Source organism: Aphidius gifuensis, linkage group LG4 (genome assembly GCF_014905175.1).
Source record: "Aphidius gifuensis isolate YNYX2018 linkage group LG4, ASM1490517v1, whole genome shotgun sequence".
Taxonomy (NCBI): Eukaryota; Metazoa; Arthropoda; class Insecta; order Hymenoptera; family Braconidae; genus Aphidius; species Aphidius gifuensis.
This window is the reverse complement of record NC_057791.1, coordinates 3,581,872-3,723,210: the sequence shown is the minus strand read 5'-3', so window position 1 is coordinate 3,723,210 and position 141,339 is coordinate 3,581,872. Positions and strand designations below refer to the sequence as shown.

Here is a 141,339-nt window from a genome sequence, read left to right as displayed (position 1 = left end):
GACCAGTCAATTGAGAAGGGTGAATGCGGAATTACTTTGGTTAATGTCATTTGCCTCATGCCAAGGACCAGGTGGCATATTGTTGATGATCCTGAGTCAAACAACTTCAATGTTATATATGGTATATAATATTCTAGAAGTTAAATGCAATAACTTAATGATGGATGCTACGATTACAATATGCTGGGAATATGTAAGAGGTGGCATAAATTCATCTGAATTTTATTAATCAACGTAAATGTATATTATATCCTTTTAAAAAAAAAAAAAAAAAAAAAAATAATTTAGAGTTTTAATATTTGATAATTATAATTTTGTATGTTAAATTTCAAGGTCAAAGATTAATTTGATTTTAAAAAGAAATATTTGTGGTTGTAAATAGGATTATTATAAAATTTTATTTGGGTACAGTTAAAATTAATTTTAAATGTAAAATAATAGTGATTTTAAAGTCTATGATGATTAAGAATTTTAAATTGTTTATTATAAATATTTTGTATACTACTTGTATGTAAACGCTACTATAATTTTCATTAATATGATAAATCATGTATAATGAAAAAGGGGGGTAGTTGTAGCGTGTACAAATATATATATGTATAAGATGTCTGTATGAGTGTCCGTGACACTAGACGGAGAGAGTTTAGGTGTAAAAATGTTTGTATGTGTGTCTCGATAGGGAGAGAAAAAGATAGAAACGGCACTTCTAGTCCGGCCACCATCGAGTGCGTCCGCAAAATAAAAATTATAAATACTTCCAGTCCGGCCACCATCGAGTGCGTCCGCAAAATAAAAATTATAAATATTTTTGGTGACGTGGTTTTACCACATCACCCATACATTAAAGCATATCTTGTACCATTATATCATATAAATTAAATATTAAAATACATAGTTAAAATAATATTAAATTAAAAATTTGTGTTTGATTTTATTTAAAATATTTAACTAAAATCTTGTAATATTAAATTAAAGTAATTTGTGGTAAAATTTGGATATAAAATAAAAATCTAAATAGAAATAAAACCGCAACTCACAATACTTTTTTCTGATCTTCTAAATCACATTTATTACCAATTAAAATTTTTTTAATATTTGCTGGTGCATTTTCTTCAACTGCTGATAGCCAGTATTTAATTTGTTCATATGATTTTTCATCTGTTGCATCATAAACAAGCATTACTCCATGAGCTCCACGATAATAAGCATGGGTGATACTTCCATATCGTTCTTGGCCAGCAGTATCCCTAATTTTAATAAATAAAAAATTACAAATATTATAAAAATCATAATAAAATAAAAAAAAAAATACCAACCATATTTGGAGTTTAATTTTTGTTCCATTAAATTCAACAGTGCGTACTCTAAAGTCAATACCTAATGAAAAATAAATAAAATATAAATTTAAATTTATAAAAAAAATATGTTATCAAATTTTATGTGTCACATGAGTCATGACTCATGAAAAACAAAAAAATTATTTATAAAATACATTTAAAAATTAAAAATAAAATTCAATACATTGTTGTATTGAAATTTTTAATAATTACACATACCAATTGTTGCAATATGATTTTTTTTTAAATCTTCATTCATAAATCTAGTGAGAATACAAGTTTTTCCAGCTCCTGAATTTCCAATAAGTAGCACTTTGGCTATGTAATCATGATAATTATTTGACATTCTGATCAATATATTTTTGATTTATTGTCAACTTAAAATAATACTAAATTTTTATTTTGAAAACTAGCCTCACCCTGTACACGTTAGTCTATGTGTCATATCTATGACACACAACTAACTAAAAATATCAGAATGTTTTTTTTTTTCTTCTTTAGATTACAAATAAAACTCGAGGCAATGAAAAAATAAATAAACATAATAATTATTATGCTTGAATAAAGAAAAAAAAAATGTATATTTTTATATATTTTATTTACTTTGATTAATTATTAAATATAAATTTATCTGATGCTTTATTTTAAAAAAAAATAATAAATTTATAATTTTTTTTTTGAATAATATTATTAAATAAATTTATTAATCATAACTGAATTATAATTGAATATATATAAAATTTTAATAATAATTTAAATGTATATAAACTGTTAATAATATAATAAAGCTGAAAATAAAAAAAAAGTGATAATTTATATTAATTAAAATAATATAAATTGAATTAATATATTTATAAAATTTATTATAATCGTCATTTATTTTTTTTTGCATGTTTGAAACGAGATACATTTTGCAGAATGAAAAAGCAAATTTAAAAAAAATCAACACATAACGCGTCTGTACAGTCGAAATTTCAATTTTATCGTGTTGATTTTTTCACCGTCAAACATTGCTTATTCTAATATTAACGAAAAAAATAATAATAATAATAATAATTCTGTTAATTAACTATTGTTCCAACTTTTTTTTGTGGAAAAAAAAACATCTATAATAAAATTTAAAAAACACAAAGATTTTACAATTTCCGGCCTTGAATATATTATCAAAGAATTTTTCTTTTTTTTTATATAATTTAATTTACATGATAAATGAGAGAATATTAATTTTTTTTTTCTCTTAATTATTCTCTCAATTAGCAGGTGTTATTAAATTATTGTAAAAAAAATATTATCTTATTAATTAGTTCGTGAGATGTACCTTTATTAAGGAAAAATCAACTTGTTTAATTTGTTTTTTGTTTTTTTTACTTTACAAAAAACCGTAAAGTTTAATCAAAAAAACAAAAAAAAATATTACAAAATTACGGTTACATTGTCAAATAGATTGTATTTTTAATTAAATTTTTTATTTTTTTTATTTATTCTTATTACTATTTTGCAAGAGATTTTATTACCGCTATATTAATCATAAAAAGAGTACTGTGCAAGAGTGGATTTGGTCAACGGCAACCATTCCCCCTGTGTTCCCGATTTTTTTTTAAATTGTTTTGAAAAATAATAACTAAACGATTATGTTTTAATCTTTTTTTCATTTTCTATCTTTTTTTCCATATTAAAAAACAAATCATATTGAGAATCACATTTGATTTTAATTTAGTATTTTTTTTTAATTTATTCAATTTGTTCTGTTGCGATGTGTGTCATCTCAACACTCAAGGACTTGAATAACACCGTGAACGATTCGATGATATATTAATCTTCAAAATCAAATTTGAAATGTTAAAAAAAAATTTATGATCAGTTGATAGTGTAGCCTTGAAGATGAAAGGTCAAAGTATAGAACATCTTGACAACCAATTTTGTGGCTTTCTTGTTTGCTCTGACATTCTCAAAACATTACCTCCACTTTTTGGTGGATTTGATGCTTCCTATAAATCATTAAATTGCTAAATTAAAATCTCATCTTATCAAACAAACAAGCAAGTTTTAAAACAACCAAATTTAAATCAATAACAATGACAACAAATAAGCTAAAAAAAAAAATATTGATGTAGTATTATGCTTCAAGCAAACATTGTTAATTTCGAAATATAAAAAAAAAGAAAAAAAAAAAGAAAACAATCGGGGAATGAAGTTACCTTCTTTGAAGATAGAACCAGCACCAAGAAACAAAGATAAAGACATAAGAACAAAGAAACAACAATTAGTTAATGATATAAAACTACAGTGATTTTTTAATTTGAAAATTTTTTTTTTTTCTTAATAAAAAAAAAAACAAGAAGTAACCCTGTACCTGTGCTTTCCATAATTAATATAAATTATTTCGATTATATATTTTCTACGTGAATAAATATAATTGATATAATAAATATAAAATATATTTACCAATTTTTTTTCCATTTTAGCTTTAATATCACGTGCAAGTGTATAAAATGCTTCTTCAACATTGATACTTGATTTAGCTGATGTTTCCATAAATTTAATACCATATTCAACAGCTAATTGATCACCTCTCTCTTTTGATACAGCTCTTCTCTCAACTAATTCACATTTATTACCTAAAAGCATTTTTTCAACATCTGCCGAGGCATTTTCTTCAATATTACGAATCCAATTTTTTATATTTTCAAAACTTTTTTCATTTGTTACATCATAAACAAGCATTATTCCCATTGCTCCACGATAATAAGCTGTTGTTATGGTTCTGAATCTAATAATTATAAATAATATTACATTAAAATTACATCAAAATATTTTATTTACAAATTAAATATTTATATTTACCTTTCTTGTCCTGCAGTGTCCCTAAAAAAATTCCAAAAAAAAAAAACAACATTATTATTTATTTATTAAATTATAAACTAATTATTTAATAATCAACAAAACAAACCATATTTGTAGCTTAATTTTTTTTCCATCAAGTTCTATTGTTCGTATCTTAAAGTCAATACCTGTAAAAAAAAAATAATAATAATAATGATAAATTTTTCGAGCAAAGGTTAAAGAGTTTAATAGAAATAAAATAATAGATTTTCATGACGAGAGCAACAATTATCAAACACAAAGAACAACAGTGTGTTTGTCTAGATAAATTCCTATTTTTTATGTGATAATATTTAAAAAGCATATTAAAAATATATAAGAAGAAGATTCTTGGATGATGGCACACCCAGAATGAACAGCATGTTTGTCTTATTATTATTAACTTGATATGCATGACTAATGACTAATGATGAATAGACACTAATCACATTAAACAATCACAAATAATAACAATAACAACATAAAAAAATTATACGTAAACATATTAATGTAAAAATTAAAAATCTATTATCAAGTGAAACAAAAAAAAACATACCAATTGTAGAGATGAAAGTTGTGTTGAAAGCATCTTCAGAAAATCTGAAGAGTACACAAGTTTTTCCAACTCCAGAATCTCCAATGAGTAATAATTTGAATAAATAATCATATGTCTTTGCCATTATAATTGTAAATTTAAAAAAAAAAAAAAATTATAATCCTTTTGTTATTATTATTTGTCCCAGTGTAATCCTTGAAGTTTTTTTTTTTAAATATTTTTTTTAATCACCTATAACACACAAACATACAAATCACTAACCTCAATTGATATTTTATATTTATTTTTTGTCAATATTTAATAATTAATTTTATCACTTGATTATTATTTATAAATAATATTATTTAAATAATATTATTGTTATATATTGACAGTTAAACATACAGGCCCGGATGTACATATGTATCAAGTTATTGATAACTTGATTCTCGTTGTTCCAAAATCCAAATTAACGATGACGTTGTCGTTGATAATGATGATGACGAGGATGTATGGTGGTCGTCTTTCTTTTATGCGGTTTATGTGTATTATTTTATTTTAATATGTTTTCCTTTTTTTTTTTTTTTTTTTTATCACACAGTTATTACCCGCGCATCAAAAATTTTTTTATTTATTTTTATTTAATTCACTACGATGTCGGATGTCAATGTCGTTGGTCGGTTGTTGGAATAGCTTGGGGGAAGGAATGAAATACTGAAGCAAAAAAATAAAAAAAAGGCAACCGTTGAAAAAAAAAAAATAAGGATACTTGATGTTGAAAAAAATGGAGGGAACAAGGACACAAGATTCAAGGAACTTGTTGGGTACTTTGATTAAATATATATTGCCACATTGAACTTGATATTTTTATTTAATTATTTATTCATTTTGGCTAGATAAAGAAAAACAAAATTCCAATGTTCATAGCCAATTTCTTTTTTTTTTTATTTTTTTTGTTTCTCAAGACTCAAGAGTTTGGTAATATTATACACACACGTTTATGATTGTTGTCAATGTGTGTATATTTTATTTCCTCTTTTTAATTTTATCTATTTTTCTTTCTCTCTCGTTCACTGTTATAAATTATTTATCGTTTATTTATTTCTAGCCAATCGACAAAAAGAATAATTAATTTTATATGTTTTATTGACCAACCAATTTAGATTTCAGAATTACCAACATTTATATTTGAATAATAATATCAATAATATTAAGTTTTTAATTTCAATTCATTAATAATTAGGTATATATTTTATTGTTGTATTTATTAACTATTTCTTAATATTTATTTATTTATTGTTAAATTATAATTTATATTTTATTGCAATTTTAAATTGTATATATATTTTTTTTATTATTTAAATAATTGCGCACGCGTTAATGTTCGACAGTTGGTCAACTTGAGTTGTAGTTGTTGTTGAGGGAGTTTCCACAAGTTTCCATTTGTCGTCGTCGTCGTAATCGTTGATTCGTTGTGATTCGTTGCTCCGTCATAAACAGTCATAAAATCACTCATTCGTATTTCGTAGTCGGCTTCAGTCGGCTTGTTTGGGCTCAGAGTTGCCAGATATGGCTCTTTAGAGCCAAATTGGCCCCTTGAGAACCATTTTGGCCCTCTCTATTTTCTGTTTGGCCCCAAGGGGCCATGTGGCTCTTTGACCGGTAGTCGATACAATACATACATTAAGAGGGTGCAATGTAAACATTAGGGGCCGGTTTTCGAGTCCACTAGAGGGCAGAGTCCACAGTTAAAGGGCCAAAGAGTTCTCTTGAATTTGGATACCGTATCAATTTGCGGTTAGAATTTGAACTAAAAAAATCGAAAAAATGTATCGTTATATCGAGGTTAGAGTCAGACAACGGGGATACTATTCATCACTTTACCGAACACTTAAATTTTAAATTTGAATGATAATTTTGAAAAAATTCTGAAAAAATTCAACAAAATAGATAATTATTCTGGCTTTTATATGAGACCAAAAATTCAAAAATCGTATAGTTAGAAATTCTATTTACATTCAACCTTAATGATGAGGCTGATGAGTAAAATATATCCATGTGATAAATTTATATAAATATTAAAAGTTAAAAAAATATATATATTCTATATTAATATTAAAAGTTTTTTATAATGAAAAAGATCAACAAATTAGCTTAAATATTATATAAATAAATATATTAAAGATTGTCATTAATTATAATAAAAATAAAACCAAAAAAATATTTCTTCTATATTATTTCTTGTAATTTGAATTTTGGCTCTTTTTATGGCTCTTTTGATTTTAAAGATGGCCCTTGTTGGCCCCTTCAGCGCCACTCGATGGCTCTTTTACTGCTCAAGCATCTGGCAACTCTGTTTGGGCTTGTTCATTGGGATAGTGTCACAAATCTATTTAGCATCGCATCGTTGTTAATTTAATAAATTAAATAAATTTTTTTGAGAGTATAAAAGTTATTAAAATGACTTCTGCAATGCCTGAGCTTGGCTCAAAAATAAGCTTAATATCCAAACAACTTGGAATACGGTATCAAGGCACGTTAGTTGCATTTGATGCACAAAAGAACACAATCGCACTTATGAATGGTGAGTTTTTTTTTTTTTTTTTTTCATCTTTTTGTATGCTAAATGGAGTATCAAAATTCAAGATGGATTATATACCTGTTATTATTCGTTAGCATTATTCTGCTCAAAATAATCAAATTTCGTCACATCATTTATTTTTATTATTGTTTAATGTATTTTTTTATATTTTATTTATAATCTGTCTTTGATGCTCCAAATTTTATTCAACAAACACAATTGTGTTTTTTTTTCTCTCATTTATTTAACATGAAATTTGTCGTTAATTTTATATTATTTTTTTCTCATAAAATTACCATTGAAAATGTTTTTTTTTTTTTTTCTTTTTACTCCGAATTTAATCTTTATTTTTATGAAAATTTTATTATGCCTTGTGTATTGTTATTATGATTGTTGTTTTGTTTTCAAATTGAAAAGAGTAGAAAAAATAAAATAAAATAAAATAGACATTGAGGGAAGATGCTTGTGAATTTTAAATTTTCTATTTTGCTGGTCATCAACAATGATATTAAAGATAGATATTATTATTTTTTTTATTTTCTTTTATTTTTATTTTTATTTTTATTTTTTTTTGAAATTTTATTGTTGTTGGAGTTCTTTTGTCCTTGAGTAGATGCATACATACAATGAAAACATCAGTTTAACAATTTTATTTTATTTTTTTAAATTTGATAAAATATTATTTACAAATTAATTTAATAAAATTTTATTTATAATTTTTCAGTACTTTCATTTGGAACAGAAAACAGAGATACTCAATTTCCAGTTGTTCCACAAAATCAAGTTTATGAATATATACTTTTCCGTGCTTCGGATATCAGGGATATTCGTGTTGTGGACAGTATGCTTTTAATCCCAAACGATCCAGCTATTATTAAGGTTTGTTTTTTCATTCCCATGAATCATCATCATCATCATCATCATCATCATCATCATCATCATCATCATCATCATCATCAACAACAATTCAATGAAAAAAAAATAATTATTATTATTATTCCTTGTTTAGATGACTGTTCAACAGGCACCAATTGGTCAACAGACATATCAAATGATGCCAGGTATGGCTGGACCAGCATCATCAATACCTGGTTTTCCAGGTGCTTATCCAATGTCAGTAGGTGGTGGCGGTGGTGGCCATATCATGATGGCTAATAATGCCAGACCACAAAATCAACATGTGTACAATCATTCAGTCACAGGTTTTTATCATATTTTTCATTTTTTTTTTTTTTTCATTGCTAATTCATTTTAACAAACAAACAGAAAGATTTTTAATATTTTCTTTCAGTTTGTAATTTTTCCTATCATTTCCTATTCTTTTTCCTTTTATTATTATTTTTTTTTTTTTCATTTGTAAACTAATAATATTTTTATTTTCAAAAAAATAGATGTACTTGATTTGAGTGGTAGTGGTGGTGGTGGTGGTGGTGGTTCACGTTCAAAAACTCCACCACCATCATTGACTGCCAGCAAAAGTCCATCAATTGGTCAACCAACATATCAAATGATACCAACACCAAATAATCCACATTCAATGATGCCAGGTATGGCTGGACCAGCATCATCAATACCTGGTTTTCCAGGTGCTTATCCAATGTCAATGGGTGGTGGTGGTGGTGGCCATAACATGATGGCTAATAATGCCAGACCACAAAATCAACATATTATGAATAATAATCAAATAAATAAAGCACCAAGTGAGTTGAATCCAGCAAGTGGTTAAACAAACATGAATAATATTACAAATATTATGCCGATGACCAACGTCAAACCTCAAACGACTAAACCTGTAGAACAAACTATGGAAGACGGTAAACTGTTTTTGCTATGAAAAAATAGAAAATGAAAAAAATTTTTATTTATTTAATTATTTTCTTAAATTGGCATGCTTATTTTTCAGCTTTATTATTCATATTAATATTTATAAATTATAATATATTTTCATAGATTATTCTATAAAAATATAGCATGTCCATTTAATCAATCAATCAATCAATCAGTCAGTCACAGGTTTTTATCATATTTTTCATTTTTTTTTTTTTTTTCATAGCTAATTCATTTTAACAAACAAAAAAAAACATTTTCCATATTTTCTTTCAGTTTGTAATTTTTCCAATCATTTCCTATTCTTTTTCCTTTTATTTATTTATTTTTTTTTTTCATTCAATAATAATATTATATAAACTAATAATATTTTTATTTTCAAATAAATAGGTCTACTTGATTTAATAAGTGGTGGTGGTGGTGGTGGTTCACGTTCAAATACTCCAACACCATCATTGATTACCAGAAAAAGTCCATCAATTGATCAAGCAACTCAAGCTGGTCATCAACAACGTGTTGGTAAAATTGGTGAAAAAACAACAAATAGAAATGCTCATCAAAATCAACATCAACAACATCGTGATGGACCCAGAGGTAGAAGTGGCAGTGCACTGTCACAATACAGTGATACAAAACGTGATTCTGGTAATTATCATCATGATAATAATCAAATGGATAATCATGCTGATCGTGGTATGCATAATGCTGCACCAGGTGGTAATAATAATAATAATCAACAGCAACAACATCAACGTGGTGGTGGTAATAGAAATTTCCTATTTTTTAGCTATTTTTTGTTTATTTATTTATTTATTTATTTATTTATTTATTATCATTATAGATCAAAATCCAAGAAGACACCTAGAGTATCCCATAGATACTCCAGCTTTCCAACGATTTTTTACATGTCCGTATTGCTTTTTCTTGATGGATCCAGACTTCGCAAGAGGACATCTAGATGATTATCATAAGCGTCCTTTAGTGTGCAAAGTATGCTTCAATATGGCAACAAATAGAAATAGATTGAATGAACATGAAAACAGTCATAGCATACTAACTCAACATTTTTATTATCAGTGCGTTTTTTGTGACTTAAAATATCCCGACAAAGGTCAGTTGTATCAACATATTTCTAATAGTCACGCTGAAAGAGTTGAAGCATTTAATTGGATTTAATGATGCGGGTTATTTATCGTGTTCAATTTTTTGAGTTAAAACTCAGTTATACTTTAAAAGCTTTGTAAGTAATTATTTTCTAGGTGCACAGTTTGTTCATAAGTAAAGTTACAATAAAATATAAATTATAATTTAAAAATAAATAAATATTAGAAAATAAAACTAGTAGACCCAGTACGTCATTTAGTCCTTGTCAGCCACCAGGTTGTACAAGTTGTTGAGCAAGTCTAACACTCAATGGTGCATAAACAGAATGAACATAGCTAATGTCTTTTGGTGCAATTTCACTTTCATCTTCAACAGTTAAACGTAATGCTTTTCTTAATACAGAATATTGTCTTTGTGATTGTTGTAATTTAAATAATCCAGCTTTTTCAAAATTTAATAATGTTGGTAAATATTGATAGCCATATGTTTGTACAATTTCACGTTTATAATAATCAAATAATTTTTGTTTAAAGCCAGAATTTGTTAATGATTGTATACACAATAATCTTAATACTTTAATTATTGTTTTTTTTTGTGCAATACAATCTTCAATAAATGAATTTGGCTTATCAGTATCAATGCAATTTAATAATTCTTGTTCAATTTGTAAAAATTCAAGAAAATCATTTGAATCAGTAACTTGTTTAATTGTTTTTTCACAAAGTAAACTTTTACGTGGAAAAAAAAATATATGAAATTCTTTTGTTGGTAATCTTTTTTGTTCACTAAAATAAAAATAATATTATTATTTAATTGTTTTTATACACCTATATCTAACAATAATTACCCATGAACATTTTCAGCAATTAAATCCATTAATTCAAGTTGTGGACGAACAAAAAAAATAATATTATTGACATTAGTTGGTGGCAATTGTCCACCAACAAGTTGATACATTTTTACAACTCCATATTCTTCAAGAAGACTGTATCTTGCTATTAGACCAACTGGACCATCCAATGAACGATCCCAAACAATTGTCTATTTGTTGTTAATTATCAAATTTTTTTTTTTTTCAATTTATTTGCATATTATAAATTATAGTTAATTGTTCCATCACATTTTTCAATTAAATTGACAAGTTGTTTTCTAGCTTCTTCTTGAATTAATCTACCTCCTGACAAATGACCAGATGACATTTTGTTAATATTTTTATAATTGTTTTTATCCTTATTTATTTATATGTATTTATCATCAGTCATCAGTCGATCATCACATATGATTCATACTTTTGACAGCGCTCTTGTTCACTTGTTATTAGAGTGGGTATAAGCAATTATCAAAAATTCTTGTAATTAAATCATCAAATTTATATTTAAGTAAAAAACCTCAATAATAATTATGTATTGTAATAATAAAAATAAATAAATGCATTATTAAATAAAACAATATTTTCATGAATTGTGTTTTAATCTTATTTGTCTTATTATATTTTTTACTAACACTTAGGTGTATCCATAACTGTTGATGATAGCTGTGTATGGTGCAATAACTTTGACAAGTTTTTCTCCAGCAGTTTTGGTAAGTTCCTGTAAATAAATAAAATTTATTAATACAAATTAATAAATAAATTTTTGTTCTTTGAATCAATTTAATTATATAAAATTTATTCCTCATAATTGTAAATTATCATCAAAACATTTCAGGTGCAAATTACCATACCATCATTGTTGTTTATTATTGATTATAAATAATAAATAAATTGATCAAACCTTTCTGCCTGGTTTCAAGCACATGGCTCTCATTGCACCAGGAACGACACTACGTTTTCTGCTGTCATAAGGTGGTGGACATCCTTCGTAACACTTGAGCCTTCTCAAAGCTTGCTTTCCACGTTCAGTTTTGTGTGGAATCATACCTTCAAACAAATCATTTTACATATTACTAAAATGCTAATTTTAAAATAGTAAAAAGTTTAATAATTTCTAAATGCTTCATAATAAAAATTCGTTTCATAACACTGTCAAATAATGTAGGTAAGAATATTGATAATCATGTCATCCACAACATAGACGTGGTGATTTATAAGAGTGTTGTTGTTAGAAATAATTTAATTATACCTCTGACTGTCTTCCAGAAGATCTTGCTTGGTGCACGGTGATGGAATGGTCCACGTGCTGGATTGACATTACATCTTTTACGAAGGAAGGACATGAACTTCAACTTGTTGCTAAAATTAGAAAATTAACATTTATTAATACATTGTTTAATAATACATTATTAAATTGTAATATTACTTCATTTAATAAAATTCGTTTCACAATAACACATATTCAAATAATGTAGGTAAGATTTTTTATAATCATTTGCAAATTGTTTTTTTTTTTTTTTTTTTTCATATGACATCCTTGGACAAAGGTATTCTGTTGGTTTTGGTAGAGGTGGTTTACCATCTCTTGGAACTGGTTTATTATGTCCATTATCTATCATTAAAAATTTAATAATTATTAATAATTCATCAAGGATAATAATAGTAGTAATTATATTAATAAATATTTTCAAAACATAATTTAATTCTTTAAATAAATAAATTTAATCATTTAATTTAATAAATCAACGTACTTACTAAGTGATACACCACCAGGTATATTTATAAATAATTAGATGTAATTTGACATTGTTTGACATATAAAACGTCAACAAACAAACACATGTTGTTGTCTATCTTTATTTTTTTTCTCTTTTTTTTTCCCGATCGTGACCGAACATAAAAATTACACGGACACAATGCTTTGCACTAGTGTATGTGCCATCATTTATGAATTCATGGAAACACGGCCTAGGCAAGACTACGATATCCGTGGCGACAAGATTTTATGACAGAAATTAGAACGTCTTTTCGAGAAAAAAATAATGGCCGCAACAGAATTTTGATATCTCGAATACTTTTCGAGATATTAAGGGCCCAAGATATCGAATTTTTTTTTTTTGTTATTTTTTTTATAAATAAATGGTATATAAAAAAATTAACTTTAAGCTCGATTTCAATAGTATTTCTTATGAGGAATAATATGGATTAAACAGCAATATCGTATCTTTGATATTTTTCGAGATATTGAGATTTAAAGGTGAAAAATATCGAAATTTCTTACTAATTTTTTATTATTTTGCTATTTTTCACTATAAATAAATTTAAAAAAAAATAAACTTATTAATGATTTTAGTAGTATTTTTTACGAGGAAAACAATGGTGATGATAGAAATTCAATATCTTTAATAGTTTTTGAAATATAAATTATTGAAAATTCAAAATATCGATATATTTATAAAATAACGAAATGTCACCAGAAAAAACTAGATTTCATAGTTATATTTGGACTTGAATGAAAAGATGTAGCTAAGGAAAAGATGTAGCTAAGGAAAAGATGTAGCTAAGGAAAAGATGTAGCTAAGTTAAATATGTAGCTAAGTAAAATATTCAGCTAAGTGAAAAATAAAGCTGGTGAAATTATGTAGGTATTGTGTGTTGGGCTAAAATTGAGGCTACGTAAAATATCTAGCTAAGTAAAATATGTAGCTAAGTAAAATATCTAGCTAAGTAAAAGATGTAGCTAAGTAAAATATTTAACTGAGTAAAAAATAAAGCTGGTGACATTATGTAGGTATTGTGTGTTTGGCTAAAATTGAGACTACGTAAAATATCTAGCTAAATGAAATATTTAGCTAAGTAAAAGATGTAGCTAAATAAAATTTTCAGCTACGTAAAAAATGTAGCGACTTATCATTTTTCTTTATCCAAGTCAAAGTATAACTATGAAATCTAGTTTTTTCTGGTGACATTTCGTTATTTTATAAATATATCGATATTTTGAATTTTTTAATAAGTCATATTTTAAAAACTATTAGAGATATTGAATTCCTATCATCACCATTGTTTTGCACGTAAAAAATACTACTAAAATCATTAATAAATTTATTTTTTAAAAAATTTATTTATAGTGAAAAATAGCAAAATCATAAAAAATTAGTAAAAAATTTCGATATTTTTCACCTTCAAAGCTTAATATCTCGAAAAATATTAAAGATACGATATTTCTGTTTAATCCATATTATTCCTCATAAGAAATACTATTGAAATCGAGCTTAAAGTTAATTTTTTTATATACCATTTATTTATAAAAAAAATAACAAAAAAAAAAAATTCGATATCTTGGGCCCTTAATATCTCGAAAAGTATTCAAGATATCGAAATTCTGTTGCAGCCATTATTTTTTTCTCGAAAAAACGTTCTAATTTCAGCTGTCACATTTTGTCGCCACGGATATCGTAGAATTGCCACGGCCTAAAAATATTAAAACTGTTCTTTGGCCGGTTTCAGTTTTCACCATAGTATTAAATATATGGTCTTTGATCACCAATCTTGATGCCATAGGGGGCGTTCCTGAGTTTCATACTTTCATACCGGTATTATACCGGTTTAATACTTTCTTACCGGCGTGAATGTATTAAACCCAAAAATGAACCATTTACCCAACACTGTGTGCAGCCCTGTGAATTGGACTGCTGGCTACATATGTAAACTCTCATATGTAAACTCTCATTTAATCTTTTTTAATACAATATATAATTTATTGAGATAAAAATATATTAAACTAAAGCTTGGTTATATAGTGAATACGAAATTTTCATTTCATCAAATATGAGTCCGCTCAAACTATTACGCAAACCGATTACGTATTCACAAAAAAGCTTGGTAAAAAAATGTAAAGCTACAAGTCAAATTACAACAAGCAAAAAAAATAAGGTTAGTTAAAAAAAAGTGTAGTAGTGCTTGTAGGTTATATATTGAATTATTGTTATTAAATATATAAATATTGATTCTTCTTTTCAGCAATACGATCAGCATCAGAAGGCTGCAGATAAAATTACAACAATGTCTTCTTTTAATATAAAGGATAATAAGGTTGGTCGAAAATAAGTATAGGTATATACCTATAGTCACGAAAAAATAAAAGAAATTCAGTAGTGTTAGTATCTGTCTGTATATGCACAGAAACTGAAAAGCCAATTTTCAAGGCAGAAGCGCAACAAAATTTCGGGTACCCGGGCATAAAATTTAGCGTTACGATATACGGGCCCCTCAAACTACAAATATTGGTTCGACTATGAACTTTTACAAACAACCTTAATCAAAAAAAAAAAAATGTGTGTGTTAGCAGTACGCGCGAGGGAAGTGAAACTTCTTTCGCAGTCTGTCAAGATATTTGTAACGACTTTAATAATATCAACAATCAATTAAGGTATAACTTGCCAAAATTTTTGGGGGCGTGTCCTAAATATACTGCCTATGCTTTTACATGGATAGTTTTTGCGCTGCCAACCCCAAATAACTAAAAAAATGGATCTTTTTCGGGTGTTTGTGGCTTATTAATAATACTTTTTACTAGAGAATCTTATCATTTCGTCTATTTTATTGCATAATAAATCATATTCTTGTAATTTAAACAATTTTAATTAGTTTTTATTTTCTCGTAATGACCCCGGCAATAGTGCTTTTTTTGTCAGTTTGCAACACTGATCTTGACGCCATCTTAATATCTATTTCATGAATGTATGTGTGTGTATGCTGTGTAAAAGCTAAACATAGATGCTAAATTTTGCTAAATTTGTTGTTTAAGGTATAACTTGCCAAAATTTTTGGGGGCGTGTCCTAAATATACTGCCTATGCTTTTACATGGATAGTTTTTGCGTTGCCAACCCCAAATAACTAAAAAAATAGATTTTTCTCGGTGGTTTGTGGCTTATTAATAATACTTTTTACTAGAGAATCTTATCATTTCGTCTATTTTATTGCATAATAAATCATATTCTTGTAATTTAAACAATTTTAATTAGTTTTTATTTTCTCGTAATGACCCCGGCAATAGTGCTTTTTTTGTCAGTTTGCAGCACTGATCTTGACGCCATCTTAATATCTATTTCATGAATGTATGTGTGTGTATGCTGTGTAAAAGCTAAACATGGATGCTAAATTTTGCTAAATTTGCTGTTTAAATTTTCCCGCTTCAATGCGCTGTTGCCAGAGCCTCAATACTTGTTCTCATAAAATTGCTAAAAATCGTGTTTTTAGCTTATATTTTTATTAATTACGTGAGATTTAGTCTTATAAGCCCATTTTATCCTGATATCAAAAAATTCCTTATTTTTTCTGTTATTATCTATTAGTTTTTGGGATAGGTGAGACTAAAACAAGTATTGTTTTGTTAAGTTCGTAGATATTTTCTAACACCTCCTCCCATAAGAGCCCATGTTTAACCTCTCTAAATTATGTCAACTTTGAATAATTATTAAAAAAAAAAAAGTATTATAACATAAAAACTGAATTGACAAAAAGATGCATTATTATTTCATTTATCTAAATTATTAATTTCATGAGCCTCAGACTATTTTTCATTTTGGCAAGTTATACCTTAAATTTTCCCGCTTCAATGCGCTGTTGCCAGAGCCTCAATACTTGTTCTCATAAAATTGCTAAAAATCGTGTTTTTAGCTTATATTTTTATTAATTACGTGAGATTTAGTCTTATAAGCCCATTTCATCCTGATATCAAAAAATTCCTTATTTTTTCTTTTATTATCTATTATTTTTTGGGATAGGTGAGACCAAAACAAGTATTGTTTTGTTAAGTTCGTAGATATTTTCTAACACCTCCTCCTATAAGAGCCCATGTTTAAACTCTCTAAATTATGTCAACTTTGAATAATTATTAAAAAAAAAAAAGTATTATAACATAAAAACTGAATTGACAAAAAGATGCATTATTATTTCATTTATCTAAATTATTAATTTCATGAGCCTCAGACTATTTTTCATTTTGGCAAGTTATACCTTAATTAGAGATGATATTATTAATATTGATAAAGTTCATAGTATAAATGATATCAATATGATATTTATAATAATAATATCAATCATATCGTTAATATTCAAAATATAAATATTGATAATATTATCAATATTATATCGTTATTGATAATATTATCAATATTATATCGTTATTGATATTGTTATTATTATTAATACCATTGGTATTATAAATTTTTGATATTATTAAAATTATTATCAATATTATCATTATTTATACAACGAATATATATAAATAATAATAATAATAACAATAATTTAAATAATATTATAAATTATTAACAATATTATTGATATTAATAACAATATCTATAATAATAATATCCGAAATATAAATACTAATAATTACTAATATTTATATTTGAATATTAATCACAGTACTATTATTATTCTTATTATTATTATTATTAATATTATATCGATATTAATAATATTAATATCAATGATTTTATTATTATCGATGATATCATTGGAATTATTATTGTTATTATTATGGATACTATGAATGAATATATATATTAATAGTATTATTAATAACAATCACTTCAATAATATTATCCAGAATAATAATGACAATAATAATTTTAATAACATTATAAATTAGAAATAATATCAATATATATTAGTCATAATATAAATAATATTAATTATATTAATAATAACATTTATAATAATAATATTTGAAACATGAATACTAATAATTATTAATATTTATACTTGAATATTAATGTCAGTATTGATCTTATCATTATCAATATTATTATTATTATCATTAATATGATTCATACCATTGATATTATTACTAATATTATATTGATATTATTATTATCGATGATATTATTGAAATTATTGTTGTTATTTTCATTTATACTATGGTTATAGATATTAATAATATTATTATAAATAATAATAATTTCAATAATATTATCAAGAATAATAATATCAATTTAATATTAGTAATAATATCAATGGTATTCATCATATTCATAATAATTATATCGATATTAAGAATAAAATAATAATTATAATAATTATATTAATAATATTAATATACTAATAATAATTTTCAATTGAGAAAATTCATTTATAATTTTTTGATTCATCATTTTTATAAACGCTGCAAACCGATCAGCTACACTATTGGCAACGCACACACACACACGCACACACATTTATTCAAAACATATCTTCTTTCTCGCTCGTAGCCACTTACTCACTCACTATTAGTTATATGTGTCAACGCTTGCTCGGTCTGAGCGTTCGCTTGCGCCGAGCGTTCGCTCGCTCCGAGCGTTACATGGCCGACACACTATTTTTTTTTTCACTACCCTGCGTAAAGAAGTTTCACTTCAAAAAAAAAAATAAAAAATAAAAAAAAACTTAACTTCAAATCCATTATATTCTTCGAGCTATTAGATTGGCTGCTTATAATAATTCATTTATTTTTGTTAAATTAATTTATTTTTTATTTTGTTTATCCGTTGCTATGTGAACCCGTTGTTATTTTATTTTTTGCTTATATGTACGGAAGCCGGGTAGTGCCACCATGTACGTATGCACGTATGCATGTACGTATGCACGTATGCATGTGCGTATGCATGTATACATGTACGTATTTGCACATGTGTGCCTACATGTTCGTCTACATGTCCGTTTACATGTTCGTTTACATGTAATCGAACATGTAATTGAACATGTAATCGAACATGTAAATATTAAGCCGCGTTTTTATAAATATAATGTAAAGCAGCGTGAGAGAGACTAAAGGGAGGCTATTTTAAAATCTTTAAATATATATTCGCAAAAAAATACAATGACAGGTTCGTTTATTTTATTTTTTATACAATTAATTAATGTAAATTGCAATGAAATTTGTGTATATTATTTTTCAAATATCGATATGTTTTTTAGTATATACCTAGTATTATTTTTTTATCTAATGACATAAATTTAAATGTGAGGTGAGAAATGTCAACAAAATAATAAACTCAACATTTTATTTATTCATTTCTTTTTTTATATAAATAACAAGCAATATCAAAATTCGTCTGATCCTTTTGAATATATTGAGAAAAAAAACTAAAATGTAGTCTTTATGTAAATTTAAAATGTCATTGCAATTTACATTAATTAACTAAATAAAAAATAAAATAAACAAACCTGACTTGCCATTGTATTTTTTTCAATTTTTTTGCGAATATACATGATATACATTTAAATATAGCCTCTTTTCGTCTCTCTCACTCTCTGCTATACATATATCATATTTATAAAAACGCGGCTTAATATTTACATGTTTGATTACATGTTCAATTACATGTTCGATTACATGTAAACGAAAATGTAAACGGACATGTAGACGAACATGTACACACACATGTGAAAATACGTACATGCATACATGCATACGTACATACGTACATGGTGGCACTACCCGGCTTCCGTATATATGTGATGTTTTGTCAATGATGTAAGAAGGTAGTACATAGTAAGAAGTATGTATGTAATAAATAAATTAACAAATTTCATTAATTCTCCAGCAATATTTGCCATAATAAATTGATATAATTATAAAAAATAGTGCTGAAAAAATAATTTAGATTACGAATTAATTTATTTACTATAAAAGTTTGCCATATTTAATTAGTTAAATAGCTATTGCCAAATGTTGCTAAAGAAAGCAAGTAACCAAAAAAATTAATTTATAATCTAGATTAATTTCACAGCAATATATTATATAGTAAATTAGAATTATTGTGTCAAATAATTATGGCAAATGTTGCTAAGGAAAGAATGTGACCAAAAAAATATTGCTGAGGAATTTATTGAGATTACTGATTAATTTATTTGGTCACATGCTTTCTTTAGCAACAATTGCCATAATTAGTAATTAAAAATCTATTGGCAAATGTTGCTAAGGAAAGGATGTAATCAAATAAATTAATTCGTAATCTAGATTAATTCCTCAGCCATTTGGCACAATAGGAGTAATTTAATATAGAAAATATTGCTGGGAATTAATCTGGACTGAGAATAAATTTATTTGGTTACATTCTTTCCTTAGCAACATTTGCCAATAGTTGTTTGATTAAATAATTATGGCAAATGTTGCTGAGAAAAGAATGTGACTAAATAAATTAATCCGTAGTTTAAATAAATTCCTCAGTGATACATACTATATTAAATTAAAATTATTGTGTCAAATGGCTGAGGAATTGATCTAGACTAATAATTAGTTTATTTGGTATTCATTTTTTTTTTACTATATACTCAAAAAGAAAGAGTAAATTATAAATTGGGAGATATCGTGAATTTTTACGTAGTGATCAAGATCAAAAAACTTCTTACTACAACCTTCTTACATCATTGACAAAACATCACATATAATAGCGTGCTAATTGGTCTAGTAATAATAAATCGTTCGATATCGTTCAGAAACAGGGCCGCGTTCAATAACTGGGCCCATGACCTTATAAACAATTCGAAGCCCAATTGCAAATTTTAATTTTAAAATACACCGTGTTTGATAGTGATACACGGAGAGAAAACGGCAGCATCTCTGGATAGCATCATCGTAGCAAAGTTATGTTAGGCTTTCAGGAAGCAACTTTTTAATACCTTTCACCCACTCGCAAAATTTCTTTTAAATTAATTATACTTTTTTTTAAAAAAAACTAAAAATCGAAAAATACAGTTTTTTTTTTTTTTCTCGAAAACTGTTGTTAATTGGGATTTTGGAGATGGTTTAATGTTCAATTTAGTAAAGATAAACACACAGTTTAAATGTCACAATAAATGTTTAATAATAATATATGTTTGCAATTGTTTACACCTTAATATTATTGTTTTTCTTTTATATATTTGAATATTTATTAATATTAATTTTACTTTACAAAAAACGTGGTCTTGCATCAGTCCTTTTGCATAGGAGCATAAGCTCACACACACACACACACCAATGCTTACCAGTAACCCGATTTTAGTTTCAACAATGTTACCAACTTAAAGAAAACCAAACAAGAAATTACCCTAGCAATATAGGAACATTTTTCATACATAAAATAATTAAACTCAACAAAAACTATGATTCCTGGAAGAAAAATTTTTCAGAAAAATATATGGTATTCGAAAGACGCATTTTTTAAGCTCTATACGAAAACTCTACGACAATTCTATCAAGAGTTATCAAGGTTATCGTTGTTATTACATGATTAGGGTAACGTTACTCAATCGATAACTCTCGATAAAATAATCGCAGCGACTTCATGTAGGGCCCGAAAGATACGTCTTTCAAATACTCATTACTTGTATATAAAATTATTTTTTCATGATTTATAGTTTTTGAGGAAAAAGAAAAAATAAAGATTTATTTTTTTTCATTTTTCGATTTCGATGTATTTTACTTATACAAGATTTGATGTGCGCATGCGTGAGTAAGAGGGAAATACACCCATATGTAGCTAGTGATGTGCAAATACCGGTATTTTATTTTTGATACCAAATACGGTACAAAATACGGTATTGATACGGTAATTTACCATTCAATACCGTATCAATAATCTGTATGTAAAAATACGGTATCAGTGAAATTTTCGATACCAATACCGTATTTACAACTATAGAGATGTTACTCATGGTATTGAAAAATAAAAAATATATGAACATAACTTGATTTTATTGTATAAATAAAAATAAATACATACGAAGTTATAGATGATAAATAAATTCAATAAATAAATTCAGTAAATAAATTATATAGCAAAATTAAAATATAAAAAAAAAAAAATATTTGTCCTTAAAAAAATAAGGTTTTTTTAAATAAAAAAAGTTAGTATTATTGGAAGAAGTATTTATATTAATAAATTTTCATTACACTTAAAAAGTTTCTTTGTTATTATATCGGCTTTTAAAATAATAATGTCAATGTGGAATGTGCAATATAATAAAAACAGCTGAGCAATTGACATTTGACAATAAAACAAAATATCAAATATGGCCGCTATTAATGACCAGTGCCACGGTTGATAATCTAGAAATTATATGAAAAAAAATTTTTTTTTGCTGGTACCAAAAACAGAAAATACCGTATTTTCACCTATATAGTTGTAAAAATACCGTATCGAAAATTTTACTCGTATTTTACGGTATTTACATGGAAAAATCGGTAAAAGGCATATTGGTATGGTATTTCAATTTGATACCAAATACCGTATTTTACCGTATTTAATACCGGTAAAATACCAAATACCGTATCAGTCGACATCACTATACGTAGCTATCTCTGGCAACACCTAATAGCCAATAGGTGTATTCTTTCATGGCGGATTTTCTGGCGGATTTCCACCTCCACTAGATATCCCTTCTTTTTTTTACCACTTCTTTGAGCGTTTGAGCTCCCTTTAGTTATGCTCAGTTATGCTCCACTATAGTTATGCTCAAACGCTCCAAGAAGGGGTAAAAAAAAGAAGGGATATCTAGTGGAGGTGGAAATCCGCCAGAAAATCCGCCATGAAAGAATACACCTATTGGCTATTAGGTGTTGCCAGAGATAGCTACATATGGGTGTATTTCCCTCTTTTAAAGAGGGGCCACAAAATGAACGTAGTGGTATACGAGTCCTCCAAGCCTAAATAAGGGCTCGAACTCACGACAAGCTAAAATTTCCGCTTGTAAACATGGCGGCTAATGGCGGCCAATGGCGGCTGCAAAAATAACCAAATTCACTAAATTTATTGCAAATCCGTGATTTTAGAACAAGCTTGACACCGCCAAGCTTGTTCTGCAGTCACGGAGAGACACCACGGATTTGCAGTAAATTTAGTAAATTTAGTGATAATTTAGTGAATTTAGTTATAATTTGGTTATTTTTGCAGCCGCCATTGCACCGCCATTGGCCGCCATGTTTACAAGCGGAAATTTTAGCTTGTCGTGAGTTCGCACCCTAATAGTACGACTATGTCCCTTGTAAGCAACCTTAATATTTCATATAAATTATTTTTCTCATATGTATAGCCGTTAGATTTTTTACTCAGCTAGTAGATATTTTACTTAACCTTAATAATAGCCAAACAATCAATATCTACATCATTTTACTTAGCTAGATTTTCTACTTAGCTGTGATTGTAGCCAAACAATCAATATCTGCATTATTTTTCTTAGCTAGATTTTTTACTCAGCTGTAATTGTAGCCAAACAATTACTATCAATCTTATTTAAGGTTGATTCCCAGTCGCATCACCGAACCAATATTTATGCCACGAAGGGCCCGTATATCAACAACGCTATTTTTTTATTTCCGTGTCCTAAAATTTTTCGTGGCGCCACTGATGAAAAAACCAAGTTCTTTAGTAGTATGTGTGTGGTGGCTACACACTAGCGAGCAAAGATTACATCGTACACTGAAGTCATGCTTGCGTTCATGTCTGTGTGCTGCGCTTCTCGCGAAATTTTTGAATTTAAGAGTTATTTATTTTTTAAACGCAACAGACGAAATACTAAAAATTTTTATCAAAAAATTTGTCTTTTCTAGCACTACAAATTGATAGAAATTGAACGTTTTCTGTTGCGTTTTGAAAAAGTTATTAATAAAAATATGAGGTACCGCCTATACCTTGCGTGTTAAAGTTGTCATCTTAAAAAAACCACACAAAAAAAAATTGAAAAAAATTGACAATGTAGATAATTATTTCATTTAAATATAGGATAAAAAAAAAAAAAATCTGTTGCGATTTCAGATTTCCAGAATCAACCTTAACCATCCAAATCTCTGACTCAGTCACTAGATATTTTTTGTCTAAATTTTTTTTTTTTTTACTTTTTGTTGTGATTTTTTTCATCGTGATTTTTTTTGTCGAAATTTGTTTTGTCGTGATTTTTTTTGTCAATTTTTTTTTGAAAATTTTTTTTGTCGTGAAATCGAATTCTCTATTTCAATTTTACGTTGAGTTATTTATTGCCTAATTTTTCTGAATTGTTGAAAAATTGATTAAAAATAATATAACTCTCAGGATACTGAAGATAGAAACATTGTATTAGGCTCAATTAAAAGTTCTTAAAAAGCTCTGTTGTAGGAAATGTGGGTTTTTTTTTAGCCTTAAGGTCGAAAGTAAAGAAAATTTCCTTTTTATGAATTTTTGATTTTTTGGGCTTAAATGAAAGCCTGAATAATCATCTATTTCCATGAATTATTTCAAAATTTTCTCACTAGTTTTTTTTAAGATAATTGATGTCAAAGTTGACAACTTTAACACACAAGGATAGAGATAGAACACACATTTACGCTTGTAATTAAAAAAATTTTTTATGAATATTGCTTTTTTTTTATCACTTTGTAGTACTTTTCAATACGAATTTTTTAAGCCCTCATAGATCATTTTCCACCTACGATTTTAAGAGATATTCAACTTTTAATTATTAAATTTTCTATCATTAGCAGTCTTTCTATTTCTTTTATTCGTCGTGCTGTCTCATGTTTTTTGGCTATGGTAGTATGTGTGTGCCTATCCAGATGGAATACAGACACGCATACTACCAAGAACCTGTCAGTGTAGAGAATATATTTTAATAACAGGGGCACTGAAAATATTTTTTATACCACTCACCCTGGCACAGGGGTATAGCACTACGTGTATTTTTTTCTGGGCTTATATTTTTTACTAGCGGCTCGTTGGAATCATGCGCAGAAACCAATTCTCGTATTTTGGCTCGGGGTAATATTTTTTAAGAATATATCTACGATGCCGACTCTACACCTACCCTACCGATAGCTTTTTCTTGGACATTTTTATTCATTAAATAAATAATATACGTGTAATTTTATTTTTGAAAAATAATAATATCCATGGAAAAGATGTAGCTAAGGAATTAATGTTGCCAAAGAATTATGTTTTAAAGAAATATATTAAATAGATAAAATACATGTATTTTTATTGAAAAAATAAAAATGTCCAAGGAAAAGCAGTAGCTAAGGAAAAGATGTAGCTAAGGAATTAATATTGCCAAAAAATATATTTTTCAAGCAAATATATTTCTTTAAAACATAATTCTTTGGCAACATTAATTCCTTAGCTACATCTTTCCCTTAGCTACTGCTTTTCCTTGGACATTTTTATTTTTTTTCAATAAAAATACATGTATTTTATCTATTTAATAAATTAAAATGTCCAAGGAAAAGCAGTAGCTAAAGAAAAGATGTAGCTAAGGAATTAATGTTGCCAAAAAATATATATTTCAAGCAAATATATTTCTTTAAAACATAATTCTTTGGCAACATTAATTCCATAGCTACATCTTTTTTTTAGCTACTGCTTTTCCTTGGACATTTTTATTTTTTTTTAATAAAAATACATGCATTTTATCTATTTAATAAATTAAAATGTCCAAGGAAAAGCAGTAGCTAAGGAAAAGATGTAGCTAAGGAATTAATGTTGCCGAAAAATATATATTTCAAGCAAATATATTTCTTTAAAACATAATTCTTTGGCAGCATTAATTCCTTAGCTACATCTTTTCCTTAGCTACTGCTCTTCCTTGGACATTTTTATTTTTTTTTAATAAAAATACATGTATTTTATCTATTTAATAAATTAAAATGTCCAAGGAAAAGCAGTAGCTAAGGAAAAGATGTAGCTAAGGAATGATTGTTGCCAAAAAATATATATTTCAAGCAAATATATTTCTTTAAAACATAATTCTTTGGCAACATTAATTCCTTAGCTACATCTTTTCCTTAGCTACTGCTCTTCCTTGGACATTTTTATTTTTTTTTAATAAAAATACATGTATTTTATCTATTTAATAAATTAAAATGATAAGGATAAGCAGTAGCTAAGAAAAAAATGTAGCTGAAGATTTGATGTTGACAAAGAATCATTTTTCAAGCAAATATATTTCCTCAAAACATAATTGTTTGGCAACATTAATTCCTTAGCTACATCTTTTCCTTAGCTACTGCTTTTGGCCACCTTAGCATAATTTTGCAACGGTATTTTTAATTTATCAAACAAATTAATTGTATGGTTTTATTATATATTTAAATTTACTATTCATTTGAGGAAAACTGCAATTTAACTGGTAAGGAAGAAACGAGACAGATAACGTAGGAATCAAACAGATTATTATCATGTGACTACAAAATGGCGTTCCGTTACTAGACTTTTTCTGGGGAATCGACTAATCTAGGGTGACAAACTACAGCCCATAAAAATACGTGTAGTGCTATGATGAAACCGGCCAAAGAGAGGCGCGACAGCTATTTCATGTAAACCATGAACAGAGATATAATTAAGCTAATACTATACATGGTTTACATGAAAGCTGTCGCGCCTCTCTTTGGCCGGTTTCATCATATACCCCTGCCCTGGCAGAACTGGCGTGATCGCTTTTGTCGCAAAAGCCAGAGCAAAACCAGAGCAAAGCCAGAGATAATAAAAACAGAATATTAACGATATCAAACGTAAATTTAGGCTTTATATGGATATATTATTTAAATTAAATTATTATTTAATTTATTTTTAGCAATAATATTGATGTAAAGAGATAAATATAAGTATAACAAGTAATGTAAAAGTTGACAGATTTTGACGTTTTGAGGTTGACTTGAATCGGCTAAACACAAAAATCCCTAGCGTGAAGCAATAGTAAGGGTGCGAACTCACGGGACCGCTAGAGTTAGCGGCAATATGGCCGATTTCAATATGGCGGCCAATATGGCTGCTGTTTTCAATATGGCGATGGTAAATTCCGTGGTTAAAGCACTTTTTGTCGACTTCCGTGACTCTAATTTTTACTGTTCAACTCAGTTCAAACCACGGAATTTACAAACTGCGCATGCTCTGATGCACCGCCATATTGAAAACAGCAGCCATATTGAAATCGGCCATATTGCCGCTAACTTTAGCGGTCCCATGAGTTCGCACCCTAAAGCCAGACTTGTAAAAAAGACATTTATTTATAACAATAGCACTAACTATTAATAAACAATATCAAATTAATAAATTTTAATGACTTTTAGAGACTTTTTTATTGTTAGAATTAATTTTTTGCTTAAAAAAAAAAAAAAACACATCAATCTCTGGCAATACAAAAGCCAGAGGAAAGCCAGCACCCGTATTCACAAGGCATTACAATTTAGGGCTTTTTTCATCCACGGGTGGCGCTTGTGAAGCTTTTATATCAAGAAGACTAGAAATACAGGAGGACGAACTTGCCTCAAAAAACCGTTCCGCTATGTGGTCGCCGCATAATTGAGGGGCGCTAGTAGTACCCGGGTAACGTGCGCGACTTGTATCGCTTTTTTTTTACAATGCGCACAATACAAACATACTCTGACAAACATCATGTGTATATGCTCTATTAGTGTTTGTCAGAGTATGTTTGTATTGTGCGCATTGTAAAAAAAAAAGCGATACAAGTCGCGCACGTTACCCGGGTACTACTAGCGCCCCTCAATTATGCGGCGACCATATAGCGGAACGGTTTTTATATACAGGCGAGATAGGGAGTAAGTCCTCCTGTATTTCTAGTCTTCTTGTTTTATATGTAAAATTTATGTAAAAAAAATTTTATCAGCGCCATCAGTGGCAAAAAAAAGCCCTAAATTGTATAAAATTTGCCCTGTGAATACGGGTGCAGAGTAAAGCCAGAGTAAAACCAGACAAAAGCCAGAGTAAAGCCAGACTTGTAAAAAAGACATTTATTTATAACAATAGCACTACCTATTAATAAACAATATTAAATTAATGAATTTTAATGACTTTTAGAGACTTTTTTATTGTTAAAATTAATTTTTTGCTTAAAAAAAAAAAAAAAACACATCAATCTCTGGCAATACAAAAGCCAGAAGAAAGCCAGAGTAAAGCCAGAGTAAAACCAGACAAAAGCCATAGCAAAGCCAGAGTAAAGCCAGACTTGTAAAAAAGACATTTATTTATAACAATAGCACTAACTATTAATAAACAATATTAATTTATTAAATTTGAATGATTTTGAAATTTATTAAATTAATATTGTTTATTAATAAATAGTGCTATTGTTATAAATAAATGACTTTTTTACAAGTCTGGTTTTACTCTGGCTTTCCTCTGGCTTTTGTATTGCCAGAGATTGATGTGTTTTTTTTTTTTTTTTTAAGCAAAAAATTAATTTTAACAATAAAGAAGTCTCTAAAAGTCATTAAAATTTATTAAACTAATATTGTTTATTAATAGTTAGTGCTATTGTTATAAATAAAAGTCTTTTTTACAAGTCTGGCTTTACTCTGGCTTTCCTCTGGCTTTTGTATTGCCAGAGATTGATTTGCTGATAAGCAAAATATTTTATATATTTATTTAACAAATAAATTACATGTACCTATATATATCGAGCAATAAGAACTAATTGTTGAGTCGACAGTCAGTAAGAATGTTCAAAATGGCGTCAGAGTTATCTTACAGTTTCTTACAGTATCTTACAGTATCTTACTGTAAGTGTATGAAACCTCAAAAATCGACCATTTACCCATCGGCCATCACTGGTGTTAAGTCTCGATTCCAACGACGTAGTATCACACACATACACATATGATATAAAAAAAAAAAAAACACATACACTCAATTTAAGTCATCCAAGATTGTCCAAGGTGACAGAATCAGATTTATATACGTCAATGCATAATTGTATTTTAAATGATACACCTAATAATAAATATGTGTGTGTCAAGATATGTAAAAATAATATTTGTTAATAATAATATTTATATTACAATATTTTTTTGATTTTTTTTCAATTTTCTTTTGTGGTTTAATACTTCTAACCTAAGAATGTGGTAGATTTGTGACAGGCTGTTTGTATTGAAGTTTTTTTTTTTTTTTTAATGTTATTTCTTATTACTTGTTATTGATTTTTAATTTAAATTTAATTCTATTTTATAATTTGATTGTTAATTAATCAATTTTTTTATTTTCAATAATTTAAATTTAATGTTTTATTTTTTATCATATCAAGTCAGATAATTTTTTTTATTTTTAGTAAATATTTTAAACTTGAAATACTTTTTATTTGAGTCATATTGGATGTGTTTTTTTTTATGCTGGGGGGGGTTGCACCCCCCCCCCCCCTTTGGGCTTCGCGACGTGTTTCGCGATGTTAATTTATCTATTGTTTTTTAATATTTAATAACTTTATTATTATTATTTTTTTTTTAAGACAAATAACAAACTACGATTATGACAACTAACATTTGACAAGTCTAGGTTTGTGGCGCGTAAAATCTCGTTTACAATTGCATTCGTGGTATAAAATATTGTATGTAACTCGAGTGGTAACTGTGTGTTTTATTTGATGGTGTGCGCGCACACCATCAAATAAAACACAACTTACCACTCTTGTTACATAAGGTGCTTTCTTTTGGGTGTTTATTTTTTTCACTTTAATGCGCATGATCATGCACATGCGTATGTCATGCAAAATTGAGGAAAAAGCAGTGGCGTCGAAACAAATAATTCTTAAAAAATAAGAATTAAAACATGGCTGATCCAGCTCCTTATGTCCTACGCTGTTGCAATCTGACTTTTTGCCGACTGCGCATTTAACTGCGCATGCGCGAAAATAAACAGGAAAAAAAATAAACACCCAAAAGAAAGCACCTATAATATACTATTATAACCATATGTAGGTGCGCACCCTCTTGGGCCCAAACTTTGTTCGACGATGTGATTTACTTTCGACCTTAACGTGTTACTCGAGTGTTTTTTTATAGGCGTGGCCTAAAATCTAAGCCCTATCTTTTTACATTGGAGAGAGTCAGGTATACCAAATTCGAAAAAAAAAAATTTTTCAATTTCAATCACATTTTTTCGGTCATTAATATAGATTTATTGAATAAATTTGTACGTTATATTAATTTTAATTGCTTCAAGAACCCATTAATATTTTTTTAATATTTTTTTTATCGTTATTTATAATTCTAAAAATTCGTAAAAATCGTGGCAACACCGCCCTGTTTTTAAAGTTGTCATACTGAATGCGTGACAAAGATAGCGCATGTTAAACAGAGTGAGAAGATATAGTTGCTTATACTGAACTCCATCAACATATTGCATTTGAATTTACGCGCCTTCCGCCATTTTATCGACGTTGCCAAGTCACAGAGATAATTTATGAAAATGACCAAAAAAACCATTTTTTCATGTTGTTTTTTTAATCGTATAAACAAAATATTTTAGGTCTGGCAATTATTATTTAACTAAAAAATTCGTCTTTTTTTCCTCTACAGACTGTTAGTTTTTGGGAATTCTCAAACTTTTAGTTTTATATGAAAGTTTAAGTTGAACTCAAAAAAAAATAAAATCTCCCTATCTCACCGTGTTTAACCTCGAAAAAAATAGCAACTTTAATAATTTATTATAAATAAACAAAGTTACCTAGGACAAAAAAAAAGTGAAAAATAGATGTATTTTTTTGCCTAAAATCGCTTTCTATAAATTATATTAGTCTCTAACTATATTGAGTTTACTCGAGTAACACCTTAAATGGTTTTTGAGAAAAGAAATCAAATATTTGATTTTTTTTATTTATTTTAAAGTTTTTTTTTTTCTTCAAAAACTATTGAAGATGTAGGAAAAAACCCACAATGCGGGCGATAAAGTTTTTTGAGACGCAAAATATGAGCCTAATACGAAGTCTTTATTCTCATTTTTTGTCAAGTTATTCGATTTCTAATTTTTTTAAATTTGTTTAAAACCGTTATAACTTTCGGGATAATGAAGATAGAGACATCAAACTAGGCTCAAATGAAAGGCCTCACGAAGCTTCATTATGGGATATTTGGCTTTTTTTTCGGCCTTGAATAGTTTCTGAGAAAAAACATTAAATATGTGATTATTTTTTTTTTTGTTTTATAGTTTTTTTTTTTTTGTTCAAAAACTATTGAAGATAGAGGAAGAAACTGACAATGCGGGCGATAGAGTTTTTTGAGACGCAAAAAATGAGCCTAATACGAAGTCTTTAATCTCATTTTTTGTCAAGTTATTCGATTTCTAATTTTTTTAAATTTGTTTAAAACCGTTATAACTTTCGGGATAATGAAGATAGAGACATCAAACTAGGCTTAAATGAAAGGCCTCACGAAGCTTCATTATGGGATATTCAACTTTTTCTTTGGCCTTGAATAGTTTCTGAGAAAAAAAAATTAAATATGTGATTATTATTTTTTTTTTTTTCTTCAAAAACTATTAATGATAGGGGAAATAACCCACAATGCGGGCGATAGAGTTTTTTGAGACGCAAAATATGAGCCTAATACGCTGATTTTCCTTCAACTAGTTCGTAAGTTATGAACGTTTTTTTTTTTTTCGTTATAAAATACAATACTGTGGCTGAGCCTATGGCTCCTAGCCTCCGTAAAAAATCCGTGAAACCCACCCCCTATACCATTCATAATATTGGCTTTTGAATTTTTTCCGCATTATTCCCGTAATCAGCGTATTTTTCCTCCAACTACACTGCTGCATATCCTATCATTATCAAACACGGTGTATTATGATATTTTATTTTATTTTAAAACATTATTCTTTCTCTGGACGGATTATTTTTGCCGTTATCGATCTTGTGCCGGAGTAGTTTCTCAGCAAATGGGCCAAAAACGGAGTAATGCCGAGAAAATATTTCCACCAGGGAACAGTCTAGTAGATTGACTGGACTAGTAGTCACCGCATCTTGTAGATTGCATATTAATATTGATTATTCTTTTTAGATATTTTTTCACCATGATGATTCATACGTCAAAGATAAAATGATAGTTGAGCGAGTTAATGATGATTGCCTGGCTGAAATATTCATGTATGTGCCAATATGTGAAAGACCAAAAATTGCACTGGGTATGATAATATTAAGACTGCATAAGTTATTTAATTTAAAAATTATTATTTAGTAATGACAATTAATTTCCTTTTTTTAGTATGCAAAAAATGGAAAAGAGCCCTTGACGATTCTTGGTTTAATGTCAAAAAACTTGAATTAACTTATTGGCGATATGATGAGTATCCAAATTTTTTAAAGATAAATTATCCAACAGTCGATGGACAATTCAATTTTTTTAAATCACTGCTTTTTAAATGTGGTCGTTATTTGAGAGAATTAGACTTGTCAGTCTATCCTCAATGGAAAATAGTACCAGTTATTAATGAATATTGTCCAAATCTTATAAAACTTCGAATAAGAATAGATGATATTGATTATGAAATATTAGATAATGCATTTTCAAATCTTTCTAAACTAAAAGTATTGAAAATTATATTTGATGGTGCTCTTCATGGTTTCGAGCCATCGGTACCTACAGCTTTGATGAATTCACTGTTAAACGTTGCTGATACATTGACTGATCTCAATATGTCAAATTGGTGTGGAGACATTCTTGACAACGCTCATTTTGAAGAAGAAACAACTAGTGTAACTCAAACTAAATTTTATCTTTTAAACAACTAGTGTAACTCAAACTCAAATTTTATCTATATAGCAAATTATCATTATTTTTATTCTTCATATAATTTTGCTACGTGAATTATTTCTTTTGCAGGTGATTTTTCAACTAAAGGCCTTAAGACGATTTGTACTTGCTGGTATAGAATGTCCCATAAGTTTATGCAACTATCTTGACAATTCTCAAACAATAGACGGCGCTTATGACGACACTTTTGTCAAGAAAGCTAGAAATGGTAAATTTATTCCCCATGAATATATCGAGGTATTAGATATTGTTGGTTATCGAATTAGCGATGATAGTATATATAATATTGCTAATAATATGAAACGAGTACACACACTACGTCTGTCATGTAAAAGACTAACCGATACTGGTATCGTTACATGTACAAAGATAAAAAATTTAAAACACCTTGGTTTTTTCGGCTTTAATAACGCCACTGACTCTTCAATTAAATTGCTCAAAAATATGACACATTTAACGACACCATGCAGCAATAAAATTACTGATGAATCAGCTATCAAAGTTCTTGAAAATTCACCAGAGATGGAATATTTTAGTGTTGAGAACACAGGCATAACTCATAAATTTATCGAAAAAGCAGCTGAAATATCAAGAAATCGTAAAAGAAAATTAGAAGTATGTGTTACACTTGAACGTGGAATTGAATATGAATCGCCTTATTTGACAATTGATTACGCTGAAAAAGAGGAAAACGTTTATATATAATTATATATATAATATATTATTAATTTTTACAATATGACAAAAATAAAAATAATTTTTATATTTTCCTAATCAATGATAGCGGTTGATTATTTATACCAGAAAAATTATTTACAACTAATTTTTCTGGTATAAAAAAAATAAAAATAATTTTTTTTTTTCTTTTTCTTTTTTATTTTTATTTTTATCAAGAGACTCGGTAGAGTCTCAAGTCATTTTTTTCCAGCGCGAGACTCAGAGAGTAATAGTATAAATAGGTTGCATGGGTATGACGTCACGAATTTTTAATCGCTCAATAACTTACTTATTATTAAATATAAATAAAAACTAAAATTACTTTCCTTATTAATATCAATATTTCCCTATCCAATGAGCCTAGTCTCGAATTTTTCCGATGTATAGTTAAATAGATATGATAACCCGTAAAAGCCAGGTACAAGATTTGTCTAAAAAATAAATATTTTATCAAAATTGTTACATTCTGCATTTTTCTCTTTTTTGCGTTCACCGTGTCAATTTACTCTCGCCTAATATTGTACAACATATAAAGATGCATATACATATTCACACATCTGCATGTATAAACGCGCATGCGTATTAGCCGGGATAGTTCAGCGCGTATTTGTTTCTTTTAAATAATCTTTTAAATAATGTTTTATTCTTTTAAAAATTAAACAAAAGTAGTGAAATAACATCGAAACAAAAATTGTTAATTTTTATATACAAAAGTAACTCATTTTTTTCCTTTTCAATAAACAAAATATGTGAAATAAAAATATAAATAAAAAAAATTAGGTTATTCTTTTAAAATCACAAAATCAAATTTATAAACTATCGTAAGATATAATCACCTAATTTTTTTTATTTATATTTTTATTTCACATATTTTGTTTATTGAAAAGAAAAAAAATGAGTTACTTTTGTATATAAAAATTAACAATTTTTGTTTTGATGTTATTTTTATTATATAAATAATTTACTATCAGCTGTATAATAATTAATTTATTATAAACGTTCACTGCAAAAATAAATGTTTTTATTAAAAAAAAAAAAAATGGTATATTTATATTTTTTTCTAATATCATTTAATTATTTGCAGGATAGGTATACAAATTTTATTACATCTTGAAGAAAAATCTTGTGCGATCTCGATAGCCACATCGATTTTTTATTTAAAATGTACTTAGCAGGAAAGTGAGGTATTAATTATATTTCTGTCCATCCTTTACAACAGTTTACTATTCACAAGAAAACCTTTGCTGCTGGATTCACTTGACGTCCGGGACCAGGGTGCATTTGTAATGAGGATTGGGGGGGGGGGGGGTTAAAAAGACGAGAGGTTTTTTTTTTTTAAATAATTTTTCCTTATCATTTTTTTATCTTCATGATGATTTTTTTAATTACCACGTTTTGTGTAAAATTGAATTATTTGACTGGTTTAAATATACAATTTAAATTATGATTTTAAATTTAAAACAAATAATTTATTTTTAATTATATTTGCACGTTTTATTGATACAATTGAGGGTCCAGATGCTGAATTTTATTTTTTTCAAAATATTTCGTAAAAGTAATTGATGATGAAATTTCATACAAATATGTCATGATTGCAAAAAAAAAATAACATATTTACTTTGAGATTTATTTTTACATATTTTAATGATTTTTTTATTTATTTAAAAATTATAAATATTAAAAGAATTATTTTAAAAACAAGGTAAAATTGATAATTAAACAATGACAAAAAAAAACATAAATAAAAGAGTAATTTATATGAAAATAATTTTATAAAATTTACTAAACAAATAAATGATAAATAAATTAAATCATATGATTATTTGAAATTTATTTATTTTTTTTCTCAATAAGAAAAACCACATGTCCTTGGACAATACTGTGGTAATTTTCACATTACTCGCTGTTAAAAAAAAAAAAAAAAAATGCACGTGAATATGTCAATGCTAATATGTTTTAATGACTTAGTTGTTTATGTAGTATCTTCAATTTTTTATTGAAATATTAATTAACATATTATATTAATTTATAAAACACTCAATTCCATTAAAACATCATCAACAAATTATTATTTTTTTTCCTCTTTGCAATATTCATAATTTGTCATAAAATATTGTTTATAATATTTTAGAAAAAAAAATAACTAAATAATTAATCTAAAAATAGAAATTATAAGTAAAAAATTATAAACTACATCATTTTTTTTTTTATCATTAAAATAACTCGATTTTTCTTATCAATCCATGCGATAAGTTCATGTGCGATTTCTTTTTTATCTCTCTACTTTGAGCAATGAAAAAAAAATACTTGTCATTGGTCCAATACGACTGATTTATGTTAAATTACGTAATTTAAAATCTGTAAGAAAAATTATATTTAAAAAAATACATAAACATTAGTCATGATTGTAAAAAAAAAATTAAAAATAAAAATGTAGTGTAATATGCAATTTAATATATATCTGTGAATTATAAAAAAGCCATTTAATCAATCATCATAATAATGATATATTTTTTAATATTTTTTTTTTTTTTTTTTTTTATTTATTATTTTTATTGTGCCATTGACATATATTTAATACATTTATATTATATATGAGCAGAAACGTCAATTATCGGCACGGTTTGGGTGACCCATCCTCAGAACTTCTCAAAATTTTGACAGATTATAGTCCTCGATAAAATACACTTACGTATTTTTTTTTTTATTTTTTCGTCCATTATTTTGGCAGATATTGTATGAGGCATTTCATTGATATTGGTTTTTTTTTTTTTTTTGGTTCATTTTCTTAGTATTTTGTCGGTGAATGAAAATATAAAGAAAAATCGTTTTCAAAGTGAAATTTTCTCAGCTTTTTAAAAAAAATATCACTTTTTTTTTTTGAGGTTTATAACACTTTGAAAATCGAGTTTTTCGCAAAAAAAGCTGTTTAAGTTGCGTTGCCCCAAAATTGACAAGTTTGAAAATATTTTTTTCAGAAAGCTGGGAAAATTTCACAAAGGATATGTAAAAATCAAGTTGGGTTCTCTATAAAAACGAACGGAATCAACAAAAAAGCAAAAAAAACAATAAATTTAAATTTCGAATTTTTTTAAATCTGTAATTTAAAATTCATGGCAAGGTCAAGATATTAGTGGAGACTAAATTTTATAACTTATATTATAACGTCATTTTGAGTAAAAAATAATGGCCCCCACAGAATTTCGATATCTCGAATAATTTTCGAGATATTGAAGAAACAAGATATCAGATTTCTTTTTGTTTCGTTATTTTTGTTATGAACAAATGGATAAGAAAAAAATTGATTTATGAATTGTTTCTGATAGTAATTTTTACGAGAAACATTATGGATTAAACAGCAATATCATATGTAAAATAGTTTTCGAGATATTAATCTTTGAAGGTAAATTATATCGAAATTTGTTGTTAATTTTTTACTCTTTTGGGATTTTTATATAATAATAAATGCAACAAAAAAAAATATTGTTATTGATTTCTGTAGTATTTTTTACGTAGGAATCAATGGGCATAATAATAATCCGATATCTTTTTAGCAGTTGAAAATCAATGAAATCTGTTTTTTTCGAATTACAACCCGTCCTTATATAAATATCTCAATATTTTTGAATTTCAAATATTAATATCTAAAAAACTATTGAAGATATCGGATTATTATTATGCCCATTGATTTCTACGTGAAAAATACTACTGAAATCAATAACAATATTTTTTTTTGTTGCATTTATTATTATATAAAAATCCCAAAAGAGTAAAAAATTAACAACAAATTTCGATATAATTTACCTTCAAAGATTAATATCTCGAAAACTATTTTACATATGATATTGCTGTTTAATCCATAATGTTCCTCGTAAAAATTACTATCAGAAACAATTCATAAATCAATTTTTTTCTTATCCATTTGTTCATAACAAAAATAACGAAACAAAAAGAAATCTGATATCTTGTTTCTTCAATATCTCGAAAATTATTCGAGATATCGAAATTCTGTGGGGGCCATTATTTTTTACTCAAAATGACGTTATAATATAAGTTATAAAATTTAGTCTCCACTAATATCTTGACCTTGCCATGAATTTTAAATTACAGATTTAAAAAAATTCGAAATTTAAATTTATTGTTTTTTTTGCTTTTTTGTTGATTCCGTTCGTTTTTATAGAGAACCCAACTTGATTTTTACATATCCTTTGTGAAATTTTCCCAGCTTTCTGAAAAAAATATTTTCAAACTTGTCAATTTTGGGGCAACGCAACTAAAACAGCTTTTTTTGCGAAAAACTCGATTTTCAAAGTGTTATAAACCTCAAAAAAAAAAAGTGATATTTTTTTTAAAAAGCTGAGAAAATTTCACTTTGAAAACGATTTTTCTTTATATTTTCATTCACCGACAAAATACTAAGAAAATGAACCAAAAAAAAAAAAAAAACCAATATCAATGAAATGCCTCATACAATATCTGCCAAAATAATGGACGAAAAAATAAAAAAAAAAATACGTAAGTGTATTTTATCGAGGACTATAATCTGTCAAAATTTTGAGAAGTTCTGAGGATGGGTCACCCAAACCGTGCCGATAATTGGCGTTTCTGCTCATATACATATTTTCACACATTGTCTCTTTACAGACACCACATTTTATTTAGTATATTTTAATCTATACTATTGCGGTATATATTCCTCTTACTTTCTTCACCCTTATTTTACTCCTCTCTCTCTCTTCTCTTTTTACATTTTTACATTTCGTTTTTTTTTTCTTTTTACATTTTTACATTTTTACATTTTTATATTATCATTTTTCATCTGTTTTTTTATCTCTTAATTCTATATCTTATCTCCTTTTCTCCCTCGTGTATTTCTGAACGAAGGCAGTGATAACACCATTGATAGCTTACCATTTTTGATTTAATCTTCTTTTTATTATTATTAATCTTTATTTATTTATTTTTTGTTTAATTTCATACTCTCTATTTCAAATGTTCTTGCCCATTCACACATGTCTTTCACTACATTTCCTCTCAGCATTTTTACTACTACCCCTATCATCTCTTCCTCTCTTACCTCTTTAAACATACTATCCATTTTCTTGTTTACTCTTTTGTCACATTTATCTCTCAACATTGGGCATACTAATATATGCTCCAACGTTTCCCTGTAATTGCCACACATCCTACAGTTCCATTCTTCCTTTTCATTTTTCACATTCTCACTTTTATACGCTCTACCGACATTGCCACACCTCATTCTCGCCCAACTTTCTTTATTGCATGCACTTACCCCTTTCTCATTCCAATAATTTTCTATTTTTTCTCCCGTTCTCACAAATTGATATAACTTATTGTAGTTACTTCCTAGAATTTTCCGATTTGTTTCCTCTCTTTTTTTTTCTATCCATCTACAATATCCCATCTCTAATTTAGTCATTATCTCATTCTTTTCCTCTTTTTTATATATCAGCTCACATACCTCCTCACATTCAAACTGTTTTAATCTCTCTAAAAATTCCTTACCCCACCTTGTCATATTCTTATTTAATATTCCTCTACATTCTTCTCTCAAGCATATCTTCGCTAGTCTACTATCTTCCATCTCAATAATTTTTTCTATATAATTTATTGCTCTCCTTGTCATCTTTTCTTTTATCGTATCAACTCCCGATTCTCTGCCCCATATATATTCTGGAGTATTTTTTTTTATTCCCATTGCTTTTTTTGTTAGGCCTCCTTGTATCTTTTCTAAGCTTCTTCTATCTTTCCACCCCCAGATCTCTGATCCATATAACATACTTGACTCTACTATGGTATTTATCAAGTACATTCTTTTTTTAAATTCTCTTCTATCAGCCCTTTTTATTAAGTCCCATGTGTTACTAGCTGCTCCCCTTCCTTTCATTGCTAGTGTCTCTATGTGTTTATCCCATCCCCCATCATATTTTATTTTACATCCTAAATATGTAAATTCTTTGACGATCTCAATCTCCTCCCCCCTATGACACCATTTCTCTTCTCTTTTTTCTCTTTTATTTTTTGTAACTATCATCATTTTAGTTTTTGTTACATTTACTTTCATATTGTTTTTTTTTTCATATCTTTCTATTAACTTTATTGAATCTCTCATTTGTTCTTTATTTTCCGCAATTATTACCACGTCATCCGCATATTTTAACATATGTATTTTTTTCCCCCCTACTACTATTCCCCCTGTATTCCTTATCTCCCATTCCTCATCCATATCGTCAATAAATATATTAAACAACATTGCACTCATTGTGCAACCCTGTCTCACCCCCTCATGCGCTATAAATTCCTCTAACAACTCCCCATTTACCTTCACTCTACAGCTATTTCTTTTGTATATATTTTTTATCATATTTAGCAGTTTCCCTCTTATCCCTTTTTTTTTTATTTTATCAAAAAGTATTTTTCTATCTACTCTATCAAATGCTTTCTCAAAGTCTATAAATAACGCGTATAATCTTCCATTCTTTTCTTTTAATTTCTTCCCTATTATTGAGTTTAACACATACACCTGTTCTATTGTCCTCTATTTTTCTAAATCCCGCTTGTGTTTCTCTTAATTTACCTCCCCCCTCTAGCCATTTTTCTAGCCTATTATATATCATACTCGTAAAAAGTTTATACCCTGCATTTAATAGAGACACCCCTCTGTAGTTATTTATTTTATCTTTTTCCCCACCTTTAAATACTGGACAAATTATTGCCCCCTCCCATTCTTTAGGTATATTTCCCGTATCCCAGATTTTATTTAGACACTTCAGTAGTCCCTCCCTACTTACTCCCTTTAGCGCTCCTAAGAACTCCGCTTGTACCCCATCTGTACCCGCATTCTTCTTTTTTTTTACCTTTTTTATTGCTTTTTCTAGTTCATTTTCATTAAATGATCCGCACATTATTTTCTCCTCCATATTTTCTTGTACCCTGTCGTCCCTTTTCTCTTCTGTAGTTATTTTTTTATTATTGTTTTTTTCATTTTCATTTTCGTCTTTCTCTATTCCTGCTCTCTCGTCACCTCCTATTAACCTTTTAAAATAGTTAGTCCATTCTTCTCTCTCTATCTTCTCACTTAACTTTGAGTTTTTCCCTTTTCCCCTAAATTCATTTATTATTCCCCACCATTCACTCATATTATTACATCCATTCAGTTTCTTCCACCTCTCTTCACACCATTCTTTTTTTTTTGCCTTGCACTCCTCTTTATATTCTTTTTTCTTTTTTTTATAAACATTCATACCAACCACACTTTTTTTTGATTGTCTCCAGCATTCATATAACTCTTTTTTTTTTTCTCTACAATCATTGCCAAACCATGTTAACTTTACTTCTTTTTTTATTTTTTTTCTTTTTTTATTAGCATTGATATTATATGTATATGTCCGCTTACCTGTGATGTTATCTCTGCCTTCGTTCCTGCAACCTTTTTTCTTACCCTTTATTATTTTATACATCTTACATTCTATTGCAGCTGTTTTTATTAAATTTATTAAATACTCCCATCCCTCATTCTCATTATTTACATCTTTATATAATCTATTTACTACTTTGCAGTACTCCTCTTCTTTACTCCCATCCCACATATATTTTATTATCCCCCCTTTTTTCATTTTACTTTCTATTTTATCTCTCACCTCTTTATTTGTTTTCCTGTTGAAAAGAAAGACATTTAAATTTGTATTATTGTTATTATTTAGGTTTTCATTGTTATTATTATTATTATCATTGTTAATATTATTATCATTATTAATTTTATATTCTTGTATTAAATATGGGTGCGTGAACCTGGCCTGCATAACTCCTAGAAAAATTATCTAGGATACTCATTAGAAGCGTCTTGATTTGTACTAATTTGTACCACCATTGATTTAATTTGTACCTCAAAATTAAAGGGTCCAGAAAGGGTTAAAAATCGATTTTTTTTCTAGATGACTTAGGGGGAAAAAAAAAATTGCTACAGACGCAGAATAATTTGTACTAATTTGTACCACCAAGTCCGGAATTTGTACCTCAAAAATAACAACAAAAAAAAATTATTTACTCCAAAATGATAATTTACAATTGCATATCTACCTTAATTATTGAGGTACAAATTCTCATTTAATCGGTACAAATTGGCTCACGTTCTGCTCTTTGTAAAAAAATTATTGAAAAATATTAATTTTTAAAGGCGCCATGCAATTGTTAATAATAATATTTGATAAACAATTGCATGGCGCCTTTAAAAATTAATATTTTTCAATAATTTTTTTTTTATTTTAAAGAGCAAAACAAAGGCTAATTTGTACCGATAAAATTACAATTTGTACCTCAATAATAATAATAAAAAAACTAGTTACTCCAAAATATCATACTACAATACTTTATTATTATTATTGAGGTACAAATTCTAATTTTATCGGTACAAATTAGCTTTTGTATTGTTCTTTAAAATAAAAAAAAAATTATTGAAAAATATTCATTTTTAAAGGCGCCATGCATTTGTTAATAAAAATATTTAACTAACAATTGCATGGCGCCTTTAAAAATTAATATTTTTCAATAATTTTTTTTTTATTGTAAAGAGCCGAACGTGAGCCAATTTGTACCGATAAAATTAAAATTTGTACCTCAATAATAATAATAAAAAAACAAGTTACTCCAAAATATCATACTACAATACTTTATTATTATTATTGAGGTACAAATTGTAATTTTATCGGTACAAATTAGCTCTTGATTTGCTCTTTAAAACAAAAAAAAAATTATTGAAAAATATTAATTTTTAAAGGCGCCATGCAATTGTTAGTTAAATATTTTTATTAACAAATGCATGGCGCCTTTAGAAATGAATATTTTTCAATAATTTTTTTTTTATTTTAAAGAACAATACAAAAGCTAATTTGTACCGATAAAATTAGAATTTGTACCTCAATAATAATAATAAAGTATTGTAGTATGATATTTTGGAGTAACTTGTTTTTTTATTATTATTATTGAGGTACAAATTCTAATTTAATCGGTACAAATTAGCTCTTGATTTGCTCTTTAAAACAAAAAAAAAATTATTAAAAAATATTGATTTTTAAAGGCGCCATGCAATTGTTTATCAAATATTATTATTAACAATTGCATGGCGCCTTTAAAAATTAATATTTTTCAATAATTTTTTTTTTATTTTAAAGAGCAGAACGTGAGCCAATTTGTACCGATTAAATGAGAATTTGTACCTCAATAATTAAGGTAGATATGCAATTGTAAATTATCATTTTGGAGTAAATAATTTTTTTTTGTTGTTATTTTTGAGGTACAAATTCCGGGCTTGGTGGTACAAATTAGTACAAATTATTCTGCGTCTGTAGCAATTTTTTTTTTCCCCCTAAGTCATCTAGAAAAAAAGTCGATTTTTAACCCTTTCTGGACCCTTTAATTTTGAGGTACAAATTAAATCAATGGTGGTACAAATTAGTACAAATCAAGACGCTTCTAATGAGTATCCTAGATAATTTTTCTATTATTATTATTGTATATATTATTATTATTGTTATTTATGTTATTATTTTTTTTTCTTTTTTTAATATTTAACTTAATATCTATTTTTTTTTTTTTTTTTCTTCTTCTTGTTCTTTTTTTTTTTGTATCGTAATTATTACTCTTAATATAATCATTTACATTTTTTACATTTTTTACATTTTTTTTATTATTTTTATTATTTTTTTTTTTTTTTACATATATTTTTACTTCCAATGGCCAGTGGTCTGACCCCTCCATTCTCCCCACCTCTAGACTCACACACCTCTCAATTGCGTCTTGACTAGAGATGTGAGTCGATACGGTACCGTATTTAATACGGTATTAAATACCGTATTAATACCGTATTAATACCGAGCGCCAAATACGATACAGATACCGAAATACCGATGTTCCCATGTAAAAATACGGTATCTGTCATTTGATACTAAAATACACCTCTTTAGATGTAAAAATACGGTATCAATACGGTATCAAAAATTTGTACATCTTGGCGCTAGTGGGCAGTGGCGCATGGCATCAGCCATTTTAGAAACAATTATTATTATTTATTTTTTTTTGTTGATGAAAAAAAACCCAAAGAAATAGGATAAATGATACAATAGAGGTAATAACTTAATTAAATAATTTATAAATATAAATATTTATAAATTGCACCAGTAATTTTTATTATAAAATTTATTCGTATATTTGATTAATTTTAGGACACTGAATTATTTAATTGTCAATAATTAACTTTAAAATAATATTAAAATATTATATATTTTAGGTGCTACTATGATCCCAGGACTGTACTAAGCAATAAAAAATTTTCTTATAATAAAATAATAAAAAAGTTTAATAATAAATTATTTATTTTATTTATTTATGTCAATTTATAATAATTTGATAATTTATGTATATCTTTATTCAATTTTTATTACAGATATTGTTTTTTCTATTTTATATTTAATGAAAAATTTTAATAATTAATTATTTAGACTTGATAATTAAATAATTAATGCGCCATTTATTTTGATACTAAAAAAGTTTGAAGTTCGGTGCAAAAAAGATGGCGGACAGTAAAATTGACACTAGCGCCACTCAATGTTGAACTTTTGATACCGTATTTTTTACATCTATAGGGGTGTATTTTGGTATTAATACGGTATCGTATCAAAAATTCAGTTTGATACCGTATTTTAACATACAGAACACCCATTTGGTATTAAATACGGTGATACCGTATCAATACCGTATTAAATACCGTATTAATACCGAAAAAAAAAATACCGGTATTTTTACATCTCTAGTCTTGACTTGCACACACCAGCATATCCAATACCGATCCCTTACTATTCATTCCCTCTCCCTTGAAAGTTACTTTTCCCTCCCTGTCTCCCTCTGTTCTACCATTCATTACGCTTAGACCATGTGTTTTACAAAAATCGATAAATATTCTCCCTTCCCTGTTTATTATTGTGTCCTCTGAATTTCTTTCACCCAAGTTAAACGCTTGTGCGTCTCTCTCCTCATACCCACACTCATTCCCAGTCCGTACATTAAAGTCCCCTATCAAGTACACACACTCACTCATATTCTCCATATCATTTAATAACTTCTCTAATTTTTTACTCACTTCTTTTATCCCAATATTATTATATATAGATATTATTTCTATTTTATAATTTATATTTTTTAACCACATCCTCATCCCACATTCCCACTCACTCACTTTAACCATCATACTCTCACTTTTTACAATATTTTTTTTTATTCCTATTAATTGACCTCCTGCTGCTCTCCCCTTATTAATATTTTTTTTTTTTACAGCTGATTTCGCCCACCATTTATAATCAACACTCATCTCACTTAAAAACTCTTTTTCTTTATCTTTTTCTAACCACGTCTCTTGTAGTATTATCACATCACTGTCATATATATATTTTTGTAGTCTTTTTTCTTTTTTTATTTTATTCACTCCTGCTATATTTCACTGTATTATTTTTATTTCATTATTTTTTTTACTTTTTTCCACTCTATTCACATCACTTATCACCTCACCTTCTTTATTTAAATTCACTGACTCTACGAAATCTCCGTAGCACTCCTTCCCTGTCATCCCACTTCCACAGTATATCATTTATAAATATTTTTTGATACATCACTATAGCTCTTCCCTTTTTTTTTATCACCTCAGCTGCCACCTGTCTTAACCACCATTGCGTGGCTTTTTGTCTCTGTGTAAAGTCATCCTCTACCCAGATATCTTTTTCTCTAAATTTATCTTTTCTTTCTAAAATTCTTTTTTTCTCACTAAAAGACTCTAAGAATATTTTAACACCATTATTTATATTTGTTTTTCCTTTAGCGTATACACTTGTTCCCACTATTTTTTCCACCTCATCTTTTATCTTTTGTTCTTTTTGCCATGTGCTTATAATATCGCCCTTTAATACAATATTATATCTTCTTTTCTTTCTTTCTTTCATTTCATCTTTCCAGTTTTCTTCATTCATTTTTTCAAGTTTATCTTCCTTTAATTGACCTCCTTCCCAGTAATATTCACTCTTTTCTTCTCTCTCATTTTCCTTTATTTTTTCTTTTTCACTTAAAACCACTTTTTCATTCACTTTTTCTTTATTCTTTTCTTCTTTTGGACTTTCTTTTGTCTCTTTTTCTTTCTCTTCACCCTCTATTTTTTGTGCTTCTAATTCACTTTTTCTTTTTTTATTTTTTTCACTTTCACTTTGTTTATCTTCACTTTTATTCTTTTCTTCATCTTTGTCTATTTTTTTAATTTTTATATTAATGTCCGTCAGCATTTCTCGTAAATGACTTCCATTAAAAATATTTCTTTCATTGTCTTTACCATTGTCATTTTTATTGTACAACTGTTTTCTTTCTTCCTTCTTTTCTTTTTCTCTTTCAACCATTATTTCTGCAACTTTTGATATTGTTTTAGCAAGTCCCTCCGTACTCTCATTGAAATATTTTACCATATCTTCATGGTCTCTTTTCAGTATGTCTTCCCCTTTTTTAATTGCATTTAGTATATCTTTATGCTTTTCTTTACTCTTTTTTTCATTTGCTTGTATCTCCTCCATAATTCTTAACTCTGCATCTCTTATCCCTCTCTCAACAGATATTCGTACCTGTTCCAATACTCCATTCATTATTTTTCTCATTGCATTTTCTAATGCCATTCCCATACATTCTAAAAATTCATTTTTCATTTCTATATCTTCTCTTCTCCATCTATCCTCCTCACTTTCATCATTTCTGATCTTCCATATCTTCATTATCTTTATTTTTTTCTTTTTCTTTCTCTGATTTCTCATTATTTACAACAGTTTGTATGTCATTTATTATTTTCAAATCATCACCTGTTTTCTCCCATATATTTTTATTTTTTTCGTTATCACACTCGTTACCATCATTTCCTTCTTTACCTACTGCCGTATCTTTTTTTGCATTTGGTGGTGGCGTTCTTTTAATACCACCACTTCCAAATATTATTGCCTCACTGTAGCTTCTATCTCTCACCTCAGTATTGTCTTCTCTGTCTCTCTTTATTTTTTCCTCTAAATCTTTTAACTCTTTTCTTTTCTTTATTCTCATTTCTCTTGCATCAAGTCCCTCTTTTTTATTTGATAAAAATTTATCAATTTTTTCCTTCCCGTCATAATCATTAGTTTTTTTTGGTCTTCCTCTTATTGCTTTTTTTGTCTGTATAGTCTGATGCAATATCACTCATTTCACTGTCGTATTCACTTCTCTCATCATTGTCACTCTCTTTATCTTCCATATTGTCTTCTCTTTTCTTCACTCTCACTTTTTTTTCTTTCTAACCTTCAAATTTCACCTTCACCTTTATCTCTTTAATTAACTTATCTCATCTACTTTTTCTACTTAATTATTTATTTCGTAGATTCACCTAACTTTCTTCTATCCACCTTTGCACTTTTTTTTTTTTTTATTTTCAGTTTATTGTTTATTTATAAATTATATTGTTTAACACGCTCGTAAGCTTGCGACCACGCTACATGGGCGCCACACACTTTTAATATAAATGTGATTTAATGTAATAATATAAATGTGATTTTAAATTAGAGAAGATCATATTTTTGATCACATTATGTGATTTATTTATTGATCACATTGATAGAATAATCACATAATGTGATCAAAAAAAATATAAAAGTATTTTCAATTAAAATGTGATCAAAAAATAAATCACATAATGTGATCAAAAATATAAATGTGATTTTAAGGTACAACTAGGGAAAATTAAAAATAATGACGATTTCACGAATTTTATAGAGTAGATAATTGAAATAACGATACACCTTTTTCTTTAATCAGTTTTTTTGTTATAAGATGTTTTTTTGATTAATTAACTGTTAAAGATGGTCCTTTTTTTTGAGGTTAAACATAGGCTCTTATGGAAAATGATGTTCGGCTTTTCATAATACCCCATCGAAATACTTGAAAAAATAATGCCATATTTACCAAAAACTAAAGGATAAAACTAGAAAAAAAGACGAAAAATCATCACCCAAATTTAGTATAGGTTTTAATATTCAATTTTAATTAATAGAGGATAATAAATTTTTGTCTTTGTTTAAATACTTGAGTGGAAGTGAGAAACAGTATTCTCTTTCTAATCTTTCGTCCTTTTCGCACTCATGAATATATAATGTTTTTAGCAAACATCCGCCAGATGTCTCTCATTTTGCCCTAGTTGTACCTTAAATTCAAGAAGACTAGAAGTTAGCTAGAAAAATACAGAAAAAGACTTCTCTCTGGTATGGGACTCACAAAAAATCTGTATTTTTCTGTACTGCTACTTATCTACTTTATATATATATATATATATTTTTCAAGCTACTCGACTGGTAAAGTACAGACCTAGACTATCGTTTAATGGAGTTTTTAATTGAAATTTTGATTTCAATCAATTTAAATTAATTCACGTAATATTATAATAATAATGTAAAAATAATTACGATAAATTTTATTTATTGAAAGAGTATTACTTAGCATATATAAATTCATGTGATACACAAGTTTTTTTAACCTAATGAAACTCAATTAATTTTTATGTATTAGTTTAAATTATACATATATTTATAAATCACGATAATTAATGCACAATGACCAATCCTGTTAAATAAATGAAATGATACACGTATATTTCAAGACAAAAAATTATGAAAAAAAAAATAACAGTATATTTTAAAATAAAATAACTTCCACAACACTACTATTTATTTTCAACAATCAATTAAACTTTCTACACTATTAATTATCATACACAGAAAAATAAAAATGAATCAGTGACCATGTATGCATTTGTATACGAATCACACAAATACATGTATAACATATTTGTACACACTTGTATGCATACAAGTGTAAACAACGTCAAGATTTTCAACGGTTTTTACTTACATATCATCTGTTGGTACAGAATATTGAGGGAAAAAAGGCAAAAAAAGAGATGAATAAAAATTTCTGTACTTTTCTGTATTTTTTATAAAAAGTCTGGAAAAATATGGTACAGAATCTGGGTGCATTCCTTTAATAAAAAATTTTTTTTCGTTTTGCAATTTCGCCCTGTAATACCGACTAAAAACTAGAAACAGAAACAACGACAAAAGTGATAATATTCTCTACGCCATATTCCAGACTTTACAGTTTACGATAATGTGTGGTACGACCTATGTGACAATAACAAACAATCACAACAAGTCACTTTTCTATTTATTTGAGTTTGATATAAACATTGAACAGTTATCCATCTAATAATTCGAAGCCAAAAAAATAATGTCATGTGTCAGTACTGCCACTACAAGAAACAGCTTTTTCCTATAAAATTTTAGCCGGCGAAATTGCAAAACGAAAAAAAAATTTTTATTAAAGGAATGCACCCCTGTATTCTGTACTTGAGTCCAAAAGTCTGGAAAAATACAGATTTTTCTGTACGTCTGGCAACGCTGGACTGCAGCTAACTTATGACAGAGAGAAGTCTTCTCTCTGCTTATGAATATAAAAATCCCCATAGCCGTGTCTGGTTGAATTTTGTTTGGAGGAATCTGTCTCATAAGTCATAAGGCAGAGAGAAGACTGAGAGGTCCCACGCCGATAGTTTTATAATTCACTAGTTTTTGCGCCATCTTACGTGTCTTGTTCAATTGGTACTACGTAGCCAAATGTATATGGTAAAGTCACAGAAAAATGGTAATGCAGAGTCTTCTTTCTGCCCATACAGAAAATTTTGTCCATCAGGGCCAGTTTTTTCATCCATAGTTATAGAAATCTGCAGGCTCGACGCTCTGTAACCTATAGTTAACTAACTAATGATTAAATTACCGACTGTCTTCGATATAATTATAATTTTATAGAAAAAAGATGTCGCTACGTTGATATTATTGATTGTTTATATATAGGTATATTTGTTCATATATTATATTTTTTTATAATATTATAATTAAATTATTTAATTAATTAAATTACATTCATATGATACTTCATAAAATACAATTCATCGTATCCAATATGAGGATTGAGAGCAGTGACTAGCATCAAACTTTCATTCATAATTTTGTCAATGTTATCAATATTTGGTTCAATTCCATCAACACAATTTTTAGTAAATGCTGAAGCATCATCACCAAGAAGTCTTGTTGATCTAAGTGTATTTGCAACCATAACTGGTTTCAATACATTTAATTCAAAATGTCCATTACTACCGGCAATTGTTATTGCTTCACATTGAGCTGGATTAACTTTACCAGGCATTATTGAACATTCATTCTTTCATTTTCTGGTAAAGATTTGGAAAGACACCCAAACCACAACGTGGTCCACTACCTAAAAATCTAATATCATTGGCAATCTAAAAAATAAATAAATAAATGAATAAATAATACAAAAATGTTAATTGTGTTAAGTGTAATAATTTGGAGGTTTTTTAAATACCTTCATTATTGATACAGCAAGTGTATTCAAAGCACCATGCACTTCAACAATAGCATCATGTGCTGCAAGAGCTTCAAATTTATTTGGAGTTGTTACAAATGGATAACTTGTTAATTCAGATATTCTTTTAGCTGTTTTTTCAGCAAATCCTTTTCTTAGATTGAGACCAGTACCAACAGCAGTACCACCAAGAGCAAGTTAAGAAAGTCTTGGTAGAGTACCTTTTACTCAACAAATACCATACTCAATTTGTGTTGCATATCCTAAAATAATAATTGTATATATTTTTTTTAAACATTCCTTGATTTAATAATTTTTTAAAAAAATATTCACCAGAAAATTCTTGACCCAATGTCAATGGTACTGCAACTTGTCGATGTGTTCTTCCAATTTTAATAATATTTTTTCATGCATCAGCTTGACATTTCAATGAAGCATGAAGTTTTTTAAGTCCAAGTAATAAAATTTTATTTATTTCCAATGCAACAATACGCATTGCAGTTGGAAATGTATCATTTGAACTTTGTGACATATTAACATGATCATTTGAATGAACAGGTGTTTTTGATCCTAATTCACCACCAAGAAGTTCAATAGCACGATTTGATATTACCTCATTTGTATTCATATTTGATTGTGTGCCTGAACCAGTTTGCCATATAACTAATGGAAAATGATCATTGTATAATTTACCACTTATAACATCACCAGCAGCTTTACATATTGCATCTGATACTTTTGGATCTAATCGAAATTCTTCATTAACAAATCCATTTGACATTTTTCTGTGGTGTTTGTATACAAATAAATATGACATTTGTGGGGTTATATTGTTTATATTTTTTTTTTTTTTTTTTTTTTTTAATGAACACTAGGGACAAAGCCCTATGGTTCGTATATTGTTTATATGTCACCATCGTCCATATGGTGACATCTAACGTATAGTAACTATTCGTCGTTAACGCTGTTATCGATAGTTATCCGATAGTTAGTTAACTGAGGTAGTTAACGTCGAACCAGCAGATTTCTATAACTATGGATGAAAAAACTGGCCGCTGCAGTCAGTCAAAATGCCGTTGGCGCTACGGTCCCCAAGCCAATTGTCGTTTGATTGCGTTTGATGAAAACGACACCTGTCGTGTAAACAAAACGTGCTAAAATAAAAAAATAAAAAAAATACAACTAACGAGATAATAATAATTGTTGTTGTTATATTAATTAATTAATTAATTGGTTTTTAAAAAAACTCAACATGGATAAAGTATATCGTTTTGATCCTGCAAAAATTACCGAAAAATATAATATCAAAGAGTATTTTAATGAGTATTCAAAACTCATTGATCAACTTGAACATGACGAGGTTATTACTGATGAAAATAAATCAAAAAAATTAGATGAAATTTACAAGTAAGTATTAAATAAAATTAATGTTTATACTAATAATAATATATAAATTTACTTATCAAGTTTTAGAATTAAAAATATTAATTATTTTGATGAGGAAAATGATGAATCAAATGATGCAGAAAATAATACAACAAATCAATATGAATATAATCTTGGTTTACCACAAGGTTTACCAAATATACCTGCAATACAAAAATTAAAATTATTAACTGAAAAATATGCCAAAGAAGAAAAAAAAAAAAGTTTATTTAAACAGCCAATTTACGTACCAATTGTAAGTTTATTATAACTAGACCGATATGTTATGCTTTGTCAATGATGTAAGAAAATTAATTCTCGAAAAACTCATAGTAAAATCAAGTTTATATCCAAGCCTACCCCAATCTACCCCCTACCGATCACGTAAAAAATTATGAAAAAAATTCAACATTGACTTTATTTATCTCTTAACTACCTCCCGTAAATATTTTTATATAATCAGCCCTCTATTTAACTCAAGAAATACTATTTCTTAAAAAATTCCCAGAAAAACGAGTTTATGTCCAAACCTACCCCAATCTACCCCTTGCCGATCGCGTAGAAAATTATAAAAAAAATCCAACATTATCTTCATTCATCCCTCAACCACCTCCCGTAAATATTTTTACATAATCGGTCCTTTATCTAATTAAAAAAAAATTATTTCCTAAAAATTCACAGTGAAAACGAGTTTATATCCAAACCTACCCCAATCTACCCCTTGCCGATCGCGTAAAAAATTATGAAAAAAATTGTACATCATCTTCATTCATCCCTCAACCACCTCCCGTAAATATTTTTACATAATCGGTCCTTTATCTAATTTAAAAAAAATTATTTCCTAAAAATTCCCAGAAAAACGAGTTTATATTTAAACCTACACCAAAATACCCCTTACCGATCACGTAAAAAATTATGAAAAAAATTGTACATCATCTTCATTCATCCCTCAACCACCTCCCGTAAATATTTTTACATAATCGGTCCTTTACCTGACTTAAAAAAAATTATTCTCTAAAAATTCACAGTGAAAATGAGTTTATATCTAAACCTGGCCCAATCTACCCCTTACCGATCATGTAAAAAGTATGAAAAAAATTGTACATTATCTTCATCGATCCCTCAAACACCTCCTGTAAATATTTCTACATAATCGGTCCTTTATCTAACTTAAAAAAAATTATTTCTTAAAAATTTACAGTAACAATGAGTTTATATCAAAACCTACCCCAATCTACCCCTTACTGATCGCGTAAAAAATTATGAAAAAAATCCAACATTATCTTCATTCATCTCTTAACTACCTCTCGTAAATATTTTTACATAATTGGTCCTTTATCTAACTTAAAAAAATTATTAATATAAGGTGAACGTATACAACACTTTTACTAAATATTCAAAATTAATAAATATTTTTGACAATATTTATTCATTAATTTATAATGCACAGTTTTTTATATTTATTGACTTTATTAATTTTGATTCATTAATGCAACAAATCAATCAATAATCTCAATAAATTCCTCAGTAATATTTTTTTGGTCACATTCTTTCCTTAGCAACATTTGCCATAATTATTTGACACAATAATTCTAATTTAATATAAAAAATATTGCTGTGAAATTAATCTAGATTATAAAATAATTTTTTTGGTTACCTTCTTTCTTTAGCAACATTTGCCAATAGCTATTTAACTAATTAAATATGGAAAACGTTGACAGCCAAATAAATTAATTCGTAATCTCAATTCTTTTTTCAGCAATATTTTCCATAATTATATCAATTTATTATGGCAAATATTGCTGAAGAATTAATGAAAATTGTTAATTTATTTATTACATACATTATACTTCTTACTATTTACCTTCTTACATCATTGACAAAACATCACATATAAGCAAAAATAAAATAACAACGGGAACACATAGCAACGGATAAACAAAATAAAAAATTAATTAATTAAACAAAAATAAATGAATTAATATAAACAGCCAATCAAATAGCTCGAAGAGAGGCTTCATTCTCCTTTTTATATAAGGAAAATAAATGAATAATATTATTAAATTTGATTTGATAAATAATTTTTTTTGTTTTAGAATAATACTGAAATTATTGAAGGTGAAAAATCAATACCAGGTAAAGATATATTAATAGAAATAAGAATTTTTAATCCTTTTGTTGCTGATTCAAGACATGGTCCACCATCAAAAAGAAAAATATCATTATCACGAGTTATTTCAATTCTTGGATGTCAAACTCTTGCTGATTTACGTGATAAAATTAGCTGTATATCAGATTTATCAGTATCATATGAATCAAGTAATGATCCATCGGCTGCCCAACATCTATTATCAAATAAAGTAAGCAACAATAATTAAACTATAAAATATTTTTATCACTAAATAATAATAATTAATTTTTTATTTTTTATATAGAATTTATATAAATCTGGATTTTTTTATATTGAAAATACTTTTTACAATGATATGAGAGATAAAAATAATCATGACAATAGTGCTGTTATAAGAGAATGGGCTGAGGCAAAAAATTTTGGTCAATTTAGTGTTGAAAAAATGGAAGAAACAAAAATTGAATCATTAAATGTTAGATTTGGTTATCCTTGGGTTTATCAGCATCAAGGAACTTGTGAGCATTTAGTTGTATTTGCAGATGCAAGGTAAATATTTATAAAAAATATTAATATTATCTATAAATTTATTTGATTAATGGAATTTTTATTTTTTTTGTAGATTAATTAATCCTGATGATCATTTAGCAATTAAAAATTATCCAAGAGTTGATAGAATAAGTTGCATACGTAATAGTTCATGTTTATTGTGTGCTGATAAACCAGTTTATTGGATAACAATTGACAGTGATAGAGTACCACATAATCCTTGTTATTTTTGTAAAAAATGTTTTAAATCATTCAATTATATTGATGGTAAAAAAATTGGTAATTTTAAAGCATACAGATTTCCATGTGATCCTGATATTATCGAAGCTATTGAAAATAAATCACGTGTTAAAATCGAACTTATGGATCAAAGCTAAACAATAAATTAGTCAGTGAAAAAAAAACTGGAAATATTTTTATCGAAATAATTTTATATTTCTTTTTCTTTTTTAAAATTTATAAAAATATAAATAATATTTACTTAAGTTATATTTTTAAGCTTTTGTTTGTACAATAAATTATCGAGTTTTTTTAAATTTATTTTTACAGTATTTGCATTTGGATTTATATCGAGTGCTTTATTGTACATTTGTCTTGCTAATTCATATTTATTCCATCGATGATAAAGAACTCCTAAAAGAAAAAAAAATAATTATTTATTTTTTTCATTTATTATTTGAATTGTTTAATATTTTTTTACCTAAATTTGTGTAAATTGATGGATTAGTTGAATCAAGATTTAAAGAATTTTTAAATTCAATTTCAGCTTTTTCAAAATTTCCTATTTTTCCTAATATATTTGCAATGTTTAGACGAATTGTTGCATCATTTGGAAATAATTTAACAGCTATTTTTCCTTTTTCAAGTGCTTTTTCTGTCATTCCCATGTCATCAAGTAATCTTATTGAATTTGTCCAAGCACGTTTATGATTGGTTTTTTGTTTTATTGCATTTGACCATGATTCTAAAGCTTCCGTGAATTTTTTTTGCTCCATATACTTAAAAATAAAATATAAATAAACAAATGTATTAGTAAAAGATTAATGATTATAAATTTATTTACCAAAATTCCTAAATTGTAATGGCAATCAGGACAATTGGGTCGATGAATTAATGACGTTAGGTAACAAGCTTTAGATTCATTAAATTTTTTAAGTCCTGATAAAACAATTCCAAGATTCATCCAAGCTGCAGCAAAATCTGTTCTAATAAACAAAAAAACATTTGTAAATTAATAGGAATAAGATTTATTTGATAGAAAAAAATATATAAAATATATCTTACTGTATTTCAACAGCTTTTCTCAATAATTTTTCAGCATCATTATATTTTTCCTGATCTTTAAGTAAGTTACCAAGATTATTCATAGCTTGTGCATAGTCTGGATGTAATCGTATAGCTTCTTTGTATTCTAATTCAGCTAATAAAATATTTCCCATATCTGCTGCACTTTTTGCAACATTATAATGAACCTTGGCATTTAATGGACACACTGACAACGCTGAATTGAATAAATAATTTTCATTATTCCATTGTGAACTTCTTGTCCATGATCTTGCAAACCAAGTGATAAAAAGTATTCCAAATATCGTCATGTTGAGCTTTGAATATCCAAGTTTATAAAATAATTTATCAAGACAAATTACAAATATCAACAAGTAACCAGCAGATGGAAGATACAGCGTACGTTCAGCAATGACAAATCCAACATTAAAAAAAATATTACTTGCTGGTAGAAATGGTATTGTCAACATCAAAATTCCCATCAACATATATCTGAAAACCAAGTAATTTAAATATAAAAAAAGTTTACAAAGGAAAAAATAGATTTTACCTTGAATCTTCATGTGTTTTTCTTATCCATATGAACCTGATTATCAATCCAATTATAAACCATAATATAAAAATAAAAAAAATTCTTAAATCGAAATTCGAAATAAGTGGAACACATCCCATTGACCAGTCGAAACACAACCACTCTGGACAAATTAATAGCCAAAAATTTAAAGAATAAATGTAATGATAATTGATATGACGAAGATAAATATTGTCTAAAAATGATGCTGGATTATCAACTGGTTGAAATTTTGGTGTTGAAAAACCCATCAGGCTAAATCTCACAGCAAGTAACACAAATCCAGTTAACGTTAACAATAAAATCCGAATGATAAATCTAAAATTATCGTATATTTTTGATTTATTAAGCCAATTTAGATTTAAAATTTTTAAAAAATCTTGAAGACTATTTTTTTGAACAATTATCAAATCGTATGTAACACAAATACCCTGTAAATATTTTAAAAAATAATTATAAAGAATAAATATTTAAAATTTAAATTTACTTACTATTGCAGTTATACCAGTTTCTTTGCATAGCATTGCAATTGTTATAAATATTATTGTTATAATTAAATTAATACATAATGCTAATATATTATTTGAATATACAGAACGATTGTAAAATAGGATTGAAAGCCAAACAAATATTGTACATAAAATATCAGCTCTACCAACAATTCCTGATACCTAAAAATGAAATTAATTCAATTTAATTTGTATTTTTTACTTAGTCATTTTCATCATGAGTACAAATGTACTTACAGCTTCAGTATGAACTGGATGCACAGCAAAAAGTGCAGAAGCATAAAATGCTAGATGTTTAAATTTATTTGTTAATAATATATTAAAAACCCAATAAGTTAATAAACAAACAAATGAATGTAATATTAAATTGACAATATGAAAATCAACTGGATCCAATTGTCCTCTTAGCCAATAATGAAATCTTAAAATAATTATTATTTATTAATTTTCAATTTCATATAATTTAATATTCAAATAATACCTAAATGTCATTATTGTCAAGGGCCTGTATGATCTATGACTCTGGTAATGAGTAAGTTTATTACCCCAAAAATCATTTTTAAAAATTTTTGATAATTCAGTTGTTGTGACATCTGGGTTTGTTGTGATTGCTGGTGAATCATCAAATACAAATTTTCCATTGTATGAATTAATACAACACAATGATCCTACTAAAATTATTAAAATTTCCCAATGCCTAGGAAGAGCTAAATAACAACAATAAAATTGTTAATAAAATATTAATATTATAAATATTATTAACACAAAATTACCAGGCAACATTGATGTTGTATTTGATTGTGTCATTTCTCATGTAATATTTCATTGAAAATTAATAAAAATATATTATTTTGAATAATAATAAATAAGTGAAATTACACTGATTGGCTGGTATGTACTCATCACAGGTGGTTAATTAATATAAACACAATATTTATGTCACCTGGACATTATCGGTATGACAGATATCTGTGGTGCCTAATCAAATTAATTCATTAATTGTTTGGTAGCACGTGTATGTGTGTAACCTCTCTCAACAATATTAAATTGTTTATAAACAATCTGTTAAATTGAATAACAGATAATAATGGATTCATCAATAGCACCAGAACTTGAATGTAAAATATATAAATATTTATTAGATAGTGGTTGTTGTTATAGTTGTTGTTTACGTTTTCTTGGAACAAAATCAACTGAATATTTTTTTGATCCAATAAAAACATCATTAAAGGTAAGTTGGTATTTTTTTACATTTATTATTGATTATTTATATTTGTAATAATAAAAATTATCATATTTTTAGTTGAATTTTATAAATGCTGATGATGAAATTAAAAGTGAAACTCGTTGTATATCATGTCTAGGAATACTTGATGATGCTATTGAAAAAGAAGCTGTGCAAAAGGTAAAAATTATTATTTTAAAAATTGTTAAAATAGTTGTAATCAATAACTTGTTTATAAAATTATAAAATTAATTATATTTACAGATAAAAGAAGCTATTAAAAATGGTGGTTATGATTCTTCAACATTTACATTTGCATTGTCTTTGCCAGTATCATTGACAATTAGAGAAACATCAATACAAATAGCATTGTCAAAAAAATTTAATTTATCAGAATATCAATTGATTGGTTTAAAATTAAAAACATGGAGTGTTAAAGATGTATGGAAAGCTCAAGTTGTACCAATTATTGAAAATGAATGTTTGATGAAAAATGTAACTGCACCAGTTCCATCATTATTTTCAATTGATATTTCATTTATCAATGATACAGATGAAATTGAATGCAACAAATTGTTAGTAATTTTATTTAAATTTATTATCAAATATATTATTAACATATTTAATTATTTTTAGATTGAAAAAATGTGATCCAAATTTTGTAGAATCAAAACATAAACATGTAAATGATAAAATTTATAGTAGAAATACTATTGAAAAAATTTTATCAAGTGTAAAAGAAGAAAATTTTATTGAATATTTTAATATTCCAATTGACAGACCAGCTGAAATTATTAAAGTTGATAAAGTTGGTTGTTCACATGGAAGTATTTTCATTGGAGGTACGTATTTTTTCATCATGTATTTTTAATCTTTTCAACATGTAACATTTTGTTTTTTTCGATCACCAGGAAGATACACTAAATTTAATAGAAAATTAAGTCAAACACCTTGGTTTATAAATGGTGAAAAAAAAATGGAAACATCAGTACAAGAATTAATTTGTGAATTTATTGTTGAACATACAAAAGCTGAATCATTAAAATTTTTATCATCTGGAAGAGAAGATGTTGATGTAAGAACAATTAATTCTGGACGTCCATTTGCTGTTGAACTTGTTAATCCAAAAATAACAAATATTAGTGATGATGAGTTTAATGATATGGTTACAAAAATAAATGCATCAACAGATATGGTTCAAGTAACATCCAGACTGAAATTATTAAACAGGTAATAAATTAATAATTAATTAATTTATGATATTTTAATGACAACAATAAATTGTATACTATTTTTTATTTAATTTGTTTGCAGTGATGATTTGAAAAGACTGAAAGAAGGTGAAAATCAAAAATCAAAATTTTATCGAGCACTTTGTTTGTTACGTTCAAATACTGCTGACACAATTGATTTTGAAAAATTAAATTCAATTAAAAATTTAGAAATTATACAAAAAACTCCAATTCGTGTTTTACACAGACGACCATTGGCATCAAGACCAAGATTTATTCATGATTTACGTGGACGTTTATTAACTCAACAAGAAATTATTAAATTATCCATAAATACACCAGAAAATGTATTAAAAAATTTATTTGTTCTTGATTTAAAAACTCAAGCTGGTACTTATGTTAAAGAATTTGTTCATGGTGATTTTTGTCGAACAAAACCTAATTTAGGTGATTTACTTCATGAAGATGTTGATATTGTTGCTCTTGATGTTACAGGAATTAATTTACACTGGCCATAATTAATTATTTCAACTTTGAATTTATAATATTTGTAGCTATTTACAAATTAAAAATGTAAATTAAACAAAAAAATATGTATTTATTTAAATGTTTTTTTTTTTTTTTTTGTTGCCAAAACAAACATCCTGTTTGGCTTGACATAATTTATCGTTTGTAAATTAATGACAGCTGTTTATTATAATTTAAACAGAATAAATTAAACTTTTAAAAACATTTAAATAAATAATTTTATATACAACTTTTTATAATTGAATTAATGATTTTAAAATATGAATAGTAATTTATTAGTTTACTATTTAGACTTGTAAATTAATAGGCAATGTGAAAATGAATTATTTTCTATTAATGAGAGAATTGGTATTTTTAAATTTCAATTAAAATTAAATTGCTATTAATATTTTAAAGATTATACTAGCTTTTTGTTAGTCTCATCAAGACTTGCAAAGAGTTAAAGGTAATCAGCAAATGCTGGAACTCTTTGTAATGCTAAAAATTATTATGATAAAAATCCAAGTCCTACCATCTCCAAAAATTGATATGATAAATTTTTTAAAATACTCACGAAATTCATGTGTAAAGAAAATAAACATATTATAGTTTGAGGATATTTTAATAGTTACTATATTGTTTAAAAAATGATAATTAAATTCGTAATAGTAATAATATTTATTGTCGATATTGTACACCATAAAATTTATGTTTAATTGTATCTTCATCATAGTAAACATTATTTTTCTTAACACCACGACGTTTTTTTGGATCTTTATTACTATTTTTTGGAGCAATATTTGGCATGAGACCAGCTTTTTGTGCCATTGTAATCATTATACCAACTCTTTTTTGTTGCACTTTACATAGACCAGTTATTCTTCTTGGTAACACGCCTCCATTTGATTTTAAATATTGACTGAGAATCAAAACATCCTAAAAAAATTTATTAAAATTATAAAAATATATTTAAACATTGTTATTTAATTTTTATAGATAATTAGACACATGTATAGTTGTTAATTTAAAGACAGATGTAAATAATTTGAAATACATACTGTGTGTTTAACGTCAACACCGGTGGAACATAACAGACATGATCCATTGCCAACATCTTTGAACAAATTAACGTCACGTGGATCAGGAATAATTTTACCCTCAATTATCAGTGTATTACCCTCTTTTGTTTCAATAACTATTAAAATAATTAACAATTAGATAAATATATTATGTAATTTGTTTACAAATTTTAGGTTATGTAGATGTAATCTTTTCATTTTCAATGATAGATATTAAAATCATGTAATATATTTATGTGTATTTTGATGAATGATGATTAACTTACTTTCTTTGAGTTTTAATACAGGTGTGACACTTATTGATCTTTGACTTTGTGAATATAATAATTTTTTGCCAAGAGTAAATAATGTTTGTCTCAGAGCCATGATTGTTGTTGTCAATTAAACTGCTTTCAACAAAATTTAAAGGTCCAACAAAGAGAGAGAGAAAACATACTAGCGCTCAAAACTGGGACTACTCTATTTTTTTTTTTTTTTTTAATATCCACTTGTGGTTTGAATTTTAAAAAAATGTAAATGCAATGAAACATAAAATAAGAGAAAAAAAAGTAATTTTTATTAAGGATTACTTTTTTTTCTTTACGTTTTTCTAATCATTCCAAAAATCATATTAGTGTTCAGCTATTTTAGAAAATTTTACACGTCCCATGAAACAAAATATATATGAATATTCTTATATAAAATTCTAAATAAATAAACATAAATAAATTTATAGCACCGTCAGCTGTGTAAACTTTATTAATTTTATTTTCATTTCTAGCTCTTGTTCTTTTAATTATTTAAAATATAATTAGCTGACTATCATAAATCAATAACTAAAATTTGTTTTAAACAATTATATACTATGCAATTATAAAAAAATAAATTAAAATAGAATTAAATTTATTTGATATTGAAAATTAATGGTCTCGGTTTGTTATAGCTGACAAGATTTATTATTTAATTATTCCAGCTTTTAGTATAAATACTCGAAACATAGAAACAACAATTCAGTTAAATTATTTTTCTGGTAAAAATTATCTTTCAACATGAAGCTATCAATATTTTACAATTTTTTAATTTTCTTCGTTATTGTTTATTGTTCATGTAAGTTTTTAAAATAAATAATCTATAAAATTTATTTTCAAACAAAATAATAAAGAAATTAATCTATCATTTTTCTTGAATCTCTACTTCAATTTAGATGTTGAAGGATCACCATCATCATCATCATCATCTAATAATAACGGACGTACACCTGGTTCTCGACCAGCTGATAATAGTCCGTTTATGCCAAGATGGAGAAGTGAGCAAAAAGACCGTATTGCAATACTATCAAATGCTGATAATAGTCGAAGAAATCCAAGTCCAACAAAACGAAGATTTTGAAGAGCTACACCAATCATATAAAATAAAAAATAATAATGATCTATCTGCAAATAAAAGAAAATGAATAAGTAATAATTTTGCCTATTTTATTAATTTATTATGTATAAATAAATATTTATTTTTTTATTATTCGTACACGATAAATTACTATCAACTTTAAATTTAATTTTTTTTTTTTTTTTGAATAAACAAAACAATTTCTATACAATATAATTTATTAATATCAAATTTGAAATATTTACATTGTTTTATTTATTTGATATCATTTAAATTATATTTTATGTGGTTAATGGTGTGTAATAAATATGTGACGTTAATCAAAATGATTAATAACTTATAGCTGTCACATTAATCATCATAGTACAAGTATAAATACATCGTGTTTAAAAAAAAAAAAATCATTCAACTATTTGAAGTTTAACTGTTAATATTATACTAAAAAAAAAAGAATATTTTCAAAATGAATGTATCAATTTTTATTGGTTTCATTGTTGCACTATTAATTTCTCTTCACTACATTGGTAAGTTGATTTTTTTTTTTATATTAAAAATAATAAATTAACTAAACTTTGAACTGTATCTAAAATTATTATATTTTTTTTTCAGGTGTTGATGCATCGTCAAATGACAGACGTGCATCTGGTTCAAATACCCGACCAACTGACAAGTCGTTTATCAGTCAATTTCAAAATTCAGTAAAAGATCGTGGTGCACTACTGGACAATACTGACAGATACAATAGAAATCCAAGTCCAACAAAAGCCAGAAAACCTAGAGCTGCTCAATGAACATCTTAATGATGAAGAAAAAAATCGAAAAAATAATATTGTATCATCAAATAAATACAAATAAATTAACTACCTCATGAAATAATTAAGTATTATATATATATTTTTATTAATTTTTTATATCAAATATAATTTTTTGATATAATATATGAAATAGAACCCTTGATGAACCTTTAAAATTAAATTTATTTACCTTATGTATATAATATTTGATTGATAAATTGATAATATATATAAATTTTTTATGCATAATGAGAAGGTGGCACTGATAAATCTTGCAATATTCCTAATTGTTCTTCTGTAAAACATTGGGCATGAACAGTCCATCCATCATAATGAGTTCTTTTAAAATCACCAAGTGTTTTTCTAATTGTTGTCTGAAAAAAAAATAGAAAAAGGATTAATTAATATTTATTATTGAAATATTAATTTGAATGATAATAATATAAAATAAAAAACTTACAGGAATTGGTTGTGGATCATTGAGACAATAATTTAAATATTCAAATATTGAAGGCACGTATTTTGGTAAATCATATGGATGAGCTCTTACAAATGCACATAAACCAAGTACACCAGCATGTCTTACACGTAAATCATCATTATTATTAATTTTAATTTTTGATTTATTTTTTAATTGCTTTAATAATTTATCTTGTTCAGCAATAAAATTACAATGTAATAAACCACATAATACATTACCAGCTTTTTCTCTAACTTCAACTCTATCATCAGATAATAATCTCATAACAATTTCTAAAACTTTATCTGTCCATATTTTATTATTTAATATAACACCCATATTATAAAAAACAAATACTTCAATAAAACTAAGACATGATGAACGTGCTGACCATGATGTCATATTTGATACAATAAATAAATCATTAAATAATTTATCCATATGTCTTGGTAATCTTAATGATTCTGACATTGTTGATAATGCTCTTCTACATGTTAATCTTAATTCATCATCTGGTTCATAATTTTCCAATTGACATAGTACTGGTAATATTAATGAAAAACTTGGTAATGAACCATATTGTGATGAATATCCATTTGTTATTAACCATTTACATAGTGTTTTTAATAAACTAACACTTTCTTTTTTTCCATCAAGTTCAAGAAAATGATCATCATCATTTGTTAATTTTAATAAATTTGGTAAATATTTATTTATAAAATCTTCTGTATATAATTGTGTTTTATTATTTTTAACACCAGTACCAGGATCATAATCAGCTGAAAAAATTGATGTTATAACACTACCAAGACAATCACGTATATTTTGAAATGGATTTGCAATTAAACGATTTTCAACACGTATTAATAAACGTTTCATAAGTTCAGTTAAACGCCATGATTGTTGTAATAACATTGTTTGTAAACAAAATAATATTGATGATTCATGCAATGATGCTGTTGAATCATTGACAATTGTATATTCCATTAAACATTCATACAACCAATGATGTCTATTTGGATCTCTTTTAGCAACAGCAGAACCAAAACATAGTGCCCAATCATTAACTGTTTCAGTACTAATGTTATTTAGGGCATCACCTATTATTGGTAATAATAAATTCCACATATCATTAACCATATTAAATGGCCAATGTTTTGATCCACGTATTAGACCAGCAATTAATTCAGCTGCACATAATTGATGACTTTCTTGTTTATCTTTAACAAGATATTTTAAATGTATTAAAAAATTATTTAAATGTGTTATACCATGATTTCTAAATAATCTTTTATAAAATAAAAATCTAAAATTATTAAATTTATCTTTTCCTTTTCTTTCTTCAAGGCTATTATATTTCATAAGTTTATCAACATTTGATGAATCAATAAAAAAATTTTCAATTAATAATTCAGATTCATTAAATATACGTATTGTTTTATCTAATATTGGTTGTTCAGATGATGGTGCATATATTTCAAGTTTTTGGCCATGTATAATAGCCATTATATTGTTTATGAATATATCTTGGTTCATTCCATTGTTGTTCATTTAATGGACGATTATTATAGTTATATTGTAACCAAGCATTGTCATCACGTAAACCAGGTAATGTTGTTACATCATTCCATATTGAACCATTTTTAATAACTAAATTTGGTGTATCAATTGTTATTTTATTATGTTTTCTTTTTAATTGTTGCATTATTGATGAAACAGTTAATATTGCAATTTTTCTTTCTTGTAATGTATCATTAATAAGTGCATTTAAAAAATAATTAACAACTTTTATTGGATAATTTCTATCTGGATGTGCAAGATCACGTAATAACCTCATACCCATTGATCTTTGTCGCCAATGACAATTTGTTTGTATACCAGTTAAAATTGAATCCATAAGTTCATCATAATAAGTTTCATTAATTTTTTCAAGTTTTAATAATTCAATTTTTCCATTATTAATATCATCAATATTTGGCATTGTTAATAATGGTTTTGGATATGTCATCCATAATTCACTAGCAATATTAATTGATTTATCTGTTAAAAATAATTTAATACCAATTGTTGGCATATATCTTGATATTGTTTCAGTTAAATTATTTTTTAATCTAATAACTGATGGTTTTTCAGATGGTTTTGATAACACAAGTGCTGGCCATATATTTTTTAAAAATTCCCAACTTCTTGGTACAATTAATGCATTTGGACGTGGTCCAGCAAGAAGATATAATAAACCTTTATGTGCATCATGATGTTCTTCTGGATCTTTTGCTAATAATTCTAATATATCAGGTATAAATATATTTCTTGAAGTTGGAAAATATCCTAATGCTGAGAATAATACATCTTGTGAATGTATACGTACTTGTGCATATGCATTGTTGTTATAATTTAAATAATTGTAACATAATAAATTTATGATATTCAGTTAATGGATAAAAACATTGAAAAAGATTCTAATTTCATGTTGCCAAATGACAACGTTCAAGTATACATTCAACCATATGACGACGTTTTTAATAAAGATCATCACGTAATTCATATTTAACTTGATTCCATGATAATACAAGTCTTTTATGTTGATCCATATGAGATGATTCACCTAATAATATTGCACTCCAAATACGTGGTAATACAGCTAAACTTTTTGGATCATCTTCATGATTTTCAAGCATTTTATTTTGTAATTTTGTTAATAATTTAACCATTGATTTTTTTACATTACTACCATCAGGCATTTTAATTTCTCCTTTAATTCCAACATATGGTAAAAATGTTGATGTTTCATCATCACAATTATTAAAATATTCATTTGGTATTGGTAAATAATTTGATAAACCATCAACTAATGCTAATAAAATAGTCATTGTTAATAATTCTGATTTTGTTGTTGCTGTTATTGGTGTTGTTGTATTTGAACAATAATTTTCAATATTATTTATTTCAATGGTAATATAACGTGAAAATAATTCTTGTAACATTGATAATTCATCTTCACCAGGTATATACCAATCAACATTAAGTTGATTTTTATCAATACCTTGTCCCCAATCAAGTATATATGGATAGCTTGTATCATTATAATCACGTCCATCATATGTATAATGTGATTTTGTTGTTATTGTTGATAATGAATTTAATACACCACATAATATTCTACTTGATATACGACTACCTTCACGTGATTTTAAATGTAATATTTTATCTAATAATTCAATAATTAAATCTTTATATATAAATAATGTATCACCAGATGCTGATGTTATACTTGATACAAGTAACATTGAATATAACAAACGATCATCAAGATTTTCTTCTTTTTTAACATCATCATTATCTTGTATTATTTCCATGATAATTTGTGTTAATGTTGGTAATAATGATTTTAATGTTTCACGTCCATTAGCACGTGCAAAACTACGACATAATGATGATGCTGCAAGTGGTCCAGATATTCTTGTTTCTAATACTTTTTCAGTAACAAATGAACGTAATTTATGTAATGCCGATTGAAATATATCATTACTACAACGATTTAATATACTTGAACATACTGAATCAAGTCCAAATTCAATCATTGATTCAATTTTACTTTTATTACCACGATGTTCTTGATTTTCTTGTGATACATATTCAAGTGTACTTGATTCAATAAGTATAAATACACGATCAAAAAATTGTAATATAAAATCTTCAAATTGTGATGTTGTTTCACAAACTAAACGATCATCATCATCAATTAAATTTGATCCAATTGCATGTGAACAATCAACAATTGGTATCATTGATGCATAAACAGATATCAAACGAAATGTTGAAAAACATTTCATAAAATCATTAGCATCAATACCTGGTAATGATGAAAATAATAATGACAATACACGTGATGGTCCTTCATTATATGTATAGCCTTTATTAATATTTCTACATCCTTGTACTAATGGTCTAGCAATTGATGTTACTGCTGACATTGCTGCTGTTAATTTATGTGGTTCTGTTAATGAATCAAGTGTTAAATATAATCTATCAAGTACATCTGGTATAACAAGATTTGGTCTTATTGTTGCTAAATGACGAAATACTTTTGATGTTGCTGTTGCATTTGAAAGTCAAACATTGATGTCATTGCAAGTGGCATCATTGATTTAACAAAATTATCAACATCTGTATCAGTTAATTTATGTGTTTCTGGTGTTGTTGTTTGCCATGTTTTTTTTTTATATCTTTCATTATGTAAACGTCTTACAAAATGAATTGTTAATTTACATAAAAAATCTTTTAAACCATCAATCCAAGGACCAGTATTTGCTTCAGGTAAATATGTTCCAATGTTTTTTAAAATTTTCCAAATGAAATTGTCCACTTGATTTATTTCCCAATATTGATACAACCCATATTGCTACTGAATTTGTTGTAACTTTATGAGATTTTGGTATTTTTGTATTTTTATAATGAACTGGCAAATTGAGACATCTCATAAATCGCGTTGTCATTATTGGTATATATGGTTCCCAATCAATATAACCAATATTAAACCATGCTAATCTTGACATAAGTGTCATCATTGAATGTTCCCATACTGGTGCATTATTACAAATTTCCCAAAGTTTCATAAATTCATCAAACCAAAGTCCATAACCCATATGTGAATCATTTGGAAATAATTGTACTGGTAAAAATAAATCTAATAAATCAAAGATAGCTGGTGATGATCTTGTATCAAGTGGACATATTTGTGGTCTTAATTCATCAAGTATTTCTCTTGTTGCTGTTAATGGAAAATATATTTTTGCATCACATATTAAACTTTCAATCATTTTCAAGCATCGTTGAGAAAACCGATACATGCTATTTGAAGGCATAGTAACTGAACGTTTTTTCAAGTCATACAATGGTCTCCATTCTAATACCAATTCACTTGGTTCAATGAGTTCTCTTTTTCGCAATAAGTTCAATAATATACCACCAAATACATTGACAAGATATTGTTCAAGTTCAGGAATTGTCACTAGTTCATACATCAATTTTATCAGTAAAATATGATCCTCTTTGGTGAATCTTAAACTGTAAAGCTTCATGTACCTTTTAACAGTGAAACAAAACAATCAATAATATAAATAATTTAATGTTTTTAATGTGGAGAAATAAAAAAATAGTTTATACAACTTACATTCGTAATTTACCAACAGCATTTAGTGTATCAGGTTCAATACGTCTTAGCATGATAGCTTGTCCCAATTGACCTTTTATTTCTGGCAGTAAAATTTTTGCTTCTTTCTCCAATTCCTCAGCATAAGGTAATAAATCATTGTACTTATTTACTGCTTGATAATCTAAACCAAGACTCTCTGTTGATGATTCCATTGTGATGTCGTCGTCGTCTTCCCTCATGTTGTATACCAGCTTAGTTGTCTCATCCAACATAGTAAATAAATCAACTGCTTTTTGAAGATCCATTTACTTGATTTTATCAATAACAAATAAATTAATTAATAATCAAATAATTAGTTTATATGATGAGCAAAAAAAAATAAATTATTAATCAATTTGATATGATTTTCTTAACACTTGTTTCAAAGCAATGTTTAAAAATACGAGTTGTTGCATGAGAAACAATAATTGATGTAATGATGATAAGTAATTATTATTCAATATACATCGTCATTGACGAATTGCTGTTTTTTTTTACCTTCATTTTCATTGAGTCATGATTTTCCCGGTTGTTGGCAGCCATCTCTGATAATTTTTTTTTTATCCAAATGACCATACGCGAAAAAAAAAAGGTAGAAAAACTAAATAAAGACAGATATAGGTTGAGTGTATAAGTCTTTTTGTTTATATGAATAATAAATATTAAAAACAATAATAATATTAAAAAGATAAGTGTCAGACTTGATGGTCAAGAAAAAAAAATAAATAAATTATAAAAATAATAATAATATGTGTGGTATGTAATGCGCAATCGCTTTAATATAAAGTCACGTGATGATAAATATGGAGTCATCTTCGCGCAATTTTTCTCTTTAAATTTAAATATTTCTATATATATATTTTTTCTTTAACAAACAATTTTGATATAACAATATATAAATTTATTTACAAATTACAATCAACATCTATAGCTTCATTTTTGTAGGCAGCTAATTCTTTTTTGTTTGAATCATCAGCCCATTTTTGTCGTTCACCAGATGCAAAACATCCATAAATAATTGCACCAATTAGATATATTAATCCTGCAATTATAAATATGATTTTCCATTCGTCGCGACTCTGAAATATCAATAATAAATAAATAATAATAATGATATATGTAATAGAAAAAGGGCTTACCTTATTTTTAACAATGTAGCCAGTTAAAATGGGACTGACAATACCAGGGATTGTTGCAATTGTATTACCCATTCCCATTAATACACTTGCATGTTGTGGTGCAATATCTAAATGATTGACACTAAAGCCAGACCATGCAAATCCACCGAGACCAACTGCAATTGTTATGCAAGTTACAGCAGATACACTTGATTCAACAAATGCTGTTGATATCATGAAAATTGTTTGGGCCAAAAATGCACCGCAATTGAAAATTTTTCTGACCTTAAAAAATATATTTTTACATTAATTAATTATTAAATATATATTGTTTGATTTTTTTTTTTACCTGAGTAGTTGTAAGATAATTATTTGAACGAAGATAATCAGCAAAATGACCAGAAAATTGGAGAACAATTGCCATTACAAGATATGGAAGAGCTGATAGAAAACCAGTTTTTTTAATTTGAAAATTCAATACATCTGTAAATAATTAATTATTAATAGTTTTTTAAATAAACAATGTTAACGATGATGATAAATACCACTCATAAAAGTTGGTAGCTGAGTTAACATTGTGTAAAATCCCCAATTTTCACTAAAATGTGCAGCAACAATGGCCCAAACTGGTGGTGATTTGATCATAGCTTTCCATGGATGTGAAATAGTCTAGATGATAAATAACCAAGTAATAATTAATATGATGATGTATAAACAAAAAAAAAAATCTACCTTTTGACCGATATGAGAACGAGTTTGTTTGATATAATCAAGCTCAGCTTGTGTAATCCAAGGATCATCTTCAGGTCTGTCAGTGACAAAGTACCACCACAAACCAAACCAAATTAATCCTATTAATCCAAACACATAGAAGACTGATGGCCAGCCTAAATTTTCAGCCATTATTCCAGATACAGGCATTGCAAATACAGTACCAACAAAACTCCCGGAAAATGCCAAAGTTGCTAATTTTGATCTTTCCAAATCTGGCGCCCAATTTGCCCATATGGAATGGATACAAGGATACGTAACACCCTGTTTAAATAAAGGGCCAATCAATTAAAAAGCCCAAATTTTCTTTTACAATTATATAAAAATATATACCTCAAATATTCCTTCAATAATTCGCATAGCAATTAAAAGATAAACACTTAAACGTGTTAATGGTGGTGTAAAAATTGTTAAAAATGCTGTTGATGCAATACCAAGACCAAATACTTTTTTTCCACCAATTCTTGCACTTAAATATCCACCAAGTATTTGAGTACAAATATAACCGTAAAAAAATGAACTCATAATAACACCTTGAAGTTTTGAATCCCATTTAAATTCTGGTTCATCAGCCTGTTGTTTAAATAAATAAAAAATTAATATATATTTTTTATAATAATTATTTATTAATTATTTATTTTACCTCATTTGATGTTGATGTCATTGCAACAATAGCAACACTCAAATTAACTCGTAATATATAAGATGTAAAAAATCCAAAAAATGCCAACATTCCAACAACATAACGACGTTTTTTCCAAAATTTCCAGCCAACGTTAATGTCTTGAATAATTTTTTTTTCAACAACACTAAAATAAATTATAATAATAAATTAAAAATACATTTTTAAAAAAATTTTTTAATAGTTTAAAAAATAATTTATTAATAAATTTTTTTACCTTTCATTTGTTGAATATTTTCTAGCAGTTATTTGACTATCTTTTTGCTCCATTTCACTGGTGATAAATGACACCAACGCAAAGTTACAACAATAACACAATTTTAAAAGATCAAATTGAGAGAAAAATATCTGATAATCTTTAGCTCAAAACACACACATTAACGCATGAAAATTAAATCTTCAATCTCATATCAAACAATTGATATAAAAAATTTAAAAAATTTATTAAAATTTTATTTACAAATGATTATAACAGATTACTGTCATAAATATTTTTTTTTTTTAAATGTTTAATTTTAAAGAAGGTCACATAATGTGTACTAATGTGTCTACCAGTATGTTCGATGAATAAAAACAGTATGCGTCTACATGTGAGGCAAATTAAAAAGTATATAGTGTCGTTGCACTGTTACCTTTGAGACTTTCACTCCAGGACTAAATCGACATTTGCCTCCAACATCTCAACAATTCCAATAAAAAAAAAAAAAAAGAAACAAACAGTCATCGTCGTAAATAAAAAAATGATTTTCTATTTTAATATTTTTTTTTTTAATAATATTAAATACTTGATTTAATGACCATATTGTTAAAAGTTTTTTTTTTTTTTTTTTTGTGTAAATTTACTCGGTTTAAAGTAAATGGATATGACATTTTTTTTTTTTTTTTGTTATTTATTTATTTTTTTTATGAGTGCAATAAAAATTGTTTGATTACAGAAATACTCGTTCGAGCTTGACTTAGCCACAAAATGTTGTTGTAGTAATTGAAAGAAAAAATCAGGTAAAATATTATCGTAATATATTTTAGTAATACGAGAATGTTATAGAAGGGATCACTCGATTGTTGATCAGAGTCATGGTCATTTGAAAATATTATTGAGTTTATAATTTTAAACGGAAATAAAATATCCGGTAATGATTAACTCGTAATTCTTTTCATGACATGTCTCTTTTTTATCACACTCAATTTATTATTATTATACCTGTATAAATATAAATATCATTTTACATATCATTGATATATTATTTATAAAAATTATTAATTTATTATTTTCATTTATCGACAATTTTATTCGGCTTCATGAAAAAAATTTATACTTAAGCCTAATCACTGATAATAATGATTGAGTGATTGATAATGCAATTAAAATTTGTCATATATTAAATTACGTTTATTTTCGCTGGTTAATTTATATATTTTTTTTTTAAATTATTGGCAATAAAAATTTGACCTTTACATTTGTTGCTTGGGAATGTTATGATCCCTCGGATAGGATTAACCGCGATGTCCCCTTGGCATTGAACCATTAGAAAAATAAAAAAATTTGTATCATTTTTATTGCAGATTTCAAGACAGACACTACAGTTTTTATATAATTTTTTTCTGCTGGCATATATTAATTATTTTTAATATTTTTCAACTGACAAATTGTGACAAATATTATGTGTTTAAAATTTAAATATTATAATTGTTTTTTTCATATCATAATTATGAGAAGATAATGAAAAAATTTGAATTTTTAATAATATTAATTGTCATTTTTAAAATTCAATCAACTTGTGCACGTCTTTTAAATTGTCAAGAAGAAAAATATTGGTGTATTAATATAAAAACAGCAAATCAATGTGATGTAAGTTTAACTATTTTGATTAATTTTTTAATTAGTTAATAATATATATACTAATTGTTGTATTTTTAATTTCAGAAAATTAATTATTGCAAAGTGATTTGGAATAAAAAAAAAGTGCCAGATAATTCGATTAAAAAAAAAAGTATTATCGAAATAAATATGTCGACATTGAGATGTGCTCGTCGATTTAAAGAGCCAAATGAACTTCGTTTTATATTTTGGTATATCTCGTGTGATTAATAATTTAATTTTATTAAATTAGTTTTAAAATAAATAAAATTATTTAACAATACATGCAAAAAAAAAAAATCAATGTTTCTATTGTTGGAAAACTTGGGTTTTCTAACCGCTAGGTGTCTAATAGTCGAGAGAATTTTTTCTATGTGATTTACAGATGGAAGTTATTCAAAAACCCCCGTGAAACGAGCCTAAGCATACTTACCTGGCGCAGAGGATACCGTGATCATGAAGGCGGTTCCTCCAGAATGAGGCTCTTCCATTGCACTACGGTTGAGCTGAACTCTGCGAATATCCCTAATGTGGATATCTCGGGCGTATAATTTTTGGTAGTCGGGACTGCGTTCGCGCTATCCCGTTCATAATTAATTAAAAAATAAAATTTACCTTCTACTCTTAATTAATAATATTCCAAACTCATAATTCTGATATTATTTCAAAATTAATTTTAATTGGAGAATCAATTTAGACCATAATGCATAATTATTAATTACCATCAGACAATTGAAATAATAAGAAAAATTAATTTGCCAAAAAAATATATTTATTTTTTTCGTTTACATATATAATTGATCATCATTTATAAATTACCAGTTTTGTACTGTTTGAACATATTGAGGTGCAAATGATGTAGCATAAAAAAGTTTATTCAAAAATTAATATGACTGTATTGCTATTTTTTTTTGTTCTAATTTATTTCTAATTGTACGTACTATTCGAACTTTTCACACAAAATATTCAGTTGAAACTTGAAAGAGAAGAAATCTATACTTATGTTGATGATTATGTTGTCAAAAAAAAATATATATAAATGAAAGATTAAGTGTTTATTAATTTGTTATAGACTGAATATTATTTATAATGGGTGATTTTGTAACAAACAATAATAATTGTGGACAAAATTTATTACAACTTGTTCCAAGTGGAAATGCAACACTTGCTGAATTAATGAGACTCAAAGAATTAATGTTCCTCCAGTATTCAGGTTGTAATAATAAAAATAATAACAATTTATATTTAAATAACAATACTTAGTATTTTGTTAATATAATTATTAAATTTTCAGACTCGATTCAAAACAATGTACTCAAAAATACAATTATATTTGATCTTGCTTATTTTAAAGCAGCAAATATACATGAAGAAAAAATAGAAAATGATCCAGTAAATATTAAATTTATTTATCACATATTTTCATTGAAATATCATAAAAAATTATTTTGTTTAATATTAAAGATACTTCAAGAATGTGATGAAAATTTACGTGAAAATTATTCAGATGTTTTAACACGTTTTTATCTGGTATTTGAAATTATCCACAAATACATAACTTAGTTCATGGAGGTCTATAAAACTCCATGACTTAGCTAAATAGTTATGTTGATGATTTAGAGGATAATATTTATATTCAGCAGTCACTTGAGACTGTCATATTGAATGATGAAGAATAACAATTACTAGTAAGTACTTTTAAATAATTTCTAAGCTTGAAAAATGATGTTTAATAGATTAATAATTAAATTATTTTTAGTGTGAAGCATTATGTCTTCATGGTGTTGTTCTTCTTCTTGTTGATCATCAATTTGGTGGTCAAACACGTGAAAGATTATTAGTATTTAATCATCGTTACAATGCCCAAGTTGATGAAATATATTTACATATACGTTCAACTGGTTTATTCAAAATCATCACAAAAACGTCCACCAAATTATCCGGATGATTACTTCAAACATGTACCAATTAAACCAAATTTGATTGACTTACTAATTGGCAAACCACAATCAGATGAAATATATAACCAAAATATTGCATTTTCAAATCCAGATACTTGGATACCTGGCAAAAGTTTAAAGAATTTATTAATAAATAATACAAATAAATGTGATGTTAGATTTATTAAAAATAGCAACAGTAGCACCAGCAATAACAGCAACAATAATTATGATACATTTCTTGGTAGACTTGCTAAAGGATTGATTGAATTAACAGATCCAAAATTAACAATTTACATGGAACATACGTGGGCATGGTATGATTTATTAACTCAAAATGAGCTGTTAAATCATAAAATATTTTCAATAATATTACGAGCAATGGGAACACCTGGATTATATGGTCTTGATAAATCATTATCACATTATATTAACCAAGATAAAAGTTTCAAAATTATTATTGATGACTGTTTGGCTGTCATTACTAATAATGAATATTATAAAATGAATCCAGATAAATTGTGTAATAATTTAATTAATTATGGTAATAAATTATGGCAATCAATGATTGATTGTTTATTAAAAATTGGTAATTATCAATAATTAAGAAGTAATATATTGTATGAATTACTGTTGATTATTATTAATCAAATTATTATTATTATTTTTATTTATTGCACAAAAATCAAGTTCAATTATTTCACTAACAGTTTTTTTATCTGGTTGGGCATTTTTTAATATCCACATTATTATTATGATCAATAATCTTTCCCATATTATCCATGGTATTGAAAAATAATAAAGAATAGTTATTAATATGAATAATATTGTCTCGAGATATATTCAAAGTAATGAACAATTTAATAAACAATATAAAAAACCAGAAACTTTATATGAACATTGTATTTGATTTATTTTAATATTATTAATTTTTAATCTTGTTGAAAGCTTGATTGTATTTTTAATTGATTAATTTTTGTTATTAACATTGTTATTAGAATTTTGATATTTATTTACATTGATTATCAAGCCATATCACTGTCAAATTGTCAACATGTTGTTAATTGTTGTTGTTTAATTTAAAGAGGCGTTTCCACTTGACTGATAAAAGTATGCAAGAATAGAGGTCTCTCTCATCTCAATTTACTAGCGCTAGGAATATTTTTTTTTTTTCTATCTCAACATCCGCCTCGTGGTTTGAATTTAAAATCATATATATATATACGATGTATATATTTAATAGAATAGTAGTAAAATAATTTTTTTTTAATGATTAAAAATTGTTAAAAATAATTTAATAATTTTAATAATTTTAATTTCAAAATTAAACTAAGATAAATATATTAGAAATTTTTTTTTCGAGGTTGTTTTTTTTTTTTTTTTCATGTATTGATTTTTTTTTTTCCATATGGACAATATGTTGAGTTAACAATTGTTGCTTATTGTTAAGGGATGACTCATAGACAGAGCTAGTCATCGAGAGAAGCAGCCTCTGGGCCTAGACAAATTTAGTTTGCCTTTGGCAGCGGCGGAGTCAACAGCACTTTCTCGGGTTAGAAAATAATTTTTATATTTTGGTTAGAAGTCATTCAAGTAAGCTGCACGTGCATTAGAAAAAAAAATTAACAGTATTAGATTTTTGTAAGTGATTTTTTTAATAAAGTAAAATAATTTCAAGAGTTTTAACCAAACTACTTTATATTGTTGCACGTGCAGCATCGTGGTTTTCAGTTTTTTTAAAAAAAGTGCAAGTGTTTCGTTAATTAAATAATTTTCTCGGTTGTTTCTTCGAATTAAAAAAATTATACAGGTAAATTAATTTCTATATAGACTTTCTCGTGGTTTTTTATTGTAAAAAAAAAATGCTGGTAAGGTTAAATTAAATTATTATTTTTTTCTTGTCGTGGTTTTTATAATAGTTAATATAAAATTATTTCCAATTTTTTTTTTTCATTTAAATTTTAAAAGAATATATATTTTTTTTTCTCATCGTGATTTTTATAATTAATTTTTTTTTTTTTAATATTTAAAAGTTTTAAACAATTATAATTTTTCATTGAAATAACGATTAGAATTTTCCGAGCATACGTTTCTTTAATTTCGACAGTTTCAAAACGTGTTTTTTACATTTTTCTCGCGCAGTCAACCGATGACTCACCTGTAAACCTGTAAACGGTGAGTCATAGAAAATAGTAGTGACCTGTAGTCTTTCTAGCTTTCCTAGATAAATTTTTTTAGTTCGTCTTCATTCTTTGCGGAGTTCACTTGAATTTTTTCAGTCATTTAAAATAAATTTGGTTATAAATATTCGAAACATGTGCAGCCTCGTGGTTTTTTTGTAGATAATTTTTTTTAATTTAATTTTTTCGATAGAGTAAAATAGCTTTAAAAATTCCAACCAAAGTATTTAAAATTACTGCACGTGCAACCTCGTGGTTTTTGGTTAAAAAAAAAAAAAAGTGTTTAGTGAATTAAATAATTTTCTCGATTGTTGGATAAAAAAAAAATTAAACAGGTAAATTAATTTGTGCAGAATATCTCACGATTTTCAATTATAAAAAAAAAAAATGCAAGTTTAAATTAAATACAATTGAAAATCGCGAGATATTCTGCACAAATTAATTTATCTGTATAATTTTTTTTTATCCAACAATCGAGAAAATTATTTATTTCACTAAACACTTGCACTTTTTTTTTTTTTTTTGAACCGAAAACCACGAGGCTGCACGAGCAGAAATTTTAAATAATCAAGTATTTTTTAATTATTATCGTGACAAATTATTATAAAATCATTTCCAAATATTTTTTTCATGTAGATTTTGAATATTATATTTTTTTTTATCTTGTCGGGATTTTTACAATAATTATTATAAAATTATTTTCAATTTTTTTTTTACATTTAACTTCTATAACAATATATATATTTTTTTTCTTGTCGCGATTTTTACAATTAATTTTTAGAAAAATATCAAAAGTTTCACATAATTATAATTTTTTATAGAAAATGCCGTTAAAAATTTTCCTAGCATATGTTTCTTTTATTTCGACACGTGTAGATTCACAAATTTTTCTCGGAGTTAACTGTAAATGAGTCATAGAAAATATTAGCGACCTCTAGTATTTCTAGCTTTCCTAGATAAATTTTTTTAGTTCGTCTTCGTTCTTTGCGGAGTTCACTTGAATTTTTTCGGTATTTTAAAATAAATTTGGTTATAATTATTCGAAACATGTGCAGCCTCGTGGTTTTTTTGTATAGATAATTTTTTTTAATTTAATTTTTTCGATAGAGTAAAATAGTTTTAAAAGTTCTAACCAAAGTATTTAAAATTGCTGCACGTGCAGCCTCGTGGTTTTTGGTTGAAAAAAAAAAAAAAAAAGTGCAAGTGTTTAGTGAATTGAATGATTTTCTCGATGTTGAATCGACAATTGTTGGATAAAAAAAAATTATACAGGTAAATTAATTTGTGCAGACTATCTCGCGGTTTTTAAATTAAAAAAAAAAAAAACAGTCCAATTAAATTAAATACGAATATTTTTTTATTATTATCGTGACAAATCAATATAGTTATTATAAAATCATTTCCAATTTTTTTGTTACATTTAAATTTTAAAACAATATATATTTTTTTTTGTCGCGATTTTTACAATTAATTTTTAGAAAAATATTTTAAAGTTTCGAATAATTATAATTTTTTATAGAAAGAACCGTTAATAATTTTCCGAGCATATGTTTCTTATATTTTAACGTCATGCTGTCCGACACGTGTTTCACAAGTTTTTCTCGGAGTTAACTGTAAATGAGTCATAGAAAATAGTAGCGACCTCTTGTCTTCCTAGATAAATTTTATTTTCAGTTCTTCTTCATTCTTTGTAGAGTACACTTCAATTTTTTCCGTATTTCAAAATAAATTTGGTTAGAAATTTTCGAAACTTTGAGCAAGCACGTGCAGCCTCGTGGTTTTTCTGTGGATTTTTTTTTTTTTTTATTTAATTTTTTCGTCCGGTATAATACCTTTGAAAGTTTAATTAGAATTTTTTTCGATTAACAAGTGAACATTCTACGCGGACAAGCGATTTTTTAATATAGAAAAAAAAAATGTGCAAGTGTTAAATAAATATAAATAGTTTTTTCGATTAAATAATTTAAAAATTATAATAAATATGGCCATTCAAGTATCTCATAGTGATAGTGACAGAGTGAATGAGTACTTAGTGAAAGTGTATAAGTTTCAATAGTGCTGGTTGCTGTTTTTTGGATTATAATTATATACATGGATCATCATTGACATGCTTTTGCCGAGAGGATATTATTGGAGACTACCTGGACCACTTCTACAGGATTTTACAGTTTGCAGTTACAAGGTAAGTTCCTCTAGATCGAGCCCGACTAGTTGAAATTATTAACCCATCCCAGAAAAGTGCTTTAAATGTCCTTGAAGTTTTAAAAAATTGTTGTTATATTTTTTAAAGCTTCTTGTCGTTCCAAACTATTATTTAATTTGTTGTTTAGATTCATTTTGACTACTTTTTTTTTTCTTCATTAATTAAATTCAATTTTTAAACAAAGTCAAACTGGATCGACCTTGTCTTCCTCAAACAGAGTAGACGGGGGTGATTAGGATTTCATTATTATCTATCGTGATCATTTATACTAGATGAATAATCACTCTTTTTCTATTGCGATGCATATTAGTATGTAAGTTTTTTTTTGATTGACGTTAGAGCACTTTTCCAATAAAACATTTTTATTTTACGTTTTGTATTTAAATTTTGGGCACGATTTTATTTTACTGAAACAATTAGATAAAAATATAAATTAAATTCTATTGGGTAAAAAAATTCATTAGATAATTATTTTATATCTCTGAAATCTTGAATTAATTTTGTGGATCTTGTAATTAATTTTATCTTAATATAAATATTAAATTTTAAACAAATATGATTTTCCAGTAGTATTACGTTGTTACTACTTGCTTTATAAATTCGGGAGATAATGGGTAATAAAAAGATAATTTAAAAATAAAATAAATTCATAATATAAATATAAGATATACAGGTATTTATAAGGTCTTTAAATTCTTTTTCTCGAGAAATTAATTTGATAATTTTATTTTAATATTATGGCAATTCAGTAGATTCCTAAGTATAAATCATCTTTTGACTTGAATATTATTATTATTTGTGGTTGAATTGGGGGTTGCATAAGAAACAAAATAAAGTTTTTAGTTTTATAAAATCATTCAGAATCTTTCAGTTTGTACGTGGGGATCATGGGATGCTAGGACAGACATGACCTCCACGTGGTGCATCCTGGTTAATGCCAAGAAGTCTGTTAAATATTTTTTTTTGGGAACAAATTGAATTACATGAAGCGTTAATTTTTTAAGAATATAATCGATAATTTAATTGCGTCATAAATTTTACGAATATCAACCAGTGCGTACGTTTGGGGGGGGGGGAGGGTTTGATTATCTAATATAACTAAAATAAATTTAATTTAAATAGTACAAGTTAATTATGCAGGTGCTCCTTGTGATGCATTCTGGGTGATGTCGGGATAACTGTACTCTATTTGCGTCTCGAACTTAAAAATATGATAAACAATTAAAAGTACATGTAAATTATGCAGGTGCTCCTTGTGATGCATTCTGGGTAATGTCGGGATAACTGTACTCTATTTCGTGACTATTTTTAAAATGATAAGAAAATGCGTATTCACCAGGGAGAATTTATTTCTTAAGATAAATTGAACATATGATAAGCGAGTAAAAGTACATGTTAATTATGCAGGTGCTCTATGTGAGTAACTTGGGTAATATCGGGAAAACTGTACTCTATTTGCGTCTCGAATTTGAAAATATAATAAACAATTAAAAGTACATGTAAATTATGCAGGTGCTCCATGTGAGTATCCTGGGTAATCTCGGGAAAACTGTACTCTATATGCATCACAAAACTGAAAATATGATATACAATACGTAATTGTAAGGGGAATTTATTTTTTGAGAGAACTTAAATATATAATAATTATTAAGCGATGAAAAGTACATGTTAATTATGCAGATACTCCTTGTGATGTATCCTGGGTAATGCCGGGAAAACTGTACTCTATTTGGTGACTATTTTTAAAATGATAAGAAAATGCGTATTCACCAGGGAGAAATTATTTATTAAAAAATATATGATCATACGATATATACAATATGAAAGTACAAGTGAATTATGCAGATACTCCTTGTGATGTATCCTGGGTAATGCCGGGAAAACTGTACTCTATTTGGTGACTATTTTTAAAATGATAAGAAAATGCGTATTCACCAGGGAGAAATTATTTATTAAAAAATATATGATCATACGATATATACAATATGAAAGTACAAGTGAATTATGCAGGTGCTCATTGTGATGTATCCTGGGTAATGTCGGGAAAACTGTACTCTATTTGTGCCACAAAATTAAAAATATCAGCTAATGCGTAGGGGGAATTTATTTTCTAAAAAAACTTGGACATATGATGAACAATTAAAAGTACACGTAAATTATGCAGGTGCTCCAGGTGATGCATCCTGGGTAATCTCGGGAAACACTGTACTCTATTTCGTGACTCGTTTTAAAATGATAAGGAAATGCGTATTCGTAGGGGAGAATTTATTTTTTAAAAAACATATTATCATACGATATATAATATAAAAGTACATGTAAATTATGCAGGTGCTTCATGTGAGTATCCTGGGTAATCTCGGAAAAACGGTACTCTGTGTCACAGAATAAAAAATATTAAACAATGCATTTTTGTACGGGGAATTTTTCAATTCAAGAATAGATAAATTTATACATATAGTTTTACTGAAATCGATACATTTGTAATTAGTCTTTTTTTTTTTTTTTTTTTTTGATATTTTTCGCGAAAATTTAGCTGGCTACCAGATCCTGGTAGTTTGACGACAACAACTCTTGCAGTTAGCTCTCAAGCCCAGCTAAATTTTTCTTGAGTCTTTAGTCTACCCCTATTTTGTGATAAATGATATACTTGAAGTATTCACCGGGCAGGATGGCGGCAGTTACTCAGACTGATCACTGGACTTCTGAAGTCAACTTGCACCCAAACTCAGCTGAACTATTTCTCGAATTCATAGAAAACTATGCGATATTCATTAGCATGCAGCTGCTACGTTGTGTCAATATGATTATCTGTGGCCTCTGGTCGGAACGCGAGACTGCTGAAGCAATTGTGTACTTATTAAACCAAGTTGATTGTGTCAGTCGCAAATTAAAAAAAATTTGTTGTGAGACTTTAGTCATGAGGAATGAATGGCATTTATTTCAAGGTTTTTCTTGCCCTTACTCTTAGCTAAGTGATTTATTTGAAAATATTTACCTGACATACCAATCGCAGACTGGTATGAGTAATCAAATAAACAGAATTCTATTATTCTATGATTCTCGGCTAAATTTTTCTTAAGTCCTTACCGGTCCAGGGTACGGTGAGTTTAATCGAGAAATTCTGCCCCAATCTTAGCTTGATTAATTAAAATTTAGCTGGCTGTCAGATCCTGGCAGATTGACGACGATAACTTTTCGAAGTTATTATACTCTCAAGCCCAGCTAAATTTTTCTTAAGTCATTTATTGGTTCTGGTTGGCGGTGGGTGTCATCCATGCTCATTTCTAATTAACTGGTAAGTTGATCTCTAACGTAAACATACGTAGCGTATCTTAGATCCAATGATTTGTTTCGTTAAGTAATCTGCCCAAGCCAAGCAAGGGTTGCGCCGCAACTGCGTATAGAAGGCATTGCTTCACTGCTTATTCGCATCTTTTTCGTGAAATATCATGGGGGTTTTTTTATTATTTTTTCGTTTTAGAGTTTTGAAAAATGTTCGATGTTAGCTAAACTATATGTATAATATTTATGGGTTTACTTAATAATGGCTTTGAATTTTTGGGTATAGCTAGTGCGGGTTTTTAGAAAAAATGTTTAATTTTAAAAATTTCATGTGTAGATTGCGTGTTTGTGGGAAATTTATTAGAAAAAAAAACTTGAACATATGATAAACGATTAAAAGTACATGTTGGTTATGCAGGTGCTCTATGTGAGTATTCTGGGTATCTCGGGAACACTGTACTCTATTTGCGTCTCGAACTTGAAAATATGATAAACAATTAAAAGTACATGTTAATTATGCAGGTGCTCCATGTGAGTATCCTGGGTAATCTCGGGAAAACTGTACTCTATATGCGTCACAAAACTGAAAATATGATATACAATACGTAATTGTAAGGGGAATTTATTTTTTAATAAAACTGAAACATATAATAAGTGGATAAAAGTACATTTTAATTATGCAGGTGCTCTATGTGAGTATCCTGGGTAATCTCGGGAACAATGTACTATATTGGCGTCACAAAATTAAAAATATATCAACTACTACGTATTTGTGGGGGAAATTTATTTTTTAAGAAAAATGAAACATATGATAAACAATTGAAAGTACATTTTAATTATGCAGGTGCTCTATGTGAGTATCCTGGGTAATCTCGGGAACAATGTACTATATTGGCGTCACAAAATCAAAAATATCCGTCGATGCGTATTTGTAGGGGGAATTTATTTTTCAAGAAAACTTAAACAATGAAAACTTAAGCGATGAAAGAAACTTGTTAGTTATGCAGGTGCTCTATGTGAGTAACCTGGGTAATATTGGGAAAACTGTACTCTATTTGCGTCTCGAACTTGAAAATATGATAAACAATTAAAAGTACATGTTAATTATGCAGATGCTCCATGTGAGTAGCCTGGGTAATATCGGGAAAACTGTACTCTATATGCATCACAAAACTGAAAATATGATATACAATACGTAATTGTAAGGGGAATTTATTTTTTAAGAGAACTTAAATATATGATAAGCGATGAAAAGTACATGTTAATTATGCAGGTGCTCTATGTGAGTATCCTGGGTAGTCTCGGGAACACTGTACTTTATATACGTCACAAAATTGAAAGTATATCAACCAATACGTATTTATAAGGGGATCGAATTTATTTTTTAAAAAAACTTAAACATTTGATAAGCGATTCAAAGTACATGTTAATTATGCAGGTGCTCCATGTGAGTATCCTGGGTAATCTCGGGAAAACTGTACTCTATATGCGTGACAAAATTAAAAATATATCAACTACTACGTATTTGTGGGGGAAATTTATTTTTTAAGAAAAATGAAACATATGATAAACAATTGAAAGTACATGTTAATTATGCAGGTGCTCCATGTTAGTATCCTGGGTAATCTCGGGAAAACTGTACTCTATTTCGTGACTAGTTTTAAAATGATAAGAAAATTCGTATTCGTAGGGGAGAATTTATTTATTGAAAAACATATGATCACACGATGTTTATTATAAAAAGTACATGTTAATTATGCAGGTGCTCCTTCTGATGCATCCTGGGCAATGTCGGGAAAACTGTGCACATTTTTTTTTCCGGGATTTAACAAAATGAATTAGTTTTTTATGCATGGATTGACGCCTCTACTTGGCTATTTGCTGAGAAAATCAACCGGATTTCATTGGATTATTGGAATATACCTTGACATTTTCTACATGGCTTTGCTGAGAAAATTTTATTGAATTATTGGAGACTATCTTGACGTTTTCTACATGGCTTTGCTGAGACAAATTTTATTGGATTATTGGGATCCACCTTGACGATTTTTACATGGCTTAGCTGAGAGGAATTTTATTGGATTATTCGGGTCTACCTTGACGATTTCTACATGGCTTAGCTGAGAGAATTTAATTAGATTATTCGAGACTACCTGGACTATCTTTGAGAATTTTGCTGGTTGCTGTAATAAGGTAAGTTCCTCTAGATCGAGACCGACTAGTTGTAATTATTAACCTATCCCAGAAAAGTGCTTTAATATCCTTGAAGTTACAAAAAAATGTTTGCTATATTTTTTTGAAGCTTCTTGTCGTTCCAAACTATATATTATTTGATTTGTTGTTTAAATTTATTTTGACTGTTTTTTTTCATTAATTATATTTAATTTTTATGGCAAATTAAATGTCGTTAGTATAAAAGTCAAAATGAATTGACCCTGTCTTCCTCAAACAGAGTAGACGGGGGTGATTAGGGTTTATTATTATCTATCGTGATAATTTATAATAGATAAATTATCACCCTTTTCCAATCCCGATGTATGTTAATATGTAAGGTTTTTTTATTTGATATTTTACGCACTTTTCCAATTACTAATGTTTTAATAATATTTCAGGATTTTGTTTTTCAGGATGTCAATTGTTTCAAGTTTTTTATGTTTGACACGATTCTAATATTTTGAAGATTTTATTTGTTTCAGAATTTTCAAGACTACGTCATCAGCTGTTTCTTGAGGATCATATTTCGAATACAAGAGGATCACTTATTGAAGATTGCATAGTAAAATGATGGCATACAGAGAATCAAGCCTATAGAAATGTCTTATCACAATGAGTGATAATGGCATAGTGAATTAAATGAAATTAAGCTTTGAAATGTCCTATCACAGTGAGTGATAGTGGCATAGTGAATTAAATTAAATTAATCTTGAAATGTCCTATCACAGCGAGTGATAGTGGCATAGTGAATCAAACCTTAAAATGTCCTATCACAGCGAGTGATAGTGGCATAGTGAATCAAGCCTTTTTTCGTTTATTTTTTTTTTTACAATTGCGTCGACTGATCAGTACTGTTATGCGAGCGAAATCGAAACATTTAAATCCGTACATCGAAATAATTTTATAGCTGCAGCTAGATGACGTGCGAAAAGCGTGGTGGATTAGGTCTACTGGAGAAACCACTTATAAAAAAAACGAGTCAAGTATGTCTTACCTCTTGGGTGACTTGGAAAAGACACGTAGAAAATAATTAATAATTTATTTGTAATTTAATAATATTCAAGACCGTATAAGACTGTAAGAGTCATGGAAATTTTGTTTTTTAACATCTATTTTATTTTACAGTCGTATATTAAAAATTTTTACACGTGCTATTGGCTCATACATATATATATTTTTTTTTACACCCGAGTGCCCGGTAAATCTTTTGATTATATATAGTCAATCAACAATTAAAATTTTTTTTTATATATTCTATTTGAATATTTTATTTGATAATAGAAATTAATGGGTTTATTTTTTTCATTATTCGAGTTTTTCAAATTAGATTGTACAACATATTTGATTTTTGACCTTTTTCCTTGATGATTTTTTTAATAATAAATATAATTTTTTTAAATACATTTTATTATACTACTGGTTACCGGGTAAAAAATTCAAACAGAAAATTGATTATCCCGCTTTATTATACATTCAATATGGCGGCATTTTATGTCACAAAAAAAATAAAATATCGATTAAATTTGCATTGCCAGTGGGGGTCAAAATACTGTACGAAAAAAAATTGAGTAAATTTAATAAGTGATATTCAATTTACCAAAATCATTATATACCAATAATAATGTTTCTAAAAAAAGTGTAAGATAATTTTTTAAATAAATCATAGAACAATTTTCTTTTTTTTAATCTTTGAAAAATATAAAAATAAATAATCAATTTAAGGTTATGATTTTAATAATAGTTTAATTAAATTAACTTTTTAATTATTTATTTTTAATTATAAACAAAATTTTATTTATACCTAAATATATTAAATAGCAATATAATATTTTTATTTTACAGATAAATTTGTTGTTTAAACGAATGGATTATTTATTTTTACAAGTGACATTTAATTTGTTATTGGCAATCAACAAAAATGTATTGTCTACAATTATTAATACCAGTTTTGCTGATACCAAAACCAGTTAATCCAGCATTAATACAAACACATGTTATGTTTATGGTTTTATATTTAATTGGATTTTTTCTTGAAAGAAAACCATGTATAATATGTTCCATGGTTTTTCTTGCTGCTGTTTTTCTAATTTGCTACAGTGGAGTTGGAAATTGTTTATTTTGGAGCAACAATTGCGTTTAATTTAACTAAAAAAATTCATCAATATATTGACAATCAAAATTTGTTAAAATAATAATAATGATATTAATACATTTTTTTTTTAAATAGAAACAACAAAATTGTAACACTCGATAAATGAAAAAACATTTGGAGTGTTAAAACTAGGAATAATTTAATCAGTCATTGTGATAAATATTTAATTTTTTTTTTATTATAAAAAGATAACTTAATTTACACTAATAAGTGTCTTTTTTTTTTTATTTTTATTTTATTTTATCTAGATAGTGTTGAAAAAAAAGCAAATAATAATATTTAATAATTTAACAGCTGCTTGCTTCCAAATAAATAAACATATATTGTTTTGCAAATGACAAGCAATTATATAGTTTATAAATAATAAATATCACAAATTAATTGTTATATAGTTTATTACTATAAATTAAAAATGTTGTTAATTGTAAAATAATAAGCAATAAAAAAAATCATTCACTGTTTTTCAATAGTTGAATTGATTAAATAAAAATATTTTTTATACAATAATAATATTACATATCAAGTTTTTTAATTGTTGATAAATAATTTTTAAAAGCTTTCCAGTATATACATATACATTGATATACATATATGCATACATAGGTGTACAATGTACATACACATAGATAGTCTTCTTAATAGACAAGACACATGACTCAAAAATATCACAGGTTATGTGTAGTAACAACAAACGTGTTAAATCAATCAATCAATTATCTTTCGTGTTTATTGACATTAATTTTACAATAATTAATTTTTGTATTATATAAAAGTACAAATAAAATGGCTGAAAATCCTCTGAGTTTGGCTGAAAAAACATTTATTCTTCATGGTGTTGATGTAAGTAAAAAAAAGATAAAGAACCATGTTAATTATTTGATAAACACAAAAATCAATTGACTAATTTATTGTTAATTTTTTTTAGAGTGATTTTCGAACTGATGGACGTCGTCAACATGAGTATCGTTCATTTGAAATTGAAACAAGTATAATGCCCCAAACAAATGGATCATCACGTTTACGAATTGGTAATACAGATGTACTTGTTGGTATAAAGCTAGAAGTTGATACACCATTTCCAGATTCACCAAATACTGGAAAACTCGAATTTTTTGTTGATTGTTCAGCAGTTGCAACACCAGAATTTGAGGGTAAAGGTGGTGAAGATTTAGCAACTGAAATTGCAAATACATTATCAAGATCATATCAATCATCATCAACAATTGATCTTAAAATTTTATCAATATTACCACATAAAAAATGTTGGAAAATGTATGTTGATGTATTAATATTACAATGTGGTGGTAATTTAGTTGATGCAATTGGTGTTGCTGTTAAAGCTGCATTATATAGTACAGAAATACCAAAAGTAACAGCAGCAACATTGGATGGTGGTGAAGCTGATATACAAGTATCAGATGATCCATTTGATTGTATTAAATTAAATGTTAATAATTATCCATTATTAGTAACAATGTGTAAAATTGGTGATAATTGTATTGTTGATCCAACAGCTGAAGAAGAAGCATGTAGTTCATGTAATATTATTTTATCAGTTACACCTAAAGGAAGAATAACATCAATTGTTAAAACAGGACATGGAAGTTTACAATCATCAACAATGTTAAAAAATCTTGATATTGGTACACGTGTTGCTAAAAATTTAAATGAAGCACTTATGGAAGCATTGAACAAAGAAGAATCACTTGGTACTAAAAGACAAATTGCTGGTTTTCTTCGTTAATTATTATTTTTATATTACAATTAATTATAAATTATAGTAAAAAACATTTTTAAACATAGAAAAAAAAAATAATTTTTATTTATTTAATTTAATTTACAATTGTTTTTTTATTTTTAATTTTTATCCACCAATTGATGCAATATATCCACTATTTTTATAGGTAATTTCATGAACATAATTTATGATTTTATAAATATTATTGCTATATTCATTTTTACAATTATTATCAATTTTTAAATCACTCAATTTTAGTGTTGAATTTGATGGTATATTTTTAATTTTTATATTTATAATACTAAGACATTTTACCCATACAATATCACTATTTATATTTGCAATATTTTTATACATATTTATACAATAATCTTGAAGTTCTGGATGTTGTTGATCACTTAAATATGCTTCACTAATATCAAGCCAATCCCATAATTCTTTTTCATGAATTTTTAAATCACTTGCAATCATTGGAAATTGTAATAATATTTGTCGTTGTAATTTAAACATTTGTGTAAATTTATAAGGATTTTTTATATTCTTTTTGTAACTTTCAATTGCTGATGTTTTTAAAAATTTTGATATTGATGGTAGTACTTGTTTTAGTGTACGTGATCTAATAAAATCTTGTGATAGTTTAGCAAGTGTTACAAGAAGTTGCCATGCACGATTTGTAATAAGAATATTTGATTCTTTAAATCTATCAACAAGTGGATGCCAAAGTTCATGTACAATTGGTAAAAGTTGATCATTCCAATTGGCAAGAATATGAAGACCCTCATCAAGTGTTTGCATTGCCAATAATGTATTTGGAATATCTTTAGATGGTAAAAAATGTAAACAACGTTTTAATACATCTTCAATTAATTTAACATAAGTTGGAGGTTCTTTCTTTTCTTCTTCAATATTTTCATAATCATAATTATCATTTTTATGTTCATCTATTTCTCTTTGAATGTCTTCAATAGTACCACCAAGATCATCATTATCAATATCTTGTGAATTTTTTTTAGCCTCATAATAATTTAATAAATCTTTAATAACTATTTCTGCTTTATCATCAATTTTATCATCAAATAATTTATTATCATTTTCATTATTTAGCACAAGTTGACGAATACATATGACAAATGTATTTAATACTTTTAATAATGAATAAGAATTTTTTTGTTTAAAATTAATTGCCAATTGTGTCAATGCATCTTCAACAATTTCTTTAAGACATGGTAAAAAATCAAGTGTACTATATTTCATGACAATTGTTACAACATCAAGAACACCTGGATATTTTTCAACTTTACGTAATTTAATTGTCACATGATAAGACACATAATCAACATTTTCACGTAATAAATTTGATATGTCATTGTGTCCTTGTGATTGTGATATTTTTTCAAGTGATTGAAGACCAACAAGACTTATTAAACCATGACCACTTCCAGCTCTTTCAATAATTATATACAATGTTTTTAATAAAAATTTTTGATATTTATGTTTTAGCGTTGTAGAAATAATACCAAGTCCCTCTGTTAATAAACAAGTTTGTATAATATTACTTTGTACATTAACAAGTGGTGTATCATCATCAACTTGAAGTGACAAATACCAATATTCATTGTCAGTATAATAATCAATGACTTGTTGATACAATGATATTGATGGATTTTTATCAAATTGTAAAATACAATTTAATAAAAATGTAAGCTCTTTAGAATATCTTGGTGTATCAGATATTAATTCAATAATACTATCAATTAATATTGTTAAATCTCCCATTTCACATAAATATTTACATATCAATAAAAATTTATCTTGAGTAATTTTATCTCTTAAAAATTTAAATTGTTTCCATGAACGATTTGTTAAATATGTCATATCTTCAATTGTTCTTATTTGATTATCTTCTAATACTGTAACATCACTACAATCAAATTCAACAATATAAACAAGTGATAATATTAGCTTTCGTAAATGTGATATTGATATTAAAATTTTTGGTAAACGTTCTTTTCCTAATAATCTTAAATAACCACCAACTTTATTTAAATATGATAATTGGGTTGAATCATTTGATCTACGTATTAATCTTGGTAATTTTGTTAATAATTTATAAAAATTTTCTTCCAACATTTCTATTATTGTTCTCATATCATAATTATTCATGATTAATTTTGTTATTTTATTTAATAAATTACGTGATGAATTTTTAACATCATCAGAATCATCTTCTGATAGTGTTATTATTATTTCAATAAATTCCGAAAAACATGGATTCATATTGTGTGTTGTTTTTGTTAAAAATAAATCAAGTGTAGAAACTAATTCAAGTCGAACATTTGAATTATCATGTTTTGTTAAATTAGCTAATTCATTTAATGGATTTTTTAATTTTTCAGCAGCTGCTTTAAAAAATTTTTCATCACGAATTGATGTTTCAATGTGTTTTTTTAAAACATCATTATTATTACGTTTTAATTTGATGCCTAATGGATCATCATTATCATTATCTTGACAATTGATACTTGATAAAGTTGGAAGACCTTGAGATATAATTTTTTTATCATGAGAATCTTCCATAACAAGAGTAACTATTCTACCAAGTGCTCTCAGTGCAATTTGTGTTATTTTGTGATTTTGTACATCACTTCCTTGTGTTATATCTTGAAGTGTCTTAACAATACCTGGTAAAAATAACATCATAATATCTGCAGCTTTATTTTTAATTATAACATCAGATAAAGCTTCATCATGTACATATGATATTGTCATTAAAGCTTCAATTGCTTCAATTCTTAATAGCAAATATTTTTCATGATTAGCTATTGCAAGACATAATGCTATACTTTGACTTAATTTTGCTGCATATTCACGACTATATAGTGACATAATAACTTGTCTTGATGATTTTCTAAATAATAATTTTAAACATTGCATGACACTCAGCTTTAATTCTTCATGTCCAGTAATTAAATTTGTTTTTTCATTATTATCATAAATTTGTATCATCAATATTGAATACAGTTTACCAAAAAAACCAGTATCATTTATTACTGATTTATTTAATGTTGTTTTTAACACATTAATTATATGCAGTTTGACATCTTTGCTAGATAAATAAACAAAAAAAAAAAGTTAATCAAAATAATAAATATTTAAATACTATTATAATTAAACTTACTTGATTGCAGATTTTTGAAGATGAATTATTATTGGATAACAAATATACTCAAATAAATCATTAATTGAAGAATCAGCTAATTTTTTAATACATTCAACAACATTTACAGCTGTTTTTTCATTTGGTATTTTCATAAATTCATCACAACATGGTTTTAATTTTAAAAATGCATCTCTTGTTATTGTTGATTCCATTTTTATTTATTTTCATAAAATAAACAACAACAAAACAATAATTATTAATAATAATATATACAAAATTGCGCCAAAAATTATTCACCGGTTAAAATAAAAAAAAACACATTGACATGAGAAAAAAAAAAAAACATCCAAAATGGCGAAAGGGTTTAGGTCAAGTTAGGTTTGTTTTCTTTCTCTCTCTGTCTCTTTGGAAGAGTGACAGATCACGTGATAACTGAATCAACATAGAGAGCAATAGAGAGAGAGAGAGAGAGAGGAGAGTTTTTGTATGTAAAAAGTATTTCCGGTATATGGATCCAAGTGGTCATGACCAATCAATGGACATGACGCATTTCTGTCGCACTAAAATATAACCAATCACATGAAAAAAAAAAATTTATTTGGTTTATTGAAAAGAGAGAAAATAATATATTAAAACAAAGACAAATATGAATTGTTTTTTTTTGCTCTCTCAACAATGATCGTCATCTCACTTTTCCACCCACGTTCACCTTCTTCATCTATCGTGTAAAATTGTGTGTTAAATCCCACACATACAACAACAGTGTGTGAATCAGTTGGACACAAAAACCTTGGTCTTACTTTTGATAACTTTATATATTATTTTTGTCATTATTTTGTTTAAACTTAATTTATAATATTGTTTATAATTTATTATCATTAAAAACAATATATTGATAATAAATTTAATCAAGTTATTGTGTTTATTTTGTTAAATGATATTTTTTTTTGCTTGGTGAAAAAGTGAAAACGCCATAGCAACAAAACAACGTTGCAGAACTTGACGCAAAATCACCAGACAAGCAAAATGAGCTTCCTATTGTAAGTATTGTTTTTATTTATAATTATTTAATAATTTAATAATGAACCAATTTTGACATTTCAATTGACTGTCATTTTTATAATCAATTTATTTATGTTTATTTATTTTTTGACATATTTTCAGAAAAAAAAAAAGACAATTAAAGTGTCAATTGTTTGACAGTTTATTAATAATATTTATAATTTAATATTGACAGTTTAGCCTTTTGACATTAATATGATAATTATTTTTCCTTGGAAAATGATAAATAATTATTATTTAATTCTTGTTTTATTTTTCTTATGCAGACACAGACAGACAGACAGACTTTTATTTATCTTTTATTTACCATCTTTATTTTCAACTTGGAGAAATGTTTTTTTGTAATTATATTGTATGACTATATATACATATACATGTGTATATATATTTATTTTTTTTTTTTTGACTTCTTGGTGTTGCATCGTACCACGTCATAATGACAAATTTAGTTTTCAGTTTATGAGTCATTTATCATAAAATTTAACTTTCTAAGATTTTCTTGGTACATGATAATTAACTACTTAATTATTATTAATAATTAAAATGTTTTTTTTGTTTACAGTGGAAGCAGATCTTCCAAGACATTTAAGCCAAAAAAAAATATACCTGAAGGTACACATCAGTATGACTTGATGAAACATGCTGCTGCAACACTTGGATCTGGAAATTTACGTCTTGCTGTTATGCTACCAGAGGGTGAAGATTTAAATGAATGGGTTGCTGTTAACAGTAAGTTTAATATTATTAATAATATTATTATTAATTTTTTAATTAATATATATTTATTTGATTTTATAGCTGTAGATTTTTTCAATCAAATAAACATGTTGTATGGCACAATCACAGAATTTTGTACAGAAGATAGTTGTCCAATAATGTCAGCTGGACCTAAATATGAATATCATTGGGCTGATGGTCATACTGTTAAAAAACCAATTAAATGTTCAGCACCAAAATATATTGATTATCTAATGACATGGGTACAAGATCAATTGGATGATGAGACTTTATTTCCCTCAAAAATAGGCAAGTTGATATTTTAAATTTTAAAATTGAATATTATCTAATTGTAATTTTTATTTTACAGGTGTACCATTTCCAAAAAATTTTCTTTCTATTGCAAAGACAATATTGAAACGTTTATTTAGAGTTTATGCACATATTTATCATCAACATTTTAGTGAAGTTGTTCAATTGGGTGAAGAAGCACATTTAAATACATCATTTAAACATTTTATATTTTTTGTTCAGGTAAGAAATATTATTTAAAATGATATATTATCTTTTTGATTAAAATAATTTATTAAATTTACTGTTAATTAGGAATTTAATTTAATTGAAAGACGAGAATTGGCACCACTACAAGAATTGATTGAAAAATTAACAGCCAAGGATGCACGATGAATAATAATTGATTTAAAATAATAATCATTCAATCAGATATACCGAAAAACCTTCTCCAAAGAATCTCAACTGGATTTTTTTGATGATTGCTGTTAAATAACTGTAAATTTTTTTTTTTTAATTGATATATTTTGTTTGAATCGAAATATTAAAATTTACGTGGTAAGTTTTACTCTACAAGTATTTTTTTTTTTGTTTTTTTTTTTGCACAATATTGTCAATTGATTATTTTATTTTGTTTAAATTAGAAAATTAAGAAACAAATGTTTTTTTTTTTTCTTTGTAATATAATTTTTGTGTTCAAATGCGTTTCAATGCAATCTTTCTCGTGTCTCTCTCAATTTATTTATTATCATTATTTATTGTTTTTTTTTTTTTCTTATCTATCAAAAGCGCTAATTTAAATACTCGAATTTTTTTTAAATATAATTTTATTTGCTCCAACTGGATATAAATTTATTAAAATTCATGTACAGCATTTTTTATTATTTATTATTTTTTTTTTCTCAAAAGGTGCGCATTTATTTTGAGTATACATATTTTATGAAATTTTTAAATTCAAGTTTCATAAATAACGTCATATAAATTTTGTATAAACAGTTTTGCTAGTGATAAAAAAAATATACGCGTAGTAACATAATTGTGAATGGAAAAAAAAAATAAATATGTTTTGGAAAATATTTAAAATAATGAAACAATGAATATTTAATGAAAATCAAATTGATAAAACAAATATATTTTATATGTAAAGAAAAGGAAATGAAAAGCTTTTGCGAATGAGCTGTTTTTTTTTTTTTTTATAATATAAAATTGCCTTGACATTCGTACAAGTTGTCGTCAATGTGATTGAACAATATTTTATTAGTCCAAATAGCATTTTATTAACCGGAAATTAAAACTAAATATACAAAAATTAAAAAAAAAAAAAAAATGCGTGATTATAAGCTAATCATTAATAATCTCCATGAAATTGAGTAAAAAATACAAAAAACAAGTCGGCTATAATAATATTAGTATTTTATTATTTTATAGAAATTTAAGTACTTAATGAAAAAAGGTAGTAGGTTCTATAAAAATTATGATTAAATTAAAAAACAATTAAAGTAAAAAAAATGTCCAACGAGTCAAGACATAATAAATAAACTCGTCTACTATTTTGTAATATAATAATTGATAGTAATCAATTAACATAATCACAAGTGCTCGTAGAAAAAAAAAAATAAGAAAAATTAAATTCTTCTTCATCTAGATTATACTTTTTCTGTTTTATAATTTTTTTTCCTGAACAAACAAAAAATTGTTTCTATTAATTGTTGAAAATTTTGCTGATATTTATTATGTTTTTTCTTTTTTTTTTTTAAAACTTTTTGCATTATAATTCAATACGATATTATCTAAAATAATTTGTAAATGTTTTAATGTATTATGCGAAGGTGTCTTTTGTAAGATGTAAGAGACCAAATTAACGTTATTGGGGAAAAACAAAATAATGACAAACAAATAACTCTGGTAGATTTTTTTTTTTTATCAATATTAATTTTTATTTTTTAATCTTGATATATTTTTTGTTTAAATACCAGAGTTTTTTGAGTCACTGTAAAAAAAACTTAAAGATTACAAAGATATAAACAAAATAAAAATTGATTGTTATTTTTTTGCTATACAGCTGTAATATTTCCAATTGTAAATAATATTTTCTCAATAAACAAAGGCTCGATGTAATATCTCTATAAATACTGTTGTCTATTATTGAATATATTTTTTTTAAATATTAACAATTTAGAAAAAATAATTTAATAATATTAATTATAAATATTTTTTCTTTTTATTTTTTTCTTAAAAGATTGTTTATTGATTGACTTAAAAATATTAAAATTTAAATACGAATGACGCTTGTAAATAAAAATTATTCACTTAAAAATTTAATATGTATTATTTATAACAAAATTAGAATATACATTATTATTCATCAATATTTACTCAATGAATTGTCTAGTTCTCTTGAAATATGTTATTTAAAATTTTTAAATAATTCAATTATTATTTAAATAAATAGTAATTTTTCAATTTTAATACTTTTGTCCATGAAAATGAAAAAAAAAAAAATGTAGCAGTCAGCATTTACCTGTTTTTTAGAAAAAAAATTATATATTTATTTGTTATTTAAATTTGCAAAAAAGAAAAAAAAATTATATAAAGTATATTACGTAATTTTTTAAGTTTACAATTGACATTTTTTAAAAAAATTATAATTGGAATACATGGCGTAATGTTTTTTTTTTTTTTTTTGTTAATAAAACAATAATTATTAAATTTTATTTTATTTGTTGATAGGTTTTTTGTTTGACTACAGGTCATTATAAAATATATAAAATTGATGATTGAAGAAAATATAAAAGGTAAATTAAAGCCATGAGTTTTATTTGGTCTGGCTACCCCACTTGATACTTTATGGTGCTCGTTTTCATCATCATCATCATCATCATCAAGCTTAATAATTCAGTCGTATCGAATCGTTCATCGTGCCCACTCACCAACTATAGATAAATTTTATCAACACTTGTTTGTGGTGCTTCGTTTTTAACACTGCATATTAAAGAGTAATAGATAAAAAAAAAAGACGGAAATATACTTGCAAAATTTGACGTAATACAACTTGATGATAATTGAAGTTTATTTTTTAGTTACGTGTGTGTTGTAAGTGCAAAAAAAAAAAAAGAAATAGAAAAAATAATAATAATTTAATGAAGACACGCGAACACGAAAAAAAACCGGTATAATAGCTAGCACAATTTTGAATTCAATTTTTCCGTTATTGGTAATGAGGTGAGAATTAAAAAAATTAATTAAATCGAATGCTAAATAATTTGATAAAAATGTCACTTGCAGTTTGATAACGTTTGTTGTTGGACTTGGATGTAATTTTATTTATTAGATTAATTATCGACATCGATTTGATTACAAAAAAAAAAACAACAAAAAAAAAAACAGCAGTGGCATCAAAATGGTGAGTTTAAAAAATATAATATTTATTTATTGAGATAAATATTTGAAAGTTTATTATATCCTCAAGTTATTTATGTCAAAATTATATTTTTTATTTTTTTACCGTTAGTTAAAACTGACCTACCTTGGAACTATTTTATTCATGATAACATTCACGGTTTTTTAAGTACTCCAATTTATGAATTTTATAAAAAAAACAGTCGCGATAGTGCATACGTGTCGAAACATTGCTTTCGAAACAAGTGCATTTTATTGTAAAATATTTCGTTGTATAACAGGTGAAGATAAAAATTTTGATCATGGTCAAAGTCACTGAGTGAAAGTGGTGTTTCAGATCTTATTTCAATATGATTTTGTCAAATATTTCTCTAAAACAAATATAATAAAATAACAATAAAATAAAAGTAACAAAATACTGTGCAAATAGTTAACAGCAATATTTTATTTTTTATTTTTTTTTGGTGAATTTTAGAATTTATTCTTTTCAAATAAAGTAAATGATTATTTATTTAAAAATTTAATTTAAATAACAATCTTATTTTCGTCTGGCAAAAAAGGATAAAAAAAAAATTAAATAAACTAGTCTTCACGTGTATAATCTTTTGTTTATCTTTGATGATTATCTGATAAAAAAAAAGAGGAATTTACTGTATCTGTTGAACAATAAAGAATAAATAATAATAAAAAAAAATAGATACACATATTGCATACGTAAGAGAATTAAATTAAATTAAAAAATCAGAATGGGATAAACAAATAACTAAGTAACTTCAAAGTTCAAGGGTGTTTACATATTATTATAGAAAAAAAAATAAACAAATTTATTTTTTAATTTATAGAATATACTGGCTAATAAATTTAGATGAAAAATAAATTTATGAAATATTAAATATCATAAAATAATATTTAGTAAAATTATATTTTAATAATTTATATTTTATAAAAAAAAAAAAAAAACAAATATTAAAATTTTTATGATATATTTCATAAAATAATTATGAATTTTTATTCATAGAAGTATTTAAAATATATTTATTTAAATATATAATTATTTCTGGTTCAAAGATTTCTTGAGAAATGATTTTTTTTTTTAGCTCATTTTATAAAAAAATCAATCAATTTTTATGTTGAAATAAATATCATTTGTTTCTCAATATAATATTTAAGTGCTAACTAAAAATTGGCACCAACTTGTATATTTAAAACAAAACTTTCTTTAAAACTATGATAACTAAAAAATTATTTTAAAAATACCACAAAATACATAAAAATTTTATTTATGTTTTTTCTATTTCAATTAATCTTGCAAAATATTTTTCATTTTTATAAAAACTTCACTGTTTTCTTTATCATTTAAAATAATAAAAAAATTCTAATAAATATTAATTTTGTGTCGTAAAATAAACAGAAAGTTAATTAATATTTCTTAATAATTATTAAAAAATAAAATACAATTACTTCTTCTATCATAATCACTAAAGAATTTTTATTTTTCATTTGTTTAAAATAATAATTTAAATTAATTTTCATATTCCATATTTTTAAAAATTTTAATAATTCAACAAGTGTGGAGGTGGTGGATACAAGTACCTCTCACGTGGACCCTATATACTCAAGATTCATCAACAATATTTCCCCACTATTTTAGCCTTCTCGTCAAAGAGCTTATATTCATTGTGACTTCCTTAAGTACTTAATTCTCGTGGAACGTACCATCAGACCATCACTTTACTCAATCAAACTTACATACTTGCACTTTATATAACTTAAAAAAATTATTATCTTTTAAAAGTGAAACCTTTATCATTTAAATAAATATAGTTCATTTGATTCATGACATTTGACATTTAGATATTTAAAAAACAAGTCTTAAATTTGAAGAAAACATTATTTAACATATTAAAATGTGGATGGAATTTAATTTAAAACAATTGTAATTTATATTCGAATAATTTCAAATGTACTTTGGATTTATTTAAATTATTGTTTTTTGTTATTTAAAAATTTGGTGTTTTAGTTAATTTTGTTTTTTAAATTATATTAAATTAATTGATAATACTGTTGACAAAATTAATTAGTCATAATGGAATTAGCACTGTCACTTTTGACACTTCTCTATGCTGATTTACGATTTAATTATGAGGTGAGACATACAATAATTTTATGTTATTAAAAAAAAAAAAAATTAAAACTTAATAGTAATGCTAAATAATTGAGAAAATATTACGACTTTGTATCGGTTATTCTAATTTTGCTTAAAAAATTATTAAATAATAATTAATTTTATTGCAAAAAAAAGAAAGAAAAATCATCATTTTTTTTTCGAAAAGAATTATAAATTCAAAAAATAAGCTAATACAAATATAATAGACATAAAAAATTATCGAAAAATGAATATATATTTTAATTTCATGTATTTTTTTTTTTTGCAGGAAATACTGGATGCTTTTTTTAAACGACTGATAAGAGTCCTGTTATTGATTCTTGGTTTTTTAATGTATCCTTTTGTTCATTTAAGAGCATTCAAAAAACAAAAAAAATGTCCACCAATAAATAATGAAATATTATTATTATCAGCCACAGAATTGGCACGAAGAATTCGTCGAAAAGAGGTAAACAAAAATGATTATTATTAGTTTTAAATATTTAAATAACAATAAAATAAATAACAAAAATTATTTAAAATGTTTTTTTTTTTATTATTTTCAAGTTGAGCAGTGAACAAGTCGTAATGTCATATATAAAAAGATGTAAAGAAGTTAATGTGATAATAAATGCAATTGTTGATGAACGTTTTGATGATGCTATTGTTGATGCACGTAAAGTTGATAAATTTTTATTAACAACAATAAAAAGTGAAATTGAATTAAATAACGAGATGCCATTACTTGGTGTACCTGTTACAGTCAAAGAAAGTATTGCTGTTAAAGGTAATTGTACTATTATATTTTTACGTCATTGAATAATATTTATTATTAAAATTATCATTATTAGTTATAACTGGTTTCTCAGATTCACTTGAATACACAATAAAATACAACTTTGGACTCTTCTGTTAACTAAAAACCATTGGCTTTCTGCGAAATCATTATAATGCACATTAATACATTCAAAATTTATTCAAAAGTTTTTTTTTTTTTTTTTTCTTTAAACGACTTTGTTAAAACTACAATTATCTCAATTCTATTTAATAAATTTAAATGAAAGATTTAATGAAAATAAAAGTTGAAAAAAAAAAAAAAAATTGATACTTCTTATTAGCATCAGTTAAATATTCAAAATAAATAAATAAAAAGAGCATTGACCTGATATAACTTGAACTTATTTAAATCAATAAATAAAGATTAAAAAAAATTTAATGTCAAAGTTCTTATTTAAAAAGTCTCGAGATTTTTTTTATTCGTTTATTTAATTAAATGGTCAACGGCTGTTATTCATGAATAATCTATGAATAATTTTATTAATCATTTTTTAATTTAATAAATTTATTTATTTAATTTCTCAGGCATTTTTTCTGTCAAAAAAAATTTGCAAATTGCTTCTACAGCCCCTGTGAGCAACAGCATGTTGCTTTGCATGTTTTTAATAATATAATTTATTTTTTGTTTTTTTTTTTCAGGCATGAGTCATTCATCTGGATTAAAAATTAAAAATCCAATAATATCAGATTTCGATTCTGATGTGATTTTACGTGTTAAAAAAGCTGGTGGTATACCTTTACTTGTTAGTAATACACCAGAAATGTGTATGTGCTGGGAAACTTATAATAATGTAACTGGAACAACTTGGAATCCATACAACACAAATAAAACTGCTGGTGGTTCATCTGGTGGTGAAGTTAGTATAATATTAATATAAAAATATAAAAATAAAGAGAGTGTATAAATTATACATTTTTTTATTTTTTGATTTATTGAAACTGTCGAGCCTCCAGTAGAAAGCTGTGACGTATGTGTATAGATGTATTTTTTTTTAATTTTTAATTTTATTCAATGACTGTGTTATTTAACAGCCAGTTATTATTAATTATTTACTTTCACTAAGTAACACTTTTTACTGCTTAAAATATATAATTTTATAAATTTATTTTTTCCAAAATTTGATACAAATTTTTTTATGGACAAATATGGATTTTTTAAAATGTGTTAGATAAATATCCCTGACATAATTTTCAAGAAGGTCAATATCTTTATATCAAGTGGTATTAATATTTAATTTTCAAGTTTAAAAACACTTGATGATTTTCGTTAAACAAGTTACCTTTATTTTCATTTAAACTTTTATTTTCATTTTTAAATTTGAATATATATTTACTCTTTTTTTTTTTTTTGTTAAAGGCAGCACTATTGGCCTCGGCAGCATCTGTTGTCAGTATTTCCTCTGATATTGGTGGTTCAGCAAGATTACCAGCTTTGTTTTGCGGTGTCTTTGGTCATAAACCAACACCCGGTGAGATCATCAACTAATTTTATAAAATATTCTTTGAAAATTTATCATATTTGTTAAACACTTTAACCTACCTTTATTTTTTTTATTATTCTTTATTTTTCCTACATTTTTTTTTCACCACCTCATCATCGCTCATTAATAATATTGATTTTCTTTTTATTTATTTTTTTATTTAAAAAAAACAAAACAGAATATATATCGACTCATGGACACATGCCAACTTGTGATGATTCATCTTGGTCATCTTTTTTTTCAATTGGACCAATGGTCAGATACTCAGAAGATCTTACGATGATGTTAAAAGTTTTATGTCAATCAGATAAATTTGATGCATCACATTTAGATCAAAAGGTAAATAAATATATAAAAAATATTAAAATAACAATTATAATATAAATTTTATTATTATTTTTGTAGGTAGAATTATCAGATATAAAATTTTATTATATGGAGAGTGACAAATCACCATCAACAAACACTGTAGATATTGAAATAATAAATGGAATTCAACGTTTTATAAAACATATGGAGAGTGCACGTGGAATTAAAGTACAAAAAGCTGATATTAAAGAAATGAAATATGCATTTGAAACATCATCGAGTATGCTTTTACAATTAAATGGTGTTGATACAATATACAAAAAAGGATCTAATCCTCGTGTTAGTTTAAACAATTTATTAACTATATATATTTTTAGCCAATATAATGTATATTAATTTTGGTTATTTTTAGGAATGGAAAAGTGTATTTTTAGAAGTTATCAAGTACATAAGTTTCATGTCACCACATACATTTCCAAATATTGCATATGGAGTTTTAAAAAAATTTGTTGATACTCTTCCAGATGGTTACAACAAATGGATAAATGATAAAAATAATTTAATTAAAAAACGTTTTCAGGTAAAATTATTTTACAATGATTAAAAAAAATTATAATTAATGGTTATTTAATTTTTTATTAATTTAGGATTTACTAGGTGAAAATGGAGTTTTAATTTATCCTGGTTTTACAACAGCTGCACATTATCCATATGAAATATATTCAAAAGTAGCTGATGTATCATACATGATGATATTTAATTCAATTGGACTTCCAGTTACTCAATGTCCACTTGGTCTCAATAAAGATGGTCTTCCAATTGGTTTTCAAGTTGTTGGAAATGTTGGGAAAGATCATTTAACGATAGCAGTTGCACGTGAAATTGAACGTGCTTTTGGTGGTTGGCAAGAACCACCAAGTGATCTTAAAACTGTCTAATTAAGTTTAAATGAATATTAACACCATAATATTGAAATGTCAGTATTGGCAAGTTTTTTTTTTTTTTTTTTTTTGTTATTAAATATTAGAAAAAAATTATTTGATATAAAAAAAAAAAAAAAACGCTATTTAAAAATCTTGTTGTTTTTTAAATTTTATACAATAAAATTATTTATTATAGAATATGTTTTATTTCTTTATTATTTTAATAAATAATCAAGGTCTAGAAAATACATCTATTTAAGGTATTAAAATAAAAAAAATGTAAAATAATATTGATCAAATATTCGAGTGAACTTTGATCTTGAAACAGTATTCAATATGAAAGTCACAAAACCAGATAAATATATAATTACTAAAATGACATTCACATTGATAGCATGTGTTTTTTTTTTATAAGGTAAAAATAAGCAAGACATAATTGGTTAATTAAAAAAATAATATTACGTCAAATGAATTGATTTATTCAATTAATTTTTTATTAAAATAAATAAAAAAATTATCATTACACAATCATTGCGATCTTGTGGACACGTATTTTATTTCAAATAATTTTATTAATGATAATTCAATGAAAAAAATAAAACAATGTAATTTTTTTTTTTGTTTTTGAAATCATGCAAAGGTCAAAAACAATCGGCTGTTTAAATTATTAATATTAAACTTAATTTGAGTTTATCGTTTTTTTTTTGTACAAGTTTTCTTGCTTGGAAAATCCGATCAGTATACGATCAGACTTATTGACGGGACGATGTGGTTTGGATAAACTAGCAAATCAGGTTTTTTACGTTCCAGTTTGAGTAAATAAGTTGGTTACCTTTTTTCTCTTTTATCTATCACAAATATCTCGCAGTTTTTAATTTTTAACGTGATTAATAAAACCGTATATTTATTTGTTATTTAAATTTATTTTAAAATTGTTTTTGTAATAATATTGTGAATATTTTTAAATAAAAAATAAGGTGAATCATTTGGATTTATTATCAAAGTGAAAATATTTTGTTAATATTATTTTCAATTTAAATTTTCAATCAAGTGAGTAATTTTCTATCAAGTTATTATATTTTCAAATTAAAAAAATAAAACTTTAATAGGAAAAAAAAAATACTAAAATATATTTTTCTGATAAATTTTCCATTCAATTTTATTTATATAATTTTCATTATATTGATATTGCGTGTTTTACGTAATTATTTTTTTTTTTTCAAACTAAAAAAAACATTTCAATAATTAAGATATTATTACTTGTTGGAAAAAAATTCCTAACAATATACTTGTCATACATGAAACTCATAAGTAATTATATAAAATAAATAGTCAATTTTCAAGCAAAGAAAGTGTAGTAAACTTTCGTATTGCATCTTGAAAGTATCAAGTTTAAATATTTACTGATGAAAAATCCATAAAAATCCATGTACATTATCCACACTGCACCCATAAAAAGTTTTGTCAGTTTATTTCAAAATAGTAAATAATTACCTACAATTTTATCAGTAAATTATTATTTAAAATAAATAAATAAAAACTATTTTCATTTATTTAAATTCTAACAAATTTAAAAAAAATAAAAATCCTCAAAGAATATTATTATTCGATAAATGTTATTGTGAATTAATATCATGTCAAGAACGTTTTCATAATTGTTTTTTACTTCAACTCCTTGTTATATTTTAAATTCTTACAAAACAATCGATAGGAAAAAAAAAAATAAATAAATTAAATTAAGTAAAAAGCATTTAATTGTATTTTGAATTTACATCACGTAAATGTTCGAAGTTCAATCGATAACAGATTGAGAAAATTCACTTGGATAAAATAAGATAATTTTATTTTTTTTGTCCTATCAATAATATTGTTTATGTTAATTAAATGATATTTAATGTTTAATTAATATTTATTTTCATTTATTCATTTTAAGAATGGAGATTGCATTACGTTTAGCTTCCTGGATACTTTACACATTGCTAAAAATATCAACACCAATATTTTGGATATTAAATTGGATTGAACCACCAAAAATACCAGCATCAAATGATCCAATTCTCACGCAGAGTGCAGCTCAACTTGCTGAAAAAATACGAAATCGTCAGGTAAATAATTAGGTTTAAATAGAATTTAAAAATGTTTCTAATATAAATAATTTTTTGGCTAGATAACAAGTGAATCTGTTGTTAAATCATTTATCAAAAGAATAAAACAAGTTAATCCATTGATAAATGCAGTTGTTGATGAACGTTTTGATGCAGCATTAAATGAGGCTAAAAATTGTGATAAAATATTAGAAACAGGTGAATTAAGTGTTGATGAAATTGCAAAAAATAAACCACTATTTGGTGTTCCATTTACTGTAAAAGAAAGCTGTGGTCTCAAAGGTAATTTATATTTATTTACAAACAATAGCATTATAAATATAAAATATAAATTTTTTATTTCAAGGTATGAGTTTTACTGGATGTTCAGCAGTTAGATATGGAATCAAAGCTAGTGATGATAGTTTTATTGTTGAAAAAATGAAAAAAGCTGGTGCAATTGCACTTTGTGTTACAAATACACCAGAAATGTGTTCAGGTTTTGAATCAACAAATTTAATTTATGGAACAACTAAAAATCCATATGATGGAAGATACTCTGCTGGTGGTTCTTCCGGTGGCGAGGTTAATAAATATTTATTTATACTTAAATACATAAAATTAATTCAAGTTGGTTTTATTTATATTTTTATTTTTAAAGGGTGCACTAATTGGTGCAGGAGCATCACTAATTGGAATTGGTTCTGATGTCGCCGGATCTATCAGAGTTCCAGCATTATTCAATGGAGTTTTTGGTCACAAGCCAACACCTGGTAAAACAAATTTTTTATTAGTTAAAAATATATATTGAATAAATTTTTGAAATGAATTTTTTTTTTATTTTTCGTTCAGGGATAATATCTATCAAAGGACACTATCCAATGTCGACAAATTCAATTTTTCAAAAATTTTTAGTTCTTGGACCAATGACAAGATACGCTAAAGATTTACATTTATCAATGAAAATAATGACATCAGAATGCAATGAAAATTTAATGCTAGATGATAAAATTGATTTTTCAAATTTAAAAATTTATGTTGTTCCTGAGTGTGGTCGTGGTTTTGGAATTATTCCGACACATAAAAATATTCAAAATGTACTCAATCGAGCTGCAGATTATTTAAAAAAAAAAGGATCCAAAGTTTCTTATGTTAGTTGTTTTTTTATTAATTATTTTTACTTTAAAAATAATATCTTAATGATTTTTTTTTTTAGCCAATTATTGAAAATTTAGATGAAGCTTCGGAAATTGCACTCACCGAATTTTTTGGTATGCCTGATGTTCCACCAATATTACTCAAACCAAAAAACTCTGATGTACGTTTTTTTCAACAATTATTTATGATAAAAAATGAATGATAGTAAATGAGTATTAAAATAAAATTTGTAACCTTTCAGGATGATGTGAATTCAGGTTTAGAATTTTTAAAATCATTAGTTGGTGCATCACAATATTCAAAGTCAGCAATTTTCATGAGCATCGTAAGAGACTTGAATGGTTTAATCAGAATCTCAAAGGCATCAATGTACACAAAAAAAGGACAACGTTTGAAGGAAAATTTAAAAGTAAATAAAACATAATAAATACGTATTTTTAAATCATTAATATAACTGTGATATTGAAATGATAATAATGATAATTTATTTTTAATTAGAAATTATTGGGAAATGATGGAGTTTTATTTTGTCCAACATTTACCCATTCAGCACCGTTAATTGGTCAAACGGTATTTTTAACAACATCAGCAATTTATTGCATGCTTTGCAATTGTATTGGTTTTCCCTCGACTCATGTACCAATGGGTCTTGATGACAATGGAATGCCTATTGGATTTCAGGTATATATTATCTAATATAAATTAAATTTAATAAAGACTAAGTTAGACTAGTTCTTCGTGCGTTTGTGTATACGTCTGTCTAAGCGGAACCACTCATGAATATTGCTAGGAAATGATTACATATAATTGTGGATTCATTATTTAAAACTTAGGTGAAACAGGCAAAGAGGTGTTTAACTTCTTGTGTAAAATCAGCAACATTTACGTTTATTTCTATTTACGATTAATTTTAAAAATTTTACAGGTAATTGCTGCACCAAATAAAGATCGACTTTGTCTCGCTGTAGCTATTGAGTTGGAAAAAGGATTTGGTGGTTGGGTACCTCCTTCAACAAGTTAATCGAAGTCTTATCCTCTTTTAAAAAATAAGTCTTCACTTGGCAATGGAGTATTCAATTGATAAATAAATAAAATTATCAAACAAATAAAATTTAAATGTGAAATTTTATATTTTTTATTGCAGATAAACATGATTTTTTAATATTTATTTTGAATCACACTTTTAATTTATCACATTCAACCCTTTACTAACAAAATTACAGTATAAATTGGTCAAATATATGTTGTTACCCTCCTTCGCCCTAGACATCTCTAAAATATATATTCATCTTTTTAATTAACTATAATTAGTGCAGCTCAAAATAGAAAAAAAAAACAAAAATACTACTCGTCATTGAATAAGCCTTGTTGATTTTAAATATATAAATGAATATATATTTTTTATTTTGAATTTTACGCTACGATATATTTTATTTATTTAAATTAAACAGAAAAAAAAAACAAATACTTTTAATATTGCCTATAGAAATCAGTGTTTTTTTTTTTTTTCATAATTTTCGAAATATTATTTTTTGCGATCACCCGGAATAATGTAAAGTTTACCACCATGACGTTCCCATTCACGATTAAATTCATGCTCAAGTATTTCAGCACCACGTTTTCTTGTTAAACCAGTTTCATCTAGACTTAGCTCACACATCTGCATATCATCAACTCCTAAAATATTTATTTAAATAGTGTAATTGTTTATTATATAATTTTTTTTTTCAAAAATTGTAATGGAAAAAATTAAATGTACCTGCGACAAGTAAAATTGGTGGTTTGTCAGGATGAAGTTCCATTTGTCGTGCAACATATTGACCATCAAAATGTGCATACCACCATCCACGTTTACCAGCAGTATTTGGATTTTCTGATTGACCACTTGCACCAGGACGTACAAATGGAATACGGAAAAAACGCTGTGATGATTCAACAATTTGTTGTTTCATTGGAGTACGTGGTGATTTTGCAGCTAATAAAATTATAAATATTTTAATATTTATGAGAGTAAATTATAATTATGATTTAAAAATTAATAGCAAATAAGCTGTATTACCTTCTTCCATAATAGACTTTGGAGCTCTTTCATTTTCATCCATAGTTGTACGTCTACGATTTCTTGCTTTCCAAGCATGATAAACTTTCAAACGACGATGAAATTCATGACGACATGCCTTGAATATTATTTTTTTTTTTTTATATATTCATCTTTTTTATTTTAGCTATAATTTAAATAATATATTTACCTCAAGTAATTCAATATCACAAGATGTATTTATGGCATCTCGTAGCTCTGAATATTTCCATTTTGATAAATCGAATTTTTTATTAATCATCATTGCCTGATTATTTCGCACTTGCTCCGATCTAAATATTTGAAAAATAACATAAACCGTTAGTCAAATTGAAAGAATAAAATTGAAAAAATAAAAACAGTAAACATCCACTACCGTTAGATAATTCTTGGTGCAAAAAATTGCTCTATAATCAATTGAATTTGAAAAAAGAAATTTGTCTTTTTTAACAATATAAAAAACTCATACATGCATGCATCATAATTAATATTATTAATATTAAAACAATAATAGTAGTGATAGTAGTAGTAGTAGTTTTAGTGATATAAATTTTTTAATTAAAAAAACAAAAAAAAAAAAACATTGAATCATGCCAAGAACCCGGGAAAACTTTTGGTACCTGATGAGCCTGTTGTTGTTTGGTGTAGTTACCCGCACATCTGAGTCACTGTGCAATTGCAATAAAATTGAAATGTGAATTTTTGTTGTTTTTGTTTGATTGATTGTTTGTATATATACAATTATTTATATATAGATGTGCTTGATAATTGAATTTAAATTTCGTTAAATAATAATAAAAAAATAATGATTACCTTCTTGGAAGTGGTGGTGAATCTTCAACTTGTCCATTTGATTCTTGTGCAAGACGTACAGCTAAATCATGATCACGTCTTTCTTGTTCTAATAATTCACGATATCTACTATTTTCCATTTCTTCATTTTCCAACTGTAGCTGAAGTGCTAATGCTGTTTTTTTATCTTCTTCTTCTTGTTTAAATCTTTCAGCTTCTTCATTTTTACGTCTTGCTTCCATGTCAATTCTTTTACGACGATTTTCATCATCTTCTTTTTTTTTATTTAATTCTTCATTTTTTAATTTTTCATCAGCTTCCATTTGTAGCTTAATATTTTTAAGCCGTGTTTGTTCTTCAGCAATTTTTTGTTGTTTAACAGTATCTTGTAGATAATTCATCATATTACTAACACCATTTGAAAGTTTTGTATATAATAAATCAATATCAGTTGTATTTATTGTTGGATTATTTTTAATTTTATCAACAGATATATCAATGTCTTTTTGTAATTGTATTATGTCATTGATTGTTTTATCTCTTGATGATATATTTAATTGTTTTGATATATCATGCATTTGTGTTAATTGTTTTTTAAAATTTTTAATTTTAATAATACCTTTGATACGTGGTTGATGTTGTTTCATAGCAATATACATACGTGCATTTTTTTGTAATACAATTAAATGTTTTCGACGATAAATAATTTTATTTTTTAATTTAATAACAGATAATGCACAAAATTGTATTTTAATCCATCTTGATTTAACAAGCCATTTTTTAACATTAGCAACAAGTATTTTTAAATTATCTGGATCTGTTTTCATAATACGATCAAATTCAGCAAATTTACCTGGTTTAAAAAATACACGTGTTATACCAAATTTAAAATCTTTATTATTTAATTTAAGACTATGTAATAATGCTTCACAAAAAAAACGTGGATCTAATTTAGCTAATTCTGGTGGTAAATATGTTTTATACATATTATAAAGTTCATTAAATGGTACACGACTTGGATAACCATGTTCCATAAGTTCAAGTACAGATGTCATACCAGAACAACGTAATTGTCCAAGTATACTAGCACCATCAAATGAATGATCAATCATATCATTATTTGGTTTAATACAACGTATAAAATTTGTACCATTACATTTTAATTTATCCATAAGTTCACCTAATTGTGTTTTAAATTTACTACCAACACTTATAAATGTTAATTTACCTTTTTGACTTGGTAATTTTTCAAATTGTGTACGTAAAAAATTATTATCACTTTCTTGTATAAGACCCTCAAGTGATGCATGTAATGAATCATTATTTTTTTCAATAAATTGATATGTTTGATAACAAACACCACCAGCATAATGACGTATTACAAAACCTTCATCATCACGTAATTCACGATGTGCTTTTAATTTTGATGTACGTGGTAATGTTATACGAAAATGACCACTCCATGTTTTATGTACTTCACTTGTAAAATGTGAATAACTACGTGTTGGTAATTTTGATTCTTCATCAAGTAAACTAAATATACCATTTATTTTTGATTCAATTAAATCAATACAATCTTGATTATCAACATATGATATTTTTGGTACATTAAGTGCTTCTTTTGAATATAAATTTTGTTCATATTTTAATATTTTTTCATTAAAAAATTGTTGTAATTTTTCATTACAATAATTTATACAAAATTGTTCAAAACTATTAACTTTAAAATATTCAAAACCAGCAATATCAAGTACACCAATATAATAACTTGATGCTTTAAATGGTATACTATCATTAATTCTTGATACAATATAATCAAATAATTTTGAATATATTGCTTTAGCAAGTGCATCACGTGCATTATTTGCTTCATATACTTTTAATGGTACCATTATAACTGTACCCTTAATACCACCACGACTTGTTTGCATTACTTTTGATATTAATGCTTGTCGTAATTCATCAGTATCAATACTTAATAATTTTGCTGTCATTAATACAGCATTATCTGATGATTTTGTTATTCTTGAGCCACCTTTTGTATCCTCAGGATTATCTTCAAATGAAATATTACCAAGATGTAATACAGCAGCAACCATTGTATAAATTTCAAATCTTTCATTTGCATTTAATCCAAGACGTGTAAATGCTTTATCAACTGAATTAAAACCTTCAATATCATCTAATATTGGATCAGATAAACAACCTTTTGTCATATGATTTTTACTTTTTTGTGAATCATTTAATTTTTTATTTGATTTATCATTACAAAAATATTGTGTACAGCCATTTTTTAAATATTGATAATCATCAGGTTTTGTTATACCTAATTTTTGACGTAAATCAATTGGTGCACCAGCACACATTAAATAAAATACATGATAATTACGTTCATCTGGACTTTGTATACATACACGTGATTTTTCAAGTAAATAATGTGATATATAACCACCAACAACTTGACATTTATTATCAAAATGTACTTCCATAAATTTACCAAAACGTGAACTATTATTATTACGTTTTGTTTTAGCATTACCAAATGCTTCTAATACTGGATTTGCATCAAGAATTTTTTGTTCAATTGGTCCAGCTGTTGAGCCCCATAAATCACATAAATAACGTAATAAATATTTTGTTGATTCTGTTTTACCAGCTCCTGATTCACCTGATACAATTATACTTTGACTTTGTTTTAATACTTTCATATCTCTAAATGCTTTATCAGCAATTGCAAATACATGAGGTGGTGTTTCACCCAATGATTTTCCTTGATATTTTTTTATTGTTTGTGATGAATACAAATCTTTTACTGGACAATATGGATTAACAGCAATCAAAATATTTGCAACATAAGTCTGAAATATATATGTAAGCATAAATTAAGTCATTAATCATTTCATTTTTTATTTTACGTGGGAGAAAATTTCTTTTACATCAAGAAATAATAAATATCTTTTCACCAGGTGGAAAAAAAATAAAATAAAATAAAAAAAAAGAGTCATTAGTCATCTCAGTTGTTGCAACAATCTGATTGTTTAATGTTTACGCGTGGGAGAGTTACATTTTAATGAAGATAAATTTAATTTAACTTACATATATACGATCTTTAAAATAACGAGTGCGAATATTGTTAAGAAGAGTTGCCTCATTCAGGTACATCAGGGCACCTAATGATAAAATAAAAATATAAATATTATACTTGATTATTTGAGATGACATAAATTAAATTTACAAATAGATATAATACTTGCAATTGTCTTCGACGTCTTTGGTGTATTCTCCTGCTGGATAAACTTCATCAAGAGGACATGTACGTTGTGAATATTTTTTATCCAAAGGGACAATGAGAGCATCACCATCCACCATGTCTGTAAACTTTCCAATGATAAATCCCTCGTTTGGGTCACGTACCCACACCTGCTGGTTCTCCATGACTTCTTCTATCTAAAATTAATTTTAATATTATTTATACTATTTATTGAATTTTATTTTACTTAACATTAACAAAGTTTACTTTTTAAATTTAAAAAATATTATTTTATATTATCGCGTTGCTTGTCGTATTCAACTGACCACATTTATTTATTTTTTTTTCTTTGTCTGGTTATTATCGACGAAGAAGCAACACAAGTGTTTGATCGATCGGTTAGATTTACCTGAGTAAAAAAAAAATTCTTTCAACTCAACCAGGTGACTCATATTGTCAGGGTCAAGATATACTTTTAACATTCAATAAAATTTTATAATAAAAACAAATTTCGAAATATTAAAATATTATTTCGATTGATAATTTCGATTAAATTAAGTCTATACAAAATAACTAATTTAATAGTTTTATTTTTTTTTTAATATTCATGTGGTGTCTTATCAATAAACAATATCATTGTTTCTTATCTCGATAACAGTTTATCAATGCCAAAAGTATTATACTGAATGCAGATAAAAAAAACATGACTTATTTTTAATTTTTTTTCCAACAATAATTTAAACTAAAAAATATAATTTACAATTTTTTTTTTATTATTTATATACAAATTGATAATAAAGAAAGGAGTTTAATTAAATATATTTTGATAAATATTCAATTGACAATAATAATAACAAAAAAAAAAACAAATAAAAAAACAATATATCATGTTGAACTTTTGACATTCAATGATGATGAAATATTTTATGGGCTTGGTATTTTGTGAAAAAGAATTTAGTTTATAGAAAAATCATGAGACAATATAATATCAAAAAAGAAAAATTTACATTATCTTAAAGCCATGATTTTACTTGTTTTAGCATACCAAAGCAGATCAACACCATCATCATGATATTTATTATTATTGTATGCATGCTTATCTAGCCTTTCATTTGCCTTCCTTATTCAACAGTCTTGTATCCCGTTAAAAAAAATGTATATATATTTCTGGTTTATAACGGTAAAAGACACTCTCAACTCTCATCCTCATCTTTTCAACAATCACGTGCATCTGTATTTGACTAAAATGCATTTTTATTTTCCATTAATTTAATCTTTAACTAATTAAAATTAAACTTTTATTACTTTGTTTTCGACCATTTTAAGTAAGCAATAATTTACGAATTTCAAGAAGGGAATAAGAAATAAAAAATAAATACTATGTTTTCTACAATTGCAGAGGAATAGACAGTAAAATTTTTTTTTTTTTTTAGATATGCCGTTTGGACAATCATCATCCAAGCCCAACAGCAAAAGACAACTAACAAATAAAAACTACAATTTTAAACAAGAAAATAAATATATATTTTTATTTTCTTTTGCAAGTTTATTCACCTTTTATTTATTCTTTTTGATTCTTTTTTTTTTTACTAAATCTATTATTTCAAATTTATATCTCATCTTGATGCCGTTTCATTCCAACAGAAGATCTTATGATCAACAGCTGTTTTTCAATCATCAACGGTAAACAAATATATTCAAATGAAATAAATTTTATATTATATTTGATAATATAAATTTTATGTTACCTGGTTTTTGTGTATTTTTATCTCAACACAATCATACTTTTTAAAATCAATAGACCATCAAAAAAATCTAGGAGAGTGATGACAAACGTCCGGTCAGGAAATAAGGGGCGAGACAGAAATAATATTCAAAACACACGTATTCAAACAAAACAATGAAAAAAAAATATATATCAGTCACAAGGGTTGGTAAGAGGGGAAACAAAAAAAAAATATATATACAAAAATTGTCCATGACAAGCCGGAAGAAGTATGGGCGAGTTGCCAACTTCCGGAGACACGCGCTAATAAATTTTTTTTTTTACAATTTTTACTTTTAATTATAAAATATTATTTTTCTAATATAATAATATAAACAAATATATATTCAAGTTCTTGTTTTTTTTTGTTTTCTTTATATACAAAAATATTTTCTCATTTTTTTAAATTTGAAAATACTGGAGCAAGAAAATCCAAATTCGATTCGTTTCGATTCGTTAATCATAGAGAAAGTAAAATGTATAAATTTATCTATGATATTCTTTATTAAATCCATAGTCAACCTAGTCACGGCCAGTGAACCCAAGACAACCAGATACCGTGATGCTTATTTTCTCTCTCATTGTATATAAAAAATATATATTGAACAAGACAACAACAACAACAACAATAACCCACCATCATCACCACGCACCTTTTGCGCATTTGTTCTTGTGCATGCACGGCATCATCATCATCATCACCACCCTTTTTTTTTTTTACTTCATCATCTGTATATTTAATATAAACACCTATCTTCAATGCCCACTCACTCACTCACATGAAAAAACACCAGGTATTTATCATTTATATACAAATTATATTCGAGGGCATTCACGCATATTTGGCTACGCTTTAAAAACACAATTTATATATTTATTGGACTTTCTCAATGTTTTTTTATAGCTTGTAAATATAATACTATATTATATTACATTAACTATATATTATTATTTGATGTAAAAATATTTAAAATTGATTTTATTTATTTATGAAATTGCTCGAATTTTATTTTACAAGTGTTAAATAATATATATTTTCAAGGTTGAAATTATATTCAAGTAGATAGGTATCTATTGTTTAAAAATAAAAAAATAAAATTCAATTTATTTAAAAATAGATATGGATGAAGTATATATTAATTGGTGCAACTTTTTAGTATGATCATGGTCATATAAATGGAGCTGATGACGCTCAACCCCAACTAGGATTTTCTGAGTAACCTGATGGGTGTGTGTGGGATGTTAGGAAATTATTATAATAAAATTTAAAACTGACGCATCGAATTTAATGCCATTGATATTGTTGCTGATTTGTCATATGTTTTATATATCTATATTTTTTGTATTTTAAATTATAATACAAAAGAGAAATATAGTTGCTCACGTTGCATGTATCATTTAAATTGATATTATTTTTTCGATGGGCGCAGTGTTTTTTTTTCAATAAAAATTTCAATGATAATTATCTTCACAGTGAAGGTACACGAACAGTAAAATTATGCAACCGTAGAAAAATTGCATGGGCGTTTAGTTATTCTCATTCTTTATGAACTGAGTAAAAAAAAAATTTTTTTTTTCATTCAATATAGCGAGAAAATCACACGTTGAAAATAATTATTTACGAGGTTACTTGGGAATTAATTTTAACATAAAATTATAATTGTCAAAAAGTTTATTTAAATTGACATTATTATTTATAATTTTTATGATAATTAATGTATCTCAATATTAAGATTAAATATCTATATATAGTAAATAATTTTATTTTCGAAAATTATGGTTGAGTAATTTCGAAACCTGAACTACAAGAATTTTTCAATATTTAATATCAAGTTTTAATATAATTAATAAATTTAATTAATATTTATTTTAAAAAATTATATGTAATATGTTATTTTGTTGTTTTAGATGTAAGAGTTTTTTTTTTAAATAATTACCAAGTGAAAAAATATTTTTTTCTTCAATTTTTTGTGTGAGGTAATTATCAAAGGACAATAGAAACTGGATAATGAGAATGAAAGTATGTATATAATTTTTTTCACTTATATTGCGCAAGAGAGAGAGAGACTATAACAACAGGAAGACAATAATAAAAAAATTCTAGGCTAATAAAATTTATATTCATTTGCCCTAGATATTTATCAAAATATTATTAAAATAAATATAATTATTATTTTATAATTTCTTAATTAATTCATTGTTTTTTTAAATTTTAAAACAATTAAATAAAATGTTAGATATTTAAATATGAAAATTAAATTCGTTTGTTATTAAAATTTAATTTATTTGAATATGAAAATTAAATTTATTCAGCGTTTTATTAAAATTTATTTTTCGTTTTTAAATTAATTTTTTTTTTCTAAATTTACTTAAAGATTATTATTATAATTTTATCAAGTATAAATTTATTGATTAAATTAAAATTCAAAATATTATCAATTAGTATTATTTTTAATAATAATAAATAAATTTTTTTACAGGTTTAAATGAGATTATGCACTGTGAGAGTGCACCTGATGAACATAATAGAATATAGTTCTACTTCGCTAACCACCTATAACCGAAGCAGACCATACAAATTTATATATATTATTATAAAAATAATTGTTGAAATTTATTTAAAAACAGAGTGGTCATCGTTTAATATTGGTAACATGGAAATCATTAGAACAATCGACAAGAATGACAATAAAAACTTCAAAAAACTATTAAAATTTGATAAAATTTGTGTGATATATTTATATATTACTAATGAGCCATTAACAATTATTATTATTATTTTAAAAAATATATAAAATTAGAATAATATTAAATGATTATGGCTATTATCCTTTTACTTTCAAAACTATGAAAATAATAAAATCATTAATAAAATAAATGAAGAAAGTCTCAATTCTCAGTGAAAATACTTTCAATTTTTTAATTTTTCAATTGTAATTAATTGTCTGTTAAATTAATATATAAAAAAAATTATTTTTTTCGTTAATACACATTTTAAAGTATTTATAAATTTAAAAATAAAAAAAAATTAGTAATTCAGTCTAAAAGATAAATTATGTCTACACTGAAAAAAAAAAAAAAAAAATGTTATTTGTTTAAAAAAAAGAAGCTAAATATTCTCTCTCGCAGAACTTTGATATAATTAATATTTTATTTCTTTATTTAGCAACGAGATACTATCTAATCAACTCGATTAAATACGAAATTAATAATCATTTTTATCAAAAGAAAAAAAAGAAACTTGAACAATCGCGATACTAGATACAATATAATAAATTTATTTTTTTCCTTTTCAAAACGAGAAATATAAAATTACTCCTTACAAAGGCAATTAAAAAAATCTATCTGTTTTTTTTTTTTTTAATGAAACAATTTTTCTACGTAAGAGTCCAAGACAAAGATGATCTACCTGTTGTTTTTTGTAATTATTTTTATCAGCTGGTACAACAATGTATACAAAAAATAAAAACAATAATAATAAGCGAATGACCAATGGATTTTTGTGATCATGACAAATGTAATTAAAAAAAATAACACACAAATATATTATTATGTTTTTTAACATTACACTAAAATAATTACAACATACTGTTGGTGTGACATTTTTTTTTTTTAGATACACATCAAACAGGTGCGCCCGCGACGACCGGTATAGTCAACGAAAACAAATCTTTGTAATAAAATTATATTTTAAATTATTTAAAAAAATACTGTATTTAATTTTGCGACAAGAGGGTTTTTTTTATATGGACAAATTGTGACAGTAAGTACTCACTTTATTGATGTTTTTATATCAAGGTTAATGTCAAATTATTTATGAAAACAATTTACTTGAAACGACAACACACACACAATCGGCACGAGGTTCTGCGCTCAACTGCCGTTGTAATGCTTTTTCCTGTTCGTTGTATTTCGGTTATTTTCGTTATCAATCGTTTGTGCCACGCGGACCCCGATCATCATCATCATCATCATCTGGAATTCAAGAGTAAGGTGAATTTAATTTTTTTATATTTAAATGATGACCCTTTGTGTATCTTTGAAATTATTTAAATAAATTATTTTTTAAAAATTTAAATAAATAAACAAATAAATTAAAGTAAGTTGGATTTTGTAAATAAATAAATTAATATTATACTTGTTTATAGTTATGATAAATATGTTTTGTATTTTTGTGTATTTAGAATGATATAATTTACATTCAATTGATTATAAGTGATTAAATTTTAAATTACAATTATATACAAATTTATTTACGATAATTGAAGAATTAAATTTTTACTTACAATTGATACTACAGAAACTGTATGCTATCAATTGTTGGTAGAGTCGCTATTAAGTATATCAACAAGGTAAAAAAAAAAACTTATCACGTGTTCTGTTTGAAAAAAAAAAAATAACAATAAAACTGTACTTATACTTGTTGAATAACTTTACAAAAAAATTCTGGTATATTGAATATTTAAATAGACAATTATTTTCCATATCATTCTATTCATATGGTATAGATTGTTCACGACACTGACATAGACTAGTATACACACCAGTTCATTTGGGATATCAATAAAAAAACAGGTAAATAAAAAAATTTACCTTAAAAAATATTTATAAATTATCATTGAATTAACTGAAGATTAATTTTTTTTATGAGGGGCTGTATGACAATGTCACCAACTACAATGCATGCGAAATGAAGTCACCATATCTTGAGGCAATCCAATAACACTTGGTGCAAAATATCAAGCACTTAATTGCATTGCCAGGAAGATAGGAAGATCATTGATGGAACGGATATGGACAAGGGATATTGATGGAAATGGTATAAAAAATGTAGAGATTCAGCTGAGCTTGAGTAATGTCTTGTAAAAGTTTTAAAATAACATAATATAATATGTAAAAATAATAAATAAATAATAAACTTAGTCATTACAATAAAATTTAGATAAAAATGATAATCAAATTGCACATATGTGAAAGTAGTATCTCATTGCAAGAATATAAATTTATAAAAATATCAATGACCCACTAAACTAAATCTTTTGATAATTCTAATTTACTTATTAACAAAATAAATGACTTTAATTTTTACAATAAAAATATTTTCATCCCACAACATAAAATGTACTTTTTACTTTTTTTATTATTTAAACTCATTAAAATAATAATATCAATTTAAAAATAAAAAAAAAATAATTTTATCACCGGAAGTTAAACTAATAACAATATAAAAACTATTCAACAAAAACCGACAACTATTTTATGTTGCAAACTTGCAATGAAGTTTTGTAAAATACTGATAAATTTCTCTTGTTTTTCCATTATAATTTAAAATCATGTGTATGATCTCTTTTCAATCAAATGTATATATTGCGAAAGTTGAAATTTCAATGGAAAGTTTTATAACGCAGTTGAAATTATTGTCAACAATATGAGCCAACCAATGTTGATGTATTTAATAATAATTAAATCATCCATCGTTTTATATGTATGTACTATTAATTATTACTTTTAACAAACATATTTATTTTTACAGCATATTGATATTTCTTATATCAATATCAAGTTGAGTGCTAATTATAATAATTATTAATACATATTAGCTTTCATTATATTGATATAAATTTTCCAAGGAAAAATAAATGTAATAAAATGTTTCAGACGGTTTTTTTTTCTTATGAAAACTCTTAATTGATTGATTGATTGATTCGAAATGACACTTGTACAAAGAGAAGGGTGCATCGTTTTAACAAATTTTTATCTATAAACCTTTATGAAAATAAAAATGATAGAATCAACTTTTAGCCAAGATATGAATTTTCCTGTAATGCCTTCATCATCAAGATCAATTCAAGATCGTTTGGTATATCAAACTTAAATATTATCGACATATATTTTTCTTATCTTGCAAATATATCTCTGGCTTTGAATTTTTTTTTTTTCTACTCAAGTATTTGCGTCATACTTCACTGTGGTTGAGTTTAATTTAAACAGGTAAAATTTAAACAGGTTTTTATAATTCAAAAACAGTTTGAAAATACAAAAAATCAAAACGAGTATTAAAATATTTAATTAATTCGAAAGCACTAGGTTTATTAAGTATAAAATTTTATTAAAAAATTTACATTAAACGAGTTTTTTTATTTTTTATCTTGGATATTGTATTTATATAAATGCGATTATATTAAAAATATAGATAGATTATCAGACCTTCATTTGACTCGAGTATATAAAATTTTTTAAAATGTTTACTTGGCAATTTAAACGTAGCCACGTGTGTATCAAACTTCAGACGATTGAAATCGTCTTTTTTTTATATATTCCATGTCGCAAAACAAATAAGGATAAGCGCGCTACGATAAGAATTAAGTTTGAATTTAATTTTGATGAGAATGAAAATAACATCGATGAAAAGAAAAATATAAATTTACAAATATATAAGTAAAAAAATTTAGATAAAATATAAAATATCAATATTTGATTGTGTTAATTCAATCTGTTGATTTATTAATATTTTTTTTAATTATCTAATTCATCTGGTATTGAGAAAAATAATACTTGAAACAAAGAAAAATATCAGTTTGATAATAGCCAGTCAATGACCTTAAAATTTTTATATTTATTACTAAAAAGTTCGATAGAATGAGAAAAAAAATTATTATATTATTCATTTTGAATAATTCAAATATATTATTAATTTTTTACAATAATTTTAATCGACAATATAACCTTGATAGCTTAAAAATAAATTCATCTAATAATAAATATAACGATAAACGATTTTTCTATAATCCATAATTATTCTACAAAATGACTGTATAATTATTAAATTTATAACGGTAAATAAAGTTGCTTTAAACACTTTTACAAATTATTAAAAATTACCATGTTATTTAAGAGTAATATGTATGCAAAGAAAAAAAACTTCTATGAAATTATTTATAATATTAATAATGATTTGTCTGATCAACGAGTATTTTTTTTTTCAACATTACTATTACTTTTGCAAACTGGATATAAACTTTATCTACCTTAAGTTTTCTTGACTTTTAATAATAAATTAATTAAAATTAATTTTTAGAAATTTAAATTACATAAATGTATTTTATATTTTTGAACTAGTGGGCTAGCTTACTTAATTGCTATTTACTTTTCTTTAAATAAACAATATCTAGAATTATTCTTTTCCAACACCCCGAGGGTATATTTAATTAATCAAAAATCTTTTAATTTATATAGTGCCAGACGGCGTTATAAACAGGTCAAGATGATAACTATATTTAAAAAATTATAGACGATTTAAAAATAAATTTAGAAAAGAAAAGAAATTCAATTTATAATGATGGTCCATATCTAATCAACTGTATAATATTTTAAAAATATAATTTTATTATATAAGTTGAAAATTAAAAATCAAAAAATATCAAATTGAATTAATTTATAAATGATTTGAATAAATTTTATTCTATAAATTATTTATAAAATGTTTTCAAGTTTATTATATTTATTTATATATATAAAGAAAGGAAGAAATCGCGTGATTTAAATGAAGGGGAAAGGGAATTCCAGGGTGAACTGCCAATTGAGTAGCAAAAAAACTTATGGGTGTATGTGGTCCAGTCAAGTGCGCACAGCAAGATAGATACAATATATTCCTCATGTGCTAATAATTTTGCATACTCTTAATCATTTATTAAATTAATTTTCAATCATTTTTGTAATTTTTCTATGACATATCAACAGCTGTGCAATTCAAGTGATAATTAAAATATGGTGTTTTCTATTTTTGCAAGTTTTAAGTACTGTGTTTGTTTAATTTAAAAGTAATACTTGTTTTTTTTTTTTTTTTTTCACTTTAAACATTTCTAGATGTAAAAAATCACTGTTGATTATATTTCGTTGCGTGTTGTTATTTTATTTTACAAGGACAGCATCCTACTTTCATTGAAGGTCTACAAGTTAGTATATATATAATATATTTTTTAACACTAAATAGTTTATAAAAAACAATTTAATTGTGTCATTGTTGCTATAATTATAATTCTCAAAATTTCATTTGTTTAATTAACTTTTATTTTGAAATATATTTCGTCATTTTTTCTTTTTTAAATTGATTTTTTTTTTGTAGTCAGTAGGAAATTGAATTTAAAAATAAATTTAGCTTAGTTTAATTAAATTAAAAATATTTATTTAATAATAAATAAATATATATAAATATTATTATTGAAAAAATAAAAAAAATGTTGTCTTTTATTTAACAAAGGGATATTTAAATATATATATTTGAATGATGAAAAAATATCACGTTTGTTGTTAAATTATATCCGCATCATGACTTCCATATATGATGTGTTTTATTATTATAATATGTACTCTTTCCGTTTACATTGTGGTATCACCATTACTTGTGAATTTGTCGGTATGTATCATTTTTTTTTTTTTGTTACTTTTCAAATTTCTTATTATGTAGTTTTGAATTTTCAAATGTAAATTAAGCAATATATATTTATTTTTATATGTACCTGTTGTATGTGTACATGTGAAAAAAATTCTTTCACATTATAATTTACGGTATATCATTTAAGTTGTCGATCAAACACATGACTTGAGTTTATTTATCTTAAAAAATAAAAAAAAAAAAAACACTTTGTGTTTTGTTAACTTATTCTTACAAGGACATCATTGATCTATAGCCTTTCCCATGCTAATTATTGTAAAGAGAATGTACCTTGTGGATGATTTTTAGTTTTTTTTTCTCTTTTCAATTTACTCGATTCGATTTTTTAAATTTATTTTCTTTTACATTAGTATATTATTTGTGCAATTTTAAATCTAAATATTTATTAATTTATATTTTTCATCTCGCTAATATATATATTTTATATATACTGTATCAAGATTGTTTTACTAAAATTAAATTTATAAGAAAAATTTATTTTTCTAATTTACCATTTATTTATTTTATACAATGTTTCGCAATTCAAACAATTTGCTTTTACAAGTATTTATTTTTCTATAAAATAATCACGATTTAATTCTATAAATTGTTCTTTTTTTTTTAAGACCCCCGGGGGGCTTTTTATTAATCACAAAGACCTCGATAAATAATTTATTTTAGATGTATTAAACAGGTCGAGATGATAACCATATTCACGAATATAAAGATAATATAAAACCTAAAAATAAGCAATAGAAAAAAATCTATGAAATTATTTATGATAATAATTAAAGATTAAAAAAAACACACACAAATTTAAGTATCATAAGTTAAATTAATCTGTTTTTCAATAACTTTTTTACGACAAGAAAAACACAAATAAATTGATCGAAAATAATTTATTATTTATTCAAGTTTATGTATATCCGTTTTTTTTTTTTTTTATATCATCAACAGGTAAAACCATTGACTCATCAAACAGTTGAATAAATATTCAATCCTTAAAATAAATAAAAATTATAATAATTTTTTATTTCATTGTATAATAGATGAGAATATATTATATACAAAATAATAATTTTTATATTTTTCTATATTTAAAATTACATTTCCGTACTGATAAAAAAATAATCCATTGTTTCAGTCAAATTGCATGATTTGAAAAAGACTATAAATAAATTAGACAAATTAGAAGTAAAAAAAAAAAAAATAGATTGCATCATATAATTACACAACAATTGCTGAAAAATATTTACAACATTTATTGAGTATTTCAAAAATTTAAAATGTTACAAACACTTGTCAATTCAAGCTTGTTATTTTTATTTATTTTTTTTATCTACCTGTTGAGTATAGATCTTTATTTAAATATTTTTATTTTTTTTTAAAGCTGTAACTGTTTAGATCTTTTGTTTTTAAATAATTGTCATGAATAATCATCTTAAAATTGTCTCGTTGACAAACTCGAGTATCATTTTCGCTTTTAAATGGAATTTTATGATTGATAATTAAGGAAAATGACGTCAAGATATTTGATTAACTACTTTCAATATTCATTCATACAACGAGATGAAATAATAACTTTAAAGATGTTTTTTTTTTAAATGTATTTGTTTGTTGAAATTTATTTTATATTGACAACAATTACTTTGCTTAAAATTTGCATATTTATATCATTTTTTTTTCCTAGTATTGTTGTCTATTTAATTTTTTTTAAAATGAATATTTTTAATAATAAACAATTCTTTAAATCTATACATAAAATAAAACAATAAATCTTTTAAATCGTTAAAACATGACATTTAGTGTATTTTTCATGACCAATATGCGGAAAAAAAAGTATGACACGTATATTTATTTATAAAACAAATATTTACTAAAATATTACCTGACAAATAATATAAATAATAACAAAATTATTAATAACAATGGAATGTTTATTTTAATTAAATATCCGTAAACAAAAACTGAGTAATTTTTTGCTGATTTTTTAAAATAGAATACCTTTTTTTTTTTTTATGAAAAAATATGTTTATATATTATTGATAATTCTGGAATGTTATTGATAAACACCATCAAATACATAAGGTAAAAAAAAATATAATAAAAAGAAAAATGTGCCTTAAAATTAGCGAATAGTAAACATCGCATATGATGCGTCATATTTAATTTACGATTTGGATAACACTTGTGTTTTTCTACAGACGATGTAATATTATTTTTTTTTTAAAATTTTATTTCGATAATAAAAAAATAATCAAAACAGGAATATATAATATATAAACCAATAAATATAAAACGCATTTAAAATATGCAAAAATTTAATAAATTCAATTTTTATTTTTGAATATTTTTTGTCAAATGATGTAATTTTTTTATTTAATATTTTTTTTATCTTTATTCAATTTCCGGCTAAATTAATATAATTAAAAAAAAAAAAACAATTGTGTTTTTAGTATTATATTACGAAAATTCATGACTAAAATTTAATGTGCATGCTTTGCATTTTTAATGTTTTATTTTAAACAAATAGAATGTATTTATTACAATGAAATAATATAATCTTCAACAATGTATTTCTAAAAGAAAAACAAAGATAATTTATAAAAAAAAAAAAAGTCATAAGGAAAAATATTGTTGTTAGTGTTTAGAAAATATAAAAAAAGGTAATTATCTAATAGATGAACATGAGCTTGATTTATTGCAAAATGATTATTTGGGTTTTACCATTATTTTAATTCCAAGAACACGCCAAGATGAAATGGGAGGACAATTACTATGAGCAAAACCGGAATTCAAACTAATTGAGCGGTATCCCCTGTATGATATTACAAGTCTATACGAGATTCAAGATATGCTATAACTCTATGTTGAAAGACAGGACAAAACTCAAAGGTTCATCATGAATTCCCTCCTCAGCAAAACCTCAGTAGTTCGCATCTCTCAACATGAAGAGTTACAATATATTACTAAAAACAATATTGTTTATTTTTTAATCAATATTTTTCTCATTTAACTATAATTAACAAATATAAACAATTCAAAAAATTAAGTTTCTAAATTTCTTTTAAAGAAAATAATCCAAGTAAATTTTTAAATTCGAATTTAAATAAAAAAAAATAGTAAATAATAAAAAAAAAAAAACCATTTTGTTGGCTTTCATTAGTTTAAAAAAAAAAAAAAAAATCTATAGCATTTTGACCGTATTTATCAGTAGATAATTTAAAAATCTTATCTCGATATTTTTTTTTTTTTCCAATTTTTGACAATATAAATGAACGAAGTTAAAAAAAAATATTAATATTATTTAAAAAAATATATTATAAATAAAATAAAGAAGCTTCTCTTGTTATCCCCCCTATATTTTTTGTTCACTCTATCACGGAGGCTATAAGTGGTGTCATCTAGCTCCCACTCTAACTTGAGAAAATCGTATTTTACCTCAGGATATTGAGGTATTATTAGTTGTTCTCAAGTCACCGGTGTCGAGTCTTCAAGACAACATATAAAATACATTTAAAATTTAAGTTTATATAATTTTTTTATTTTTATATTACCTTTGTTCATGATACATAGTAATAATATTTTTCTATTAATTAATTTATCACAAGAAAAAAATAAAAATTTAATTTAATATAAAACAAAGTTAACATATTATTTATTTAATATAATTATTATATTTATAAATAGTATAAAAATCAAGTGATTAACTGGAAAAAAAATAATTTTAATTGAGTGAGTATTTAAAATTCTATCTTACTTTGAACGAAAATAATTTTTGAAATACAATTGATACACTGAGATGACGCAATTATGATTAAGATCATCGCAGGAAGATATCGGCTAATCGACCTATATATATATATTTAATTGTGATATCGATACAGATGTTTAATGTCAATGTGTATATCTGGAAATTTTTAATTAATCATATAAATTATATTTATAATTCTCTTTAAAAAAAATACACATTTTATCAATATTGCACGTCGTGTTATAATTTTTTAAAAAAGAAATAAAAATTTATTTAATTTATAATTTTTATATATATTAAAAAACAGGATGTATTTTACTGCCTACATTGATTTAAATTTTATATACTATAATTTTTTATTTTCTATTTATTTGGATTATTAGTTAATTAATTTTTTTTTTTTTACTCCAATTTATTTGTGCGACAATTTGTGTTGAAATTTCATTGAAAAATTTTCAATTGGGACAAAATATTATTGAGAAAGTAAAACTGTAAATAATTGGACAAAAAAAAAAAAAAAAGAAAATATTATTTACAATTTATTTGTAATACGCAAGCGGACATTTTTTTTTTTTTTTTTTTTTTCCTTGATGCCACGTTTTGTGTTGAAAAAAAAATATAATTTTAGAAATTGAATGAGCTGGAAACTTTGTGTGACTTGTATATTTCATTATTAATTAAAGACCACATGTTGATATATTTTTTTCAAATTAATATATATAAAATAATTTATTTACTGCGTGTCTTTTAATATTAAAATTAGTCATTAATATATTTATTATCTTATAATCAACGTCACTAATTTATTTTTATTTATATTTAAATATTTTATTTATTTTTTCAGCTGATAAAAATATTATTGTCACTGACAAAATGGCTTTACACAATCACAATCACAATGATAGTCACCACCATCATCGTGAAGTTTCAATGGAAGAATTAAACAATACAGCAATGTACAAAATAGGTGCAATGATTTTTCTATCATCAGTGAGCATAATAATGGGTGTTGTGCCAATTTTTGTATCAAAGTATTTCAGCACACACAATAAATCAAGCAGGTAAATAATATTATATATTACAACCCATGCATTAAAATTCCTATAACTATTTTAACAGTTGAATAAGCATATTTTTTTTTCCATTTCAAATTGTACAGATATTCAAAAATCGTTGATATGCTAATGGGTTTTGGTGGAGGTGTATTATTTGCAACAACATTTTTACATCTTTTGCCTGAAGTCAGAGAACATTTTGATGAAGAAATTGAAGAACATGATTTGGGAATACCTGGTCTACCTCCCACTGAATCAGTTGTTTGTCTTGGGTAATTTTAAAAAAATATTTATACAAATAAATATAATAATATTATCAGAAAAATAATAATATAAAAATCAACGTTTATTTTAGATTTTTTATCATGTTTTTGGTTGAAGAATTAGTTGAAAAATTAGTTCAACTATTGTTACATAGAAGACAATCAAAAATAGCAACAGTCATGGCAACAAATGTCAACAGAAGTACAAATGATCTTATTGAAAATGGAAGAGTTAATACATCAATGAATGGTCATTCACGCAGGTAAATAAATAATAGTAATAAAAAATATAAAAAATAATAATAATAAAATTGTGAATTTATTTTTTAGTAGTTATGATCATGATCATGGAATCCATGACCATGGACACTCACACAATGGTCACAGTCATTTACCAATTGAAATTTTAAATTCAAAAGAAAATACGTTAAAAACATCGCTAAAAGGATTATTAATAATACTCGGTCTTTCTGTTCATGAATGTTTTGAAGGATTAGCCATTGGATTGATGAAAGATGAAAGTGGTGTTTGGTAAGGATTCAATTTAAATTTAAACAAATAAGAGACACTTAATTTAAATGATAAATTGAATGTATTTTAATAATAGGAAAATGGCATTGGCTGTATCAGTACACAAATTTGTGATAGCATTTTGTATTGGTGTACAATTAATAGCCGCAAAAACTCATCGTGGTTTAAGTATTTTTTACGTGTGTGTATTTGCCATTGTATCACCACTTGGTATTGGCATTGGATTATATATGGTAGGAGGTAATCCAGATGCTTCGTCTCATCCCAGTATTACTGCATTGTTTCTTCAGGTAAAAAACAATATACTAATAATAATATTAAAATATAAATTAACTATATTATTATTATCAACAGGCAATTGCAACAGGAACTCTATTTTATGTTGTATTTTTCGAAATTTTACAACATCATCGTGATGGTATTCGTCAGTATTTATCAATTGCTGTTGGTTTCATTGCTTTAGCACTTCTTCAAAAATTCAGTAAGTAAAAAAAAAAAAATATTATACCTTTTTGTTCAGACAAATATTTCTCTATTTTTATATTCCTATTTCATTGGCTTTGTATTTCATGAATAAATTAATATAATTTCATCATAAAAATATTTAAATATCAGGGAATAATTTACACCTGATGGTAAGTGTTTAATTTTTATAATATTGTCTAGGGTATAATTTAAAAATAGATTTTATTCTAAACAAAAAAAATAATTATCTAAATGGCAATTCGGAAAAATTAATTCAATTATACTTGTTATTTTATATTTTTCATTGAGAAGTATATAAACACAATGAAAAATATTTAAGTATATAAACATGCAAGTGTTCATATGACTGATTGTAATTAAAAAAAAATAAAAATAGAGGTACATATGCGATTAACGAAGGCCATGAGTGATAAATAATAATTGATGAGATACCACGATGTAAAGTGTGTAGTAAAAATTAAAAAAAAATAAATATTGTTATATATATATAACAGTAGCATAATATTTAGTACTTGATGATGATGATGATGATGATGATGATGATGGTGGTGACGTGAAGGAAACACGTTGATTTGGAAGTCTGGCGTTTAATATTAAACACAGTATAAAAATAATAAATAAAACAGAAAAATTTGAAAGTGATGGAGGAAGAGGAGGAAGAGGTACAAGAGGTAGACGACGACGACGGTACATACGTAAAAATATATATATGTACATATAAAATTTATTGAAGAGGAAGGGAATTGAAACACGAGTCAAATTCTTGAATCACTGGTAACCAGTGTTACAAAAGTGTCCGGTTCGTTGTACCTCTACAAATATATTAATTTTTTTTTTATTAATTAATAATTATTATTATCATTAATCTATCTTGAAATATATTTTGCAATTTTATAATTTAAAAAATAAAATTCACACTATTAATTATAGTTTGATGAAAAAAATAAAAAAGTAAAGGAAAAAAATGAAAAAATTAAGAATATGGCAATCGATCAGCTCAAAGACATCTGGATAACTGGCAATCAAATTCCAATAGTGATTAATATCATTAATGATAATATAAACGTGGATAAATTATCATTATTATTTTTTACATGAAAAATAAAAAAAAAAAAAGATATAAAAATTCATGAAGATTATAACACGTGTTTTGTGGGATGTTTTATCAAGTGTTATCAAATTAAAAAAATAATAATAATTTAATTAAACACAACTTTGACAATTTTTTTTTTTGGAATTACCAAGTGATTTTAAATTATTATTATTCTTTTTTAATTTAAACTATTTTTTTTTTCTTTTTTTAGTTATGATAATTATGTGTTTTCTCTTTTCGCTGTTGAGATTTTATTTGTGTATCTTTTTTATTTTATTTCAGTCGTTTTAATCTACTAGTTTTTTTTTTTTTTTTATTTTTTTTTTATTCGTTAACGATAAAGAACAGGTCGATTTTATCACTGTGTATGAGCGGGTCAAACAGTGTCTTGTAGTTTTATTCTGTTTCTTTTGGACTATGTGTCTATAAAGTGTGTGATAACAAATTTTTTTTTTATTTTTTATTTATTAATACACAACGACGGTCAGTCGTCAGTTGGCCTCGCTATTATTCTGACTGGTCTCACACGACTGATTATTATTTTTTATTTTATTATTTTATTACATTTAGTATCTTTAATAAATTATTTATTAAAATAAAAAAATATCAAGGAAAAATATAAGAAGCAAAAAATTATTATTTTACATATATATAAAGTGTGAAAATATTGGAAAATTATTATTCAAGTTTTTCAGCTGAGAGTGATTAATATAAGTTACTTGATAAAATAACAATAAATAATTTGATATACCAAAGTGATAAATCAATTTAATATTTTATTTATCAAATCAACATGGATATTATTAAATAATTTTTATTTATACTACTAAAAGTAACAACAATTTTATTAGAAAAAAAAAAATAATTTAAATAGTAAATTTATCAAAGAGACTTTTATTATAAAAAGCTGCTAAAAATATGGATAATTCAGAGCTTAAAATATCAAATGATCAAGCGACAGCTGGAACATTGTTGTTAACAAAAATTGTTGCAATGATTGTACTTGGTATTGGTTCATTGATACTTGGAATTTTACCACTTGTTGTTGGACGTTGTCAAACAAAAAAAAAACAAATGTCGGAATTATCATCTACATCAAGTACAACAACTAACAATTCATCAACAACAATCAACAAATCAACACAAGTATGAATTTAAAAACAAAAAACAATTTTTATTAATCAATTTTGTATAAAGGTTTTTTTCCAAATGATTTTTTTTTTTTTTTTAAATAATTTATATCAATAATTAAAATAACTCTATAGAAACTTGATTAATTTCTTTAATTCTTGGAAGAAAAACTTTTGCAAAATTGATATATATATAAATCAAAAAAAAAAAATCTATAATAATATTTATTTATTTATTTTTTTTTAATTTAAAAAAACAAAAAAAAAAGGGCTTATTGACATCTCTACTTCTGTGTTTTGGAGGTGGTGTATTACTCTTTACGACATTTCTTCATCTAGCACCAGAAGTACGTGAAAGTGTTGAACGTCATCAAAATAATGGTCAATTATTTAAACTTGGAAAATTAAGTATGGCTGAATTATTATTTTGCATTGGTTTTTTTATTGTTTATTTTATTGAAGAAATAGTACATGCAACAATAACAGATAAAATTGAAAAAAATGAAGATTTACTTTATCGTACAGTATCAGTAAGAAGATGTAATAATAAACTTGCATCATTAACAAATACAAAAATGACAAATAATAAAACAACACCATCACCATCAACATCATCATCAACATGGAAAATTGATAAATTTAATAATGATGATGATAGCAATGAACATAAAATTATAACACAAGATCCAACAACAATTAATCAAAATGATTTAATAAAAAAAAATAATAGCTTAACAGCTGTATTTGTAAGACCATTACCACCAATGGAACCAGCAAAAAATAATGGTCTTGAGGATGATCGTTTTGTAACACCAGAAAATTTACACTCAAATCATCATCATCATCATCTTCATCATCATCATCATCATGAAAATCATAGTCATATACCAACTCATGCTGATACATCAGCAAGAGGTTTGTTAACTGTTATTGCACTTAGTTTTCATGCAATATTTGAGGGTCTTGCTGTTGGTCTCGAGCCATTAATTGGATCAGTAATATATCTTGCATTAGCAATTGCAACTCATAAATTTGTCATTGCATTTTGTGTTGGTATGGAATTATATGCAACTGGTGTATCAACTAAAACAGTCATGGGATATTTAACTGTATTTTCATTGGTAACACCAATTGGTATTATGGCTGGTTTAATACTTGGTTATTTAAAAAATGATAGTGATAATTTAGGACCTACACCAACAATACTTCAAGGTATTGCAACTGGTACACTTTTATATGTTGTTTTTTTTGAAGTACTTGCTAGAGAAAAAGCTAATAATAAAAGTGGATTACTTCAATTAATTGCAATAATCGTTGGATTTTGTGTCATGCTTGGTCTCCAATTAGTCAGTGAGTTTTATCCTTTTTTTTTATTTTTCATTTAATCAAAATGGAAAATTACAAATGATCTTTTTTTTTTTTTTCGTAACACAATTATTACATTTAGAACAATTTTTTTTTTTATTATTCACTGTTCAAGGATATATTTTGTGAAACTTTTACAAGTATATACTTGAATGTACATTGTGTTGAGTGTTAAAATGTCTGACGTAAATGAGAAAACATATTTGTATATATTTAAAAGGTCGTAGAAGCTTTGATCAATTCCGTACTACCGGTGCAAAGCTATCTCGAGGTACGTCCTTGCCCTTTTTCATTATTTTTTTTCTTGGATTTCACATATATATAATATTATTTTTGATATATATATGTGAAATAAGTATTGATAATAAACTGAGAAATAATCGATTCAATTCTCAGTGAAAGTATACTATATAATTTTGCACTTAAAGAGGTCATTGAGATACTGACAGTGTTTCAAACAAAAAACAAAAAATAACAGCTACTAAGTTTGTTAAATCGCGTGTTAAATTTCACATTAAACTATTTAAAATTTAACAAAAAAATAAAATACAATTGTTATCAATAAAATTGTATATTTATTTTTGATATATGAATAAAAATAATCGTAAATATTTTTATCATAATTCCGTGATAGATTTTTAACATATCGAATATAAATAAGAAAAAAAAAAAATATAGGTATATATATCATTTATCATTGAAAAAATATCAAAGAATCAATATCCGCTTTCGTAATTCTTAAAAATAAAATTTCTCAATATTGATTTATGTCAATCTACTAATATATATATATAATATTTATTTTTTTTTATTTATTTGTTTTTAACTCATTTTCTATACTTGACTCTACGACGTATTGTCGATAAGTTGGATCAACGAACTCACGACAGTTATATCAAGTCACATGCTACTGATTTCATTCAATTGTCACACATTTATCATGACTAAAATATTTATTTTCATTGTAAAATAATATCTAGTTTAGCCACGTGCAATTGAAAGGTTGAATGAAACTTATATGTGATTTTTTGATTATTATTTTATTGTGTTGATGCTTTCTCTGCCATTGATCTACAAGACAAACAAAGCACCTAGATACGACCGACTTTCAATCAGCTTTCACACTCATCTTATTTCCCCTTTTAAATATCTCATTATTTATTTTTTTTTTGTTACTGCAACTTTTCAAGATAAACACAAACATGTGAAATAAATAAATAAATAAATAAAATATCTATTTATTATATTTCATTTATAATAAATACTTGATTATATATATTTTTAATTAAATTGTTTATTTTTTTTTTCTTTTCTAGCTGCACATTCACATTCACATGGTGAACCAGAAGATAGTGCCGAGACCAATTCATCAAGCAATCATGTATTTTAAGATTGAACAAAATTGACATGAAAAATTTCATACTATTATAATTAAGTAATTGATGATTTAATATTTTTTAATTTATAGTTTTAGATAATAGGCAGAAAAAATTCGGTATTCAGATAAAAACAAATGTGTCAATTTATAACAGAATTTTTTCTTTGTTAATAACAAAAATTTGTTGATAGATTTGAGGGGTAATAGATCTGTTGATAGCGTTGACAAACAACAAGAAAAAAAATTCAAATTAATTCAAAATTATATTAAATTCAATTGAAGATACTGGACTATATTTTTAAAAATAATAACAAATTATTGAGCCTATCTGTTGTCTATTTTATTGACAACTTTTAATGGTTAATAATAAAAATTTAATAATTATAATGACACGGTAATTTAAGCTCTTGGAATTATAATAAAATAGCTTCTGTAAATTGACCTCATTACCTCAACAAATAATTAAAAACTTAAAAGAAAAAAATGATGATGATGATACAAGTGGATAAGTATCGTAAAAAAAAATTATATTTAAAAATTAAATTCAGTTTGGAAGAGATCGAGTTAGAAAAAAAAAAAATAAAAAAATCAAATTGGCATTCCTTTAGTAAATGGTGCACAATGAGAAGCTTGAAAGGTTTATTATCCAAGTAGATTTAAAATAATTGACATTATCCGGGTTTTGATGTTGCAACTTTTAAATTTAGGCAAAATACATTTATATATATGAATACTGCAATTTTCAAATTATTAGAAATATATTTTTTAACTTATGATTATTATTTAAGTACAATTACTTAAATATATATCATTTAACAGAAAAAAAATTATATATTTATCTATTCATATATACGAGAAGAAGAAGAAAAAAAAAAACAGTTTTTGCCTTGCCACTCATGACACTTGTCATGTTAAATACTAGACTGAAGAATTTAATTTATAATTAACTGGAAAAATCATGATAAAAAAAAAATGCTGTTTGTTAAAGCCTATTGATAATAATTAAAAATAAAAAAAATATATTATTTTAAGTTTATTTTAAGAAAATAATTTGTAAAAGAAAAAAGAATATTTTAATAATTTTTTTAACGAATAATATTTTTATATTATCGATAGTATTGTTATATATTTTTTTTTTTTTCGCGTTTTCAAGATGTGACATGCAGGGTACTGATTGTTGGATTGGAGTTTTGTATTATTATTCAAACCCCAAAAACGTTTGTTTATATATTTATTATAAAATAATCGTCGAATAATTTAACCATTGTTGATTTTTTATTTTTTAAATCAATAAAACCATTGAGTTATTTATGGAAAAAATAAAAAACATTGAAATAAATATTAATTGTTTTTATTAACGATGAAAAAATTGTGATTTTTTGTCATGAAAATATATGTAATAATGATTTAAATTTTTTAATTAATTTCAAAATTTATCATCTAATGTTTTAACAACAATTTAATTAGGAAAAAAGAAAAAAAATTCAATGGAATTAATTATATTATACATACAATTGTAAAAATGATTATAATTTTTTTTCTGTTATTGAAGGTACATTCTTAGCTACCTGCCGAATATAAGAATTTCTTCAAATTTATACAGTATGTAATTAAAATATTGATGAATCTTTTCGTGAAATAATATATTATGTTATAGACCTTTTTTTTTGATAATAATTAATTAAAGTTGGCTACTTTTAGAAAGGTTAAATATGGGCTTTTGTGGGAGTATATTAACATATAGAATAATTGTTTTTATCAATCTATAATTGGTTTTTATTGGAATATATTGCATAACATTGATAAATAATGGAAAAAATAAATAGTTTTTTGGGGTTGATATGACAAAATCTTCAACGGAAAAAGCATAGGATTTTATTTAGAACACGCCTAAAAAATCTAGCTAAGAATGTACCTGAATTACTTAGAAAAAAAAAAAAAAAAAATTAATAAGTATATGTTGTTTTGTTTTTTTTATTTTACGAAAATCTATCAAGTTAATTCAGACATTTAAATAATTACTTTTTTGCAACTTGACTGTCGACAAAACCCAAATAACTGTGACCAGTTTTTAAAGCAGCAAGACCAATACCAACACCAAGAATTGTTGACAATGATGAATTTCCAGAAGTTGCTGATTGTAAAACAGCCCAACTAAGAACAGATCCAAAGGTAAAAAGTACAGCACCACTTGCACTAAAAAAAAATTGAAATAATTATCATTAATATTTTATCAACAAATTACAAATATTTAAATAATAAATAAAATAATCAATTAACCTGTAAATAACTCTTGATGTTTGTGATGCAGTTTTCATGTGATCTCTGGTGTAAATATATGTACCAGTTCCAATCAATGTACCTCCCAATAAAACATTTGTTATGTCAGTTTTGATACTGTAAATTATTAATAATAATTAACATAATTAGCATGACAATAATAATAAAAATATAACTTTAAAACTAGAATGTGAAATATTTGGTGACTATTACGTAATACTTTTTGATATGAAAAATTGGATGATGCAAAAAAAAAATGAAGATGATGTCATTGGACAACTGACCTTGGATTCATGATATTAATTGCTAAACCAGTGTATGATGCAGCACCAAAAGCAGGAATATAAAATTTAACCAGGTTACATTTTGTAACTGGACGAAGGCCAAACTTGGTTAATGCTGAACCGGCACTTGATGAATTTCCAGAACTTGCCATTTTATATTTTTTATTTGTAAATTACTAAAAAATAATAAAATAAATATCAATACAATGATTATTAAATTTTGATATTTAATTATTGACAATTTAGTATTATTAAAGTATTTTTATATTAAAAATTAGTATATAATAACCAAAATGAGTACTCACCCACGATATTAAAGCTTCGTTTTTACTTTTCTACACACTTCTACACAATAAGCTCACACAAATATGAGACATTTATTCCATGAACATTGAATAGTAATGGAGGATGAGATTCGACAATCATTTTAATAAGAGAGACAGAAATAATGTTTGACATAGGTAGCGTTCGTGTAGAAAAAAAAAAACAGAAAAAAAAAAAACAATACACACAGCGGCCATTAATGTCAATAAAAATGGCTGTCAACAATTAATGTGTCATGAATCAAGTGCATAAAAAATACACAGTAATTTGATTAAATAATTAATTTTAATTGTCAAAACTTTCATTGATTAATAATTCATTTTTTTCTACAGTATACACTAGCACTGTCTATGAAAATCTCATTATTTTGACGTCTAATTATTATATACCTACAAACTTAACATTTAATAATAATATTATTTGTTATTGTTTATAAAAATATAATAAGCATGGATTCAACCAAAACAAATAAAAGAGCCGCATCAGATCGGATTAGTGAATCGGATGATGATAATGATCGTAAGTAAAAAAAATAATAAACAGATTTATTTATTACAAATAATATTTAAGTAATAGTAAATTTTTAGAGGTTAAGATTGATATGAACATTTACAAATTTTTAGTATTGTTACAGATCAAAATGTTTATGATAAAAAAAAAAAAGTAGAAGCACCTCGTTTGTGTCCTTATCTTGATACAATAAATCGTCAATTTTTGGATTTTGATTTTGAAAAATTATGCTCAGTATCATTGTCAAGAATAAATGTTTATGCATGTCTTGTTTGCGGTAAATATTTTCAAGGAAGAGGAACAAATACATATGCTTATACACACAGTGTTGCTGAAAGTCATCATGTATTTTTAAATCTTCATACATTAAAATTTTATTGTCTACCTGATAATTATGAAATTGTTGATTCTTCATTGGATGATATAAAATATGTTTTAAAACCAACATTTAGTAAAAAACAAATAATGGAACTTGATACAAGTAGTAAACGTTCACGAGCAATTGATGGTACAATGTATTCAGCTGGAATTGTTGGAATGAATAATATTAAAGCAAATGATTATTGTAATGTTATATTACAAAGTTTATCACATGTAATACCACTACGTAATTATTTTCTTCGTGAATTAAATTATTCAAAGGTTAAAAGTCCACTCAAATTGCATATATTGATACAAAGATTTGGTGAGTTGATGAGAAAATTATGGAATCCAAGAAATTTTAAGGCTCATGTTAGTCCACATGAAATGTTACAAGCTGTTGTATTAGCTAGTGATAAAAAATTGAAATTTACTGAACAAGGTATGATTAATATTTACATATAATAATATTATTTAAACAATAAATAATAATAATTATAATATTATTATTTTATTTAAAGGTGATCCTATTGATTTTTTATCATTTTTTTTACATACTGTTGATCTTGCATTAAAAAGCAAGGAAAAACCAAGTATTATTAATCGAACATTTTTGGGACATATGAGAATTCATGTACGTAAAATTCCACCACTTGAACTTGAAGAAAGTCAAAGAAGTGAATTATTAAATACTGTTGAGTATGGTGAGACTATTCAAGAAAGTCCATTTCTTTATTTAACATGTGATTTACCACCACCACCATTATTTAAAGATCAATTTACCGAGAATATTATTCCCCAGGTAATTTAATTATTTTTATTTAAATAGTCATATGTAACACGATGATATTTGATTATTAATTGAATTATTTTTAGGTCAATTTGTATACACTTTTAAACAAATTTAATGCAACCACTGAAAAAGAATATAAAACACATAAAGAAAATTTTATGAAACGCTTTGAGATAACTAAATTACCACCATATTTAATTCTTTACATAAAGGTAATTATTTATTTAAAAAAATATATAATAAAATCATTGTAATATAATTAATATAATTTTAATTTTCAGAGATTTACAAAAAATACATTTTTCGTTGAAAAAAATCCAACGATTGTTAATTTTCCTATCAAGTAAGAATATTTTTTTCTAATTTAATTTTGTTATTAATAAAATATCTAAAATATTAATTTTTTAATGATTATAGAAATGTTGATTTTGGAGATATACTAACACCAGAAATAAAAGCAAAACATCCATGTACAACTTATGATTTAGTTGCTAACATTGTTCATGATGGTGAACCTGCACAAGGTACATATCGAGTACATGTATTGCACAGAGGTTCTGGACAATGGTATGAATTACAGGATCTTCATGTTACTCCAATATTACCACAAATGATAACACTCACAGAAGCTTACATACAGGTTTGTTAAATAAAAATAATTATACTTGAAAATATATCAAACATAATTAACGTGTTTTTTTTTAAATAGATTTATGAACTTCGAAAAGAAAACAGTCCATCAGATAACACTGACAACAAATGAAATTAAAATTTTTATAAATTATTTTCAATAAAATTTATTAATAATAATAGTAATATTATTTGTTTAAATAAAATTTATTTCTTATCTTTCTTTTTTATGTACACTATGGCTATTATCTTTTCTATCAATAAAAAATTATTCAAATTATTTGCTTATAATTTATTTTTCTAATGAAAAAAAAAAAAAGCGGGAATTTATAAATATTTACGTCTAATGAAAAATTAAAATAAACATAAATTTCCGAGTTTTAACGAAAATATCCGAGTGATAAAAGATGGAGTGGTGGTAAAAGACAGTCGCGTGGGGAGGATTAAGTGTCTCCATACTCCATAGAAGTTACGAACAACAGCCGGCCACGCGAAGCTGATCTGAACATTTTAACGCGCGCGCTTATTATAAAATAAACATCTTATCATTTTATAATTTTTATTTATTTACATATTTTTACTCGATTATTTATGTGTTTTATTATAATAAGTATTTAATTTTTAATCTGTGTATTTGTGCTGATAAGTGTAACTGTGTTTTGTGTGTTTTTTCATTAAAAAAAAAAAAAAAACAAATAACATGCGGATTTTATATATTTGGAAATTTTGTAATAAACAAGAGGATAATAAATTACAGTATATATAAAACGTGAGTATGTAAATGTTTTAATAAATTGAATAATTAATTTTTTTTTTTGATAAATAATGCAAATTATGTTGGCTTGATTGTAACGGTTTTTTATATTCAACAAATTACGACTGACCCAATAATTTCATAATATAATGTTTCAAAAATAATGAAAATATTACTCATTAATTTTTGTCATTTGTTTTTGACATTGTGAGTGATTTTGGAGTATGAAAAATATATACAGCATATTGTTATTTGTTATTGATTGAATGATTGTAAATTTACGTTAATGTCAATTCATGACAAAATCTAATATGAAAATAATGCAAAATCGGGTTATATTGTGTGTTAAATAAGTTGGTATCTCCAGTTTACGAATACCTGTTTCACGCGAGGGGCATCAAGGTGAAAAAATAAATAATAAAAAAAAAAAACCGTAGCGTAAAAAAAATATATAATTCTGTAGTAGTTGGGGGGGAGGGGGGGAAGAAGAGGTCTGAAATCCTGTGGCTGACTGGGAGGCCGTAAAAAAGTTACGAGTGAGGGAGACAAGACACAGGGAAAAAAGTAAAAAAGATACATTGGTATTCGATCCAACTTGTGTACTAAAATATAAAATTCCTCATATTTTTTTTCCTCAAAATTTTACGTTTATGAGTAATCCATATATTACAAAAGAAAAAAAAATTATTTTCCAAATTTTATATCAATTACTCACATATAAATATGATAAAAAAAAAATCTCTTAAATATTTAAAATATAATTTGAATTAAAAATTTAATTACTTTTGATTTCCTGTTTAAATATTTTACAGTTTTTTCTATTTTTTTTTTTTCGTTTTTTTAATGATGATGGCAGGTGTTTACTCACTTTTTATTTATATTTTTTTTCTCATTTAACAATATACAGAAAAAATAATGATGATTATTCATTGGCTAAAAGGGTCCAATGACGAGATATATATTTTAACATTAATATTACTTGGATAAAATTGCTTTTTGCATCGATGAATAAATAATTGGAGTCTAATCGATTGTATGTCCCATGTTTCCGTTCATCATTGACAATTTAAAATATTTTTCTCAAGTAATATTTTTTTTATTATTCCCATCAGATGATTTATATATATATTTATATTTTTTTTAATTTTCATTTCCTACTCTTCTTCATTTACAAAATCATTATTATTTTAAATATCTCACGACAATTATTGTCTATTCTATCATTTAATCTAAATATTTTGCGAAAGAGTTATGAATTTATTTTTTTTATTTACAACTGGGCCAGGAGGTCGTTATGCCTGATGAAAATGTTGTATCGTTTTTGACTCTTAGAATTTTCGAATAAAAACGTGAAGAAATATTAAAGAAAAAAAAGAACCAACCCTCTTGAAAATAATTTTAAAAATACAAAAATTTAAAGGGCTAAAACTGCAGTTGACTGTTGGTACTTGTTATTTTTTGTATTTTAATGTATTTTTTTTTGCATTTTTCCGTTGGACATTTGAAGCGTAACGTAGCGAAACGGTAAAAATATACAACTCTTCTTCTTCTTCGTCGTCTTCACAGACGGCTGATCAAAAAAAAAATAAAAAGAGTGTATGTGTCGAGGGGACAAACAACAAACAACCAAGTATATATATTAGAGTTTTTTGATAGTAAAAGAGACACACAAGTTGTATGCATTTATAATAATAATAATATATGAAACTGGTATTATTATAAAGGTATACCAACATAATGTGGTTGTTTAAAGGGGACAGAAAAAGAAGTTGTACACAATGGGCAAGACACTAGCTCATCCTCATTTGCGTAATGTACAGAGAAATAAAGACTGAGAGAAATAATATATACCTTAAGAGATCTTGATGAGTTTCTTCTAAAATAAGATCCTTTTATTTTAACACTGGCAACCTGTAAAAAAAAAAAGAAAAGTGTTATATCTTTTCTTGTTTTTAAAATTACTTTGAGGTGTTGAGAGATATATTTAAGGGGTGGTTTTTTAACGTGATATTAGGGTTGAAATTAATCGATATATTATTCAATGTCCGCACCTTTTTATCCATCAACCAGGAAAGTTATCAAACTCTTGTATTTTTTTATTTTTTTTTTGGCAAATTATTTTATATATTTT

At 25.6% G+C, this 141,339-nt stretch overlaps 22 protein-coding genes, 1 long non-coding RNA gene, 1 other non-coding gene and 1 pseudogene across 37 annotated transcripts in view; 13 read left to right on the top strand and 12 right to left on the bottom strand.

Annotated features, from left to right (window-relative positions):
• LOC122853722 (ras-related protein Rab-8-like) overlaps nt 1-1,688 on the bottom strand; it is a 4,851-nt gene extending 3,163 nt beyond the window's left edge. The window contains exons 1-3 of the mRNA XM_044154138.1: nt 1,557-1,688; nt 1,317-1,377; nt 1,046-1,247 (exon numbers count right to left, since the gene is read on the bottom strand). Of these exons, the coding sequence (XP_044010073.1) occupies nt 1,046-1,247; nt 1,317-1,377; nt 1,557-1,683 (390 nt within the window). The 5' untranslated portion in view covers nt 1,684-1,688. The remainder of the gene's footprint in view (nt 1-1,045; nt 1,248-1,316; nt 1,378-1,556) is intronic.
• Nucleotides 1,689-2,572: 884 nt separating this feature from the next.
• LOC122854576 (ras-related protein Rab-8A-like) lies at nt 2,573-5,879 on the bottom strand. 2 transcript variants are annotated; one of them, XM_044155376.1, is made up of 7 exons: nt 5,140-5,650; nt 4,756-4,986; nt 4,288-4,348; nt 4,182-4,202; nt 3,783-4,107; nt 3,536-3,538; nt 3,133-3,325 (listed from the first exon to the last, which is right to left on the bottom strand). In XM_044155376.1, exons 2-7 carry the CDS (start codon nt 4,877-4,879, stop codon nt 3,227-3,229), a joined length of 633 nt encoding a protein of 210 aa, XP_044011311.1. In that variant the 5' UTR covers nt 4,880-4,986; nt 5,140-5,650; the 3' UTR covers nt 3,133-3,226. The 2 variants fall into 2 exon arrangements, with proteins under 2 accessions (XP_044011312.1, XP_044011311.1); XM_044155377.1 differs by lacking the exon at nt 3,536-3,538 and having other exon boundaries at nt 2,573-3,325; nt 5,140-5,879.
• A 1,315-nt stretch (nt 5,880-7,194) lies between these two features.
• On the top strand, nt 7,195-9,041 carry LOC122853721 (protein LSM14 homolog A-like). Its single transcript, XM_044154137.1, has 4 exons — nt 7,195-7,318; nt 8,040-8,194; nt 8,325-8,517; nt 8,707-9,041. Exons 1-4 carry the CDS (start codon nt 7,195-7,197, stop codon nt 9,039-9,041), a joined length of 807 nt encoding a protein of 268 aa, XP_044010072.1.
• Nucleotides 9,042-11,723: 2,682 nt separating this feature from the next.
• Nucleotides 11,724-12,959, bottom strand: LOC122854574 (60S ribosomal protein L13a-like). Of its 2 annotated transcripts, none has more exons than XM_044155374.1 (4): nt 12,873-12,959; nt 12,367-12,476; nt 12,019-12,164; nt 11,724-11,835 (listed from the first exon to the last, which is right to left on the bottom strand). In XM_044155374.1, the coding sequence occupies exons 1-4, from the start codon at nt 12,932-12,934 to the stop codon at nt 11,752-11,754; spliced, it is 402 nt and encodes a 133-aa protein (XP_044011309.1). In that variant the 5' UTR covers nt 12,935-12,959; the 3' UTR covers nt 11,724-11,751. The 2 variants fall into 2 exon arrangements, with proteins under 2 accessions (XP_044011309.1, XP_044011310.1); XM_044155375.1 differs by lacking the exon at nt 12,873-12,959 and adding an exon at nt 12,544-12,563 and having other exon boundaries at nt 11,728-11,835.
• Nucleotides 12,960-49,204: 36,245 nt separating this feature from the next.
• On the bottom strand, nt 49,205-50,921 carry LOC122854573 (annotated as a pseudogene).
• Nucleotides 50,922-51,125: 204 nt separating this feature from the next.
• LOC122853719 (snRNA-activating protein complex subunit 3-like) lies at nt 51,126-54,360 on the top strand. The gene is made up of 5 exons (XM_044154136.1): nt 51,126-51,280; nt 51,341-51,554; nt 53,395-53,658; nt 53,734-53,975; nt 54,049-54,360. Exons 1-5 carry the CDS (start codon nt 51,126-51,128, stop codon nt 54,350-54,352), a joined length of 1,179 nt encoding a protein of 392 aa, XP_044010071.1. The 3' UTR covers nt 54,353-54,360.
• Nucleotides 54,361-54,456: 96 nt separating this feature from the next.
• On the bottom strand, nt 54,457-57,359 carry LOC122853718 (protein O-mannosyl-transferase TMTC4-like). The gene is made up of 9 exons (XM_044154135.1): nt 57,113-57,359; nt 56,821-57,046; nt 56,577-56,760; nt 56,322-56,501; nt 55,810-56,261; nt 55,260-55,751; nt 55,039-55,180; nt 54,676-54,973; nt 54,457-54,608 (listed from the first exon to the last, which is right to left on the bottom strand). The coding sequence occupies exons 1-9, from the start codon at nt 57,144-57,146 to the stop codon at nt 54,457-54,459; spliced, it is 2,160 nt and encodes a 719-aa protein (XP_044010070.1). The 5' UTR covers nt 57,147-57,359.
• Nucleotides 57,360-57,426: 67 nt separating this feature from the next.
• Nucleotides 57,427-60,056, top strand: LOC122854571 (tRNA pseudouridine synthase Pus10-like). Its single transcript, XM_044155372.1, has 6 exons — nt 57,427-57,570; nt 57,643-57,744; nt 57,829-58,139; nt 58,201-58,406; nt 58,476-58,794; nt 58,879-60,056. Exons 1-6 carry the CDS (start codon nt 57,427-57,429, stop codon nt 59,312-59,314), a joined length of 1,518 nt encoding a protein of 505 aa, XP_044011307.1. The 3' UTR covers nt 59,315-60,056.
• On the bottom strand, nt 59,966-60,762 carry LOC122854572 (39S ribosomal protein S18a, mitochondrial-like). Its single transcript, XM_044155373.1, has 3 exons — nt 60,649-60,762; nt 60,362-60,498; nt 59,966-60,239 (listed from the first exon to the last, which is right to left on the bottom strand). The coding sequence occupies exons 1-3, from the start codon at nt 60,746-60,748 to the stop codon at nt 59,982-59,984; spliced, it is 495 nt and encodes a 164-aa protein (XP_044011308.1). The 5' UTR covers nt 60,749-60,762; the 3' UTR covers nt 59,966-59,981.
• An 831-nt stretch (nt 60,763-61,593) lies between these two features.
• LOC122853717 (proteasome activator complex subunit 4A-like) lies at nt 61,594-64,507 on the bottom strand. Its single transcript, XM_044154134.1, has 3 exons — nt 63,002-64,507; nt 62,732-62,915; nt 61,594-61,794 (listed from the first exon to the last, which is right to left on the bottom strand). Exons 1-2 carry the CDS (start codon nt 64,505-64,507, stop codon nt 62,781-62,783), a joined length of 1,641 nt encoding a protein of 546 aa, XP_044010069.1. The 3' UTR covers nt 61,594-61,794; nt 62,732-62,780.
• Nucleotides 64,508-67,314: 2,807 nt separating this feature from the next.
• On the bottom strand, nt 67,315-68,912 carry LOC122853716 (proteasome activator complex subunit 4-like). The gene is made up of 3 exons (XM_044154133.1): nt 68,694-68,912; nt 68,175-68,464; nt 67,315-68,086 (listed from the first exon to the last, which is right to left on the bottom strand). Exons 2-3 carry the CDS (start codon nt 68,459-68,461, stop codon nt 67,315-67,317), a joined length of 1,059 nt encoding a protein of 352 aa, XP_044010068.1. The 5' UTR covers nt 68,462-68,464; nt 68,694-68,912.
• A 65-nt stretch (nt 68,913-68,977) lies between these two features.
• On the bottom strand, nt 68,978-71,441 carry LOC122854570 (sialin-like). Its single transcript, XM_044155371.1, has 8 exons — nt 70,984-71,441; nt 70,728-70,893; nt 70,418-70,657; nt 70,046-70,348; nt 69,859-69,982; nt 69,663-69,796; nt 69,335-69,598; nt 68,978-69,274 (listed from the first exon to the last, which is right to left on the bottom strand). Exons 1-8 carry the CDS (start codon nt 71,034-71,036, stop codon nt 69,101-69,103), a joined length of 1,458 nt encoding a protein of 485 aa, XP_044011306.1. The 5' UTR covers nt 71,037-71,441; the 3' UTR covers nt 68,978-69,100.
• A 241-nt stretch (nt 71,442-71,682) lies between these two features.
• LOC122854569 lies at nt 71,683-72,830 on the top strand. The gene is made up of 3 exons (XR_006373980.1): nt 71,683-71,765; nt 72,330-72,615; nt 72,691-72,830. It is a non-coding gene; the product is annotated as an uncharacterized LOC122854569 (long non-coding RNA).
• Nucleotides 72,831-73,049: 219 nt separating this feature from the next.
• On the top strand, nt 73,050-73,211 carry LOC122856060. The gene has a single exon (XR_006374130.1). It is a non-coding gene; the product is annotated as a U1 spliceosomal RNA (small nuclear RNA).
• A 199-nt stretch (nt 73,212-73,410) lies between these two features.
• LOC122854567 (WASH complex subunit 5-like) lies at nt 73,411-74,187 on the top strand. The gene is made up of 3 exons (XM_044155369.1): nt 73,411-73,837; nt 73,919-74,016; nt 74,089-74,187. Exons 1-3 carry the CDS (start codon nt 73,714-73,716, stop codon nt 74,185-74,187), a joined length of 321 nt encoding a protein of 106 aa, XP_044011304.1. The 5' UTR covers nt 73,411-73,713.
• Nucleotides 74,188-86,285: 12,098 nt separating this feature from the next.
• On the top strand, nt 86,286-88,412 carry LOC122854565 (exosome complex component RRP42). Its single transcript, XM_044155367.1, has 2 exons — nt 86,286-87,435; nt 87,521-88,412. The coding sequence occupies exons 1-2, from the start codon at nt 87,379-87,381 to the stop codon at nt 88,337-88,339; spliced, it is 876 nt and encodes a 291-aa protein (XP_044011302.1). The 5' UTR covers nt 86,286-87,378; the 3' UTR covers nt 88,340-88,412.
• On the top strand, nt 86,362-86,583 carry LOC122854566 (bladder cancer-associated protein). Its single transcript, XM_044155368.1, has one exon. It carries the CDS (start codon nt 86,362-86,364, stop codon nt 86,581-86,583), a length of 222 nt encoding a protein of 73 aa, XP_044011303.1.
• Nucleotides 88,412-91,841, bottom strand: LOC122854563 (TELO2-interacting protein 1 homolog). Its single transcript, XM_044155366.1, has 2 exons — nt 91,512-91,841; nt 88,412-91,439 (listed from the first exon to the last, which is right to left on the bottom strand). The coding sequence occupies exons 1-2, from the start codon at nt 91,703-91,705 to the stop codon at nt 88,460-88,462; spliced, it is 3,174 nt and encodes a 1,057-aa protein (XP_044011301.1). The 5' UTR covers nt 91,706-91,841; the 3' UTR covers nt 88,412-88,459.
• A 62-nt stretch (nt 91,842-91,903) lies between these two features.
• LOC122854562 (MOB kinase activator 1B) lies at nt 91,904-96,065 on the top strand. Of its 3 annotated transcripts, none has more exons than XM_044155364.1 (5): nt 91,937-92,533; nt 93,118-93,284; nt 93,354-93,581; nt 93,643-93,806; nt 93,879-96,065. In XM_044155364.1, exons 1-5 carry the CDS (start codon nt 92,520-92,522, stop codon nt 93,957-93,959), a joined length of 654 nt encoding a protein of 217 aa, XP_044011299.1. In that variant the 5' UTR covers nt 91,937-92,519; the 3' UTR covers nt 93,960-96,065. The 3 variants fall into 3 exon arrangements, with proteins under 3 accessions (XP_044011298.1, XP_044011299.1, XP_044011300.1); XM_044155365.1 differs by lacking the exon at nt 91,937-92,533 and adding an exon at nt 92,970-93,057 and having other exon boundaries at nt 93,879-95,693; XM_044155363.1 differs by having other exon boundaries at nt 91,904-92,533; nt 93,118-93,581; nt 93,879-95,693.
• A 399-nt stretch (nt 96,066-96,464) lies between these two features.
• On the top strand, nt 96,465-102,858 carry LOC122854561 (fatty-acid amide hydrolase 2-like). 3 transcript variants are annotated; one of them, XM_044155361.1, is made up of 10 exons: nt 96,465-96,785; nt 96,849-96,966; nt 99,398-99,577; nt 99,676-99,895; nt 100,585-100,802; nt 101,303-101,414; nt 101,605-101,765; nt 101,832-102,074; nt 102,148-102,315; nt 102,383-102,856. In XM_044155361.1, the coding sequence occupies exons 2-10, from the start codon at nt 96,964-96,966 to the stop codon at nt 102,671-102,673; spliced, it is 1,596 nt and encodes a 531-aa protein (XP_044011296.1). In that variant the 5' UTR covers nt 96,465-96,785; nt 96,849-96,963; the 3' UTR covers nt 102,674-102,856. The 3 variants fall into 3 exon arrangements, with proteins under 3 accessions (XP_044011296.1, XP_044011297.1, XP_044011295.1); XM_044155362.1 differs by having other exon boundaries at nt 96,465-96,966; nt 102,383-102,720; XM_044155360.1 differs by lacking the exons at nt 96,465-96,785; nt 96,849-96,966 and adding an exon at nt 98,575-99,108 and having other exon boundaries at nt 102,383-102,858.
• Nucleotides 102,859-103,463: 605 nt separating this feature from the next.
• On the top strand, nt 103,464-107,063 carry LOC122854560 (fatty-acid amide hydrolase 2-A-like). Of its 2 annotated transcripts, XM_044155358.1 has the most exons (11): nt 103,464-103,481; nt 103,636-103,708; nt 104,592-104,763; nt 104,826-105,045; nt 105,110-105,327; nt 105,404-105,515; nt 105,595-105,893; nt 105,959-106,060; nt 106,142-106,309; nt 106,399-106,581; nt 106,826-107,063. In XM_044155358.1, the coding sequence occupies exons 3-11, from the start codon at nt 104,593-104,595 to the stop codon at nt 106,919-106,921; spliced, it is 1,569 nt and encodes a 522-aa protein (XP_044011293.1). In that variant the 5' UTR covers nt 103,464-103,481; nt 103,636-103,708; nt 104,592; the 3' UTR covers nt 106,922-107,063. The 2 variants fall into 2 exon arrangements, with proteins under 2 accessions (XP_044011293.1, XP_044011294.1); XM_044155359.1 differs by lacking the exons at nt 103,464-103,481; nt 103,636-103,708 and adding an exon at nt 104,123-104,140.
• A 330-nt stretch (nt 107,064-107,393) lies between these two features.
• Nucleotides 107,394-117,686, bottom strand: LOC122854559 (myosin heavy chain 95F). 3 transcript variants are annotated; one of them, XM_044155354.1, is made up of 9 exons: nt 117,560-117,686; nt 112,024-112,216; nt 111,866-111,939; nt 108,791-111,627; nt 108,598-108,645; nt 108,150-108,270; nt 107,960-108,077; nt 107,660-107,875; nt 107,394-107,577 (listed from the first exon to the last, which is right to left on the bottom strand). In XM_044155354.1, the coding sequence occupies exons 2-9, from the start codon at nt 112,202-112,204 to the stop codon at nt 107,426-107,428; spliced, it is 3,747 nt and encodes a 1,248-aa protein (XP_044011289.1). In that variant the 5' UTR covers nt 112,205-112,216; nt 117,560-117,686; the 3' UTR covers nt 107,394-107,425. The 3 variants fall into 3 exon arrangements, with proteins under 3 accessions (XP_044011289.1, XP_044011290.1, XP_044011291.1); XM_044155355.1 differs by lacking the exon at nt 117,560-117,686 and adding an exon at nt 112,287-112,434; XM_044155356.1 differs by lacking the exon at nt 108,598-108,645.
• A 3,726-nt stretch (nt 117,687-121,412) lies between these two features.
• Nucleotides 121,413-134,642, top strand: LOC122854556 (zinc transporter ZIP3-like). 4 transcript variants are annotated; one of them, XM_044155352.1, is made up of 8 exons: nt 121,413-121,739; nt 126,817-127,033; nt 127,132-127,299; nt 127,383-127,553; nt 127,624-127,821; nt 127,898-128,111; nt 128,176-128,302; nt 133,212-134,291. In XM_044155352.1, exons 2-8 carry the CDS (start codon nt 126,846-126,848, stop codon nt 133,283-133,285), a joined length of 1,140 nt encoding a protein of 379 aa, XP_044011287.1. In that variant the 5' UTR covers nt 121,413-121,739; nt 126,817-126,845; the 3' UTR covers nt 133,286-134,291. The 4 variants fall into 4 exon arrangements, with proteins under 4 accessions (XP_044011287.1, XP_044011285.1, XP_044011286.1 ...); XM_044155350.1 differs by having other exon boundaries at nt 127,621-127,821; XM_044155351.1 differs by lacking the exon at nt 121,413-121,739 and adding an exon at nt 125,585-125,953 and having other exon boundaries at nt 127,621-127,821; nt 133,212-134,612.
• A 309-nt stretch (nt 134,643-134,951) lies between these two features.
• LOC122854558 lies at nt 134,952-136,254 on the bottom strand. The gene is made up of 4 exons (XM_044155353.1): nt 136,143-136,254; nt 135,838-136,013; nt 135,554-135,670; nt 134,952-135,469 (listed from the first exon to the last, which is right to left on the bottom strand). Exons 2-4 carry the CDS (start codon nt 135,987-135,989, stop codon nt 135,292-135,294), a joined length of 447 nt encoding a protein of 148 aa, XP_044011288.1. The 5' UTR covers nt 135,990-136,013; nt 136,143-136,254; the 3' UTR covers nt 134,952-135,291.
• A 77-nt stretch (nt 136,255-136,331) lies between these two features.
• On the top strand, nt 136,332-138,666 carry LOC122854555 (U4/U6.U5 tri-snRNP-associated protein 2). Of its 2 annotated transcripts, XM_044155348.1 has the most exons (8): nt 136,332-136,423; nt 136,494-136,680; nt 136,796-137,473; nt 137,553-137,833; nt 137,908-138,036; nt 138,106-138,167; nt 138,242-138,464; nt 138,534-138,666. In XM_044155348.1, exons 2-8 carry the CDS (start codon nt 136,611-136,613, stop codon nt 138,585-138,587), a joined length of 1,497 nt encoding a protein of 498 aa, XP_044011283.1. In that variant the 5' UTR covers nt 136,332-136,423; nt 136,494-136,610; the 3' UTR covers nt 138,588-138,666. The 2 variants fall into 2 exon arrangements, with proteins under 2 accessions (XP_044011283.1, XP_044011282.1); XM_044155347.1 differs by having other exon boundaries at nt 136,368-136,680.
• The last annotated feature ends 2,673 nt before the right edge of the window (nt 138,667-141,339 follow it).

Excerpts from the sequence above, each read along its gene's own strand:
- LOC122854570 (XM_044155371.1), bottom strand. The coding sequence starts at position 71,036 with ATGGAGCAAAAAGATAGTCAAATAACTGCTAGAAAATATTCAACAAAT. Across the intron at positions 69,797-69,858 it reads GCTACCAACTTTTATGAGTG|ATGTATTGAATTTTCAAATT; the intron begins GTATTTATCATC and ends AATTATTTACAG. Across the intron at positions 69,599-69,662 it reads ATTATCTTACAACTACTCAG|GTCAGAAAAATTTTCAATTG; the intron begins GTAAAAAAAAAA and ends ATATTTTTTAAG.
- LOC122854566 (XM_044155368.1), top strand. The coding sequence starts at position 86,362 with ATGTATTGTCTACAATTATTAATACCAGTTTTGCTGATACCAAAACCA.
- LOC122853716 (XM_044154133.1), bottom strand. The coding sequence starts at position 68,461 with ATGGATCTTCAAAAAGCAGTTGATTTATTTACTATGTTGGATGAGACA. Across the intron at positions 68,087-68,174 it reads GCTGTTGGTAAATTACGAAT|GTACATGAAGCTTTACAGTT; the intron begins GTAAGTTGTATA and ends CACTGTTAAAAG.
- LOC122854572 (XM_044155373.1), bottom strand. The coding sequence starts at position 60,748 with ATGGCTCTGAGACAAACATTATTTACTCTTGGCAAAAAATTATTATAT. Across the intron at positions 60,499-60,648 it reads TGTATTAAAACTCAAAGAAA|TTATTGAAACAAAAGAGGGT; the intron begins GTAAGTTAATCA and ends TTATTTTAATAG. Across the intron at positions 60,240-60,361 it reads GTGTTGACGTTAAACACACA|GATGTTTTGATTCTCAGTCA; the intron begins GTATGTATTTCA and ends AAATTTTTTTAG.
- LOC122854558 (XM_044155353.1), bottom strand. The coding sequence starts at position 135,989 with ATGGCAAGTTCTGGAAATTCATCAAGTGCCGGTTCAGCATTAACCAAG. Across the intron at positions 135,671-135,837 it reads ATTAATATCATGAATCCAAG|TATCAAAACTGACATAACAA; the intron begins GTCAGTTGTCCA and ends AATAATTTACAG. Across the intron at positions 135,470-135,553 it reads ACATCAAGAGTTATTTACAG|TGCAAGTGGTGCTGTACTTT; the intron begins GTTAATTGATTA and ends ATTTTTTTTTAG.
- LOC122853718 (XM_044154135.1), bottom strand. The coding sequence starts at position 57,146 with ATGACACAATCAAATACAACATCAATGTTGCCTG. Across the intron at positions 56,761-56,820 it reads TTGACAATAATGACATTTAG|ATTTCATTATTGGCTAAGAG; the intron begins GTATTATTTGAA and ends AATTATTTTAAG. Across the intron at positions 54,974-55,038 it reads ATTACAATTTAGGAATTTTG|TATATGGAGCAAAAAAAATT; the intron begins GTAAATAAATTT and ends TTTATTTTTAAG.
- LOC122854556 (XM_044155349.1), top strand. The coding sequence starts at position 130,319 with ATGGATAATTCAGAGCTTAAAATATCAAATGATCAAGCGACAGCTGGA. Across the intron at positions 130,547-130,799 it reads CAATCAACAAATCAACACAA|GGCTTATTGACATCTCTACT; the intron begins GTATGAATTTAA and ends CAAAAAAAAAAG. Across the intron at positions 131,881-133,211 it reads GCTTGGTCTCCAATTAGTCA|CTGCACATTCACATTCACAT; the intron begins GTGAGTTTTATC and ends TTTCTTTTCTAG.
- LOC122854560 (XM_044155358.1), top strand. The coding sequence starts at position 104,593 with ATGGAGATTGCATTACGTTTAGCTTCCTGGATACTTTACACATTGCTA. Across the intron at positions 105,894-105,958 it reads AAGGATCCAAAGTTTCTTAT|CCAATTATTGAAAATTTAGA; the intron begins GTTAGTTGTTTT and ends TTTTTTTTTTAG. Across the intron at positions 106,310-106,398 it reads GTTTGAAGGAAAATTTAAAA|AAATTATTGGGAAATGATGG; the intron begins GTAAATAAAACA and ends ATTTTTAATTAG.
- LOC122854571 (XM_044155372.1), top strand. The coding sequence starts at position 57,427 with ATGGATTCATCAATAGCACCAGAACTTGAATGTAAAATATATAAATAT. Across the intron at positions 57,571-57,642 it reads CAATAAAAACATCATTAAAG|TTGAATTTTATAAATGCTGA; the intron begins GTAAGTTGGTAT and ends TCATATTTTTAG. Across the intron at positions 58,140-58,200 it reads GAAATTGAATGCAACAAATT|ATTGAAAAAATGTGATCCAA; the intron begins GTTAGTAATTTT and ends AATTATTTTTAG.
- LOC122853719 (XM_044154136.1), top strand. The coding sequence starts at position 51,126 with ATGGATAAAGTATATCGTTTTGATCCTGCAAAAATTACCGAAAAATAT. Across the intron at positions 51,555-53,394 it reads AGCCAATTTACGTACCAATT|AATAATACTGAAATTATTGA; the intron begins GTAAGTTTATTA and ends TTTTTGTTTTAG. Across the intron at positions 53,659-53,733 it reads AACATCTATTATCAAATAAA|AATTTATATAAATCTGGATT; the intron begins GTAAGCAACAAT and ends TTTTTTATATAG.
- LOC122854559 (XM_044155354.1), bottom strand. The coding sequence starts at position 112,204 with ATGGAGAACCAGCAGGTGTGGGTACGTGACCCAAACGAGGGATTTATC. Across the intron at positions 111,940-112,023 it reads CAAAGACGTCGAAGACAATT|GTGCCCTGATGTACCTGAAT; the intron begins GCAAGTATTATA and ends TTTTATCATTAG. Across the intron at positions 108,078-108,149 it reads GTGATATTGAATTACTTGAG|GCATGTCGTCATGAATTTCA; the intron begins GTAAATATATTA and ends ATAATATTCAAG.
- LOC122854576 (XM_044155376.1), bottom strand. The coding sequence starts at position 4,879 with ATGGCAAAGACATATGATTATTTATTCAAATTATTACTCATTGGAGAT. Across the intron at positions 4,349-4,755 it reads AACTTTCATCTCTACAATTG|GTATTGACTTTAAGATACGA; the intron begins GTATGTTTTTTT and ends TTTTTTTTACAG. Across the intron at positions 4,203-4,287 it reads AAAATTAAGCTACAAATATG|GGACACTGCAGGACAAGAAA; the intron begins GTTTGTTTTGTT and ends GAATTTTTTTAG.
- LOC122854565 (XM_044155367.1), top strand. The coding sequence starts at position 87,379 with ATGGCTGAAAATCCTCTGAGTTTGGCTGAAAAAACATTTATTCTTCAT. Across the intron at positions 87,436-87,520 it reads TTATTCTTCATGGTGTTGAT|AGTGATTTTCGAACTGATGG; the intron begins GTAAGTAAAAAA and ends AATTTTTTTTAG.
- LOC122854562 (XM_044155363.1), top strand. Across the intron at positions 93,582-93,642 it reads TTTATTTCCCTCAAAAATAG|GTGTACCATTTCCAAAAAAT; the intron begins GCAAGTTGATAT and ends TTTATTTTACAG. Across the intron at positions 93,807-93,878 it reads ATTTTATATTTTTTGTTCAG|GAATTTAATTTAATTGAAAG; the intron begins GTAAGAAATATT and ends ACTGTTAATTAG.
- LOC122854561 (XM_044155360.1), top strand. The coding sequence starts at position 99,049 with ATGGAATTAGCACTGTCACTTTTGACACTTCTCTATGCTGATTTACGA. Across the intron at positions 99,896-100,584 it reads AGAAAGTATTGCTGTTAAAG|GCATGAGTCATTCATCTGGA; the intron begins GTAATTGTACTA and ends TTTTTTTTTCAG. Across the intron at positions 102,316-102,382 it reads TAATTAAAAAACGTTTTCAG|GATTTACTAGGTGAAAATGG; the intron begins GTAAAATTATTT and ends TTATTAATTTAG.
- LOC122853717 (XM_044154134.1), bottom strand. The coding sequence starts at position 64,507 with ATGGCTATTATACATGGCCAAAAACTTGAAATATATGCACCATCATCT. Across the intron at positions 62,916-63,001 it reads ATGATCCACAACCAATTCCT|ACAACAATTAGAAAAACACT; the intron begins GTAAGTTTTTTA and ends TTTTTTTTTCAG.
- LOC122854563 (XM_044155366.1), bottom strand. The coding sequence starts at position 91,705 with ATGGAATCAACAATAACAAGAGATGCATTTTTAAAATTAAAACCATGT. Across the intron at positions 91,440-91,511 it reads CTTCAAAAATCTGCAATCAA|CAAAGATGTCAAACTGCATA; the intron begins GTAAGTTTAATT and ends TTATTTATCTAG.
- LOC122853721 (XM_044154137.1), top strand. The coding sequence starts at position 7,195 with ATGACTTCTGCAATGCCTGAGCTTGGCTCAAAAATAAGCTTAATATCC. Across the intron at positions 7,319-8,039 it reads CACAATCGCACTTATGAATG|TACTTTCATTTGGAACAGAA; the intron begins GTGAGTTTTTTT and ends ATAATTTTTCAG. Across the intron at positions 8,195-8,324 it reads ACGATCCAGCTATTATTAAG|ATGACTGTTCAACAGGCACC; the intron begins GTTTGTTTTTTC and ends TTCCTTGTTTAG.
- LOC122854574 (XM_044155374.1), bottom strand. The coding sequence starts at position 12,934 with ATGTCAAACAATGTCAAATTACATCTAATTATTTATAAATATACCTGG. Across the intron at positions 12,165-12,366 it reads CTTCTGGAAGACAGTCAGAG|GTATGATTCCACACAAAACT; the intron begins GTATAATTAAAT and ends ATTTGTTTGAAG. Across the intron at positions 11,836-12,018 it reads GCTTGAAACCAGGCAGAAAG|GAACTTACCAAAACTGCTGG; the intron begins GTTTGATCAATT and ends ATTTATTTACAG.
- LOC122854555 (XM_044155348.1), top strand. The coding sequence starts at position 136,611 with ATGGATTCAACCAAAACAAATAAAAGAGCCGCATCAGATCGGATTAGT. Across the intron at positions 137,834-137,907 it reads CCGAGAATATTATTCCCCAG|GTCAATTTGTATACACTTTT; the intron begins GTAATTTAATTA and ends AATTATTTTTAG. Across the intron at positions 138,465-138,533 it reads TCACAGAAGCTTACATACAG|ATTTATGAACTTCGAAAAGA; the intron begins GTTTGTTAAATA and ends TTTTTTAAATAG.
- LOC122854567 (XM_044155369.1), top strand. The coding sequence starts at position 73,714 with ATGGGTGATTTTGTAACAAACAATAATAATTGTGGACAAAATTTATTA. Across the intron at positions 73,838-73,918 it reads AATGTTCCTCCAGTATTCAG|ACTCGATTCAAAACAATGTA; the intron begins GTTGTAATAATA and ends TTAAATTTTCAG. Across the intron at positions 74,017-74,088 it reads AAAAAATAGAAAATGATCCA|ATACTTCAAGAATGTGATGA; the intron begins GTAAATATTAAA and ends TTAATATTAAAG.